At 35.9% G+C, this 125888-nt stretch overlaps 1 protein-coding gene across 1 annotated transcript; it reads right to left on the bottom strand.

The window, feature by feature from the left end:
- Window positions 1-25421: 25421 nt before the first annotated feature.
- On the bottom strand, window positions 25422-103776 carry LOC131044644 (transcriptional corepressor SEUSS). Its single transcript, XM_057978012.2, has 9 exons — window positions 101623-103776; window positions 101331-101450; window positions 99907-99955; window positions 99067-99281; window positions 98857-98925; window positions 98196-98293; window positions 50940-51033; window positions 50711-50780; window positions 25422-27101 (listed from the first exon to the last, which is right to left on the bottom strand). Exons 1-9 carry the CDS (start codon window positions 102655-102657, stop codon window positions 26095-26097), a joined length of 2757 nt encoding a protein of 918 aa, XP_057833995.1. The 5' UTR covers window positions 102658-103776; the 3' UTR covers window positions 25422-26094.
- Window positions 103777-125888: the final 22112 nt, after the last annotated feature.

Raw genomic sequence — 125888 nt, forward strand, 5'->3', positions numbered from 1 at the left:
TAAAGGCTTCAGGTCATGTGGTCATACATGCGGCACTTTTAGCTCTGTAAATACAGAAGGTTCCCAGCCTATAGAGGTTACGCTCCATAGGGTTTATGGGGAAACATAGTGTCGGTATGAACTTATCAGCACATGTTGTTTGAACTTTCGTCACAAGCACGATTTATTTATAGTGGATTGGAAGGACTCGGTATTAGCCCGTTTCCACTTTAGGTTGTTCCCCTCTCATTGGCCCCCTCAAGGCAGCTCGGGAAGGTAGGCTCTCTAAAGGATTAATTGCTTGAAAGTAAAGAAAGCATAAAAGAGTGGGTTTGGCTTTTTGGTCACCCAATTAAGGAAAGAGCATATACCTACCACTTTCGAGACACGGAATACAAGTGTTCTTTTTAAATTTCCATAACAATGTGATCTATCATCTACTTGGAGATATTGCTCCAACAAGCATGGTGTTTATTTTAGCCCTTCATAGCAAATGATTTTATAATCTAGGAATTGGAAAGCCTGGTCAACAAAATGAAAATCGTTGCAAGAATGGACAAGTTGATTGTTCTTTTTAACTTGCAAAATATAAGATTGATTGTGTTTTTTACCTTTGTAAGAAAATAAAATATTGTTGTCCTTTTTAGAGCCCAATGGAAATGCATACAGGAAATCCAAAATCCACCAATGAAACTACATGAAATACATACTAAAATAAAACATTATTTTACCTTCATGGCTTATGTCTCATTGTGTCCTAACTCCACTGTTCCTGGTTGCAGATGGTGTGCTCTCAGACAATGCATTGTTGGCTTCCAAGATGGCATATGAAGAATGGATTGATAACTTTTAGTTAATTGATAGTATGATATGCAAAGCTACATGATTATGCTAAAATGCTATATGATAATTGCTATTGCTATTTGCTTCAAAAACTCACGGATGCATATGATTAGCTTGCAAAATGCACTTGAAGTCTCTTGAAGTCTAACTCTCTCTCAACTGAAGCTCTTGATTTTATAGACTTTGAGAGGATAAGATGATGTGGCTCAGATCAACGGTCATGATCAGATCTACAGTTTTGGATGGTTGTGAGCAAAGGTGAAGGTTGAGAGAAAGGGGGAAGGAGAAGACAAGTGTCACTCATCTCACCTTGACTGGGTTGCTGACTGAGAGAATCTAGGGATGGTTAGAGAAGATTTAGGCATGATAGGACAAGTGGACTCAAGTCTTTCCTAAGATGTAGGGGCGTTGGAGAGAATATAGGAAATGGTTGTGAAATATGTGTTCGTACACAATTTTCATTGAATTTGGAAGTTGAAGATAAATCATAAATTAATATTTAAAAAATATTAATTTCCTTAGCCACATGATGGGTGAGAGTTGGCAAAGGGAAGATGAAGTGGAGATGGAGGGTGAGTTGGAAAAGGGATTAAATAATTTAATAATTATTTAATATTTGAGACTATAGGATAGGAGAATAACCATTAAATATTGGATATTTAATTGTTTGGAGGAGATAATTAAATATTAGATATTTAATTAACTTGGTTAGAAGGAATAATTAAATAATAGATATTTAATTAATTAGAGGAATAAGATAGATGAATTAATTAATAAAATATTAATTAATAGAAAGACATGAAATGAATTAAACAGATTAATCTTTTCAAATTAACTATTTAATAGAAGAATAATTATTAAATAAATATAAAATATTTATTTAATTGCTCGTAGCCAATTTTAGGTGTATACAATACTAGTGGTAGATATGTTGGGTTAGGTCCCCTACATACTAATGTAAACTTCGATAATCATGTTCCAACTCTTCCTGGTCTCAAGACGCTTACGCAAGGTAGTCTTCTAGAACTCAACTTGTTGGTCCAAAGTTGTGATGATAATAGCGTGAATTCCCTTGAACCAGTTAAATCTTTGTCCCTGGTACATCCTGAGCTAAATGATTGTACTCTTCAAGATCAACCTTTGAATATACCTACATTTCCCAATGACTATACATTAGCCTATTATCTTAATGCAGTTGAACAAATGGACTCTTCCACCAGTGAACAAAGTGAGAACATGACAACAGCAAATGTCAAGTATCTTAGTCGCAAAATTCAAAAAAAGAAAAATAAGAGTTCTGATGGCGAAAACCACATTGTGGCGGTGTCAGAATCAAAAATAGTAAAAATAAAGGGTATACCTAATAATTAAAACCTCTCTGAGGCGCCTGAAAGTGAGATACTTGAAATTTTGCCTGATCACTTTCAAGAGAAATCATCAGTGCTAACTGAACCTACATAGCCAATAAACATTGGTACAAGAAAAGCTTAGCACACCATACATGTAGCTCAATCCTTGTCAGTCGAAGAACTAAAAGAATTTGTTGATTTCTTCACGGAAAAGAAGATCAATTTTGTGTGGACATATGTTGATATGTCAGGTTTGGATCCTAACCTCATAATGCATCATCTTTCTATCACTCCCGGAGTTAAACTTGTTAAGCCAAAACTCCGAAAAATGCATCCTCATGTTGCATTACTTGTTAAGGTTGAGCTAGAAAATTACTTAAAGATGAATTCATCAGAGCAATTGATTATGCCGAATGGATATCTAATATTGCACCTGTTTTCAAACCTGACAAATCAATATGTGTTTGCACAGATTTTAGATATTTCAAAAAAGCTTGTCCAAAAGATGATTTTCCACTACCCAACATAGACATGATCATGGACATGACTGTTGGCTATAAAATGTACTCTTTGATGGATGGTTTTTCCAGATACAATTAGATCAAAATTGCACATGAGGATCAAAAGAAAACAACATTTACCTGTGCATGGGGAACTTTATTCTGAAATGTAATGCCCTTTGGTTTAAAGAATGCAGACGCTACTTATCAAATTGAACAACAATTTTTCATGATATGATGCACAAAAACATGGAGGATTATGTTGATGATACTCTAGTTAAATCTATGAAAAGATCAACACATCTATCAGAACTAGGTCCAATATTAGACAGGATGGAAAAATTCAAACTCAGATTAAATCCCAAGAAATGTGCATTTGGGGTTACATCTGGTAAGCTCCTAGGATATATTGTTTCGGCGAAAGGAATTGAAGTGGATCCAAAAAAAGTTAAGGTTGTCATGGAAATGCCACCTCCAAAGAATGTCAGTCAAATGAGAATTTTACAAGGGCGGCTCCAATCAATAAGATGCTTTATTTTGCAGCTAGCAGATAAGGCTCAACCATTCACAAAGGAAATAGGGAAAGGAGTTATATAACTGGGATAAATATTGTGAATAGTATCTAAAGAAAATCAAGGAATATATTTCTAATCCACCTATATTGATGCCACCAATTCAAGGCAAGCCCTTGATTCTCTACATATCAGCTATTGATACATCACTGGGGGCACTTTTGGCACCACAAGATGAGAATAAAAAGGAAAGAGCTATATATTATATCAGCAGGACATTGGTGTCCTATGAGATGAACTATACTATCATGGAGAAATCTTGTTTGGAATTAGTCTTTGCATCACATAAATTAAGACACTACATGCTAGCACATTCTATCAAACTGGTGTCTAAGATTGATCCGCTCAAATACATTCTCAGCAAAGCAACACTTACAGGGAGATTGGCTAAATGGGTCATGGTTCTTACAGAATTTGATATTGAATCTATAGAACACAAATCTATCAAAGGACATGTCATTGCAGATCAACTTGTTGATGCTCCGCTTGAAAACAATCAACCTTTGCACATAGAATTTCTAGATGAATCCATCATGCACCTTACTCAGCGATCATGGAAAATGTTCTTTGATGGGTCTTTCACTCAACAAAGTTCTCGTGTTGGAATACTTTTTATCACTCCTCAAAGATATTCAATCCCAAAGGCTTACAAAATTCTCTTTCCATGCACAAACAATATTGCAGAATATGAAGCCTTGGTCAATGGAATCAAGCTAGCTAATGAATGGAAGGTTGTTGAGTTACACATGTATGGAGACTCTCAGCTAATTATCAACCAAATCAATGATATATATCAAACTCAAGATGAGAAACTGATGCCCTATAAAAGAATGGTTGATGACCTCAAGAAATACTTTACCTTTGTATCATTTCAGCAGATTCCTAGATTAGCAAACAGAGCAGCAGATGCTATGGCTACCTTGGCGTCTATACCACAGCTACAAGAATCTAAGTTCCGTTATGAATTCCTGGTGGAAGAGTTACATTATCCTGCTTATGATTCCCCTAAGTCCCAGATGGTATGTTCTATTATTGGACATTATTCATCTCGCTATATCCATATTTACTCTTACTTGCATGACCAAATTATTCCTGCTAATCTTACCCGTAATGAGAAAAGAAACCTAATCTAAAATGCTTCACGGTATGTCATCATCACTAATGATCTATATAGGAAAGGTTTGGATAGTACCTTGCTTAGGTGTCTAGAAACTGAAGAGTCCCAACGTGCATTATCTAAAGTGCATGAAGATATTTGTGGATCTCATTCAAACGGTCTAACTTTAGCTCAAAAATTGCTAAGGGTTGGCTACTACTGGCTAGATATGGAAAAAGATGCTATAAAATTTGCTAAAACTTGTGAGAAGTGTCAGCTACATGGGAACCTCATACATGCTCCAGCGAGGGATCTAATACCTTTCATCACACATTGGCCTTTTCAACAATGGGTGTTTGACCTCATTGGTCAAATATATCCTACATCATCTAATGGACACAAGTTTATCATAACTGCCACTGAGTACTTCACTAATTGGGTTGAAGTGGTTCCGCTAATCAAAGCAACCAGTAAACAAGTATCTCTATTCATCCTTAACTATATCATCTGTGGGTATGGGATACCTTCTTCCATTGTGACTGACAATGGAGGGCAGTTCAAAAAAAGAGATCTAGATGAGCTCTACGAAAAGTTCAAAATCAAACAGCACTGGTCATCCATCTAATACCCTCAAGGTAATGGACAAGCTGAAGCATCTAACAAAAATTTGTTGACTATCTTACACATAACAATAAATAAATCTAGAAAGGATTGGCATTTTCAGCTCAATCATGCACTATGAGCTTATAGAACAAGTATCAGAATAGCTACTGGGGCTACACATTTTTCTGTGGTGTATGGATCCGAAGTAGTCTTGCCTGTTGAGGTGGAAATACCTTCTTTCAGAGTTTCTTTGCAAGGTCTTATTACTGATGGAGACTACAGAATATCTAGATTGCAAGAACTTGAGTTGTTGGATGAACATCGGCAAGTGGCATTTGATCATCTGAGAGCCTACCAAAAGAGAGTGTCTAGAGGTTATAACAAGAAAGTTCGACAAAGAGAATTTTAGGTTGGTGACCTTATTTTGAGAGAAAATCCTAAAAATCAACAGTTTTGAGACAACAAAGGGAAGTTTGAACCCAACTAGCTGGGTCCCTACATTGTTACTGCAGTCTTTGGCTCTGCTACCTATCAACTCTCAACATCGGAAGGAGAACAACTCCATCAACCGATCAGAACCATCCACTTGAAGAATTCTTCAATTAGTATTCTCTGTTGTAGCAACCTGTAAAAAATCAAAAAAAAAAAATCAAATGCCTTGGTGAAAACCTGGTAAACAAGGACCTTGGTTAAAAAAAAAGGGATCTTTGCCAAGCAGGTGAAAACTTGGTAAACAGGCGCCTCTTGTACTCAAGTGCTCCATCTATCAATGCAAATTTGGCATTTCCCATTTTCATCCCCGCTTTCCTGCATCTTTGCTTTCGCTTGTACTTATCTTTTAGTCACTTTTGTGACATCTGGTTCTTTTGGAACCCTCATGGCTTGAAACCAATCAATGTCCTAGTCTTAGGGTAATCGACTGATCAATTTACATGTCCTAACTAGTATCAACTAGGTCATCTTTCTATTGGTAGTACCAAGTCATCCACTATGAGTCAGTCACCTATCTCCAAACTACTAAAGAGTTTTATCATTGAGTAAACAAGAAAAACAAGACTACTGAAAACAATCAATAAACTGTTTGAGATATGATTAAAAAAATTGTTTGTGTGTTTTCTTTTAAATTGGTTTTTGATTATTATTCCCTCTGAGTAACTCGAGGAAGTCTATCTTGACTAAGAGGAGCAATGATTGGGGGCATAATACTTTTTTTTGTTTTCTTCTTGTAGGAATAATTCTGATGATCTGGAAACATCTAATCAGCTGGGTGTCTGTGATAAGTGCCTTCACATTAAGGTGAAATTTTTAAACATACCTCAACTCTGCTTATTTGTATGCTACAGGGAGGTTGCAGTCATTTCTTTGTATGTTTTGAGGGAGTTTCTTTAATGTGCAATCTGCATGCATGCGTAATATGTCCAAGGATATGAATGATAAAAGGGTCATTGCAGACAAGATAATTAATATAACATATGAAAAGAAAGGAACTCGATTTTTCCTATTTTATTTGTAAAAAGCTCAGTGATGAATATTAAGCATACCAAATCCAGTGACTAAGTTTAGGTTGCATTCATTCTAAATTTTATACATTTCAAGTGATTTCAGCATGATAACAATGATCTCTTTATCTTTTGAATGAGAGTCTGAAGCAATCGTCATTTCTCAACTAAATGGTATCTTTTTGATCATTATTTCTACGATCGAGTACTTGTGTATTGAGATGTTAGTTGGATACATAAACATCTTATATAGATCCATACATTTCATTATATATTTATTTGCATTCATATTATTGTATAAAAAAACTAAACATTTGCATTACTAGTTACTTATTTTCATCATTTATTTGCATATAGAAAAAAAAAAAAAAAAAAACCACTCATATTCATCTACATTACATACGTCCATACTGAAAAATATATGCATACATATATAATAAAGCATATAAAAATACATCTCATAATCAATCAACACAAGTACAATGAAATCAAATTATGAGCTCGTATATCTCATCATGATCTCAATGTCTAAGAGTAAAAATGATATAAATTGTCAAATACAATGTTTCATCAGAGAAAGAATCGTATAGGCTACAAAAATAGGGTATATAAAAAAAATCTAGGAGATATAACAAATCTAGCTCTCTGCTTCTCCCTCATTGTCGGGTGGAGGAGGTGGTGCCTACTAATCGACATCATGTTTGGATACCCTAGCTCCCTCAGATCGACCCATATACTGAGAATATGGAACAACCGGATGTGCTACTGGGACCGCTACACTATAAGATACAACATAATAAGTTGCACGACTCATCTGATGCAAAACCTCTCGCTCTGCTCTCACCTCTGCAAGTTGTCGATCACGGTATGCTCTGACCTCTGCAAGCTATCAGTCTCGCACTATCAGTTGCATCTATGCCATTGTCAACTGTGACTGCAAACCTGTCAACCTCGACCTCAAAGACCGTACTATGTCTGGTACTGCCTGCTCTCTCCCAACAAAGCCCTCTCTGCCTCCCTACTGATCTCTCCACTGCCTAACTTTCCTAGGAGTCGCTCTCTCCTCCTCACCTCCAACCTCTGTTGCCCTAGCACTACCAGCCTCAACCCCTATAGCTCCTAAGGATCCACCCTCCCCTCTCTATCGTTGTCTACCTCCCGTTGGTACCCTCCTGCTACTAGCACCAGGATCACCTCTTGTCCACCTAGGTACATCCACTCTTCGTCCCTGTACCTTCCCTTTTCTCTGTACCTGACCTGGTACATGTGCCTGTGTTGGTGCATCCTCCTCAACCTCCTCTATAAGAGGTGCATGCTCTCTCGGGTCTGTAAACTGAGGAAATGGATGTCTCTGAAACCAATCTCTATACTAGAGCAATACCCTCACGTCTGCTACATCCTCTAGATAATCCCATCTCTGCAACTGTAAACCCGCTAACTCCTGCATGCTCAGTGCATATGGCAGTCTCGGTGTCCATCCTTGTCTCTCCTCCTCCCCATATCAAGCATAGGCTATGAACTCCTAGGATATACTCTGTGATCTCCCATATTGTCTCATCACCCTAGATACTACAAATTGCTCAATAATAGACACAAATCTGCCAATGAGAGGTCGATTCATAAACATATCCTTCCTTGACACTCTCCAATCATCCCACAACTCTATACCCCTATTCGGTCTCTATACTACAGCAATCAAATCATCCAACTACCTCCTCCAATAGTCATTCTTGCCCAGGAAGGGCTGAGTAACATAACCTGAATAACAACATACAATAGGCTGGTGCGCCTCTCTAGAATCATCTAAGATAGGTTTGCATACTGGGATATGCTCCCATTCCCATATATGTAAAATTAACACTCCTGCTGCCATACTCTTCCCCTCCCGATACACAATCTCATGCATCTCATGATACATATGAGCTAGGAGTCATATGTTCTCAAGTTTGGGCCAGGAGTCGGCATTGCAATAATTTAAAGAGAACAAAATCTATTAACTAATACTAATAAAATATCATCTTTCAAAATATTAAACTCAAGCACTCATATCTCCTAATGGATGGAGATGGCTTCCCCATCACCACCAAATAGATCTCTTAACTATAATACCAACAAATAACCACATTGAAGCCACAATCATCTCATCCATTATAAATTGGGCATTAGGAAGAGGAGTTTAGGTAAGCCATATTATGCTAAACGATTTGATGTAATAACCCATACCAATTTTTTCCATAAACTTGTATACACTTCAGCTTAAATTCACATATTTCATTGAACAATTTGGAAATCATAGTCAATCAATAAATCTTATTTGAAGGGCTTAGAACTGCAACTATCAATATTAATCATAAGAATAATCACAAACAATTGTTTTGATTAGATAAGCACGTGCAGTGCCCAAACCCACCAAAGTATCCATCAAGGCAAAAAGAGAAAATCTCATTAGTACTGAGATTTGGGAAAAAAAATCGTTTGACTGGAGCTAGTAAATAGATGGGAAACAAGATTCCCAACCATGAATTCCCTTTCACTAATCCTAGAAGAGTAAGAGGGGAAGGAGAAGGGCGTTTCCTCCTATAAACATTCATCCAAGTTATATTGTTGTCCACAACCCCATTACAATGGGAGATAGGCAGTGAACCCCGCTAGGGGATCAACATAATCGAAGAGGAAACAATATTGCAAGATGGAAGGAAAGTGCTCAATCCCAAGAGGAGACTACAGTTGTGGGAGATCACTTGTAGTGAGTTGGGTCGAACATGTAATAAGAGGAAGAGGAACTGTAGAAGGAACTTCCAGACACGACAAAGTCACATCCAGATAAAGACACTCCTCATGATCCGAGGAGGATTAACTCTCAGAAAATGAAGGAACCTCAATGATCAAGTGATCTTTTTGCCTATTATTCCAACATGTAGTTGTTCCTTTTCAACACGAGAGATAGTTTTCCAAAGCCAAGCAACTAGAAGTAAAGCAATAATGACAATGGAAGAAAGCCCCTCATAATCCCAATGGCTAAATATAAGGCTTATCCCCAACCATCAAAACCACATCCCTGGGAAGGGGTTTGGAAATGTCAATGTCAACTAAAATATGGGAAAAGGTGAAAGGCCCATGTGAGAAGTGGATTCATCAACCTTTGAAAAATGCCCAACGGATTTGTTGATGGCCTCATAACAAGACACTTCCCAAAACTAGAAAGGAATATTTCACAATTTGACCCTGTAATACCCTGAAAATGGTCACCTAAACCATGGGCCCCTAATCTCGACAACATCACCAAGGTCCTAAGCAAAGGCAATTAAATCAACGTTGAGCACCTAATTAATTAATTCTTTAATCATTAATGTTAGATGGCAAGTTAGTCACTCTATATTAATTAAATATTTATTAAATTAATTAAATCATTCCAAGTAAATCATTTTGATCAATTATCATGTTTATTTAATTAAATATCCTAGCATATTTAATTAATAAATAAATTTACCATTTAATCATTAAAAAAAAAGAATTAATTTACAAAAAGACATTAATAACAAAAAAATGAATTAATTTACAAAGAGAGATTTATCACAAAAAGAGGAATTGATCTGCAAAAGAATTAGTTAAATTGAAAACAAAAGAAAAGAATTAAATTGAGAGAAGAAATCAAACTTAAGATATTTCTTTTTCTAAATTGAGATAACTTGAAAATTAGAAAAGCAATTAAATTGAATTAATCATTTTCTCTAAAAATAAAACTTAAAAGCTTTTCTTGAGGGAAGAGGTTCAGTTATTTTGAAAAGCCTTTTTCTAAATAAAAATTTTGAACAAATTAAAGGAAAATGCATGGAATCACCTATTTTTATCTCAAGTGCATGGAATCAACTAAATTTATCTCCAATGCAAACTCGAACTTATAATCTAAATGTATTCAATCAAACTATAATTAGAATCCATCTCAAGATTAATTGAATCTGATCTCTCAATTACTTCAATTATCCTAAATTGTGTTTTTTCTTGAGGAATTTCAACCGCTCATTGTTAATTGATCTTGACCGTTGGTCTCTCTTTTGAGTCCCTATAAATTCAGCCTTCATCTCTCATTCAAAATACCCTAGAGATTTATTGTTATTGTGCAGTTTTTGCTCTGGAGTCATTGAAGATATTGTGCTTTGAGATTATTGCATCTTAGTTTAGTTTTTTGCATACTTAGTTTAATCATGATTGCTTGAATTCATTTAGCTTAATCTTGTATATCTAGTTTAATCTTGCATACATTTAGCTTATTCTTGTGCTCATATAGATTAAATCCTTCATCTTGGTGTAGTCTAGTCATTGGTATTACTTAGACAAATCTGAGAGAATGTCTATACTCGCATCTTTTAGAAGGCAATAGGTCGATTTGTTACGGTTTTTATATTCCTGATTATATATGTCTAACCATGCATGCAATGACTTAATTGAAGTGTTGTGTCTTATAGCTTACAGACTTATCCACTTTTCACACACACATACCCAAATCAAATGGACATGAAGTGGTTCTATGAGGGGATTGAAGGAAGTGGACAATGGTTTCATTGAGAGACTGTGTTATCCCCAAGCCCAAATTTTACTCAACACTAAATCCCTATCCTCAAAATAAGAAAAGTATGTGATAAAGAAACCTTTAGGGCAAGAGAATAGCTCAATCTTACCACTCACTATAGGCTTCCAAGAAGCAATGACCCAGTTGTGAAGATTCATGAAGATATTGAATTTTTACTAATGCTTGTGATTCAATATTTAATTGTTGTTAAAATTTTATTATGCAAATACAAAGCTAAAAGGTTAATTTTTCTAATCTTCAATTCTTGAAGACTCACAATACATTAAAATTTTGACAAATCGGTCCATTTTGCATTGTACATGGTCATAGAAGTGAATTGTCTTGGTTTGAGTGGTTGATTGGTAATATTTCAAATTTGATATATGCATACAGAGATGTCCAAACCTTGATTATTCTATCTTAATAACATACGAAGAAGTACTTTATAGATTATTAGGGTGAATATTTTTTCTATTATTAACTAAATCTGCTACTACCTTTCCACTAATCCACGTCCTTCATTATACCTTTCCACTAATCCACATCCTTCATTATACCTCCATAAATTTCAAGGTCACCTTTACACAAATTGTAGCTAATGGTAATACACACCAAATTGTCAAAAATATTATTCAATGTAACACCTCATCACTTATGACATCCTCATTCAAATAGCAATAAATATTTGAAGCATAGGAATTTAATATAAAATAATTAACACAATTAAATTTCTACAAATTTGGTTTTGTTTACAAACTTTAATAAACCTACAATACTTGAAAATAAAATCTAAGATCCCAAAACAATGTAGAATTTGATGGCACAAACATTCAACACAATGGTGAACTCCATAAAATCTACTCAATTATTCAGGTGGTCATCCACAAAATTAGTTGTCTTAGGGGCTTTCATCCTTTAGTTAAAGAATGAACCAGGTTCAATCTATTTATTTTACGGTTTGTAAAATGAAATATCATAATTAATGCTCTTCTCAAAAACTACTTTTATAGTCACTTTTAAGGCAACTAAAATAATCTCTTTTATTTCAATTTTTTCTCTCAATAAATAAAGTGACTTTTGAAACCCTTCTAATTTGATATTTATTTTTAATCTCTAATTTCTAAGTCAATTTTTTAAAACAACCTTTTAAATCACCAATTTGTACCCCATGCTTAGTATTATCATTTTTTCCCCTCTTTTAATGACCTGTTAATTTAACTTTATTTTTGGGCCAACAATAAGTCACTTTTATTTCTCCAAAACAATTCTCTTTTTAAATAATTAAATTCTAATTTTTTACTTTAGAACAACTTAAATATAGTATCACTTTTTAATTATTTTTAATGCAACCACCAAAGTTGGGAAAAGTAAATAAAATTGAACAAATATGAATTCTAACCTCACCAAAATATTCTTAAGCTCAAGATATCAAAATTATAAAAATTAGTGCTTTCCAAAAATAGAAAAATATCTAAGAACTGTAGAGAGATTACAAATATAAAAAATGCATCTAAAAATCACAATTCAACTAATCTTGATTTCTTGATCTCACTACAATTGTCAGAAATCCTTTCTAATAAAGTTGACATTCTCAAAGGGTTTTGAAACTTTCCAAGTATGTTTGAATGAACCAAAAAGCGACATCTCTAAAGAAGCATCAAGTCATATAGATAGTCCTTTTTAAAGGGAGGTACTAAACTAAAGGTTTAGTTATTCCACTCAACTTGATTAACTAGTATAATAACTGCTCCCAAATCTCTCTAGAAATGGATCATATGGCTAGGTAAGAGGTATCAAGTCACCACAACTTATCTTAATAGAAATGTTTCAAGAAGAATATACTCCTAATCCATAGCTAACATGACTCAAAGATGTGTGTTCATCATTCAACTCAACAATCCTTTGTATTATTCAAAGTGAAAATCCTTCTCCAAACACCTACAAATGATCAAAAATGGCAACACAAACACCTTTATTCATTTGCAACAAGGAGACTTCATCCATGTTAACACTTCAAACTACCTTGAATAACAATATTGTCTCTCACCTACACACCATTTGAATAATGCCAACCTCTTATGCTTAGTAGGAATCATTTTAGCTATATAACTTTATTACCAACTACATAAGCTCCATAGACACAAATTTCAAGCTCACATAAAGTTCAACCAACTTGTCTAACCCATCAAAATAAAATTTGTTTGATTAAAATTTATAGTTTTATGAGTATAAACATAACCACAACCATAGGGGGAGGGGAAAGGTGCACTTGTGTATGGGATTCTTTTGAATGGTCACAAAAAAATCCCATTGGTCATACATGTATAATCCATGTGCATAGGTGCATTTTGTATGGACAACAACTGCTAATATGAAATACAACATCTCAATCCTTATGAAAAATTATTTCCTATTGATAGATCATCAAGGAAATTTCTATTTAGAGCATTGATTGCATCGATAAATCTCTTAAAAAGTATGTTACAAGAGATTTTTTAGATTGGCCTTATGATGAGAATATCCTCAACAACATCAATGCCTAAATATTATATTTTTAATAATTGGTTCATGAGTAAATCATAAAATAACCAAATGTTGGTTAAGATGGACCCATACTTGACACATAAGAACCTATAAATGTCATAACAAAACTAAATGCATTCATTAGCATGTGAAATAACTTCATTTTTTTGTTTAATATAAAATATCATAACTATCAATTGTAAGTGTGTCATTTATAAAATAAGGTGGTCATTTAAACAATTATTGTTATCATAGTGAAAAATACTATGCTTGTATGCACAACTATTGGGGTAGCAATGTATATGCATTAGAGTACTACATATTAAGAGTTTGTAAAATCACATTTATAAAGGGTGATCACATCCTTCTATTTTCCCATTAATGTAAATGATTGTTAAAAATTTGTAAGATCATATAAAGATAAATATAAGTTGTTTTTTAAATAATAACTATTGATCCATTTGTGTTAAATATAAAAGTTAGAGATAAGAAGATTTATGGCCACCAAAAGGTATTGAGATAATTTAGGTTACATATGTGTTATATTTTAAAAATATGATATTGTAATAACAACAAATAATATTTTCTTGTTTAACTACTAGGGCTACCATGATTAAGTTTTGGTTGAATCTTTAAAAAAAAAAAAAATAGGACACTTCTAACTATACATGTCGATGTGACAAATTGTGTGATGAGTAACACCTCTAAACCTTAATTATAGAAATAAGAGAGAAATTCATATTTTTAAAAATAGGTGGCCCACAATATTCCATGAAACCACTATATGATCATAAAATCCTACACAAATAAATGAATTAAATACCTTTTTTTGAAACACAAATTAACAAGTAGGAAACATTTCTTTAAACGTCCTTCCCTAATGTTGGCATGTGAAGTCTATGTACAATTCAATTATTGAAATGCATTGCTTGAGGTGATCTTCTTTTCACATCTAGAGATGAGGGGACTACAAGAAACTAGTTATTGTTATATATTGTGTGAGGTCATCTAATTTTCAAGTGGAGAGTTATGGGATCTACAAGCAACTAGTTGTAATATTTTTTATCCTAAAAATTATAATTTGAATAACTGACTTTAAGACAAGGAAACAACGTCATTCTCAACATTGGATCTCTCCAAAGTAAAACCTGATGAATTAATTGTCAATTTCTTAAGTTGTTTTCAACTTCCACGTCACAAATTTTAGCTTAATACACCACAAATCTAAAGTAGAGATATGTTATTCTAGCATGCTTCTTAAGAAAGAAAACTAATTTCATTGCATCAAAACTCAATTGTGTTAAAACTTGTTCATGATTTATTTTTAAAGTGAGATCGATCCTAAATAAGAACAAGTGATGCGATGCGTTTAAAGTAGATAGATAGATAGATAGAGATAAGGAGGTAGAAAAATAGAGATGAAGAGGTAGAGAGAAAGATAGAGGTAGAGAGAGATGGAGAGAAATACATAAAGAGATAGATAACTATATAGGTAGAGGGAGAGATAGAGAGGAGGAGATAGATAAATATAGAGGAAGAGGGAGAGGGAACAAATAACAAATATATATGGAGATGATAAAATTATGAATGTGTTAACTTCTTGAGACTTGACACTTGATACAACACAATACAAGACAATAGGTGTCAAAGTGACCTAGTGCAAGAACTAGGTTGTTGATGTAAGAGCCAATAAATATGACATACAAAATATTGATTTTGAACTCTTGATTTCTCTTTGTTATAAATTTGTCTAAAAATGATGGATGTGCGAGATACTTTTCTTTATTAAAATATCCAAGGGCGATGTCATTTTTTAAATGTCTTAAGCTTACAATTTGAAAGTTCTAATGCAAGAGTTACTGAATTATAGTTAGTCAGAAGAGAATCAAATTTGACCTATTACTAAATTGGAATTTTATAAAAGTGAATCAATCACTCACATGTGACTTAAAATTGGGTTAAGGCTCAACTCCCAACCTTGATTCTAGTAAAGGCTATGCTGCAATATGAAAATGTTTGAACAAAGGTTAAATTCTATTTTTGAATCTCAAAATAAAAATTTTAGGTTAAGAGACCCAAATCAATAGAAATTATATACTAAGTCAACATATCTAAACATAGCTAAGATAATCACCTAAAATAAATTTTAAAAAAACTCACAAAATCATTTTGTTTACATGTATAATAATAAAAAGTTACATTATAATAAATAATTGTTAATTTATGAGTGAAAATATTTTAATTATAAAAGACTCTTTTGAATGAAACTTTAACATCATGAATATTGTCCACAAAACTTAATATTATAAGAAATGATAAAACTAGAAAACTTTAATATATTTAACAAAATAAACACCCTTTAATTTCAATATTGAAGTAGAAAAAAAAATTATCCAACAAACTAAAAAAGCGTATTGATTATTTATCTCTTCCCTTTAAAAAAAATAATAAAAAGACAAATAAATCACTGATTAAAAATATCAATTAATACATTCAAAGGCTACCTTTGATATGTATATAGCCCGTCCACTTCAAGAATTCATTAAAGTAGCTACCAATTTTTTCACTGATGGTATGATGAAAGAATAAGGATCCAGTCAACTACTGAGAGGGGGGGTGAATCAGTAGATAGAAAACTGATATAAACTTTCACTAATCTCAGAATCAACCTCTCAAAGCAAACTATAAACTGACAAGTTAAACCACTGAACTATAAATGCAGTATCATTGTCAAGATTAAACTGTCGAGATAAACCAGTTGACTGTTACAACAGATTAACAGTAAACAACTTGAAACTCACAAACATCCAAATACTTTTACTGACATAAGTAAAACTTCATTTCATATTGATGTCGGTTATCATGACTTATCAAGGTAAGCAGTTAAGCAATTCAACCATAATAAACATAACCACAAAAAAATTCACCACTTGACACAATATTTTTGAGGTGGAAACCCAAATGGGAAAAACCACGGTGAGATGAGACTCACAAGAATTCTGAACTCTTCTAAAGTTCGCCTTGTTAGGAGCAAGCCTGTTAAATATTTACAAAAAGTCTTGTTAAGAACAGATCCTGTTAGGGACCACCCGGTTAAGGGATTGACTATAATGCCTTGTTAGAAGCAATACCCTGTGAGGAGTAGCCTCGGTAGAGGATTTGAAATCCAAGATAATGGACCACCTAGTTAGGGGATTTGAATAACACTAAGCTTGTTAGAGATTACCCGGTTAGGGGATTTCAACTGCTGTAATTGTTCGAAAACAACAGGAGTTTGTTGATCTGTTTGAATAGCACTACGCTTGCTTGTTCAGATCCTTTTCATGCTCCTATTTGCCTTTACACAAACTGCAGATACATCATCCGGTTCGGCAACCACACACTCAACTGAAACTTTGCCAACTCTGAAACAAAACAACTCATCAACCTTATAAACAAATCACTTAGGTCGGTAACACAACAAAAACCTATTTCTCTCATAGAGATTACAAACAAGTCGTTTCAAGTATGACCATTGGATTACATAACAATCTCTACACATCATTCAAGAAAGCCTCGACTGCTCCTTGATCGTCGCTCCATCGAACTCAGTAACTCATCACGCGCTTTGCATTACATGCAATATACTTGCTCATTCCCTAGACAAAACCCGTTATCTCAACGTGCCAAAAACACTTTGAAACTTTCTTCATACAGCATGCATACGTGTCATAATCATTACCATTCATCATCAGATCATAAACCAATACAACCAATTCACCAAACTTAATCGGTTAGGGTTTATCAAATCAACGGGTAGGGTTTACCGATTCAACTCTCCAATACTTAGCAATACCAGTTCACTCCACAAACTTACCTATCGGTTATAGTTTCCTTCACTAGCTCTTCCTACCGATTACAAAACAACATTATAACAATATCATTATCGGTTAATTGACATCAATGACAACATAACAAATCATTAATGCAATCTTCATGCAAATGCCAACAATCACTTTCTGGTTAAAATTGCCTTAAAATTGCCTTAAGTATCATATGTCTTGGTTCTGACATTTAGGTGTAAAGGGTCTTAAAATGTTGAAAAGGGACAAAATCATAGATTTTATAGTTGTCAAAGTTCAAAAGATATATAATGTCTTTGGTCTTGTTTGAAAAATCCAAAAAAAGGTAGTCACAAAGGTATTTTTCCATGTTGAAATAAGTCAAATTAGGTTCTTTTATTTTTTGAGAGGGAAAATAAAGTTGAAGCATGAAGCCTTACAGTGCAATTAGGTTTTCCTTCTATCTTCTACAAGTTCACTTACATTTTTTTGTACTACCACCGTGGAAATGGAACCTTGTTGTCAAAAAGCTTCATGCAAGCCCTTCCAAGCCCATTACACCACTTAATCTACAGTTTGCTTGAATAAAAGAGCACATCATCATGCGTTCTTTTATTTCAATAAGTTGAAGAGATATTTTAGAAGTTTTGAGACATGAAACATGTATATAGGATGGAAGGAAGAATGCATGAAGAGGGTAGAGCAAGCCACGAGAGTCGCCAAAAGTGTCTAATGTGAAGATGTGCATAAACAAAGTAGGTTTGCTTAACTTCACTTATATCAAAGCCAATGAATTACAAATTGTCATTAACAGTCATATGAGGATGCATGGTATAGCAAGTTGAAGTAAAGATAGTCACAAAGCATGAAGATTTAATAGTGAAAAAAGATGAATGAGAAAAGAAGAATAGCAATCACTATCAAAACAATTAGAGCAGCCTAGATCAAAGTAGCAAACATACATTGATCATGTCATTTCATTATTATGGTAATGAATCATATCAAATACCATGAGCATACAAAGAACACTATGAGACAGATGTAAATTGAAATCAAAGGAGGATAACAGCAATTATCAAAGCACATATTGTTTACCAAGAGTCTTCTTGAAGCTATGATGAACAGTGCCTTAATAATGGAATGAGGCCATTGTAACTCTTGACGGAGAATGGTTTATCAATAAAGAATAAAAAAAGACAACCATGTTGTGTCTCTAATAGTTGTGTTACAGTCTTTATAGATTTGTAGAGGTCACAGTATAAAGGAGTTGTTTGTAGTCTAGAACAGAGCAGTCATAGAGAGCATGAAGAATGCAAATCATCAAAGGTAAATATAGTGTGAGTATCGTAATTTGCGGTCAAAAGGACTATTAGTACTACACACACATCAAACCCAAGATAAATAAGTTATTTCAATCACAAGTAAATTATAGAGCAGTGACAAAGCGGCAAATAGCCTTCTTGTCACAGTATGAAGGGAACTGAAAAGGGATGGTCTACATCACATCTTAGTTACATCAAAGAACAGTGATGACAAAGAAGCCACAAAACAATAGAGGATAATGGATAGAGTGGTATAGGGCACATTGATAAGTTGTAATGTCATCAAAGTTTGGTCATAAGGAGAAAATAGTGAATGTGAATAAATCCTTGTAGATCAAAAGAGCCTTAATGAATTGACTTATCTCCCATTGTAATTGGAACCACAATTGCACAAACCATCTAAAAGACCTCCACATCACTCTTATCTATCCATGAAAGTAATTTGGATTCCAAGCATAAAATTTGTAAGTCTAAAAATCTAAATACATTCAAGGATCAACATGTCCAATCTAAACGACAGGAAAAAATAAAGAAAAATAAAAACCAAAAGGCCACAAAGGCCCATAAAGAAAAAAGAAAAATTCAAAAGGCCATAAAAGTCCATCAAGCAAAAACAAAAATCAAAAACCATGTGGATTCTCAAATTGCTCATACGAGCATTGCATCCCAAAGAAAAATCAAAGTTAGCATAAAAAATTGCTATTCCAAAAGCTTCCTTCATTCTTAAGTCTAAAAATTCTCCTTCATCTCCTTCATCCTTCTTGAGTCCTTGTGTTCCAAAATTCACTTTTTCTCCATCACTCCACCACCCCTCAAGGTGTGTGCCAATGTTGATCTTGCCGACATTTCCAACCACTCATACACAATTCTTCTTCCAACATCCCATCCATTATCCAACACCTATTTTCCAACCTTCAACTCCTCTCATCCAATCCTTTCCATAAATTCATCCCCTCTTTGCATCTCCCCATCCATTTCATTTCCCTACCAACGTCTTTGAACATACCTTCAATATCCATGGTACATTTTAGCACATTCTAATCATGTTATTCAAGGAACTTGATGCTTGAGTCCTTCCTCCATCTCCTATCTCCTATCATGCATCATTTATCTTCCAAATCCACTTATCCTTATCATTACCCCTCTTCATCCAAAGTATTCACAAATAATCAAAAAAAAGAAAAAATAAATAATCAAAAAGCAAAAAAAAAGTAAAAAAGCAAAAAAGCAAAAAAGCAAAAAAAGTAAAAAAGCAAAAAAAAAGGGTAAAGAAAAATAATTTGTCCTCTAGTGAAAACCACTTCAATGTCGCCTTGGACAAGTACTGTGATGAAAACTTGGCATATAGGCATCATGAGTAATCTATAATCTTCTTGCATTCTACACTTCGGGGCAAGCTCCATCCATACTATCCTACCTACTACATCCTCCATTATCCCTCATCCCCTTTCCATCGCCATACCTATCGCATCTACCCTTGTCCCTCATTGCATATCCATCATCCTACCTACATCCATCTTCCCTTTTCCACCTTTAATCTTGACAAGTCCAATTCTCCAAAAGCATCATGAATCCTATCTCCTTCACCTTATCCACACCCTTTACTCCATATCCCTTATCATGTCCATTTCTTCCTCTCATCATCTATTACCACCTTGATATTGCTTATCCTATTCACATCCTTTCTCCATCCTATCCAAATCCTTCTCTTGATCTTGATCAAAGCATAGGGGCATATACTTTGAAACACATTATCTCATTGTTGGCTAGTCCTTGAAAATCAAATCAAGTCTAACTCCATAATAAGCTACCTTCAACCTTTCTGCTATCCATTTCCATCCCACTGGTTCCTTCATCCATTGATAATGTTCCATGCATTTCTAGACATTGAGGGCAAACAAACACATCTTTCTTGAGAATAAATACCGATGCCTTAAAAATCGTAAAAATCAAAAAATGTCCTAAAAATTCAAAAAAATCTTACAAATTCAAAAACAAATCTCAATCTATATCATTTCACCATGCAATCAAACATCATTGTAATATATACCCCCCTATGATAATTAATCTACACTTGCACTATCTCCATTATCATTATCACACACCGCAATAGATTCTCTTTACTATGACAATGGCATTTCAAGCTAAACCAAACATCGCATTGCCACATCTTTATAAAAGACAAATTGCTAGATTACCCTATGGCCTAAACCGACCAATTGCCTCATCAATTTTATCATACATCATGATCACATTGTTAGCCTTTACGGACATATCGGTCTTAGAACAGGCATCCTATCAATCAAACAACTAGCACCTTATCCAAACATTAACCTATCTAGCCCTATCCTATCTATAGCACATATCTTTTGCCAAGACGATCTAAATGGTTGTTGACTTGTTTGGTTAGTGAGTCTTTTCTTTGATCTTTTTCATGTCAAGTTCTTATGCTACTCAAGGATATCCATGTGATTAGAGGAGGGAGGATGGCACTCAACATGAGTTTTTCATATGCTATGTTTGTGGGATGTTTTCCATGGAGTCTTGGGACTTGTTCTCGATGTCTGTGCTAGCACATGTCATTTAACATGGTCCTATATCCTTTGCAGATCAAACGTCATCTAACGTTTTTCTGCATCTGGATCATCATATTTTATGATTGTCGCATATACCTCAACCATAAACATTAACACCTTAAGATGGATGGACTCATTCCTTGCATGTCATGTCTATGCAAAGCAATACCATCCTCACCTAAGTCATTCCATCCCTTGGTGTATATTTATCTATTTTTGCAAATTCAAGAAAGCCCAATGATGAAAATAGGCACTTTTAAAGAAACCTTACCATCCTCATCTTCCCTATCTACCCATCTCTTTTGCATCTATTTGTTCATTCTCTCTTTTCTTATAATGTATTATTTCTTATTCCCTTGATCTATTCATTTTACCTAACCAGCCTATCTATCTTCTATTTGTACTAACTTTTCTTCTACTCGCTCATATTTCCTATCAACCATATCCATGTGATCATCTATCTTTTATCTTATATAGGATGTGTCCTTGAAACCAGACTTGTTTATCAATGAATCGAATCAATCTAATCAGACACATGCATGTCATCAAGTTAACCATTCTTCTATTTTTCGTATACCATTCTCTTCTTTCAAGAGATTAACCTCAAATTTTATTTTTCAGCACTCTCTCGAGGGGGCATCATCACACCTCCTTATCTTGGTCCTTCAAGGTATACTGAGACATATTCCTCTAAATCTTTTCTTCTTCTTTGAGACAATGCTTAAGAATGCATTGCCTCTAAGAGGGGCAAAATGTAGATACCAAAAATTAACATTCTTCTGATCATCAATCTTCCACCCATAATTAAATTTATTTTAATTATTTATTCAACCTACTAATCATCTCTTCTCTCCATATTAATTGAGGAATTTTATATTTTTAAATTAATTATCATTTATTCCATAATTAATTGATTTTTAATTAATTAATTATTCTCGTCAATTTCTTCTAAAATCCTTCTGTAATTAAATCATTTTTATTATTTTATTAACTAACTATTCTTCTATGATCGAATAAATAAATCTATTTGTCCTTTCATTCCTCCTCATAAAAAGATAAATGTTTATTTACTTTTACCTGCTTGCTCATGAAACTAAATAATTTCATTATTTAATTCTTCATTTTTCCTCCACCTCCCAACTATCCTACAATCATTACCACTTGTCATCTAATTCCTTTGACTAGATTCTCCACCTCTCCACTATTTTACAATCTCTCCCACTTGTCCTTCTTCCAACCTTGCCACTTGCCTTTGAATTCCTTCTGAGCATCTTCCCACTCTCTCCCTATCTTTGACAAAATTTCTCCTACATAATCTAAGTCATCCATCCCTTCTGGTATGGATTCAAACTTGATCATTGATCATATTCCCTCCTCTCTATAAATTCAAATCTTTGCTTCCCTTTTTGGGTTAACCGCTATACTTGAGCTCTTCTTTTACCATATGTTTATACTTGCAAATTTATGAGGGCAACAATATTATCAACATTTCAAAGAAGACTGGAGGACTATGAAGATCTTTAGGGGAGTTAATGATTTATGTTTTGATAGGCTTTATATTCTTGATTTCATTTCGCTTTGTTAATCATGCTTTCATTCTTGTCACTATCATCTTTCTTAATGTTTTACAATGATATGCTTGACGATTTGATTGTTTAAACTTAGTCATTCTCCTATCGCATTCTTCATAGGGTAGATTAAATATTGATTGTGATTCGAAGATTTGGTGGTTATCCTAGAACGATCATATAATCTCATTTTTCTAGTCTACATTAATAATTCAATTGTCTCTACTGCTAACTTAATCCATTTGTACTTGCTATGAAATCATAGTTTAAAAAGTAAACCATGTTTAAAAAAGGTAATGGTCACCCAAAGGAGTCCTCAAAGTTAAAAGGACAAAAGGCACTGCCTTCACATTTTTTTGCCACTTCCTATGTTATATAATATTATAAAACGAAAAGTTGAATGGTACATGTGCTTTAATTGTAATGAATCAGCTTGTACCTTACATGACTAGATTGGCAGTGTTTATTCCGCAATGCCAATCTAGTTATGAGTTATGTGGTTTACTTAATGACTTCCACATCATTGAAAAATTGAAGCCGTGTGCAGCACTTTATAATTACTAGCACATGTGAAATTTTACGCACCGTATTAAAACAGGCGTCATCATTGATTAATATTAATATGATTTGACAATATTACAAAAATGAAAAATAAAATTTTGAATTTTACATTGCTTGAACCAATAAAAAGAAAGGAAGATAGTATGTGTAATTATATAAAATAAAAAATAAATATAGACTATAATATTTTTGTCTAAAAAGTTTAATTCTTTGCAATGGTTGGCAGGAACTAATAGAAAAAAATTAAATGAATGCAATAGCATCCTCCTGTGGCAGGAACAAATAATCTATTAATTTTTTAATCTTGTAGTTGGCCTCGTATTTTTGGTTTCATCAATCAAGCAATGAAGTCAAGAAACCCTTTTATTGCATACACAAACATAAAGCATAGTATACCCAAAAATTAAAATGAAATTGTATATAAATTTGATTTTATGGCATTTTTTTAAGGAAAGAATTCCGACTCCCTAAAATTTAAAAAATATGGCATAACTTGTCTTATAGTTTGAGAAGTAGACTGCATGCAGAAGCGCAACAAATAATCTGTTTCTTGAGTATAGCAAGGATACTAATGAGATTATTGCAATTTGTGTTAACCAACACTTTGCCAAACTCGATAATAACGAAGAACCCCCATGTAGAAAGATCGTTAACTAATATCTGCTAATCATATTTATGTATAAAATTTAAAGGAGGTACGTAGAAAGTATTAAATGGATTGATTGTAAATAATTGAGGCAAAAAAATATAAATATAGAAAAGATAGATTGGTGTTAATGCTGTTGTGGCTTGTTCGATCGTTGACTACTTTTAGTCGTGGTGCTTCTACAATTCTAGGTTTTGTGAACCTAACATCCTATCCAGAGAAGTGTTAATCGTGCATGGCAAAGCAAAGAAATTCAGCCAGAATGAGGCAGCATCAAAGTCTGGACAATTCAATAAAATCAAACTGCAATAAGCATCGCAATTCTTTAGTGATAAAAAAAGAGTGAAATATTAGTTAAATGAATATGATACACACCCTGAAAGATTTTCATGCCTGGCTATTTAACAGAGTTCAAAAACTTGCAATAAAATAGGTTTCTAATTATTATATTAGTCCCTGTACAGTTGACCTGTATATAACAAGGACTATAAATATCAAATAGGATCTTCACCGCAATATAAGAGAGTAACATTCCTCTCATTTTAATTGTACCGAATTCTCTGCATGTGAGCACATTCCTCCAAGTTTAGTTGCAGTAGAATCCGTTTGACAGAAACAGAACTTTATCCCCATCTTAACCATGTCTATTCGGTTTATATATAAACAATGGTTTCGCATCAAAATCGTCTACGCATTTCTAAAGAAAGGAGATTTCCCTTCACGTCTCATGTTTGGATGGTTCCAGAAACATATCCAACCACATTTAACAAGGACTATCAAAATATCAACTCCTTTCTCTGTGCTTTCCTCCACAGCATACACTGAAACCTAGCAGCTTGCTTTCAAAAGTCCAAGCATCGTTTTAAGCCAACAAACCCCATGCCCCATGGTGCTTTAAATGATATTGTTTGACATTTTTCGGCCATGTCTAAGACAGACAAGTGCATCGAAACTTTGTGATATTAAGACACTTCACCATATGTAACATGATCTTTAACATCGCTCTGGAATGCAGGCTTGCTTCAATTTCAATTTCACATTGTGCGATTTTAAAGGGTATCATCTAGTTATTTGATACAAATGTCCATATTTTATATATTTTTTTAAAATGAAGTCTCATCCAGCAAATTTAAAATATGAAGAGGAAGGCGATAGTGTGAATGGACTTATTGACAATTATTTGCATCTCAAAATATAAACTTCTTAATTTAGTGAACAAATTTAAACAACCCCCTCCTTATCGTTTGGTTTTTAGTTTTACTATTTATTCTACACAAAAAGTACGAAGAAACATGTCAGACCAGAGATGCCACACCCACCAAGTACAAAGGCAAGCAGGCAATTGGCAGACAAACACTTGCATGTTCGACATGCAGCCCACAGAGAGATCTGCTGGATGAAGTTTTTCCTCATACAGGCTCAACTGCCCAAATTCAAAAGAACATTACACCTGCAACTGAATGAACTTCATGAAATATAAGCCTTTTCTTAAAAAGCTTATGAAAAAACGAGCAGGAAAGTTCTGTTAAAGGTGAAGTCAGCAATGAATTTTGAATAAATTACAAAACTAGTAGTGCTTTCATATAGAGTCCGTTCTAGATGACAACATTTGTCAAGAATAGGAAGTATAAACTATCTTGCTTTGAAGTAAAATTATCACTGCAAAAACTGGTGCTTCCAACTGCACCATAACCCCCAACCTGTTGGGCAATTGATATAGTTACAAAAATATCAGTGGGGGTTGGAGCTCCTTTCAAGAACTCTCATTTTGAAGCTGGGAAGCTTCTCTCAGTAAGGGTGTTAGTGGATTAATGCATATTCTATCTTGGGCCAAAGAGTTGACCTAAATAAATTAACCTGAACCTTGAACAGTGCAACATGATGGCACCAAGAATAAATATCCCTCACCATCATGAAATTGCTGAATCCAACTAGGCTTATTGGAGCTGAATTTACTGATGCTGATTAGGACAGAAAGCATTAGCACTGTGTATTTCTACAAATGCTATATAACCCACAAACCTTTGTTAACAAGCAGAGATTCCAGTGGAAATTTCAGTCCCCTCTTAAGGAGATTTCCAATCATAGTGCATGTTATTGAAGCCACCTGAGCTATTAAAGCTATTCAACAATCTATTCCCTCCCAAATCCTGTTGGAGATTGAAATTAGAATCTTGTATTATGAGATTTTGAGGTATGGAACTTAAGTTGACCCTTCCATTCAATGTCATTGTGTTATTAGTCATAGTCATGTTGTTGCCCATGGACATCATATTATTTGTTGAGCCAGGCATTGAGCCGATTCCTCCCATGCTGTTTGTGTCAGCATTTGTGTTGCTAGAAAAACGGTTTCCAACTGCGCCATTTGCACCTTTAAGAGTTGCAGAACCATTACCTATTGGGATCATTCCATTCAAACTCTTCATCTCACACATTGAGTTGCTTATTCCCATATTTACACTTGGATTGCCTCCAATGCTAGACCCCCTAACACCTGGTTGCAAAGGGGCTCCTCCACTTAATTGAGATGACATCATCATCTCCTGTATGATGTGCTGAACACAACTTTCTGAGTCACTCTGATGAAGCTCTGTAGTTTGCGAAGAATGCTGTTGCAGAACATTAGCATTAGCATTAAGAGGGCCAAATTGAACGGATGTGGTTGGTTGAACAGCAGAAGAAGAAGCTTGTAGAGGATTTGAACCAAGTGGCAACGATTTAGGAAAAGATGAAACAGGGCTCACATGTGATTGCTGCAAAGAATTTGATGGAACCTCAACAGTGCTTGCAAAAGAACTTGTGACCGTGGTCAAGAGACTACCCAGCCTGGAGCTTGTTGAGTTTTGGTGGGGAGGCCCTGCTATGCTGCTCGTTGAGTTTGTGTGAAATGACATGTTGACTGAATTATTTACATTGTTAATAACATTACTTGTGGCAGGCTGCATGGTAGAAGCCTGAACTGCACTCTGTTCACTGCTAAGAGTCCCCAACACACTATCTTCTTGTTGCTGTGCTGTCTGGTTTTGAATCTCAACAGAACTCTGTGCCCGACGAGGAAAGCTGTTCAAGCTTTCTGCACCCAAAAAAGAATTCAGTGAAGTAAATCAAGGAAAAAAACATTATCTTGATTTAAAAACAGCACTTAATGACAAAATGCTATCCAAGCAATGTGCAAAAGAAAAAAACAATATCAATTTAGTTCAGAAAAATAAACTCTCACTATTTGAGGAATAAGCATATTTAATCATCAAAATGCGAGGAAGTCAACAACATATAAAAACTAATTAAACAAAAACGTAAGTCTCAACAATTACCTACAACAGAATTAAACCTAAGTTCAGGTTCAGGTATGAGAGCCTGGTTCGAGGGTACGAGCTAGAAAAAATTGGCCCTTGGGTTTGTGGGTTCGGGTTTGTCTGTACATATGTGTGTGTATATGTATGTATATGTATATGTATATGTAGAAAAATTTTATTATAAAATTTGCAAACCCATGGGCATATGATTAATAACAATAGTTCAAAATCAGAAACCTTGGAAATCAACAATAGAAAATCTGTATAGCAGCTGCGATACTGGAAAATCTTTTGAAAAAATCAGTGATGTTAACAATATAGAGGTTAGAAACAATGATACAAGGATTGAAAATTCTTCAATAACAACAACTAATTGAAAATTACTCAATATTATGACTGAAAACTATCATATGGCAGCAAAGGATGGAATGTAAATGATCATGATAGCAGCCATAGAGCTTTAAATTATGACGTCTGTGGTCCTCGATATGTTTCCTTTGCAAAATATGGCAATATGGTATCACTACTCTTCTCCATTATGCCTTGTTGGTAATCTTTTGCAAGCATATCTGAATTTGAAATTGTTCCACCAAGCTTGTGTTGTGCTACTGTAACATTATTATGAACACCTTTGTGAAATCTTTTTGTTGTGTCAATTACTTCTTCAATTGGTGTCAATTACTGCCGTTTTGGGGGTTGGATTCACCCGGGTTTGTGTCCGGGTTTGCCCTGATGCGCCCTAGGGGCCCTGGTTTTGCTGGGGTCCATCCTGTACCCACAGAAAACCCAGGGCCCCTGGGGCGCACCCAGGTGAACCCAGACGCAAACCCAGACCAGGGCGAAGTCATTCCGGGTGCACCCTGCTCCATATGCGAACCCAGTAACACATAATTAAACTAACCTAGTTCTGCTAGAAGCTGCATGGAGTACTAATGAAACCAATAGGGAAAACTAATATGTTATCAGCAAACATGGAAGCCATAGCATATGACGCTCAACAACACTAGGCAATCTGGATCCCAAGTGGTAGGGAACGATCTTGATCTATTAGCTAGTAACGATCTCGATCTATTAGCTAGTAAGAGGAAACATGCTGCAGTTGTGTCTGCGAAGTGACAATCGTAAGCACTCATTCTCTCATAAATGTGCTGTCACATGCATGGGCAGAACATGCCAAGCTTTATAACCAGTCCAAGTGAGCATCACAGCATATCAACTTTCAATTCCATGTATTAAATGCAATTGCAAGAGCTTATAATGGTGACAAGTCTCAAGAATTGCCAAAACATTTCCTTGAAGACAACCAATCTACATGTCACCTATTTCTGTTAATTTTAAACAATCAGATGTTAATTTTAAGCAATCAGATTATAACAGACTGAATGAACAGTAACAGCAATGAAAACACAAGACAAGAGACACCAATACCCTCAAGAGACACCAATACCCTGGGAAAACCTCCCTCTTGGAGATGAAAAACCCAGCCTCAAAATACAATATGTATTATCTCAAATGTAGGCAATTACAAGGCAATAAACTTATCTCAGATTGCTGTCCAATATATCAATGAAGATTGCAGCCCTTATCAACAGCAGATGACTAGGAGGATCAGCAGAAGATGCCTAAGATCAGATTCGCACAAGAGAATTCCTTATCAAGTAAGCATGGAGATCTGAAAAACTTCACCACACAATCAACCTCGCACAATAGGCTTGGACAAGTTCGCATAGGTAGAGGAGAGATCGCTGTTTGGCGAGCAGATAATATTTGCATTATATAATGATTTGTAATGACTTCATTTGCTGTTAGATTTATATCCAACCTTTAGCATCAAACCCTCAAGTCGACTTGCATTTAGTTAATTGATTTATTTACATTTATTTGCCTCCACGTTACATGTTTGGGTCCAGCCCAAAATAATTCGAATTACATGAGAGATAATACATTTGTATTGAGAATGCAATAATCGGGTTCCGAGCTAGCTATTATTTTCAACACTCCCTCTCAGCTAGGGAGGATATCTGCCACTTGTCATGATCCCAGAGTTCCGTGACTTGCCATGACTCGCCAAAACTTGGCGAGTCATGGGCCAAGTGACCCTCGGCGAGTCCTAGGTGGCTCGGACTCAGCAAGGCTGACCCGAGACTCGCTCTAGGCAAAAACCACTAGAAATTGGTTTTTTTGCCAAGTTTTGCCGAGTTTTTGCCGAGTCCTGTCGATTTTTTGTCGAGTCTCGGGTCGGGTCAGCCTTGCCGAGTCCTCGCCCAGTCCGAGTCTCGTTTCTTTGCATGATCCATTCATGACTTTCATCTTGCATTGCCCACAAGGATGAATGTATAAGCTCTATAGAGTATACCTACAATAAAACACATAAATATCATGAACTCATTTAATGATGTCCATCTTGCATTGCCCACAAAGGATGGAACCACCTTGCATTGCCCGCATAGGGTGGAAGAGGTCTTACACCTCAGCCTTCTCCCAGAGAAGGATACAATGTCACCTTGCATTGCCCGCAAAAGGTGACTCCACCTTGCATTGCCCGTAGAGGGTGGAGGATGCAAACTAAATTGCATCACTAAGATTGAGACTCCCTCTCAATCAATGTTGTGTTCTCCACAATTCCAAGCTTCTCTTTGAAATACTCAAACTTCACTCAAGCAATAGGCTTGGTGAGAACATCTGAAACTTATTCATCAGTGCTGATATATTTCAGCTGGATGGCACCTCTTTATGCCATATCACGAATATAGTGATAATGAGTTTCCACATCTTTTGAGCTGTCATGAAACACGGGATTATTAGACATTTTAATACAACTCTGATTATCACAATAAATAACAATGGATTCCCAAAGTTGTCCAAACAACCCAGCAAGAAGCTTGTGAAGCCAAACTGCTTCTCTAGTTGCCACACTTGAAGCAATGTATTCAGCTTCTGCAATACTTAATGCAACTGAAGGTTGTTTCCTACTGGCCCAAGAGATCATAGTGGAACCCAAGATGAAACAGATTCCTGAAGTGTTTTTCCTGTCAGTAACACTTCCAGCCCAATCAAAATCAGAGTAGCCTTCCAAATTGATTACTGTGTCGATTGGATACTTCAGCGCATAGCCAACCGTTCCACGCAAGTATCTCAGGATGTGCTTGGCTGCCACCAAGTGAACATGCTTTGGCTGGTTCATGAATTGGCTAAGTGCACTCATTGCATAGCAAATGTCTGGTCTATTGTTGACTAGATATATCAAGGATCCAAACAGTTGTCTGTACTCTGAAGGATCTACAAAATCAAAATTAGTTGCAGAAATACTCAACTTCTTCAAGTTAGTTTTCATAGGAGTAGACATAGGTTTACAATCCATCATACCAAATCTTTTCAATATATCAATAGTATATTTTCCTTGACTTAGAATAATTTCATTAGGTTTTGCCACACTTCTAACCCGAGAAAGTAATGCATTAGACCTAGATACTTCATTTCAAAATCGGTAGCTAATTCTTTCTTACACCTAATGATGAGACTATCTTCACCAGTTAGAAATAAATCATCCACATATAAAACCAAAATTAGCATTTCACCATTAAATACTTTAAAGTAAATGTTAGGATCAACATCATTCTTATAAAACACTAAACTAACCAAGTACTTATCAATTCTTTCATACCAAGCTCGAGAAGCTTGCTTGAGGCTGTAGAGAGCTTTCTTCAGTCTGCACACATGAGTTTCTCTATTATGAATCTCATAACCTTCAGGTTGTTCAATATAGACTTCTTCCTCAATAACACTATTAAGGAAAACAGTCTTTACATCCATCTGATGTAACTTCCAACCTTTGGCTGCAGCAATAGCTATAATAGTTCTAATGGAAGTATATCTAGCAACAGGAGCAAATGTTTCTTCATAATCTATGCCTTCCTTTTGAGAAAAACCACGAGCTACAAATCTAGCTTTATATTTCTCTATACTACCATCAACAGCATGTTTAATTTTAAACAACAATTTGGGGGAAACAACAGACTTACCTTTAGGTCTAAGCACAATATCTCAGACATCATTCTTGATGATGGATTGATACTCTTCGTCCATAGCTAATTTCCATGCTTGCTGGTTCATAGCTTCTTCTATGCTAGATGGTTCAGCCTCAATGATGTTGCACATCATTGCAACATAGTTGGAGAGCTTTTGAGGTCTCTTGCTTTCTCTAAAAGTGCCACTAGGAGCTGCAAACTTTTCTGCATCTTGAATTGTGCTTCTAACCCAAAGTGGTCTTTTCTTGCTAACTACAATATCTCTAGGTCCATCAGTTGGAACCAGACGCTCAGGAGAATCAACATGCTCAATAGGTTTGGGAGGCTCAATAGACTCCCTCTGAATCTCAGGGTTAGTATCAATATCCATATTTTGATTATCATTATCAATAAGAGAAATTTCTTCAAAGGTGACATCCCTACTTACCTCAATATACCTTTGACCGAGAATGTAGACGCGAAATGCCTTGGAAGATTCACTATATCTAACAAGGATACCATTCTTCCCGGAAGGCTCTAACTTATTCCTCTTTTCCTTTGGCACATGAACATAGACAGGACTTCCAAAGATCCTTAGGTGGCTGATATCTGGTTTGACTCCAGTGAAAGCTTCCTCAGGAGTTATGTTCTTCAAGACACAGTGAGGGAATCTATTTTGAATGTACACAGCAGTCTTGGATGCTTTAGCCCATAAGAAGGTCTGGAGCTCCTAATCGTGAATCATAGCTTTGGCTGCTTCAACAATGGCTCTATTCTTTCGTTCAGCTACACCATTTTGCTAAGGATTGTAGGGGAGGCAGAACTCCCTCTTACTTCATGTTTCTACACAAAAGTCATTGAAGCCACTTGAGGTGTATTCACCTCCATTGTCAAATCTTAACACGTTAATCCTTTTACCAGACATATTTTCAGCTAGGGCTTTAAATTCTTTAAACCTACTTAACACTTAATCAGATTCTTTAGTTTTAAGAAAGTAAATCCAAGTCTTTCTAGAAAAATCATCTATGAATGTAACATAGTATAGAAATCCGCTAGGTGAAGGAACAAACATGGGTCCACATAGATCAGAATGAATAAGTGCTAATTTTTCCTTAGCTCTACTTTCACTTTTATGAAATGGACTTTTAGTGTTCTTACCTAATGCACAACCTTTGCAAGTATCATTATGAAATTGATTAAGTTTAGGCATACCTTTAACCATCCTTTCCAGTGAAGGGAGTACCTGATAGTGAAGATGGCCAAGCCTTCTATGCCATAGCTCGCTAGATTCAGAAGCTTCATGAATGAGTGCTCGAATGGGGTTAGTTGACAACTTATACAAACTATCATATCTATTTCCAATAACACAAGAAGATTTAATACTAGATTTTTTAGGCCATGCAAGTACTTTACCCTCAGAAAATGCTATTTGATAACCTTTATCTTCTAGAGCAGAAATAGAAATTAAATTCCTCCTAATTCCAGGAACAAATAAAATATCACTAAGATGCAAGGACATGCCAGATTCTAAATTTAAAGAAGTGCTACCAAAACCTCTTACCGAATACTGAGCATCATCACCAATTACCACATGAAGGTTGGACTCTTTCTCCATCAAGTCTGAGAGATGCTCTCGATATCTTGTGATGTGTCTAGATGCACCATTGTCTATCAACCAAGTGTTACTATCGGTTGGCACATTGCTGGACAAGGCAAAAATGAAGAGGTAGTCTTCATTATCCTCTAAGTTTGCAACTTCATTCAGGTTGGCCTCTCTTTGCATGGGCAAGTTCTGACATTCTTTAGCATAATGTCCAAACTTGTCGCATCTAAAGCAACGGACGCATGAAAGATCCCTTGGTTTCTTCCTTGAATCGTAAGGAGGAGGTCTGAAGTCTCTATCTCTTTTGAAGTTGTTCCAATGGTTTCCCTTCCTTTTAACATGTTGAGATGCAAGCACATGTTAATCTCCTCCATGAGTGCCTTTATGCATTCCTCTGGCAGCAAGGCGTGACTCTTCTTGAATGCAATCTGACCGGAGGCGATCGAAGGAAGGGAATTCAGCTCTTCCACTTATTCTTTGAATGAATGGATCCCAAGAGTCAGGAAGACCATTCAAAGCAATCATGACAATATCTTTGTCCACAACTTCGCTTCCAATGGCGCTGAGTTGGTCCTTCAATTCTGAAATTTTCATGAAGAAGGACGTGACTGAATCTCCTTTGCTCATTTTGACTTGAAGAAGTTGCTGCCTCGATGTAAGTGTCCGGCTGATGTTGTTGATCTCATATATCCCTTCTAGGTGTTTAAACATCTCTCGGGCTGTCTTCAATTTGGAGATACCTGGAACAAGATGATCCTTCACAGAATCAATACGGAACTTTTTGCCTTGAGAGCCTTCTTCTTGAATTGATTTAGCTCTTTCAGATCCGAAGGTTCAATCAGATCCTTGTCTTCCACAAACTGTACAGCTCTAATTCTTCAAGAGCAAGGAGGACACGAACCTTCCATGATGTAAAATTGAGGGCACCTTCAAGTCTGTCCTCTACTTTCAGACCTGTAACCATCTTGCAAAACTAAAACAGCAAATTGAAAGTGAAGGACAACTAATAATCTGATTATTTAGAATGAACCTGAAGCTCTAATACCATGTTGAGACATGGACCAGCTAGGACTCGAACCTAGGACCTTCCATACGTTGTTGGAGTGCTCTACCACTGAGCTACTGGCCCCTCTTGGACCAGTCCATCGTCGGTCCGGATGTCGCTTATTTCCAACACCAACAATTTCAACATGCACAGAGAATGATTTCGTAAGTAATGCATTCAATGTTACTGATATCAGCTGCCAACTGGAACTTATGGGCATTCCTACACTAACAAATAGTTGGTTACACAATCCTCATTGACATGACATCTTCTTGTAACAAGGTTATTTTATCATGTGCATGCCATAGAATGTGCAAATGGAAAACAGAAATGCAAACAAACACACAGTCAATGCACAGAAGCCTTCTTGCAGATATGCCACTTCTATCCATAAAGAATAGCGAAAACATTTAGAAAGGGTTAAGATGTGAATCTGCAGATTTCTCTCCAATTATAAACGACGTACAATTGAGCTGTCAACTACGCACCATGTAGATGTTGGCATGTGTCCCATATGGCCACATGGTTTATGTGGATGGGACGTTGCAAGTGTCACATCCATATGGATGTTGTTAAGTAGCTTGTGCGTATGGTGCCAAATGTCAAACCTGTAGATGCCCCTACATATTGCAAATTTATGATCCAACTAGACACAAGCATGTGCGGCCATGTGCAGTGCCAAATTATATGCCCAAGTAATGATGTGCAGTTGCCCATAAGCACTATGTGCAGAGTTGCACAACCAGTGCAGTGTAATGATGAGTGTACTGACAAAAGTCACAAAACCAATGCACAAGGTTGCACCTGGATTATTTGCCCTTGCTCAAGGAGAAATGGCCATCATTGCATTGGCAATGAAATAACAAATTGCACATGCAGTTGCTGAAGATTATACCATTTAGCCTGATCTGCATGTTGCCCGGCATTGACTACCAAAGACAATTGATGGGCGCCGTGGCGGGTACAAGTGAATGTGTTGCCAATGATTTTGTCCACTGCAGCTGGATGTGAATGTGCAAGATCCAATTTCAAAGTATGTTGGGCTACTTCTGGTTCAAGAGGAAGGGGAAAGTATCACCTAAGGAATTCTCCATTGTATGCTAGGTGCAGGCCCAAGTATTGTTAGAAATCAAGAACAAAGGCATTCTCACTAGTTGCACAGAACGGTGTAGGGACCATAGCATAAAGACTTATTGGCATAGACCCTTGATTCCATCTAAAGATACAACGAAACTTTGTCATCAACATGAAATGAGTGAGGAGTGCAGTGCACATCAAGGCATTCTTTGTATTTTTGTTGCTAGCACATGAATATCTATTGTACCTGTTTGTGTACACTCTAAATGTGCTGCAAAAAAATGTGTGCATTGTCGACTTCTCATTTGTGTGCCTTATCAAATTCTCATTCCTGTGGTCATCAGTTTGCGGATGAAAAGTTGTACATTGATCCAAGAGCATGTAACATTGCCCGTACAATTTGTTGAAAATGAAATCGTGGATCAGGGATAGAAACAATAGATGTCGGCAATGCTAAAATAGATCCAAACATGGGCAATCAAGGAGGATTTTCTTGCTTGCAATCTTGGAGAACCTATCTGCCACAACAAACATAGAATCATGTTCATGCTTTATTGTAGGTAGTTTGCTCAAGAAATCCAAGCTGAAGCATTTCTAAGGCCATGTTGGTACTAAATGGGGAGTTAAAGGCCTAGATTTTGTTGATGAGTTTTTTATGACACCATGCAATGCAAAATAAAATACTAAGTATTCTATCCTCTCTCAAACAAAGACCTCTCAGATGCTAAACTATGTGATCAAAGGAGACGACTCTAGGGTTTTGATAGTTAGATCTTGACTTATACATGGATAGACTCAATGTGTTGATGTGATTTTATTGGAATCGCAAGGGGACTTGCATTTATGAACTATAACTGGAATATGAACATCAAATGTATCAATCATGTGATGCTTCTCCTAAACTAATTTGAATTAAAAAAAAAAAAGATAAAAGAGGAGGGGTTTAGGAAGACTAATCTAATTCCTAAAGTCAATGACAACAATGGATGATGTTTGGATGAATACATTCCTTAAACCAAGTTTTGCCTTGCCATGCTAGGAGCAACTCCACAAAACTAGTGCAATCTTCTAAGGATGATAAAGGTTTTCATATCATGAACATTCATTCAAATACCCAAATATGGTGCAACTTGAACATATCTCCACAATCGAACTTAGCACAATTTAAGGTTTAGGCCAACTACGCATTGCAATTAGAAATCATCTAACCACAAATAGTATGAACCAAGGAATTATCAACATCCACACATTACTCCATCATAATCAATGAACTTCTAATTTGAGGATATAACAAGAACCCATGCAATATGTAGAAGAAACACCACTATTCACCTTGAATTCAATGAAAAAAATGTTTATTTACATGCCTTGGCAACAATTTCTGCCTTCTCCTCCTACCCTACTTTTACTACTAATTGCTTCTACTGCTAACTATCAACCTTTACAATGACAAGACCTGAGCCTTATAAAAGAGGAGGGGTTTAGGAAGACAAATCTAATTCCTAAAGTCAATGACAACAATGGATAATGTTTGGATGAATACATTCCTTAAACCAAGTTTTGCCGTGCCATGCTAGGAGCAACTCCACAAAACTAGTGCAATCTTCTAAGGATGATAAAGGTTTTCATATCATGAACATTCATTCAAATACCCAAATATGGTGCAACTTGAACATATCTCCACAATCGAACTTAGCACAATTTGAGGTTTAGGCCAACTACACATTGCAATTAGAAATCATTTAACCACAAATAGTATGAACCAAGGAATTATCAACATCCACACATTACTCCATCATAATCAATGAACTTCTAATTTGAGGATATAACAAGAACCCATGCAATATGTAGAAGAAACAAGACTATTCACCTTGAATTCAATAAAAAAAATGTTTAACATGCCTTGGCAACAATTTCTGCCTTCTCCTCCTACCCTACTTTTACTACTAATTGCTTCTACTACTAACTATCAACCTTTACAATGACAAGACTTGAGCCTTATATAGAGAGCTCATTACATTTCAATGGCTCAGATTCATTCTCAAATCAGTGGACAAGATTATAAAATGAAACCCTAATTAGGGTTTGTTACAACAAATTCTCTCTTGACGAATGAGATAATTACACTAAATTGGACACATCCTTCATTGAATATAGAACCCCTTGCATTTTCCATCCACAACCGACTTGCCGTTTCTAATAACATTTTTTATTTGCAATTAAAATTTGAATTTTCTTTTCTTATCAAATCGGCCTCTTTCTTCTCCATGTGATTTTGCACTTAAATGATCATTCAAGCTGAAGTGCTCAATAAGCATTCCATGTTTTTCTTGCCTTCGATTTAATTTTGGTTTCAATTTCTTTATATTACAAGGAAGTTCGCTCAAGGCTTAATCGCACAAGACAAGGAAGTTTTTAATTTCCTTGTTTTAGAAGGAAGTTTTAAATTCCAATCAACATTATTTTCCTTGTTATACAAGGACGGTTCCACTTTTATTTGCCTTAAAATTTCACTTTCTTTTATATCATCTAAATTAGACCAAGAGTGGAAAATCAACATGCACAAAGGAGGAGTGGAAATTCGCCACTTCGAAGAAAGGCTTTCATTTCCACATTTTTGAAGGAAGATTTTTTATTTCCACGTTTTTTGAAGGAAGATTTTTATTTCCACGTTTTTGAAGGAAAAATTTTATTTCCACGTTTTTATCCTTCTTTATTTCATTTTAGTTGCAAGTTTTCAACAATTTGCTTGATCAGTGCAAAATTGATCCCTACTAGGAAGGTTTTGATTTCCTTGTTTTAGAAGGAAGTTTTTGGATTTTTAATTTCCTTGTTTTTCAACCTTCTTTGTTCCAATTTACTTGCAAATTTTCACCTAGAGTGGAAATTCGACCCTTAGAAGGAAATTTCCAATTTTCACTCACCTAGACTTCTTTCATGACAACCTTGGCAATTCTTGCAACATATCGACACTATTGGCTTCTTACAACCTCTAGTAATTTTGCAACGTGACCCCAACCTGACATCTCTTACTTACTAGCAAAGGTTAACGACCAAGAGACTACCACTAAGCCAAGACGACAAAAACACCCAAGCAAAGCAAAAAAAAGTGGGGGTCCCCATTGTTCAAATAATATTAATATCTATTCTATAATGGTCATCTTCTATTCTTAGTGGTCATCTTAGTTGTCAACTTATTTAGCTATTTAGCTTTTTAGTCGACTTCTTTAGCTTTTTTAGTACGTTAAGTGAAACTATTGGAAACTATTGCTTCTTATTAAAGCCACATAGTTAGCTTTTTAGCTTATTAGTTTTCACTTAAACGACTTGTTCTTAATTTAGAACATCGTCTTGTAATCTCTATATATACACTTGTATATCGTTGAATAGATTATCCAATTAATTTGATCAATCAATTTTTCATGGTATCAGAGCAGGATTTAAATTTTGTAGAAAATTTGTAATTCTAAAATAATTTCTTATTGAAAGTTTTTTTAGTGAAATTTTTCTCAAGTTGTCTTTTTTCTGGGCGAATTGGATCCAAGAAATTTTTGCAGCTAGGGTTTGTTGGAAGTTTTTTTAGGGCGGATTTTCGTGCTAGGGGTTCATGTTATTTGTGGGTTTTTATTTGGGTCACCTATTTTGTGATTTGCACCACTTCTCTTGCGATTTTTTCACGGTTTTCACTGCACGATTTCAGGCTTGAAACTGGGAGTTTTGTTTTGCAGGTATTTAGCGATTTTTTAGTCGCAATTTTCAAACTTTTTGGCAATTAGGTTTTAGGTTTTTATGTGGATATCGTGTGATTTTTTGGCGATCCACGTCGGCCATTTTCGTGTGCAATTTTCCTATTTCATTTCTAAGCGCCGCGATTCTGATCCCGCGTTTTTCGCGACCTGCGGGATTTTCTAGGCACGCAAAGGGTTTCTACAGTGGTATCAGATCGGGAGCCGATCTGGGTCCGACTCCCTCACGGGAGGGCTCGAGATTTTGGGAGGGTTCAATAATCCGCCATTGCGTGTGAACTTTCGTCTTTTTCATTAAAAGTCATTTGCGTCTGGAAAAATCACAACCTTCTGAGGGTTTGCCTTAGATTTTTCAGAACCCGTGTTTTTTTTCGGCTCAAATATTTTTGCACCGGACTGTTCTTTTCGGCAGCTAGGGTTTTTGCCGCGGCGACCTAGGGTTTCAATACCCTAATATTTTTTTTTCAAATAAAAAAATTAGAGGTTCCAAGAAACCTAGGGTTTTGCAGTTTTCTTCTATGAGCGGTTCTGGGTTTTCCGAATACTTTTCTAAGTTTTTCCATAATTTCAATACCTTGGGTTCTGTGCCAGCAGACATATTCCTTGGGATTTTTGCCAAAATATTTTTTTTGGCTGATTATTTTCAAATTTCTGCAGAATATTTTTCTAATTATTTTCAAAAATATTCCAAGTTTTATTTATGGGTTTTTCAGAAAACCTCGAAATTCGTGCATTGGTATTTGTGCCTTGAATTCCACTCCAGGGTTTCAGATTCAGTTTGCAACAACTTATATTCTGATTTTTTTAAATCAGATTCAACCTCGATTTTCGTGATGGCATCTTTGACCAACATCATGTTGGAACACAGTCAGAAGTTTTTAGACCTCAATTGCAACCCCTGGAAACAGCGCATGCTATCAATATTTGAATATCATTGCCTTAATCAGATTGTTTTGGGCAAGGAATCTCGTCCTCCAACGGCAGGTGATGATCAAGACATACATGATGTGAAGAATCGAGAGACTGTCATGCTTATCAAACTCTCAGTCACAGATGATCAACTCCCTCAGGTGCCTTCAGGTAAAACAGCTACAAAGATCTGGGATCTTTTGAAGGATCTTCATGAAACGTCCAACAAGAGTCGAGCTTTCTTTCTGAAGAATATGTTGTTTTCTATCATGATGGATGAGAAGTCATCTATCCAGGCACATCTCACGAAGATCAAGGAGATCTGTGACTAGTTGGAAGCTATAGGCCGAACCATGGTGGAAGAGGGATATGGTAGTGATCACGCTGAAAAGCATTCTCAGATCCTACAAGCATTTCATTGATACGCTCAATATCTCGTCTACTAGTGTTGATCTTAAGTTTCCTGATCTCTGCAACAAGCTTTTGCAACAAGATCGATGGAAGCAGCAGTTTGGAAGCAAAACTAGTTCGTCCATTTAACAGGTCTTCACAGCTGAAGTTTTGGATAAGAACAAGGGTAAAGGTCAGTCCTTCCAGCACAAGGGTTGCGCAAGGTCAATATCTGCAGTTTTCGAAGAAGAAAAGTGTACAGTGTAACTATTGTCACTAGTTTGGCCATATGAAGAAAGATTGCAAGAAATTGTTGGCATACGTGCAATCTAGGCTGGGAGGGTCTCAGGAACAGGATCAAGAGCAGGTTCATATTGCAGAGTGTTCTGAAGAGGAGTCAGCCTTCTATGCTTTGTGATAAGCAAATTTCTTGTTTGGTAGGTTTTAATGATTTTTAACCAGAAAAATTGTTTGTTGGTTTTCACATTTTTTTCCTCAAAAATTGTTCGCAGGGTTTAGAATTTTTTTCCTTAAAAATTATCATCTGTAATCCACAAAGCTTGCGTGGTATTTCTAGGTTTTCACGATTTTTTCTTCAAAAATTGTTTGCTGGTTTTTACGATTTTTCCTCAAAAATCATTCGTAATACGCGAAGTTTGTGTGGGATTTGTGATTCATGAAGTTCTCTGGTTTTGATCGATTTTTCTCCTCAAAAATCGTGCTTTGTTGCAGTTAGTTATGGGTTGCACTGTCAGGGCAAACATCTGCAACCGTGGTATCTTGCAGTCTTTTTAGGAGTTGCTAGAGCAAACAATGCTCAATACTCTTCTGCAAAAGGGTTTGCTGATTTTTTTCCTCAAAATCATGGTTTCAGGCTTCAGTAATTCGCGTGTGCCAGATCTCTAATTCGCGTGTGAGGACTACATTAGCTTGGATGGCTTTTGGTACTCTTGGTCATCTACATTTTGCAGATCCTGGGAGGGTCTCCGTAGCAGCAGAGTGTTCTTTGCATTTGTGATCACAACACCTGTAGTGTCTTCTATAGGGTATTGAGTATGAAGATCATTAGGGATGGTGTTAAAATAATATTAATATCTATTCTATAATGGTCATCTTCTATTCTTAGTGGTCATCTTAGTTGTCGACTTATTTAGCTATTTAGCTTTTTAGTCGACTTCTTTAGCTTTTTTAGTACGTTAAGTGAAACTATTGGAAACTATTGCTTCTTATTAAAGACGCATAGTTAGCTTTTTAGCTTATTAGTTTTCACTTAAACGACTTGTTCTTAATTTACAACATCGTTTTGTAATCTCTATATATACACTTGTATATCGTTGAATAGATTATCCAATTAATTTGAGCAATCAATTTTTCACCCATTTGCAATGGGGTGATGTGTGAAAACATCACACATGATGCCTTTTCATAGGCTTGGTGATATAGAAAGGAATGCAAGACTAGATGTGGCACTCAATGTTTGTATGCATATGGGAAGAGTAAAAATTTTGCTTAAAGCTGCCCATGTCTTGGTAAAACCAAAGTGTCCAACTATCTTGGTGTGATATGCCTCCAAGATGAGTCTCTAGTGTGGTGCATCATCTAGAACATAGAGATGTCCCAAGCTTGTAAATATATTGTCAAACAAATAGAATTTGCCAACCTCTTTGCCTTGTGCAAGCACGGTGTAGGTCTGTTGGGTAAAAGATTTCCCAGTTAAAAAGAAGTTGCATCCATGTAAGTCCAACACTCTCGTGAGCACACGAACCAACAATTGGTTGAAGGTGTCAACTACCTTGTCTTTCCCCTTCTTGTGCTTGAACACCAAATGGACCTGTTGCAAATATATATTTTTCATTTCATGTAGTGTGAATTCTCCAACTTGCTCTATCTATGCAAAAAATAAAGCATCTTATTATCAAGTGAATGATAAGTCTTCTCATCCAAGATGTAGTGGCACCATTGTTGCATTGTTTGTACAATGGCATATATTAAATAACCCCTTTTGTACGTGGAATAGTGCCTTAATGTGTCATTGAATGTCTTTGAATGATATGAGACTAGGCACATCTTGTTCAAGTATTGCATCTCTAAATATTGCATTGGGATGTATGATATGATTTAGTGCCCACATGATGTCAAAGAAGCCAAGAACAAACCCATTATAGGAGCTAGCAAGTTTGAGTAAGTTGCACAAGTTGATGAGAGCATGCAATGTTAGCCAATCTCAAATCACTTTGATCTTTTCAAGGTCTCATGTATGCCAAGGTGGTCAATGATGTACCCCAAGCACTACATTTGTTTGTTGACAAAAGTACATTTCCCAAGATTGTCTTGTAGCTTGTATTGGTGAAAGATATCAAGTACGTGCAAAACATGCTCCTCCCAAGTCCTACTAAAGATGAGGATGTCATCCACAAAGTCAAATGATGGAGTTGGTGAAGGGTCACAGGATGTCATTCGTCAGACAAACATATGTTGTTGGGACACTGGTTAAGCCAAAAGGCATATTCATCCATTCATATAATATTCATGAGTTTTGAAAAGTTGCCTTCAAAATAATTTTGGTCTGAACTATTTCTTGATACAACACTGCTCTCTGTCTGCTCTACAAGTGGAGTGACTCCGATGAACCTACTATATATAGGTCAGCTACATTTAAGCTCCCCTAAATGCCATATACAGTGTCATTATCACCATGATAGTACACAAAATGACCTAGAGAGTATGCCTTTGGATGCATTTTAGTAGAAAGACCTAGGCATCCTACCACAAGTTTTCCATTGACACAATACTTTGTGTGGAAGACGCTTGCCTTTGAAGTATTAGCAGTCTCAACACCAGTGCAAGGGACATGGTGCCTCTTAATCAATCTCGTCTACTTCATCGAATCTGATGTCACTTGCACAACTAGTAATTGTTGGGCATGGCATTTCGCATCATTTTGAGAGTTATTGTGGCTACAATGACACCATGTATCACCTTATTATGGCATCTAGCATAGACAATGAGGATACTCTGGGGTGTTACACAACCAATCAAGAGTATTGCGGTTACTTCTGCATAGGGGGGTATCAATTCTATGCAAAAACCTTGTAGCTAGTTTTCTACATAGCCTTGCTCTTATGCAAGGAAGACTTGCTTAAGTAAGCCTTGACTTCAATATTGGATGAATTGCAGAATGCTTGACCCAAGGTGTTTAAAGCTAGAACTACATTTTAGCAAAGATAAAAGGTAATAGTCCACTTATGTATTTGAGCACTTTGCATTGCTAAGGAAGGTTCCCCTGTAGATGCAAAAAATTGTCATGCTACTCAGTGTTATCTTCCATTGACTACACCTTGCACTAGCACAACTAATAGAACTTCATATATTCATCTCATAATGTTTGAGGGGGAAGGATTCCTACCATATAGAACCCTAACAAAGGCATCCCAAGCTAGAATCTGTTGGTGATCCTCATTGCATTGTACATTGAGTACTTGCCACTAGTGAGACACTGAAATAAACATTTTCGGCATTGTGAAGGGAATCTTCTCAATGTTGGTGACGGAGAAGTATGCTTCATGCTTTCGAATCCAAAGATCCAATGTTGAGGCATCAATTTCTCCTTTAAACATAGGAACATCTAGATTTACTTGGACTCCAAAAGAATTATGACGACGTGCAGAGACAGGCTGTGTGGGATGTTGTAGTGTTGGTCTAAGTTGGTGTATGAAATTGTATAATTGTCTAAAGAGTTCTTGGGATTGTGTTTCCAAAGCAGCATAAATCATTCTTTCAATGTCTGCTGAAGCCTTAAGTACACATTCATATCAGCCATTTTGATTGGAATTTTCAATTTAGGCTGCTTTTCACTTTGTGGTAATTTTTCAATGTACAAAATCTGTTTACTGTGGTCTGAAAATTATGCCTGGTATGTGAACACATTATTTAAAATCTTCTACATATGTGTATGGAGTGTGCTAAACTTGCATCACAGATTGAAGTGATCTAAACATGTGAGAGATTGTCAAGTGGGATGCCATAAGTGCTCTAATGATGGAATGTTGATAGAAACCTGTGATAGGCTGCTGATCTGAGTTATTCCTGGCTGATCTGTTTAGTTTTAGTGTATCCCAAAAGCTAAAGGTATGACTAGTCTCAGTCTCAGAGAGTGTACCTGTCTTAGACAGCATCTCCATCTTTAATCCTTTTGCTGAAGAACAATTTGATCCTCACATTGCAAAGAAGTAAATAATGATGTATGATACCTTGATCACTTTGTATCAAAGTGTGAACATTTCTCACAAGATGTTGCTAAAGAATAAGCTCAACATCACAAACATAGTAGCCACTTATCTTATGAAGATTACTAAGCTTGGAGATCAGCTCGTTGCTAGTGGAGTGAAGATAGAGGATGATGAGTTGGTGCCCACAGCTATAAATGAGTTATCTCCATCCTACAACCTTTTTGTTCGGGGTGTTTGTGATCATGAAAACTTACTCACTTTTGAGAAGTTAGGGATGATTTCATCCAAGAGGAAACCAAACTAGAAACTACTGTGGCCAAAATGGAAGAGTGTCAGAATCTAGCTCTCAACAATAAGTCAAGGAAGCGCAGTAAGAGAGGAGGACCCAAGAAGGGTTAGAAAGGGGAGGAATCTAGTTCATCTAATCAAGGGAACAAAAATTTGTGCCATATCAAGAGTTTCAAATGCCACAAAAATGGTCACTATTCTTATTGATGTCATGAGAAGAAGGGGAAGGACAAGCAGCAGCAACAACAGGGCAGCTTGCAAGGAGTGCTGAAGCTTCAGAAATAGATGAGCTTTCATCTAGGCTTGAGACAACCTTATCCATGGTGTTGTGTTTTCCATTAACATTGTTTCTCGTGTAGTATAGTATGTGGACAATGGAGCATTGAAATTTGAAAAACACAACCTTCAATAAGAAGGCTCTCAACAAAATTTACAAAGAGGAGACATGTACATAAGTGGAACTTGGTGATAATGCCACATATATAGTTGAAGGTATAGGATTTGTTACCTTATGTGTGCCTTTATGCAATGTTTTTTTAACTTTGTGATGGTCCTATATGTTCCAATTTTAACCAGGAACTTGTTCAGTATCAACTATGACAAATCTTACATGTCTGACTGAGTTTAATGATCAACAAGTATTATCAGCAATCACAGCCAAAATCCTAATTCAAATTAATGTGGATCTCCGTCAGCAGCTTCACTTGCACGAAACATTTACTATGTTTCATTTATTGATGATTCATGTAGGAAAACCTGCATTTACTTCATGAAGAGAAAATTTGAGACCTTTAGGAAGTTCCAAGAGTTGAAAGATCTTGTAAATGTTGAAAATATTAGCTAAGTTCGGATTATGTAAAATCAAATATGCATGTATTATTTTCAATGTGACTATTATTGGGCTAGACCCAAATGTGGCGTGTGAAAGGCAATTCATATGTAATAGGGTTGGGCCCTAAAGTATAATGTGCTAAAGGGGTTGGACTGGACCAATGTCCAACGTGGTAAATATTAATTAACAATAATTAATATTAGTGCAAGCCGACCTAAGGTGATCCACCGCCAAAGAAGGGTATATATACATAACAACTTCAAGATGAATAAACACAATAAATCACATTTTGCATATAGCGATCTGCTCTGCTCTTCCATTTTATGCGATCTATTTCTGCTATCCTTAGCGAATCTGCTGGTCTGCATTTTGGCGAACTTCAAGGGTTTATCAAGTCGACAAGATTCTGATTCAGGCTGTTAAAGACACCTTTTGTTGGTCCTGCATTTTGGCGAACTCCAAGAGCTTATCAAGTTGTCAAGATTCTGATTCCGGCTGCATCATCTATAATTATGACAACTTGCTGTTAGAAAAGAATTCAGAGATAAGTCAGTTATATTGTAATTGCCTACCATTGATATAATACATCTTAAAGTTTGAGGCTGGTTTTTTCACCTCCAGGAGGGAGGTTTTCCCAGGGTATTGGTGTCTTGTGTTTATTGTTGTTACTGTTCTTGTTTATTGTGTTTTATTACTGTCATTATTTATACATAGTCTGATTAAATTCAAATTGATCAAATTAACACCTAATTGCCTTAAAATTAACAGTAAAGAATCATGCAGGATTTGACTATTAAGGTTTTGAGGTGTAACAACAGAAGCAAGCATATCTTCAAATACAATGATGCTTTTTGCGAACATGGAAGGATTAAAAGGGGGACATACAAGTTCCATAGTTGGACTACTCGCCGAGTTTTCGGCAAGTAGTTAAAAACTCACGAGTTTCTTCAAGGCGTGTTTTTACGACTTTTACTCACCATAAAAACTCGCCGAGTTTTTGGCGATTTTTCGCCGGGTTTTCGGCAAGTAGTTAAACTCACGAGTTTCTTCAAGGCGAGTTTTTACGACTTTTACTCACCATAAAAACTTGCCGAGTTTTTGGCGATTTTTTCACAAAAACTCGGCGAGTTTCTATTAAAAACTCGGCAACACTAAAAAAAGAGGCCCAAACATGTCAAAAAATTATCTAATTTTTGTTATTTCAGGTCCGTTTCATTCTTTTCATGAGAATATATACATGAAATATCACTTGTCTTTTTCCTTTCTTATACTTTAAGTTATATTTCATGTATATATTGGCAAGATGTTTGAGAGTGGTTTCAGATCTCTACGAGTTATAATGCAAATTCTAGGTTTGAAAAGATCTTTTTATTTTTCAAACTTAGTCAAATTTCAGTAATCAGTATGCTCCTATCAACATTCTCTCGCTCTCTCTATCTCACTCACTTTATCTGCCCCAAATTTTAGACCTATCTATCTCCCTATCACTCTTCCTCTATCCCCCTCTCTACCACTCTCTATCTCACTCTCTCCTCTCTTCCCCAAGATCTAGACCTATCTCTCTACCCCTCTCTTTCTCATCCTTAGACCTCGGCGAGGGGTGCTACCCTCAACCTAATTTTAATTTACAGATGCTTGGTGGAAAAGTTTGGGTGGACATACCCCAAATTGAAAAACAATTGCCCTCAAAATCTTATGTCAACCTTTTAGTTCATCCAGTTGTGAGCGCAATTGGAGCTTGTTTGAGGCCATCGACACGAAGAAGAGAAGCAAGTTAGCTCAAAAACGCCTCAATGACCTTGTCTTTGTGCAATATAATCTTCAGTTGCGCATAAGGAATGTAGAGGAAGCATCAACTGGTCCAATTGATTTGGATGATATAGATCCTTATAGTGACTAGATATCACAAAAGCAGCCTCTATTGTTTATAGAGGATGACATCAATGATTTGGAGAGGTAGGCTACAGAGGAGGAGGGGGGTGGATTTGGTTTCACACTGGATGACATTAAGGAGGATGGGGATTCATTGCCAGTGCCAAAAGCAGGTAGAGTCATAGCTTCATCCAGGATGGGGATGAGCCAGACATATCAAGCAAGGAGGCACAGTAACGCCCACTACAGACTTCTATGACTAGACCCGCTAGTTCTACCTCTCCCCGAGTTTTTACTAGAGTGGGGAAGAGGAAGTTGTAATTGTAATTTGTAATGATGTATTTACTTTTGGTTTTACAAAAACTATTTACTATATTGCTTTCAGGCTTTCAGCCATCAACATTCCTCATGAGGATGCAATTTTGTAGACACTCCGCATTTAAATATATCTAGAATCAGCTTGTTTCTTTTGTGTTATCATTTATTGACTCATTGGATGCATCTTCTCATTAAATTTTGCAAAAAAAATGGATTTATATTAAATTTAAGCGTGTTTTTTAGTTGCCAAGTTTTTCGCCGAGTTTTTCCGAGTTTTTGCCGAGTTTTTGTCCCAGGGGCTTGGCGAGTCGAGCCAAGTCGCGAGTAATCCAGCTATGCATACAACCATCACAAAATGGGTGGCAAAGAGAAAAAGCAAGTCCATTATAGGGACATCAAAGGCACACCAAAATTTGCCCATTTTTCTTTGGGCAGACCAAAACATGCAGTTTAATGAGGATTATTGGTCCTCAAATCTCAGTAACATCCCATGGAGATTGAAAAGGGTGAGTAGATTGCCATCCCAAGTGCCAATCCAAAATGTACAGTAGTACCAACTATAGTTTAGCCAAGTTCCACTGCAAGAGTAGATACTTCATTACCCTATACTACAGCCAAGAAGCCTAGATTGCTTACTCAAACATTGCAAAAGATACAATAACAAGTAGGAGAAACAAGGACTTCTTTCTAGGTGAGTAAGACCCCTTTGACGTTTTTTTTATTTTTGTTGCATCGATGTCTTCCATCATTGATGCAAAGCCAAATTCAATGTAGCTGCAAGGAGATGCACAGCAGAGGAATATCACTCCATTATGCAAAACGATCCTTGTGAGATTGTGCCAAGAGGAAAAGGGAAGTCAATGATTTATTCCACGTAATTGTACAAGGTCAAGCATGTGGCAGGTAGGAGCATATCAAAGAACAAGGCCAGATTAATTACACAATAGACCTCTTAGAGAGGGAACTGACTACAACAACCCTTTGCTTCAAATGCAAGATACACTTCTATAAGAGTAATTAATCTCTTCCATCTTATTTTGATTGTTCTTTATTTTGAGTGGATGTAAAGACAACTTTTTTGACTGGCAAGATAGATGAAGTGTATATCAATCAAAGGAATTTAAGCACATGGATGAGAGACCCATGTGCACAAGTTGTATTAGGCCCTATATGGATTGAAGCAAGCACAATGTTCATGGTTCTCACAAATTGATAAGAACTTTTTTTGACGGTTTCAAAAAAACAACTACAGATCCTAACCTTCACTATTTATTTATAAATCTTATTTGTTAGTTTTGGTCTTGCGTTTGGATCACTTAGTTCTTACAAGTAGTAATTAAACTCAAAGCATGATGCAAGGGAGAGTTGACCTTTGAGTTTGATATGAAAATCAATCTTACCCACTAGTTTTATGGTAAATTGTGCACATTCTATATTAAATTGTATAAAAGTAAAATTAATTAATTCACATAAAACATGGGTGTGATTTAATTAATTCACATAAAACATGGGTGTGATTTAATTACTTCACATAAAACATGGGTGGAATAGAATCACACCTCCAAAAGTGGATGCAAAAGTTCACAAACAAAAGAAAAGCAATCATACAACTATAGAGCTAAAGCAATCCAAGGGAAGGAGAAGGGTAGCAATCAGCAGGTTTGCCCCATCCAACCGCATAGTCATAGCCATCAAGAATATAATCCCAACCCACGACTCCCATGGTCATATATTTGAAGTTTGTAAAGACAGTTTTTAGGTTTCACCATGTATTTGGTGAATACCCAACCTAATATTTGCTTTATAAATACATTGAATCAGTTCAAAGTTCCTCCAAGGAAAACTCACTAGATTGTTGCAAATCGTGTGCTATAAACTTGAAGGGCACAGTTCATTATTGGTTTTGGCATGTTGGCAATGGACAGTTAATGTCACACAGCCTTGTGGATTCAGACCAGGTAATTCATTCTAGCGCTAGGAGGAGCACTTCAAGGTTTTATTTCAGCTTAAGGTAATATCATGGTTCAACATGAAGCAAGGAATGGTAGCATTGAGTGCAACAATGACAAAGTACATGGCTACACAAGTTGTGAGGCTATAAAGATCCACAAGTCGATAACAGAAGTTATTGATCAATTGTTGGAGATGACAATTGAGTACTGTGACAGTCAGAATTCCATCAAGCTCTTTGAGAATACTATAACTACCATTCCTTGCTTCACGATTGTTCCAAGCATATAAAGAGTGTTTAGAAAGAAGTGGAGGTTATTAAGTGTGTTCCCTCAGATTCATAGGTTGTAGATACCCCTAGCTATACGAAAGATTAGATACTAAGGGAGAGATTAGGTTTGATGGAGAACACCTTCCATGCAAAGAATAAGTGTTAGTTTTCTATAGCTGTTGATTGGCCGTTGTTCTCCTTCAGCAGAGCACAGTCAACTTTTTTCTCGCTTTTCCTATCTTTAGCCTGGGCAAAGACTTTTTATTGGTGCATGTTGCTTGCTTTTATTAGTGTTTTTAGATTGGGTTATATCAGTTGTTCTTATTTTAGAGTAAGGCATTTTTCTTTTACTTTTCATTTTTTTTCTTCATTTCTTTCTGTTAAGGTTTCTCTTTCCTAGCCTAGGCACTCCACTCATATGGGAACTTTTCATTGTAAACCCTAGAGTTTATTCTCTTGTTCTCTATAGAGATGTAGAGCACACCATTGAAGCATATAGAGAAAGCATCTAAGTGTTGAACTAGTCCAGTGTGATTTTATGCTTTTATAGGAGACACGTGCAGTGTTGAGGGTTCAAAATTGTGAGTATTTTTTGTTCAGATTTTCACCAGTTTGCATATGTACATTAGCGTACTCAGATCTGCTGTTTTGATTGGAGTTCTTCATTTTATGCTAATTTGCAGTTAGGATTAATGTTCTGATTGCAGAATCTGCTTACCATTGTCTGAAAATTAACAACAAAAGCTGGGATTATTAAAAGGCCAGGCATTGCATACCAATATAAAGTCAATAAAATATGCCACAGTAAAAGAAAAAGGATTTTCTATAGACAAGAAATGTAAATATTACCAATAGGCCCGGTTCTATTTTCACGGCTAAAGTCAATTAGATCCTTCATGCTGTTAACTACCTCTGATATCTGTAACAGAATTAAGATGTCAAAAAGTTAAAAAGCAGTTAGTCGCTTTTCCACAAAAATCCTTATTGTCAGTCCTCTTTAATTGTGTTTAACCCAAATAAAACCTGACACATCAAAGCAGCAGCATTTTTACAGTACTAAAATTTTGAAATAGAACACCTGAAGACATCGAACATATCTTTTCGTATACCCCAAATCATTCACTAAGGGGACCTCCAATGCTTTAGCAAGTTGACGAGCAGTTGCCACAAACCTGTTATAAATTTGGAAGTCTTTTTAATAAATGATGCCAGATTCAATTGTTAATACATAATCCAACATCTCCCTCTCACCCTTTCACTCTAACACCCCAAATTAAAAGCCAACAGAGATGAATCATTATGTTACCAACTTAATGTACTTTCTATGCTCCAGTTCAAACAAGTGTACTATTCTCATAAAATTTTAAGTCAAGTGTGTTAGAGTTAGCAACATTAGAAAAGAGCATTTTTCAGAATCTCTCTCTCCATATAAATAGTAAGAGAAAATCTTATAGACAAAGTAAATAAAGACATGTTGATCCATCAAAGGAAGAAAAAAACCATATAAAACGCCAACCCTCATTTTTTTCTTATGAAAACAGATCCATACTTAACTATAGATGAAACCCCCTCAAAAAGTAACTGTATTGCAGAACCCTTGAATATTTCTGAACTTTTCTTGAAGAAACTGCCAACTAGCTATCCCAAAGTTAATGTATCCTCTGGCCATTTCCCACATATAAGCTAAGATATTAAGCTTGTGATCTTTTGTGCTTCCTATATTCTAATCATATTTAGAATAGGATTTTACCTTAAGCAAAGATTTCCCAGGAGAGAGGTGTTCCAGATGTTTATCTTGTCTCCACTTTCGGGTTTTAATGGAACCCTTCCTTAATAAGGAGGAACCCTTTCTGGTATTACCCCAAATAGCAGTACCTTCTATGTAGCCACAAGGAGAATGCTAATACAACCAAGCCTATGGTGTTTTATCATCATACAGTTTTACATTGCAATATTTCTGTTGGATTACACTTGTCCTCTAATCATAAAAAAAGCATTATTTGTGTGAGATTAAAGACACAAGCCCATTATCAAATAAATAATAGTACTCCACAAAAAACAGGAGAACACCAATATTAGGTAGTATCTATTAGAATATTTAATTATATTTTAGTCACCTATATTTAATTCCTTGTTTAATGGTCATTTAGCTTTTTAGTTAATTAGCTTTTAAGCTTTATTTAGCATTTAGCTTTTTCTTTTTAATTAATTAGCTTTTAAGCTTTATTTAGCATTTAGCTTTTTCTTTTTAATTAATTAGCTTTTAAGCTTTATTTAGCAGTTAGCTTTTTCTTTTTAGTTAATTAGCTTTTAAGCTTAATTTAGCTTTTAGCTCTTTAATCTTTTACTTTAACGTTATGTTCTAATTATAGAACATCGTCTTGTAACCTCTATATATACGTGTGTATATCGTTCAATGTAATCATCCGATTATTGAATCATTCATTCAATTTATTTTTCATGGTATCAGAGCAGGTCAATGGGATTCTTTAAAGTTTGGCGATTTTTTTAATAAAAATTCATGGCCTTCTTTCTGGAATATTTTTCAGATTTTTTTTAATTGTTTTTTTATAAAAAACAATTTTGCTTTTTTTAAAGGCTTTTTGAGGGTTTCAAGGGTTTCTGGTTCGTGGCCGAATTTCTTTGTGCTGGGCAGCAGTTCATGATTTTTTTAGAGTGCTGGAGATTTTCGGGCTTGCAACCTGGAGGTTTTTTTGCAAATTGAAAATTTTCCTAAGGTTTCTGCAATTTTCGACTAGGGTTTTGACCTTTCAGTTCAATTTGAAATTTTATTCTGGTTGCAGATTCTTGGTGGGTTTTTCGAGACCTCAGCTGGGTCATCGTTAGATTTTTTTGGGTGCATTGTTTTTCGTGCCTCAATTTTTGAGCCGTCGGATCTGCTTTCTGTTTTTAGATTCTTGGTGGGTTTTTCGAGAGCTTTTCTAGGTTGGTCTCATATTTTTCTGGGTGCCTCGTTTTCTGCACCTCGAATTTGTGCTAGCAAATTTGCCTTGGAATTTAAAAACAGTTCACAATTTCTGCTATTTCTGTGGACGTTGGGATTTTTGCTGTTTTTGGGCACCGTTTATGCTGTTTTAAGTGTGCAGAAAATTTTAATTTCTGGGCTTCTTCCAAACCTTGAAATTTGCACCTTGGAATTTGTGCCAGAATTCTCCTCCAGGGTTTCAGATTTTTTGTGCAGCTGCTTCTATTCAGATTTTTTGAATCAGATTCTTCTGTCTCATGCTTTCACTAGGTTGACCTCGTTCAACCTCCATTTTCGTGATCGCATCTTTGACCAGCATCATGTTGGAACACAGACAAAAGTTCAACAGTTGTCACAACACTTGGAAACAGTGCATGTTCACGATATGTGAATATCATTGCCTTGATTAGATTGATTTAGGCCAGACCTCGTCTTATAGGTCCCAAGGTTTTCATGATTTTTTCTTGAAAAATTGTCTGTCGGTTTTCTGATTTTTTCCACAAAAAATCATGGGAGGGTTTTCACGATTTTTTCCACAAAAAATCATGGGAGGGTTTTCACGATTTTTTCCTCAAAAATTGTTCGCAAGGTTTATAATTTTCCCTTAAAAATTATCTCATCTGTAATCCGCGATATTCGCGTAAGATTTTAGTTATCTCGGTTTTACCGTTTTTTTCCACAAAAAAGATGATTTGTAACCCTCAGATTTCTTGGTTTTTCGATTTTCTCCTCAAAATCGTAGATTCTCTTTTCGAGGGTTCCTATTTCAAGGTTTGACGGTTTTTTCCTCAAAATCGTGCTTTGTTGCAGTTAGTTTGGGTCGCACCTGCCAAGGCGAACATCTGCAACCGTGGTATCTTGCAGTCAATTTTGGAGTTGATACTCTTCTGCAAAAGCGTTTGCCGATTTTCCTCAAAATCATGGTTTCAAGTTTCAGTTTGGTTACCCAACGTCAGGTTGGATGGATTCTAGTATTCTTGGTCATTAACACTTTTCATATCCAGAAGGGTCTCCACCGCAGCAGAGCGTTCTTTTCATTTGTGATCAAAAGACCTACAGTGTCTTCTGTAGGGTAGTTAGTAGATAGAATGACCATTAAGGGAGGGTATTAGAATATTTAATTATATTTTAGTCACCTATATTTAGTTCCTTGTTTAATGGTCATTTAGCTTTTTAGTTAATTAGCTTTTAAGCTTTATTTAGCATTTAGCTTTTTCTTTTTAATTAATTAGCTTTTAAGCTTTATTTAGCATTTAGCTTTTTCTTTTTAGTTAATTAGCTTTTAAGCTTAATTCAGCTTTTAGCTCTTTAATCTTTTACTTTAACGTTATGTTCTAATTATAGAATGTCGTCTTGTAACCTCTATATATACGTGTGTATATCATTCAATGTAATCATCCGATTATTGAATCATTCATTCAATTTATTTTTCAGTATCCACAAAAATTAAAAGAGGAATATAGAATGATACCAAATATACTCAGTGATGTGATTTTAAAAAATGGAGTCAAATGCCAAAACGATCACACGTACAAGTCATACATGCAAAGGACTAGTCTACATATGCAGGTTTCACTCAGAACCTACACATAACCCAATAGCATACCATAAATATTGGTAACTCAAATGGAACTCAACAAGGATTTTTCATCTAATACCCCTCCCCCCCACTAAAACACAACTTGGAGGGGAAAAAGAAGATAGCATTAACAAGCTGAACCTCCTAAAAGAATTACCTTAACACCGCCCTAATAACAGATTTTGGAAGCCAAAGCAGCTCCTCAACCTGGAGAACCAATCCTCATTCTACAAAAATCTGAAATCTAGTACAACCTATGCTTTCTCCATTCCTCTTTGTCCTCAACTTCCAAGTATATCCAACATTGTGATCATGGAAGTATAATTAGCATGTCGTTTTCCACTATGAGTCTTCAATGGCATATTCGCTTCCTCCTTATTTTCCTTGATTTCTGAAGGGTGACAATAGTCAAGTTGCTATGCCTAACATTCCCTCTAGAAGTAAGAATATTGTGTGTAAGATTTCCCCCATCTGACGAGCCACTGTCATTCTACACGATGGGTTTAACACTCAAATCTCTCCAAGCCACAACCTCGATTTATGCAACAAGCCCCAAAACAGCCTCACCACCCCCTGAAAAATCATGAACTAGCACCAATAAAATATCCTCCAAATTAGAACTAGGTGTCTCATCCCCATCCCCATCCCCATCCCTATCGCCATCAACAATTTGGATAACATGAGTATCATTGCACTTAGTTGTATCCTCAAGTCATCTCATCAAAGATGAGATCTCTCAGAAAACCTAAGCTATGCATACAACCAAATGAATATTCGCTCCAACAAGGAATGAGCAATTTATATATAAGTAAATGCACTAGCACACTAGAACTGCATGGCATATCACAATCAATGTTGCTACACTACCTTAGAGGGAAGCATTGCTGCTCAATATATAATCAAGTACTAGGACAGAATTAACCAAAAGCCTATCTCTACCCCACATGAAGAAAATGGCATGAGCATCATATTTCTCCATCAAGCAATAAGAGCCAACTCCCATACATGTAGGAGAACCAATGGTCTGTTATTTTTCACAAAAGAGCTGTCACGATGTAGTTTCATCCCCCGAACTTGTTGGAACCCTAAAATTTGCAATTTTTAGAATTCCAAATTCCAAGACAAGGAGCAAGAAAAATTATAAATATATATATACATATATATATATTGAATAGGTACAAGTAATATATTTTATATTTGTTGCACAATATGAAACCATAACATAAACACAATAATGGGCATAAAAAATGGAGTGTGAAACACCAAAGGGGGTATTTACATCATTTAAAGACCATTTATCCATTATATACCCATAAAATAGCCTTAAAATACCTCTAATATGCCTAAACAACTTGTAAAGTGACAATTAACTACATAAACTAAGGCAATTTCGGGATTTGGAATTATTTTTATTTAAAAGGGGGGTGTCTTTTCACCCAAAGGGGTATGAAAACCATTCAAACACATATATATGTGTGATGTAAAATGTAAAGAAAAAGAAAACAGAGAATAGAGATAGAAGAGGTGGAGGCAATTTCGTACTTTTAAACTTTTTATCAAAAATAACCAGTTGCATTTTCTTTCTCATATGTGTTGAGAGGCAGTTGCTTATGATATTATCTAAAAGTGGATAAGGTTATTCGTGTTCTTCCAGTAAAATTGTGTGTTTTATATTGTAGATTTGGATCAAAAAGATTTACTCGCGAATTGTAATTGTTCCTTGTATTTCTTCCTTGGATGGTCTCTTAAAAGTTAGGGTTAAATTCATTCAAGCAGTTTACAATATAGACATTGAAGTAGAGCTCATAAGAAACAGTAACTCACAGACTCATCGAGAGGTGGTGGGATTAAAAACTGTCTCATAAGTTTACACAATAAGTCCTGAAGAAATATAAAACTCTGTAGCCCAAATAGGAGGAAAGGCACTGATCATTTGTAAACAAACCCTTTAACCATACCAGTTACCCTTTACCTTTAAGCATTAGGATTAGTAGAGTAGGTATAGTAGGTAATTTAGCCAAAGTGTAACCTATATACTTTTGTAAGATACATAGATCAATACACACATCTGAAATCAGTCTGTTTAAGAAACTTATGCCATTCTGAGACTAGGAGATATCAGATTAAGACACTAAATCTGCTATAAAAAGCATTAGTTGAAGGAACAACTAGTGAGTAGGTATACCCACCTAGGTCCTGCAGAGCCTAAAGTGAGAGAGTTAGTAACCAAATAGGTTCACTCTATAAGTTGGCCAAGTCAATTGGAGGGTTTGATCATAGGAGTTGGCATTTCCTTAGAACCTATCCAATCTGTTGATTTGAGACCCAACAGAACTAACACTCTTCTTCACCCCACACCCCCAATCCTCCAAAGAGCTAAGAATGTTGAATGTCAAATTAATCCAGAGGGTGGATGCAACTTTATCTGAGGGGTCACCATATTCATCCAAAGGAATCTCAATTCCCATGCAAAACTTGTTTAGTAAATTCATCATCTTATGAAGAATCTTCAACTAGCAAGTCCCTACTTCAAAAATGTAAAATAATGCACTGTCCAAATCACAATGAGAGCCAAATGTTGAAGATTTCAGTGAATCCAAAGAGTAAATCAATCACTGCAAGCTACCAACTCCCTGCACAACCTACAATTTCTGCAACAAGAAACAAATCGTTGAAAAAATAATCATCCTAAATGGCAAAAAGCTTGAATACACTGAATCATATACAAGCTAATCAGTGATTTCTCTCTGCAATGCCATATAAGTCAAAATATTCCCCAACTCTGAATGAAACACCAAATTGATCAATGCAATCTCCTTGCAATAACAAAGAAATCAAGATGCTAGAGCTAACTGTGAATCACACCAAGTTGATCATTGACTGCTTCTCATAATGACAAAGAAGTGATAGCCATAATCAAAATGTTCAAACCAACTGTTAAGCAAACAAACAATTGATCATGTGTACTCACATGATGTGCATAGGTTTCAAAGTCAACACAATCTGAATTCAAACATTAGTAACTAGTTTCGTTCCCAGGGTCTGGATTTGAGTCCAGATTCCCCAAAGATCTGCATGGCCCAAATGGTACACATACCTGTGTCACCCAAGCAGTGTCTGAGGAGAACCCAAAGGAGCCCACTCACTGAAAAAAAATATTTAAGACATATTTCAATAAAGAAAAATAGTGTCCTCAAGTACTGCATGTCTCTGCCATCAAGCCCCATCTTTATCTAGTTTTCAAGCTTCCATTCAAAACTGACCGACCAATGTTTGAAAATCTGGAGACCTCTGCTATCCTAATTGCTTGCTAATATGAAAGCAAATAATACAAGTTCCAATATTGGTTTGCCAGTTATGGTCAATATTTATAATTCCTTGTGTGCACACTCATAATATTGCTCTTTCATTTGCCAATCCAATTCTTTATAAAAATAGTAATTTCTAATTTATTAAAAATCTAAATTTGTCTTTCTAAATTTATCATATATCTAAATAAATTTAGTAATTAAGTATATTTTCCTATACTGTTTTTTATCAGTAAATTATGGTCTTTGGGACCATTCCTGTTAAATTATAATAAAACCGAAATACGCATCTGTTCAGCTTGTCATGGCTTGATAATTCAGAAAACCCATTTCTCTTCTAGCATATAAGATTAACTAACAATGCCCTGAAATATACTTATCCTTCATCTAAAAACTATCAGTTTGCTACCTACTATTTTATTAACATATTTACCGATTATGCTTCACCAGAAAAATTTGAGATTTAGAAAGCTACCTCATCATCAGAGCTTTCTGATATGAGGCAATTTAGAAAGCTACCTCATCCACACTTTTCTGCACTTTCATCCTTCTACTGGGTTCTTTCTTTGTCATCCTGATATTATGAACAATCTCCTCTGCATATACACCAGTCCTGGTCATCATTGTCCCGCCCAAAGACAACATCCAAATTGATTTCGTTTAAGCCACCTAAAAAGTTGCTCCAAATTAAACATGGAACCATAGTTTTGATGAGATCTTTATCTTCCCCCAGCACCCATTGCACAGCATGAGTAGGCCACTTCATGTTTTGAACACACATTTCAATCTTTTCTTTGTAATTCCTCCCAAAAAGGCCATTTGCCTCTAGCCACAAATTAGGCGCAACAGTGTATCCATCTGAGATCTCAATGAAAACAGGGGTTTGCTTTCTTCACAACATGGGCTTCCAAATAACAAGGCATTCTATGATTATCATCATTTAACTTACGTTCAACTGCCTTGGCCATAACAAGATTCAGAAGCAAGGCACAATTCAGAGCTTTTTTATATTAAAATAGTTCAAAACATATACATCATAACCACTGGTGCCCTACATTTTACATGTATTCTGCTATCTACAGTATCATTTTCACATGTATATCAAAAAGGCCGTAGCCCTGTGTCAGATCATTTGGTATTACAATATGAACAAAACATAAAGAGGATTAATACAACAAAATGCCTCCTGTGTCAGTATACATATATCCAAAAAGAACCACACTATTCACTGAGCTCTTGCACCTTTCTCACCAGTCCTAGGAGAAAGCTCATCTAGGTCTTCAATCTTGAGTTTCTGCATGTACTATGCCAAAGCCTCAATCTCCTTCGGATGCAAGATATCCATATGTTTCTTGAAGTATTGGACACACTGGATATCTTTGTCGTAAATCTGAAGAGCACCTTCACGAACTAGAGTCATGAACCTGTCTTTAGAAATCTCCAAGACAGCAAAAACTTGTGACATATTATAAAAATGAGTGCGTTTACTGCTAAACTCAGTAAGCCGCCTCCTCTTGTTTTGAAAAACCTCTCCATTTCTCTCTTTCCATATAAACCACAAGACTTCACAAGAAAAGACAGACCAAAACCGGTTCAACCTAAGGTCAAAAGATTCTACAAAACCAGCAAGGATTTCACTCCAAGAAGGGCCAGGCCGGTGGTTCTAGACAATAGAAGGGCCACGGAAGATGGACCACACACCACGGGCAAAATCACAATCAAAAAACAGGTGTTCAAAGGACTCTTGGACATTACACACACCACACCTAATAGACTTAAGACCCTCGGCAGAAAAAAAGGAACCAACAGCTAATTTTTTCAAAAGAAGAAGCCATCTAAAACAAGACTTCTTAGGATAATGGGAGAATGCCAAAAGAAATCAAAAACAAATTGCCACCTGGACTTAGGCCAATCAAGACCCCAACACTGATTAACTCTAGTAAAGATTGAGTAGTCATCCTTCAACATCATATAGTTCTGTTTAGTAGAGATGTCCAAAAAGGAAGAACCATCCAGCCATTTTAGTTGCTTCAAAAAGGAGTCGATATCCAGAATCTTACCAGGGAAGAAACAACATGTAGCCTCGCCAATAAGAGAATATGTTTTCTTTTGTGAGGGAGGAATCCCATATTTAGAGTTAATCTCAGCCCAAGAGCCAAGTCGGTTGTCAACCAGTACATTGCTAATAAGAGAAATACCCTTATCATTCCAGATCTTAGCAGAGCAGCTTTGAGTCAAAGCAAGAGGTTTGTTATTCAAGTTCAACCCCCACCAGATAGATCTATCCACAACAACATATGATGGAGAGTTGCCTATAGCATCCTTAAAAGGGAGTAACCTCCTTACCTATGACCATGCCTTCCATAATGAAGCAAATACATTAGAACCAAACACCTTCGTGTTATACTCCCCCAATACAATTGTAGACACCTAAAAATGGTCAAACGCTTGCGAGGTCATACTTTAACATTTGCGCATTGCCTCATTTTAGGTTCTTGCGTCGCATTAACATTTCTCCTATGATTCGCACTTGATCTTTATCATTTGCGAACATCGAGTCATTCTTCTACATTCTTCCTTTATCTCGCTCTCGAATTTGGTCTTGTCGACAACACTATCTAGTCATGATTTTAATCGATCTTATCCTATTGCATCAATGTGCGTGCTTATTTGTCATCATTTTGGACATCGTCAATCCTAATTAGGGTTTTGTCCTCCTGTCAATCTTGCGATCGATTTGTCATCAATCGTGGCTCTCTTATCAATCTTATCATCAATCTTATCATTTTGGACATCGTCAATCCTAATTAGGGTTTTGTCCTCTTTTCAATCTTGTCATCTAGCGATCAGTTTATCAATCTTGTCATCTTACGATCGATTTGTCATCGATCGTTGTCATGTTCGATCTTGTCATTTGCAATCAATTTATCATTGATCGTGGTCATTTTCAATCCTGTCGTTTTGCAATATATTCTGTCATCGATCGTTGTCCTCTTATCAATTTTGTCATTTTGCGACCGATTTGTCATCGATCGTTGTCTGTCTCAATTATGTCAATTTGGATCAATTTGTCATTGTTCCTCGTCAATTGGCGCATTTTCTTAATCAAATCATTTTGTCGCACTGGTCATTTATCAATTCAAAATCATGACATTAATTATCTTCAATTAAGACCTAATTGTCATTTTCGCATTTCTAATTCGTCTTCTAAGGTTTTATGATTTATTCATTTAACCTAATTTGTCATTTCTTCTTCTAGGGTTACTAAATTATTTATTAATCCTAAGTTACAATTAAATCTTTATTTAATTGGCTAATTATTCTTCCTCTTGTAAATTAATTAATAAATGACAAATTATTAATTAATTTACCTAATTTCTTCTAGTTCCTAATTTCCTATTTTTCCATCAATTTCTAATTCCTAATTGTCATCAATTTCAATTTTCTAATTTTCTTAATTTCTAATTTCTTTTCCCTCCTATTTCATCTCCTAATTCTATGGGAATGACATTTCAATTTGTCATAAATTGTCATAATTGATAATCAATCAATTTTGACATAGAATGTGTCATAATTTGTCATGAATTATCAATCAATCAAATTGTGCATGGAAAGTGCATAATTTGTCATAATTTGTCATATTGATTTGCAATTTCCATTTGAATTGCATCATGCTAATCTTGTCATTTATCCAATTCTTCTATAAATTGGATGATTTTCAATCAAAGCTAATCCGAATCCTTAATCAAACTATCGAACTTATGCTTCTAGTACTCTTGAGCTTTTCATCAATCTTGCTTTCAATTGTATGTGCACTTGTAGGTGAGATCCACAAATCCATTGAAGAGGAAAGAAGAACAATGGAGCCGCATGGAAGGAGCATTCAATTCTGCATTTGGTTTGCATGATATTTGCTTTTGAATGCTTTGTTTTCATATCTCTATTGAGTGTGCTTAGGATTAGGTTCATTTGCAATGAGTGCTCTCATGATTGAGTTATCATGTCTTGTGTTTTGATTGATCTACTTATCTTGTGATGATTCCTAATTCTGATGCTACAACAATATCACATAAAGGGATATTCCTCCACTTTTTGCCTTTTTTAATAACGGACCTTTCAATATTGTTCCTGATTAGCACCTTCCAAGGTTCATTACCATACAAAGCTTTGACAATCCATTTGGAAGCTAAGGCAGTGCCATGGGCCCTGATATCCTTGATACCCAATCCACCCATACTCCTTGGTCTACAACACCAATTATAGTTCACACAGTGTCTCTTATTATGACCCATCCCATCAGACCATAAAAAGTCCCTCGTAATCTTCACTCTTTGATGATGCTAATATATTGCCTCCTTCGGGATTTCTATAGTTGACAAGATAATAATATTTTTTAAAGTAAAAACACATGGATTTCAGCCAATTTCATGAATCCATTTTATGTTTCGGTTTTGACCAAGGATTGAAATTTAAGTAATTTATACATTCCTCTTTCACGTTGATCACCCAGTTGGCAAGAATATCTGCTTCTTCATTTATTTCCCTATAGATATGTTTTATAGCATAATTTTCGATTTTAGCCAACAAAGGACATACTTGTTGAAGATTGTTCATTTCCAGAATTGATTTTTTCCATTTTGACTACATTGACAATTATCTATTAATTACCTTTGATTTCAACTCCGTGACATCCATAAATATTGCAAACTTGAAGCCCAAGGGTGAGGGTTTGGACTTCATCTTCATTTGTTGTTCCCTCTTTTAATTTCTTCAACATCGCTCCAATCAACTTCCCATATCTATCTCTAATAAAGCATCCAACTCTAGATGCTACCATCAATATTCATTTTAACCATACAAAGGGGGGACTTCCATTGCACTTCTTTCCTAAGATTTGTAGAATTAGCTCTATGTTGGTGTTATTACATTAGTTTAGATTTAATTAATAAAACTACCGGCGGTTGTGTTTTCAGTTGTGCAGTCACACAACCATTTGCTGTTTTGTATTGCTTATTTAAAGGCACACATTTAGAATGAATATGAGTATCTGATAATATATTTTATCCTACAAAATCAAATCAATAATATTTTTCATTTGTACCATTCTCTGCAATCATGGTTTAGTTTTTTCTATTCTATGTGTTGGCTCTACCATTTCAACATGGTATCAGAGCGAAAACTTGTTTCTATGATCTGTGGCTAATGAAGGAATAAGATTGGGGTTGGCTTCTGCATTTGCTATGTTGCAGAGAAGATAAAGCGGCTACTAGGCGTGACTTAGAAGAACTATAGATGGCAGTGATATGATTTCAGTGTTTGTAATGGTGAGAGAGGAACAATAAAAGGAAGGTGGAAGTGAAAATAGAGATATGATTCCAAGTCCAAATGCCAAACTAGAATCTTGCAATCATGTTTCAAGAAAAGAGGTATGAAATGGACTATCTCTTTATAGGGTGACATCACAAATCTTTTGTTATCATTTTATTTGTCTTTTGAGTGATAAAGATTATGGATAAAGTAGTTACAATTCCTAAATTCGAAGGGCATGAATTCCACACATGGCAAATTAAAGTGCAACTGTCATTAATTGAGAAAGATTTGTGGGAGATTGTGGATGGGACTGTAACAAAGCCACAAGATGCAGATGCAGCAACGAAGTGGACGACAAAAGATCGTAGGGCCACGGCATTGATTGGTCTTGGTTTATCAGATGCATACTTGCATCATATTGATTTATCAAAGACGTCAAAAACAATATGGGACGGGCTCAATGTCTTGTTTGGTTCTCAGGTTTCCAGTGCCAAGATGTCTATTAAGCAGAAATTGTTCAGGTTAAAGATGAATGGAGGGGATAATATTATTCAGCATATAAGCATTTTTCGTTTTTTTCGTTCTCTCCTTAATCAACTTGCAGGTATAAATGCTAATGTCGTTGATGATGATGCCAAGGCAATATTACTTAACAGTTTGCCTTCTAGTTTTGACCATATTGTCTTTACTCTAAACAAAATAAATCCTAGCTTGGAAACAATAATCTCTTCTCTAATTGATAAGGAAATAGAACTAAAAAGAACTATCAACTTCCTGAAGAATGTGCTTTGGTTGCTAGGAATAAATCTAATGTTTCTAGTAGAAGAGAATTCAAATGCTTTTATTGTCAGAAAAATGGGCATGTGCAGATGAACTGTTTTCAACGGGCCAAAGATCTAATCGATGGAAAGTTAAAGAAAGATACATCTTTTGTTGCAACAGAAGGTGAGGCCAACTTTTGTGGATTTGCAGTACATAAAAATGACTCATCTGATGGTGACAGTCCATCAGATGATATAGGGGTTGATACAAGATTTCTACTTTAGAGAATAGTGAATATTTACAGGAGGTCGAAGGCAATGGAGGCAGGAGGATCTTTTATCATCTCCAGTTAGCTTCTCGCTCAAAGATGATCATTGCATGAGAAGCAACCTATCTGTGTCCCTGTAAAGTCAGGGCTTGGCAGATTTGTCCCTAAAAAGGGGGTGCGATTTATCTGTGTTCCTGAAGAGAAGAGGGAGCTTGGTAGTGTGACTGTCCCTTCTAGGATGGACAGGATTGTGCAGGCATAGCGGCAGTGATCAAGTTTCCATAGCACTTGAGGAGGCGTTAGACACACTTGGAGGAGATGTGGACTGGACTTTCAGAGGAAAGGCGTCTCATGTGCAGCACTAGAGGAGGCATTAATAAACACACTCAGAGGAGATGTGGAATTTCGGAGGAAATGTGTCTCATTGTGCAGGGGAGGTGGGAACTTTTGTTCTTATGTAGATAGTTCCAGGTTTTGCGATCAGGAGATCCACTGATGCAGTCAGTTCGGTGTTTCTTGGGCGAGTGAGGAGGATTGGTGAAGGCGCTTCATCAAAGTCACTCGAGGGTTGGATTAAAACCCTTGCAACTTCCACTCTTGTTCAGATTAATGTAATAAGGGGGGGAATGTTGGTGTTATTACATTAGTTTAGATTTAATTAATAAAACTACCGACGGTTGTGTTTTCAGTTGTGCAGTTACACAACCATTTGTTGTTTTGTATTGCCTATTTAAAGGCACACATTTAGAATGAATATGAGTATCTGATAATATATTTTATCCTACAAAATCAAATCAATAATATTTTTCATTTGTACCATTCTCTGCAATCATGGTTTAGTTTTTTTTGTTCTATGTTGGCTCTACCATTTCAACACTATACCATCCCCATTTACAGGAGATATTTTTATATATTATTAATTATATTTATTTGGCATAATTCTTTATAAATTTATTTATATTAATACATAATTTTTTCTATAATTCTTTACATTTTTTTTATATCTATTAAATTAATGTGTTTATATTTTTATTATTGATTATGATTATTTTTATATATTTTCGATTCAAATATACAATTACAGCCAAACCAGCCATACCAAGGAATGGGAAAAAGAGATCTGCTGAATCACCAAACCTAAACCATCAACATTGATCAAAAAGCCATCCAACAAAGTAATAATGGGAAAAATGTTGAATTCAACTATGTTGAGCACCAAATGCTACCACACATGCATAAGCTCCAAAAATGTGCAAACTCTGCAAATTCAAGGCAAAGAACTAAAGCTAAGTACCAAATGTCATCCACAAGATTTGTTTGGAGAACCTAGGTCAAGGACTTATAACCTTTAAAATCATCACCAACTCAACACAAAATGAGCAACAATAATTGTGAATAACTAAAGCAAAACCACTTTGGATAAGCAACAACATTTTTCTTCCCCTTGATAAACTCAATGTCAAAATCATATGCCTGTATCTTGCTGACCCACTTCTGTTGGCGCTCATTAAGTTCTTTTTGTTCCAAGAAGTATTTCAGACTATTGTGGTCGGTCCTCACCACAAACATCCCACCCACTAAGGACTATCAAAACTTCGCCAAAGCATACATAATGGCGAGCATCTCTTTATCATAGGTTGAGTACAGCCTCTCATTATCCCTCAATTTCCTGCTCTCATAGGCGATGGGATGGTGGTTCTACATAAGGACCGCACCTATGCATCACACTCAAGAACAAAGGGCTAACAGAAGTCTGGAAGAGCTAACACTGGGCATGTGCTCATAACCTACTTTGTGCCTCATTTATCCATCTAAAAACACCCTTCCATGTGAGATCTGTCAATGGAGCTACAAGTTGTGAATAACCCTTCACAAACCTCCTGTAATATGAACATAATCATAGGAAACCCGGCAACTCCAAAACATTCCTAATCAAGTATTGCCTGTATCTTCTCTTGATGGACCTTCACTCTATTAGCACAAATCACATGCCCCAGATATAATATCTTTGTATTTCCACATTTGTACATCTTGGCAAACAGAGAGTGAGCCTCCATAATACCAAGAACCTCATCAAAATGCCCCATGTGCTCCTCCCAAGTCCTATTATATATCAAAATGTCATCAAAGAATACAAGCACATACTTACGCAACTACTTATTAAACACATGATTCATGCATGACTGAAATGTAGCAAGTGCATTAGTGAGACCAAATGGCATCACTAAAAACTCATAGTGTCTATAGTGTCATCTGAATGTTGTCTTACGAATGTCCTCACAAACACAGGTCATACACTACACCATGAAGCTCATCTAGTAACTCATCTATGCATGGACTCGGATACCTATTCTTAATTGTTTTCTTATTCAGTGCACGATAATCAATGCACATGTGCATAGTGCCATCCTTCTTCACCACCACTACAGAAGAAGCAAAGGGGCTAGAACTACACATGATGAATCCCATGTCCAATAGCTCTTGGATGGTCTTCTCTATCTCATCCTTAAATGCCTTAGGATGACGATAAGGAACAGTAATCACAAGCATGAGGCGTCCTCTAGCTCTATCACATGCTCAAAACCACGGTCAGGTGGTCTCCCAGAAGGAAGATCACCAAACACAACACCATGTTTGTCCAAAATAGTTTGGAATCTATATGATATGGCTGCTCATCAAGTGTAGAAGGTGTCTTGGATGAAATGTAACATTGTGCTGCCCAAGCAACGTCTCCATGTCTGAACAAAGACTCCATCCTGCATGTCGAGACTACCATAGCCCCACCATCTGAGAGAGATTTCAACACAACCTTCTTACCATCTGCCATAAACTCCAACTCCATCCTCCTTAACTCCTAAACATATATGCCAAGTGACTGAAGCCACTGAATGCCAAGCACTGCATCAATCTCACTAAGACCAACAACAAAGAAGTTGTTGGTCAAGGTATAGTCACCCATCTTTATACTCAGCTTTGGAACTCTCTTGGTACACCTCATAGCAAAACCATCTGTCGTTGTCACACTAAAACCAGCAAAGTCCTCAACCTATAGACCACACCTAGCAACCAATCCTTCATCAATAAAATTGTGCATAGCACCACTGTCCGCCAGACATGTAACACGTTGTCCCTTAATCACTCCCTTCAGATGAAAGGGATGAATCATAGGGACTCTTGAGAGAGTAGCAATAGTGACTTTGGATGTACCCAAAGTCTCATCCTACGCAATCTCTACCCGTGGAACCTCATGCTCATCCTCATCATGGCTGCCCTTAGAAACTGTATCTTGTACCTGCTCATCATCCACATCAAAGTAGACCTCAATGAGATGTGCTTTGCCTTTTCCAAGGCATCTATGACTAGGCTCCCAAGGCTCCTTACATGTGAAACATAGCTTCTTCCTCCTCAACTCATTACGAGTCTCCTGATCCATCCTAGGAGGAGGTGGTGCACTCTTGTGTTGTGTAGATAATCTCTGAAAAGGCTTAGAGCCTCTAGAAAACTTCTTATCAAACTTCTTCTCAAGGTCCAGGGTAGTTTGTATAGTCTCATGAAGGGTCCTAGGCTTAAGAGCCTTGACCAATTCCCGTAACCTATCATGTAGACCCTCTATGAAAAGCATCACCACTCATCTGTCCGACATCTCGGGAACCATCACAGCAATACATTGAAACTCATTGATGTAAGTTTCAACATGCCTGGTATGTCTCAATAATGCAAGGTCTCTGTAAAACAATTCTCTGTCCTTCCAGTCAAATCTAACAATCAATCTCTCGGTAACTCAGTGTAGGAGCGTATAAGACCATGATTCTAAGTGACCAAACCATGGTGCCACCAATCATATGCCACGCCCTTCAAGTGTAGTACCGCATACTGTATGGCCTCATCCTCTAGCATTGACTTAAGTGATAAATAAATATCCAATTTGTGCACCCAAACACGTGCACTAATCTTCCCACAGCCATCGAAGAGAGATAAGGCAATCTTGCTAGTACCTCGCTTAATATCATTACTTTGTTGCATTCTGGGTCACCTATCATTACGGTTCCTCATATTATCCCTACGCTGCATACAGTACTGGTGCAAAGGGAAAGCATCTCTGACATGTTCTGGTAAACGTGCCCACTCCACACTAGCTGCCATGATAATATCCTGAAACTGAGCACCCTCTTGTGGGTCTGCTAGTAGTGGCTCATCTCTCGGAATGAAAGGGGGCTGCATATGCTTGTGAGCTATCCAGGTATGAGCCCTGTCACGCCTAGGAGAAATAGACGCACTACCTAATAATGAAGGTGCCCCGCTACTGCCACAACTCCTAGCCACAGAAACAAACCTACCATGACTACCACGCCTATCTCTATGACGAGACAAGTCCAACCTGCCCAGTTTATCATGTAGTCTGTCTAGTGCCTGTACAATCCTAGGCTGAGCATTATCCAAGGTTCTCATCACTTCATTTGGATCAAGAGGGTTTTGTCTCTCCTCCTGTCAAGGACTCCTATTATCCTCAAGTCTGTCACCCATGTCAAAGTCCAAATGACCTTGTGCTCTTCTGCGTGTATAGTATCTGTAAGGTCCGATTCTTCCCGAATGCATAGAGGGCCCTCAAGCTGGCAGGATCATGCTCTGATACCACTGAAAGATCCCCCACTAGTCTGAACTGTTATTTTCCTTGAAACTATACTGCTGTAATGATGTTTTAAGACTGTTTTGCTGAGGGTTTTTGCTTGAATCTGTTTTCAGTAGTTTGCATAATGTTTATTCAAGACCAATTGCCAATAAACCAATATTTGGAAAGCACAATAAAAGAATATAATTGACTGGTTTTTAATTTCAGAATTCTGATTTTTATGACAGCAATATAATAACTTCCAAAATCAAGAAATCTATTCCATCAAAGCATAATGAGCATACCAAGAGTCCAACGCCTAGCCAAAAGAGGGGTTTTACTGGATAATCTTGAACAAGTCACAATGGATGAGCGTCCAAAGATGACCAATGACTACAATGGAGTTTATTTGCATCAACAATAATCACTAAAAACAAATATATTGAAACAATTGAGAAATGTGCCTGGCCTGCAGGTAGGATTATTGAATTTCCTAAGTTTTCCTCAAAGAATCACTAATCTAGACCTCATTTGTTATTTGTAGACTATAGAATGCATCAAAGCTCTGTAGGAAAGTGATGACAATGAAGATTACAACATTTTCCAACCTTCTACTGAGTTGTACGGCCCAAATGGTGAAGCCAGAGGCCTGCAGGTGGTTCAGCCAGCAAGAAGAAGGTACAGCTGCCTTTGGGCACCTCCAAACCCTCCTGAATCTGCAATGTAAAGTCTGAATCTGCTGATAAGGGTCTGAATTTGCTGATAAAACTCTCAACTAAAGCACAAACAGGAATCTTGTATGAATTCCCCACAATTATCAACTGGGTTGGTGTCCAATTCATTGTTCCCCAAGGAGTTTATGTTCCATGGAAGCTTGTCTGCTGCTGAAATCCATTTGCAGAGCTCAATTCCAAGATTGCTGAAGTAAAAATGAATGAATGAATTCCCAAAGAATGCCCAACAAATCACTTTATTAACCTCCAACCCTAGCCGTACCAAATAGGGTTTTGATAATTCATCTTTTAAAGAATTTATTAAAATAAACTCTCCTATAGAGAGTTCAACCCCTTGAGGGTCTTATTCCTCATTAAAAATTAAACCACCTTTTAAAAGAACATTGAGTTGTCTAGGTGGGTGCCAAGCGGGGGGTACTTTATGATTTAATCAAACTTTATAATATTCCTTCTAAAGTCACTTTATAATATTTCTAATTTTAGCTAAAATTGACTTTATTATAAAATAACATAAAGTACTTATAAAATAATATCCAGGCTAAAAAAATGGCTAATTGTAAAACCCCTTGCTAGCATTGGCATCTCCTATCCACTGAATTCACCTGCGGAGATGGGTAACAGGCAAATCTCTGCTCCTGAGAGATCAACTAGGAAAGAGGGGGCATTGCATCTTACCTCTTGTCAGACATCTTTGAATATTCTCTGATCAGGAACAGTTACCTTCCAGCCAGACGTTTATTTTCCTTAAATTATTTTCATAGCCAGTGGCAGCTAGACAGTCATTACCCATAACTCTGGAATCGTGGGGCTGTTATTTTCACAGCTTATCCTCATCTAGGCAGACGAGCTTCAATTAAACAAAATTTTAATGCTTTTTCTATTCCTTGTCAGGTAAGGATATTTTTAGCATTTTTTTCTATTCCTGGGCAAGTTAGCAACAACTGATTGCTCCCTATTTAATTGTTATTCATCATATGATTCAGTGGCTGAACTCTGGCAAACTCTTTTCAGTGAGTCCAATTTGTCTTGATGAAAGGATTTCTGGATTGCACCCTGGTAAAGGACAAACAACAGGGCAATTGGGGAATGGAAATTTGATAGGTGGAGCCCATTTTCTGAAGTGGGTGGTATGACCAAGAATGGCTGGCTTGATTAGAGTCTTGTGACTATCCCTTCAAAGAAAAACGGGAGTAACCAATGTGTCCTACAAACCCAATCAGATGTTAATTGATCAATCACATCTTGTAGATTACATACATCTCTAAGAGCAAGCTGTAATTCCATTTGAGAAATAGGAATATGTTTCAGTCTAGGTCGGACAGCTGCCTAAGTTGGCTTACCCATTGTGGGTACCTGATTTGGGACTCTACTAATTTATGTAACCTTATTGTAGCCTTGGATATGCATGTAACAGGAAAGTTTGTTGACTTGAAATTCAGCCTGCAAATGTAATGTGAAATGGTACATGTGAAAGGACTTGCATAAATCTTAAAAATTGTGACATTTGAAAGGGAGTAAATAAGCTTGATGCTGCACTTATGTCAGTTTGTAATCTTACTAGTCAAATTAGAAAAATCATAATTTAAGTGTTTTTTAGTTTCTAGAAAAAACCTGCAGCCCTACAATAATTCAAACTGTAAAATGCCATGAATCTGGAGATAAGACTGAAGATTACCCTAGGAACCCATGGTCAGACTGCAACTGTTAATAGAAACCGCAAGACAGAGGCTAAAAGTTATGGTTTGGCAGTGCTTCAGGCTGCAGTTGCTTGAAAAATCACAGTCCCACTCTACTTAATGCAAAATTCACTTGGAAAGAAATTTCTTATTTATCTGACTAATCGAGTCTCATCTTGCATATGAATAAGTGAACAAGATGCAAACCACAAAATTCTAGAAATCTTGCAGTCTGGAAAAAATGAAAATCGTGGGTTTCCTGTAATGTCCCTTGTTGATCCTTTTCGGGTTTTGGCTATTGTTGAAAAGATTATTGGAACTACTTGTATGCACAAAAGGGTCAATGGTGTTTATAGTTTTAAGGTCTTGCTTGGAATAGTATGATTGATAGATGGATGTATAGGACTTCTACGATCCTCAGGTATATCTCTAGCTAGATTGACAAATACTTGTGGTGAGCAGCCTTAATAATGATAGTATCATAATACCCTTAATGCACAGAAGAACAATAACTGATATGATAATCATCAAAAGGGTAAGGTCTTATATACAACCTTCCTTATCTTGTACCAATCCCAATATGCTTTTCTAAGTCGATTCTGAAATCTAATATAGATTTCAAGCATGCAATGGGTCTAATAATTATAAATGCAGAAGGCACTACGATAAATATGCTTCATTTGTTTTATTATCATTCCAAGAATGTAACTTCTGATCTTTACTTGGTAAGATCACTGTGGAATAAAGTATAAATGATTGAATTCTGACTTAATATGAATATATCTGATCTGCAGGGGTGCTTATAATGAAATGGTTGTACATATTGATAAATATATATAGAGGACCCAATCCTAGTAATAATCTGATCGCAATCTCTGATTCACTTCTTTATGATCATGCAAATGAGTAGTGTATGGTCCTGAAACTGATCACTCTTCCTGTATTGTTGCTTACTAATCATGTGATTCACTTAACGCTGTTTCTGGGGGATTGAATCTTTAATCATGCGTTCAAAGCCAGGTAATTGGTGGTAATGAACCTCCCAAGTACTAAGCAGGCCGTGGCTCCTTGAGCGCTTAGATCTACGGACGTCAAAGAACCATCTAGTTCTCACTAACTATTATCATCATCATCTAAGGAGCACATATGAGCATTCCTACCATATCAACATCTACATATTTAGCGACAAAAAGGCATTGCATGGTTGTTTGTTGTCATCCATCTTTATTCAAAAGCCAATGAATCAACCTACCTAGGATTTGATTGAGAAGAACATGACCCTCAGCAAGCTCTTCAAAGGTGTTTAAAAAGATCACTAGTTCATCATTATAAATTCAATATCAAAATGCAAGTTGATTTCCAAATCACAAAACTTGTCAAGTCAATTTCACACACAAAAAGTTGATTCTATACATGCAGATTGATTGAGTGCCCCATAATCAACTCAAATTGACTCCATGCTGCAATTTCACCCCAAAACAAGGAAGAATTCAATTTGTTGTCTGTCAAAGCATTATAGAGCACAACATACAAAACCATCAAATTGGATCACAAAGTGACAATTTACAACACGGCACCATCAACTTCCACATAGAGCTTACTAAACCCTAATCCATCTTTGCCATTTCAAAAAGTATGCTTGTCTATTTTCAAGTTACCGTCTCAACTCATTGAATCCTAGGGTATATTTATTTATTGTCATTTAGTTTAATCTATACTTAGAATCTTCGTTTTCCCTTTCTGGATTTATAAGTGAACTATCCTACAAAAGCCATTGTTAGTTGATTTTTTTTTCCATGGAAAAGAAAGACAGAACTTATCTTAAGGTCAAGTAGCCAAAATAGATCAATGAGGCTTGGAATTACAACTAGAGACAACTGCAAGAGGAAGCCAAAAAGAGATGCCAAAGAAACTACAAACTAAGGAAAAACAAATGTTGAAGTACATTCTCAAGAACAGAATAGCCTGGCCAACTCAAAATAGGAAACCCAAGTCTTGTCAAAAAGGAGAGAACCTATGATGCCACCAAGATAACTAAAAACAATATATGAGTAGCTCAAATCATAGTTACAAGACTCGGCCTTGACTTAACTTAGCAAGCTAATTTTTGACTTGGACTCAACCTCATTAGCTCAAACAATGGCAAGACAACAAAATTGAAAAACACATGAAACATAAAGATTTTTAAAATTTTAGAACTTTTATCATCCACCCTTCAATAAATGAACTGTAAAGACACAATAAACTAATCAAATAGAAGCTACTATGATCACAAACACAAGCATACATCAGCCAAATGAGTATAAACACAAATTTTAGCTGAAGAAAACAATGTTTTAATTATATATTATAAATACTGTCAAGTGTATACAAAACTAATAAGCTATGAAATCCATGGCATCAGATTATATATCAAAATTTCGATGAAGGAAACAATTTTTTTTATTATATATTATAAATACTGTCAAGTGTATACAAAACTAATCAGCTATGAAATCCATGGCATCGGATTATATATCAAAAACAGAAATATAAGTCTATGACTTAAAGAGCCCTGCATCACTCATTTCAACATCCATAGTTGTATATCAATTTCTACACAGGAATATCAGATAAGTCCTCAAAGATTATGCAGCCATGATATCTTCCTATGTATCAATGACACAAGCATCCAAGTGGTATGCTCATGCTCTATCCTCCTCTCTCATGGTTACTACCTCTGCCTCTAAATCCACCTAAGCAAATCATGCAAAGTCCTCATTGAAAACAAGATCCTCAATGTTAATGCTCCAATCTAATTTTGGATCAACCTCCTCTAGAGCATTAGGACATAAGTGTGTGCCAAGATTTACCTATGATAGTTATAATAAACATAAACAAGACCATTCAACCTTTGCATCAACCTATCGTGTTTCTTAGAGTGTATGTGCTCAAACATACTCCAATTGCACTTGCATCTTCAAACATTGCATAGTTTTCTCAAGACACGAATTGCATAGTTTGCTCAAGACATGAATTGCAATCCTCTAAAGGTTTGCCACCTTAAGACCATACCTTTCCCACCATCCATCTGAAATGAGGCAAAAAAAAAATCAATCTCATTGTTCAACTTTGAATTTCACCATTAATCTAAACTAGCAATTGCAGCTTGGTGTGCAATGGGTACGTCGAGGAGGTGTGGAAGGTCAATTATGAAAAACTTTGGCCTATTTTTTGCATACACTTTTGCAATGCATGAGGTTAATTAGTAGAGAGATATGGATAGATAATATTGAGATAGAGACAAAGAGAGAGATGGAAGAAGAAGTATGGAGAGATGAAGATAAAAAGGCAAAGAGATATAGATATAAATGTCTAGGAAAAGGGAAACAGAGACAAAGAGATAGATAGAGATGTCTGGATATAAAGGGTGAGAGAGGAAGATATAGGTAGAGATGAATATAGAATGAGAGAGAAAGACAAACAAATAGATAGAGCGGTAAAGATAGGTAGAGGGAGAGATAAAGATTGAGAGAGATATGGAGATAGAGAGGGAGAGGTATAGGAAGAGGTAGAGAAATATAGAGGGAGAGGGAGAGGGAGAAACAAAGAGATACATATGGTAAGATAAAAGCGGTAGAGAGATTTAAGGAGATATAGATTGGGAGAGAGAGAGATATGGGAAGAGAAAGGGAGAGAGTGATAAAGATATAGAGATAGATAGGGGATAGGGAGGTAAGATGAAGGGAGAGAAGGGGAGAGATATAGAGGGGGGGGATACAGAGAGGGAGGGAAAGGAGAGAGATAGGTATAAGGAGAGATAAGAATAGAGGTGGAGGTAAATATAGCTCAATATAGATATATATATATATATATATATAGAGAGAGAGAGAGAGAGGGAGTGATAGCTCAATATATGAAGAGTGAGAGGGAGATATATAATATAAAGTGATATAGAGAGACATAAAGGAATAGGGAAAGAGATAGAGAGATACAGGTAGAGAAAGGTATGGATAGAAAGAGATAGAGAGAGGAGTGAGATGGAGATGGAGAGAGAAATAGAGATAGAGATATAGAGTAAGAGGGATGGAGGGAGAGATGGACAAAAGGAGGGGTAGGAAGATATCTAGAGAGACGTAGGGAGATAGAGGTAGAGAGATATGCATAGAAAGAGATAGCAGGAGAAGCAGGAGGAGATAGAGAGAGAAAAATAGAGATATCGATATAGACATAATGAGATATAGATAGAGATGGGGAGAGAGGCAAGGAGATAGAGATAGAGTGGGAGAGAAGGAAGATAACATAGAAAAGTAATAGAGAGTAGAAATAAGTATAGAGATATAGAAAGAGATAGTGATAGGGAGAGATAGAGAGATATAACTTGGGGGGGGGGGGGGCATATAAAAGAGGTGATAGAGACAAGTAATTGAGATAGAGAGAGAGAAAGATTTGAGGAGAGGTGAGGAGATACAGATAAAGAAGAGATATTTATGATAGGAAGATAAAGATGTAGAGGGACAGATGGAAAGATTACACCATTAGTTCTAATATTTAAGAATATGATAAATATTATCTTATTTTTTAAAAATAATTATAAAATAAGTATTTTTCAGATAATATCATAATTAAATATATATCAAATTAAATTAAATAAATAGAGGGAGAGATGGAGGGATAGAAAGATTGCACCATTAATTCTAATATTTAGAAATATGATAAATATTGTCTTATTTTCTTTAAATAATTGTAAAATAAGTAGTTTTCAAATATTATATATAGAGAGAGAGAGAGAGAGACAAATATTATATATATATATATATATATATATATAGATAGAGAGAGAGAGAGAGAGAGAGAGAGAGAGAGAGAGCAATAAATAAATATATATATTTAATATTTTTTATTTTAAAATATAATATATAATAATAAGAAATAATATTATATAATATAATTTATAATATATAAAATTTATTAATTATATACTAATTATATATTTATTATATTATACGAAATATACACTATATATTATTTATATATATATTATGTTTAAATATATCAATTTCTAATATAAATACAATATAATAATAAACATACTCATAATATTATTTTAAAAATAGGGGATGACCCCAAAACACAGCAGTTAGCTGTGAGCCTCCTACATGGAAGGTCTTGGGTTCAACTCTACTCCAGGCCCATGTGTCCCACACACAGGTAATGGAGAGATAAGGTGATGCCTGGGCGTGGACGACAGGTTGACACAAGGAGATATAAGGGTGTTATTGCCGAACAAACATGAGGATAAGGCCCCTCAAAAATGTGGTCTCACTGGTTCATAGCTCCGGTCAAAAGCAAATACTGCTTCAGTCATGATTGGTCAAAAAAAATATTATTTTAAAAATAAATATTACTTAATTGTATTATATAAAATAAAAACCAAATGAAAACAAAAATGAAAGTTAATGAAATATTTTGCATGATACAAGAGAATAAAATCAAGCCCATAATAAAATGCAATAATAAAAAATCATGAATGCCTCTATTTTGATGATTAATTAATTAGTTTTACAGTCTGAAATAGTTCATACTTAGACATGCATGGCTTAATCTTTGAGACAGGCATATGACTACTGGCAGGATCGACCAGGTAGCTTTCGGCCACGAGCGGGCCGCTGCGGGCCTCTGCCAAAGACCACAAGGCAGACCCGCCCTCATGGGAAACCAAAATTAGAAAGCATGCGGCCCATCCTTGCGATTGAACAAAAACCCGCCCGCATCCCGAAGTCGACTAAGGACAGAGATACAAGAACCGAGCAGTGTGCTCCTCAAGACTCGGAGCGAGGAAAACATGAATGCAGGCCGGAGAGGGACGGCAAGGAGCTTCAGTTCACAAGCACCTGGGAAGAACATCTCGTACAAAGCCCTTTACCCTCGATCTCAAAGCCGAACCAACTCGCGAATAGTAGATCTGTGTCGAATGCGTCGTGCACGCAGCCACCTCAATTGTAAGGCCACTCAAAGACATCCATTTCCTAGGCATATGCCCCCTACGCACTTGGAGTGGCGCACCCCGCACAGAAAAGCCAACCTCGACCGCACAAAACAATTTCCTGTCGCCAAGCGCCAACGAAGAACATCGCACTGGAAGGAGAAGATGTGTGCAAGTCGGAACGTGGCATCAAGGAGCTCCAATTCACAAGCACCTGGTATTAGCAAATATGAAATATAGGACAATAATGTTTGTCCAAGGTAAATTATGTTTAAAGCTATGCAAACGATTTTAACCACAGGCATCAGATTAAAACCTGTCGGTATTTTGTTCTCATAAATAAAAAGAGTCAGAAACGGGAAGAAAAAGGGCAAACAAAGATTAATGGATGAGATCCGTTGAATCATCTTGCCATGATACGAACGTAAGGGCAGTGGTTGATGCCTTCTGACAACTCGCTCATTTCAAATAAAGAAATGCTTTGGCATAAAAAGGGAAAAATTTTAATTTTTTATTTTAATATTTAAATTATACCTTTAATAAACTTAAGAAGTTACAATGTCATTCAAAATGCCTTGCATATGTTTGTGCAAATAGTTCTCTCTTGTGCAAGTTTGTAGATATTAATCTCAAAGATTATCTTTGCTCCAAATTAAGAATCAATTACTATCCACTATAACAAAATTACATTGCCAGATTTAAGAAAAAGGCTATCGCATGCAAAGCCTTGTGCTCCAAATTAAGAATCAATTCCTATCCACTCTATAACAAAATTACAATGCCAGATTTAAGAAAAAGGTTATCGCATGTAAAGCCTTGTGAAGCTAAAAGTGTCATCATTGACTAATGATGTCCAATGTGAATGATACTTATCCTCAAACCCACCATAAATGGAACTAATGGCCGCCTTGGCCCTATCCATGTCCTCATATATTTAGCTCATTGTGGCCTTCTCCCCATCAACAACTTGAAGGATAACAACTAAAGGCTCTATGAACTGCAAATATTATCAAACCTTAATATAAATAAGTGTGAACAAAAACAAACAAATAAAATAGAAATAAAAACAAAAGGATAATGACACTATGAACTAACCTCTATGATCTCCTTTGTGATACTCATAAAAAACCATATCAACCCCAGCATTGGTCTTAGCATATGATAATGTAAATCACTCCTTGCTGACAAACATATGCCTCAAAACAGCCTTTAATTGAAGCAAAGATTGTTACGTGAAAATTAATTATTCTACAATGAGCCAACTCTTTCTTATTCGTATATTTCATCATTAAGTTGAATACCTAAGCATGGTTGTATATGTTTTGATCCATGGAATTCTACCAAGATCCTCTAATATGAAGGCAACAAAATGAGCAAAACAAGGAATCTAGAATAAGGATGGGTGCCTATCCATGAGAACTCTGAAAAAAACATAATTTGTTCCATTCATTATAACTATTTGCACAACATTTTCTTCATCCACCTTAACCAAGACTCACTTCAAAACCTAACAAAGAAATTAAGCATTTCAAGAAAATTGTTCCACTTAAGAAATAAATTTGAAATGCTAATATTAATCTATAAAGTAGAAATTAAAATCTTAATCCCTTAATCAATGGGTTTCAAGGAAAAATCACCTAAGGAAAAAATAAAGAAATTTAGAATTGTTCTATTTCTTTTATTTGTCCAACCTGTTGAACACTATATTTGAAAATAAAAATATATAAAAAAAAATGTATGTTTCCATAAGCATGAAGACTAAAGGATGTTTCGGCCAGCAAATTGTATCGAGCACTGCAAAAGACGTTTCATCGAAAGAGTATTTTCATCGAAAAGAGGTACGTAAAGCACCATGCAAAAGTATTTCGACAAAAGGTTACCTTCGATGAATACAAAGAACCGTTCATCGATACCCCAAGTTTCATCGAAAAGGTAAAAGCAAAAGGCGAAAAGGCAAAAGGTGATTTCGAAGGAATATCATTACCGAAGAAACTCAAAAGGCATTCATCGAAATGCAAGTTTTCATCGATGAACATGACGTCGAACAAAGGCAAAGTTGTTTCATCGATAAAGAGGGATATCGATGAAAAAAGGATATCGATGAACATACATAGGCCTTCACCGAAGAAAGAAACTCACCGAAAAGAATGATTTCGATGGAAATTGCAAGTGACTTATCGAAAAAGGGGTTTATCGATGAAAGACTGATTTCGATGAGTCTTAAAAGCGGCTTCTCGACATGAGCTATTCGCCGAAACAATAGCATCGAAGAAAATGAGCTTTCGATGGAAGATTTAAACACTCGGCCGAAGACAAGGGTTTCATCGATAACTTGAAATATGAGCACTTTGAGCGAACTGTACTTCCCGCGAAAGAGTTAAAGGCCCAATTGAAGAGTGTCACATCTGCAATTAAGTTTAAACACTTGAGTAGCCGTTATAGATGCAGAACATTAACTGTGCACAAGTTGCCCATACGATTACAATTGAACTGAGTGAATTTTCGTAAGAACCAGATCGATGCTAAAAGAGTGAGAATTGCGAAGAACTTGCAGAGACTTGCGAACGATAGCCAGAAGAGTTGAGCATTCTTCCAAGTAAGTGTTGTCTCTCGTATTTACTGTAATTATGGAACCTTCGTCTTCTTCTTCTAAAAGGAGTAGGAAAGGAAAAGAGCTGAACCCTGAAGAGAAGCCCAAGAGACAAAAGAAAGAAGGGAGAGCTCTGACTCAGGATTTGTTAGACCAATGTCCATCGTCTAGCGTAAGGTCCAAAAAGATTAAAAGTGAAGAAGAAGGATTAGAGGATAGATTTGAAAATCTAGGAGACATTTGGACTGAAATCAGAGGGCATGAGTTATTCTTATTTGGCTACAAAAGAAGGGATGCACCAGAACCCATAAGTAATCTATGGAAGAAGAACTTAGGCAAATTGGTAGTCCCAAATGTGTTTGTAGACGTAGAATTGATGAAAGCTCTGGTAGATTGCTACAACCCAAGAACCAAAACCATATGTGATTACAGAGGGAATACATTAGTAGTAATTAACAAACAGACTATTGATATGGTCTTTGATTTGGACTGGGAAGTAGAGGAGAATATCGATATGAAGAAACTTTCACAGGAATTCTTTAGTTTGGAAAATATCTACAGGACTTGGAGACTACCTGTTCACAGGCCAAAAGTGGGTGGGTCATTTGTTCCGTTTGGTAAAGATGACAAGGTGTCGTTTGATGTCAACCACTTCCATCCATATTTCAAGTATACATATTATGCTGCAGCCCAAGTACTAGGCCTAGAGGCTCATCCACTCATGGATATTGGGGTTATGGTTCTGTGTGCTGATTTACAGTCAAAAGACCCTAGGTCATTTGATTTTGCCACTTATATTGCAGATGCTTTAAATCATGGATTGGAAAAGTTGAAAGGGGACCTTGTGAATGTTCATTTTTCATTGTATTCCTTGTTAATGCATATCATTCTTTATTGTGGACAAGAGATTAATTTCTGGTCAGATGATTTCTGCATTCGATCCTATGATAAAAATGGTTTGAAGAAGCCAGTTCAGTTATGGGTATCTGCATGGGACCAGAGGTTCATGAACAACCAGTACTGGCACTTTCAAGAATACTTTGTGAAACCTCTTAGTGCAGCTTTTGGGCAACACAGGGATTACACTTTGTCTCCCGAAATCAAAAGATTCCTCAGACCAAAGGACTCCTCTCCAGAGTCACAGATTGATCATAATTGGGGTGATTGGTATTGCCATGATAATCACACAGAAATAAGGGTATTTGGATATGAAGGAGAACCCCATATGCTTCCAATTACGGTACCAAACAGGGTGGCCAGCTTGGAGATTATCAGACAATTGTCTATTGTTAGTGCTAAGCATCTTACAGACTTCGGTAAACAATCTATTGTTCCAGGTTTATTAGTTTTCTCTGATTTCATTGTCAAAAGCTCAAAGAGTTATCATTTACTACAGAATAAATTAGACTATTATGGCATGACTCTGGGTGAACCTAGGGAAAACTTCGATCCTGAAGGATATATAAGAGCTGCCAGAGCCTCACAGAAACTCAAAGCTGGAATACATGTGGCCAAAATGCCAGATGACTTGATTAAGAACCTTGAACGAGAGGAGGCCAAAGCTTTAAAAGGAAAGAGTGAGTTAGTTTGGGAGGCCTACAAATGGAAAAGGGCAAGGGGAATGATTGATGGAGACCTAATTGGAAATCTCCAAGATCCTCTGGAAGTAGCTAAAAGGCTGCTTCAACATGAAGCAGAAATTATGCACAGAGTGCCTTCGCAATTCCTTCATTTCATTAATACTGAGAAGGACAGTCAGCCCCTAGCTCACATGTCACCAAAGTCGACTGCCAGTAGTATCCCACCTGATTCTCCTAGGGAAGATCATCCTCCTGGTTTTGAAGCAGAAATGAATATGGACACTGGCGAGATTAGCATCAAGGATGTTGTTGATATCAGAATGACTGAGCATGAAGACTTCGTTGCTGATGATGGATTTGCCTCTTCTAGGGAGTTCCTCTCATTTTTGTACCAATACAAAGGAGCTCATGTAAAACGAAGCATGGCTGGAAGACCAGAGGAGGAACAGATGAAGAGATTACAGGATGAAATTGATGTCCTCATGAAAGACATGACTCCTGAGAAAGGGAGGAAATTATTAAAAGAGGCCGGTGTAATCATCTTCTCCGGTTGGGATATAAATTCAGCACTTTTATTTGATGGCTTCCTGAAGAAACAAGATTTGAATCAACAGGTGTTGCCTCAGGAGATAGATAAATTGTTCCTAGGCTCTGGATATGATCCAGACAAGAAAGCTCTCCTACAGTGGGCACTATATCCAAAGGGGAAGAGGCCTATCATTGTAGACATTGAAGAAACCTTTGGACACCTCATGGTTCATCAAGTTGGGAAAACTGATCCTAGGGTCACTGCAAAGCTCAACCTGGATGTTGCAAGATTGAACCTAGACCAGACAGAGTTTTTGGTCAGAGAGAACGTCACATATAAGGGGTTATATGAAAAATCTAAAGAGGAAAATCAAAAGTTGCAGGCAAAAGTATTGCAACTAGAGACAGGGACTCCTATCAGCGAGTACACCTCATACCCCGCGGGACGTAGCTTGGACGATGTCTCTGATGCTCTGTACTGGAAGTATCAAGCAGAAAAGGCAAATAAACGCGCAGACAGTATCCAACAAAAGATGGACAAATTGGTCAATGATATCATCGGACATCGGTTTAACACCATGCTCTTACAGGTTGAACCATATTGGAAAGTATACAATGGAACGATAAAAGCGTTAACAGAGCATGAGAGGTTAAAAGCACGACTACATGAAGTACTAAACAATGTCGATGCCATGACACCAGAGGAAAAAGCCGAGGGGACTGCGTATATGGAAAATCATATCAAACTTGAAGATACGCTGAGAAGAGACCTAAAGGAATTGGATGATGAGAAACCCGTTGGAATGCCTTCCGTCTACAAAGGAGGAGAAGTGATATCCCTGGAGGATTTGCAAAAGGAGCTCATCAGCGTCAGGGATTGGGCCTTGTCAGAGATAGATCGAAGTAAGGATATGGCCCCTACTGTTAACCAGATAATATTCAAGTATCCGTCGCTGGGAGATGAATTGAAGAAACAAACTCCTCGAATCAAAACCTTCAAAGACGATGATTACATTCATCATTTGGGCTCCTGAATCTCTTTTTGCTTAAGTTTGGAAATATTCAAATTAACGATTAGTATTGTGAAAAGTCGTGTCTCTTCGTGAAAAGCCTTCATCCTCATATATATATGAGAATGATTTTTGTAATGTAAGGGGATAGTGATTAGGTAAGAAGAAGATGGCGATGTATGACAGCCTGTAAGTTTTACAAATTTCGATGGAATACATGCTATGAACTATTGCTTTTCTTTGCGTATGTGTTGTGGATTATTTCACTTTGTCTTGGCAATCGTCTGTGATATTATCTAAAGTGGTAAGGTTATTCATATTCTTGAAATCAAATCTGTGCTTCATGTTATAACGTTGAAACAAAAGTTTTGCTTGCGAATTGTAATTGTTCCTTGCAGTACTTCATTGATTGGTCTCTTAAAGGTAGGGTTAAAATTCATTCAATCAACACATGATATAAGCATTCGAATTGATCTCAAAAGAAATAATAGCCGACAGGTCTACAAAAGGGTGGATTAAAAAACTGTCTCACAGGCTCGCATAATAAGTCCTGAAGAAAGTACAATGACTCTGTAGCCCAAACAGCAAAGAAGGCACTGGTCAAAACAGATTACACTCATCATTATATTTCACCATTTGTTATTTTAAAAGCAAACAAAAGTAGTTAGGAAACATAAATCGAATAGCTTCTACAACAACAATCTTGAACTCATTTGCTATATCTCCATTCAAGGAACTCATGCCATTTCAAAAATCAGGCGATATCAGATTAGGATAATACATCTGCTATAAAAAGCACTGGTTATTGGAGACATTCAGTGAATAGGTATACCCGCCTAGGTCCTGCAGAGCCTAAAGTGAGAGAGTTAGCAACCAAACAGGTTCACTCTACATGTTGGCCAAGTCAATTGGAGGGTTTGATCATAGGAGTTGGCATTTCCTTAGAACCTATCCAATCTGTTGATTTGAGACCCAACACAACCATCATTCATGGTTGTGCAACCCTTCCATTTTCATATCTAACATTGTTCATTAATTGTGACATTCATATTAACCACCTTTTCAATCAAAATGGAACACTTTATCTCCTCATCATTAAGGACTTTAAAACCCACCCCACAAACAATATTAGCATATGCCAATAATGAGACCTAAAGAAAATAAAACAAGCAAAATAAACATTAAAAATTTATAGTTGAAATTCTAAAAACCCTTAAATTCAAAAATTGAAAGGACAACAAAATTAAACAATGTAATTTAGAACAAAAACAATAATTAATTACCCGATTGTAATAAGAAAAGGTACAATAACAACAGAAGTCTTTAATTGCACTTCTCGTTGCATCATGGTTGAGAACTTGGAGTAGTGAATGGTATAGTATATGAATCTAACTTAGATCCACAAACTCTAGGCCCAACACTGGCACTACCACTACTCAATGAACTAGTAAACAAAGGAGTCAAAGAAGCGGAGTCTCTATGAATGGTTGTCATCTCTTCTCTTTGCCTCTTTTTCAGTTCGTTCTGTTACTCAATGGTATCTAATTGATCTTGTACCTCGCATGCAACTTTAGGAGACATTTTTTGGCACACTTTAGCATCTCAACACAGCATTTGTGTTTACCCCAAGCATTTTTATCTTGCAGTATAGAAAAGTAATCTCCCCTTTCTTTGACTCAGTGATGGCATTTTTCCAACAAGGATTCTTTCTAACTACGTCTACATTAAAACAATTTATAAATATAAAAATGCTACAATGAGAAATAAATGGAAAATAAATTAACATTTACAATTTCTTGATGAATTAAGCCAAAAAAAAGGAAAAAATAAATAAAAGTTAGTGTTTGCAATTGCAAAATAGAAAAAAAAATTAAAAGAGATAAAAGATAGCTAGGGTTTGTTCTTTATTCCATGAACGAATGAAGAAAAAAAAGGTAGGAGACAAATGATATTTTAAAATGAAAAAACCAAAATATATTCAAAATACAAAATTACTTCAAATCGCAGATGTGATGCTCCAAATTAACAACGGACTCTATCAAATGCTTTGTAGCTCCTTTAGATTCATTAAGGGCTGCTACCAAATGGCATTCCAAAAAATGCCTGTTGCTTAACTTTTGTGCTGCCTTTTCTTCTATGGCATGTGATTTTGGTTTCAATGCTCTCTCTTTTCTCCTCTTTGTGCTTGCAAATGAAATGAATGTGTTGTTAAAGTATTGAAGTTTATCTTAAATGCTTAGGTTTTATGTTTTGATTTATTTTCTTTTACTTTTGCTTCTTATTTTTACTCCTACCAACCAAGTCTGCTTGTCAAAACTTGTTTAGTACCCAAGTCATGAGTCCCCAAACCTTGCTTTGACCTCCTTGCCACAAGACTTGTTGTGTCTTGGCAAATCTCTACAAGTCTTCTAACACTAGCTCAAATATCCAAGATAAAAGGCCCATCACCAAAATAAATATTGATAACATTTAGGTTGCCAGTTCGGGTATGGGTGCAGATACAAGATACGGGTTCAAGTACGGCAAAAAAAAAAAAAATCCTTGGGTACGGGTGTACGTATACATGTATGAATACATGTATATGTATATGTATATGTATATGTATATGTATATGTATATGTATATGTATGTGTGTGTGTGTGTGTGTTCCAAAATCAAAATTATAAAATATAACTATTACTATATAACTATAAGAAGAGTCATACTCACAAATCTATAATTGCCAATAAATAACAATTAAAAAACCTCAAAATATCATATTCATAATTTGCAAAAATGATAATACTCAAGTCTCAAAATGTCATTACACAATGAAAATTCAAATTACAATCTATTTTCATGTTCATCAGAAGTATCAAGGTCAACATTTGGTTCAACTTCATTTGAATCACAATCCATTCTATTGCCACTCCCACTAGCTACGTCTATGTCAAGTGCAAGAGCTGCCTCGTCCATAGAGACTTGGGCAAGCTATGCAAATGTAGCATCTAAATCAGCAACTTTCAAAACCAGCTAGGAGAAACAAAATCGTGAGAATGTAAGTTTTGTGTTTAAAAAATGAGGTGAAATAACGAAAAGGAGGAAAGGTAGGGTGAAATCAGGGTTGGGGGCATTTTTAATTTTTAAATGGTTTTTATTGACTTGTGGGGCCCTATATTGGATGCTCACAGCACCAAAAACACCCAGGTTCGCCCAAGGTTCGGCCCGAGCAGTTCAAACCCAAGCAAACCCAGGGCAGATTTAAAAGTTACCAGGATCCTCCTGTACCCAATCCCACAAATTTGCTAACATAGGATAACATCAAAACTCCAAAATGAATGAATTGGATTTAATTTGTATCACTAAATGAGGAGTCACACTTGTCGGTAACTATGAAGGCACTATTTTAAAATAGATGATATCATCCATACAAAGCCTCAAGCTAAGAGATCCAAGATAGATGACCGTAATGGCACATAAAGTGTCCCCCCCAAACTCTATGTGAAGCTCTCCTAACATTCAAGGTCAATGATCCTAAACCACCTAAGATATTGTTGGAGGTGGAAAACAAACTAGCCATGTGCACCTAAATAAGAGACCCCAATTGTAAGTGATATATGGAAGCATGATGCCTTGGGTGAGAGAGATGGGGTGCCCTAGTCCAAGTGCATGTAGATGTACATCATCTCCTTTAAATATATAGAATGATAGATAGACAAATATAGATATTGATATGTATATGAATCATATCGTGCATGTAATCTACAACACAACCCATAGATTTTATAAAGCTACAACAATTGTTTAGTTTGTTAAATTCATGCCCTAGATCAGTAATCAGATTTGTAACATTTAATCATGCCCTAGTTTATTAATCAGATTTGTAACATTTGATTATGCCCTAGTTTATTAATCAGATTTGTAATTTAGTAAACTATAATCAAGTAAATTCAAGAATGAAACAAGGAACCTATTGTTTATAATTAGGGCCTGGCGGATTCCAATTGCCTTGGGCAACATTGGAATCTGCCTAAGGGGGCCAGCTCCTTCTCCAATATATAGGGCCAGGCCCTATACCTTTTGGCTCTCCAAAAGGTCCCCACGCTACACCTTGATAGGGCCGACCCTATCCTCTACACACAAAAGAAATTAAATAAATTAAAGAAATTAAAAGGATCAGGACGACTTGATTAGGAGTGTTTGCTCTCCTATAAATAAGACATATACCTCTCACAATATGATCAATGCAGTTCTCAAGTAAATGCAAAATATATCCTTCTTGTGTAGCGAAATCCTTTGCAAGCAGCAGATCACAGCGAACTTCATTCATAGGTAGCAGATTATCAGTTAGGTCACAGCGAACTCCATGTATGTGCAGATCTAATTGGTGATCACAGCGAACTCCATGTATGTGCAGCAGATCTAATTGGTGATCACAAGTTATCATCAAAGACAGGGATCTCCATTGAAGGCTCAAGCAAAGGACTGCGAACTAGTTGAAAGGTGCATGCACAACAAGACAAGTTAGAAGGACTGTAAATCATGATCACTGTCAACAAACTAGCTGTGTAGTCTTCTATATCATCTTCCTTGTGACTGCAACTTCTATACTCCAGATAAGTGTGTAATTGTCAATTGAATCTAAAACCATAATCAGATCTGAGGATCTTTTCTGGCTGGGTTTTTCCTCCTAGGAGGTTTTCCCAAGGTAACTTTTGTCTTGTCTCTTTTGCATTCATTTCTTACTATGCTTAAATCTGAAAACCAATAAATCTAATTAACCTAGTTAGAAACAAATTCTGATTTTCTGAGTTTCATCTAATCTGAAAGTACTAAAATTAACAGAACCAAGAGACAAACACAAATACCCTGGGAAAACCTCCAAGGAGGAAAAACCCAGCATTAAAGACCCACAGGTCAGATTATGTATTCACTCTTATTGCACAAACACAATACTTAGCTTGCTTTTCTGAATCTGATCTTTATACATCAGATCTGCCCCTTTTGCATGCTTCAAGACTGCACCAAAATGCCCTATATCCTCTTGAATAAGTTCACCCAATCCTTGGACAAGTTAACACAATCCTTGGATAAATTCGCACAACCTTCTTTAGTGATTTCGCACCTCTTGTTTGCAAAGCTAATTCGCTGATTTCATGGATGACTAAATTGTATTTGCAAGATGACTTTATTTATATGAGTCCTTAGCCTTTATTAAATCCAAGTCGGCCTCCCTCTTTTGGTGCCAATTTATTTATTGTGGCATGGAGTATTTAGGGTGGCGTGGAGGTATAGGGTTGGGCTCAACTTGGGGGCACGTTACCCCTTTAGGATAGGACCCAATCCTATATGGGTTCGGATGTTGCCTTAAGGCAATCCGAACCCATCTTTACCTAGTTACAAACAACACTCCCTCTTAACTAGGGAAGAAGAGAATACATAATCTGAACCTTTAGAGTTCCATCTAGCACACAAGCATAGAATGGATCTAGCACACAAACATAGAATTACATCTTCCACCTAGCACACAAGCATAGGATGGTTCTAGCACACAAGCATAGAAGGTGTAATACACAAGTGGGTCTTTACATAATTACAATTTTCCATCTAGCACACAAGCATAGATTGGACACAATTCATTCTTGCACAGAAGCAAAGAATGATCAAAGTGTTGCAAATAGAGTCACTGAGATTGGAGCTCCCTCTCTATCAAGGTTTCATTTTCCACAATACCAAGTCTGTCTTTGAAGTATTCGAACTTCACCCTGGATAAGGATTTGGTAAGAATGTCCCCAACCTGATCATCTGTGCTAATGTACTTTAGTTGAATGGCACCTCTTTGTACCATATCCCGAATGAAGTGATAGTGCGTTTCCACATGTTTGGACCGGACATGGAACACAGGATTTACTGACATCTTTATACAACTTTGATTATCACAATGAATGGTGGTAGGACCACTAGCGTGACCAAATAATCCAACAAGGAGTTTGCGAAGCCACACTGCTTCTCTGGATGCAACAGATGCTGCAATGTACTCAGCTTTTGCAGTGCTCAATGCTACGGAAGATTGCTTTCTACATGCCCAAGAGATCACTGCAGAGCCCAAGTTGAAGCAAATACCCGAAGTACTTTTCCTGATACATTCATTGTGCAATCTATAATCTGAACTTGGCCAGCACTCCTTAGAGAGGATCACAACAAGTAGCCAGTAACCATAAGTAATAAGTAACCAAATCACATAATGGTAACTCATCATGGATCCCTTTTATAATATTCATCTTACCTTGCCTGTAGAGGATGAATCTAGAACTTTATCATGTACACCTGCAAGACATGAATACAAACACAAGTATATATATGCACACCATGGACTCTTTCCATGATATCTATCACGCAGATACACCATTCATTGCCTGCTAAGAATGATGAAGAGCTTCCATTTCAATCTTCTCTCAGAGAAGATTGCAGCACCAACTTTATTTGCACACGAGTATTCTCCTTAATCTTCTCCCAGAGAAGAATGTATTGCCTTTACCTCAATCTTCTCCCAGAGAAGAATGTAACATCAGAAAATCATAATCTTTCATCTTGCTCGCAAGCATAGAATGAAGTTACATAAACCATAGTCCTCCATTTTGCACACAAGCAAAGAATGAATAAACATAATCTTCTATCTAGTACACTTTCCATCCAGCACACAAGCATAGGATGAAATTCCATCTTTTCTACCATCTTACATTGCCCGCAGAGGATGGTAACAATTACTCTTCTCCCTGAGAAGATTATACTACCACCTTACATTACCCGCAGAGGGTGGTTGATGAAACACAATGCATCACTAAGGTTGAGACTCCTTCTCAATCAAGATGGTGTTCTCCACAACTCCAAGTCTATTTTCTGAAATACTCAAGCTTCAAAAGGCTTGGTGAGAACATTTGCAACACAAGATTATCCTGCCATAAGACACTGAATTTTCAGGTATCTCTATACGACTCTGATAATAAATAATTATAAGAAACCATTCAACAAGAATTTGAAAACCACACGATTTCCTTAATACAGTTCATGCTCCAATGAATTCAGCTTCAGCAGTACTCAGTGTGACTGAGGACTGTTTGTTGTAGTCCTAAGAGATCATAGGGTATCCAAGTTACAACAAGAGATTGAAGTGACTTCCCTTTATCTGAGACACTTCAGAATTTGAGTTAGCCTTATGAGATGATTACAGTCTTCTGCTCACAATCATTTGAGATTTTCAAAATGCAACAAGATATGCTTGGCAGCAACAACATGCTTCAACCTTGATCATGAATTAGCTGAGGCATCCACCAATCAGCTGCTTGTCTTCAGATGGATCTGCAAAATCAGACTTTGCTACAGACATCCTCAATCTTTATGTTAGTTTTCATAAAGGTTTACAATCCATTATTCTAAATATCAAAAGTATACTTGACTTGGAATAATTTGGTTAGATCCTTGACATATTTATAATCCTAGAAGACAATAAATTTAGATCCTTTCGCTAATTATTCCTTATATTCCAATGATGAGAATAGAGTTAAATCATCACATTAAAAACAAAAATACGTTAAGAAGGGAAGTTAGAACTTTACAAAACCCTAGACTTAACAAATGATTGTCAATTCTTTAATACTAAGTCTTCATTGAAGATGGGACTCCCTCTTAATCCTTAATCAAATAAGAATCAATAAAGGAACCAGAAATCATATAAAATTGAAGATGCTACTTGCTTTTCTCTTACTTTCACCTTCTGCAAGGTGAATTTTCAGAAAACCTTCATCTTTAACCCCGAGAGGCTGAGATACAACCTAGTTCCCATCTGAATAACCATGCCTGAAAGGATCCTTATATACTTATAAACAAAAACAAGCGTGAGATTCAAGCAAGCAGAATACATAAGCCAAATCATCTTTCAAACTGAACAACTGAAATTGAGATTTTTTAGAAACCCAATCACAAGATATAGTATGACTACATATATATGATTGATAAATATCAAGTAGAACAGAATCTTCATACTTTGCTGAACAAGATCCTAATTATATTCAGCTTTGGTAGAAGTAGAAGAAATTAACGAGTAAAATGCTTACCTCAGCCTGAAGAGATCTCAATGTTAATCACAGAAGGAGACCACTGACTTGTTCATCTTTCCCTCTTCCTAAATATGCTATTTACAACAATACATTCTAACTTCTACTATGTAGGAAAGAGCATCATCATAACCAATTAACTGAAAGCAACCTGTCATGCAGTTATCTGTCAGTTATTTTAACAGATAACTGACACATAATAAAACTACATTTGTCACAACATTTAATGACATGAGCTCGAATGCAACAGGGATGATATAAGGATGGTAACTCGGGATAACACAGGCACAAACTTGCTTGTAGACCTACAAGGATAAACACCTGTCACAGGGAACCTCAAAACATGATTGGCCCAACACGGGTTAATTCAAAGAGAATATCATTTTCCTTTCACACAACCCAACAGGGGTTTTTACAAAACTAAGTAAGCACAAACCCATAAGAAGCAAATATTGATAATGAAACCCTTATTATTACAACTTGACAAAGAAACCAAAAATAAACAAATTGACAAAGTTATTTAACAGGAATACTTAACCTTCAATTATCATAAAGTCTCTTATCACAAGGTTAATAAAGAATTAAGAAAAATACACCTGTTGATGTTTAGATAACACTGACACTGGAACCGAAAGCTTTCCCAAGAGAAACTATCTTTGCAGTCTATCTTCAAAAGCCATGATTCGCGATCTCCTCTTGATGTGCCTTAGCACAATCAGCTAGGGTTTGAAGATTGGTGGGAATACAACTGATTTTGTTAGCAATACAAAATAGTAGTTGCATGTCTGGTAGCAAAATAAATCTACCATACCATCAAAGATTCAATCATTATTAAAATTGGATCGGATCACATCAAGGGTTAAGAATCATGAAATATATACCCAATCTAGGGTTTAGACCAATTCTGAAAATCAACAACTCTGAAGGTCTGAATAAGGTAATAACTCCACAGTATACACTTTGTATTCCAGAGATCTGAAAATCTGAAAGGAGAAATATCAGTTACTTCCTTCTTTGGTTCTTCACTCGAATCTCCACAATCTTTAATGAATTAAAGAATGACTCCTTAATGAGGACCCGATGATGCCCTCTAACTTCACCCCTGTCATTATCTTAATAAAAGACGAACAGCAACTTGAAGGTAAGAGCTTACTGAAATCTGAGGGTTAGTATAACCTTAGCTCTGATACCATGTTAAATTCGTGCCCTAGATCAGTAATCAGATTTGTAACATTTAATCATGCCCTAGTTTATTAATCAGATTTGTAACATTTGATTATGCCCTAGTTTATTAATCAGATTTGTAATTTAGTAAACTATAATCAAGTAAATTCAAGAATGAAACAAGGAACCAAGAGACAAACACAAATACCCTGGGAAAACCTCCAAGGAGGAAAAACCCAGCATTAAAGACCCACAGGTCAGATTATGTATTCACTCTTATTGCACAAATACAATACTTAGCTTGCTTTTCTGAATCTGATCTTTATACATCAGATCTGCCCCTTTTGCATGCTTCAAGACTGCACCAAAATGCCCTATATCCTCTTGAATAAATTTGCCCAATCCTTGGACAAGTTCGCACAATCCTTGGATAAATTCGCACAAACTTCGTTAGTGATTTCGCACCTCTTGTTTGCAGAGCTAATTCGCTGATTTCATGGATGACTAAATTGTATTTGCAAGATGACTTTATTTATATGAGTCCTTAGCCTTTATTAAATCCAAGTCGGCCTCCCTCTTTTGGCGCCAATTTATTTATTGTGGCGTGGAGTATTTAGGGTGGCGTGGAGGTATAGGGTTGGGCTCAACTTGGGGGCACGTTACCCCTTTAGGATAGGACCCAGTCCTATATGGGTTCGGATGTTGCCTTAAGGCAATCCGAACCCATCTTTACCTAGTTACAAACAACATAGTTGGATAAAAAATGATATTTTTAGGTGGACTTCAGTCCACTATATGTCACACTATATCGAATCACATTTCCTATATTACATAGGATGGTTGTCTATAAAGTTTGCAACTGAAAATAATTCTTTTAAGTACCAAAGGTTTCAAATGGCATATAGAGGATGTAAGGTCAAAAGGATTCCTCAAAAGCCGAAATATTTTGATGGAACTACAAGTTCAATATTCCACCAAAGATTTGACATGGGGTTAGACCATAGTTACCTACTTGTACCCTAGCTCTCAATGCTTGTCCCTCATCTCAAAACACAACCTCGTCTCCAAGCTAAGTAGGGGCATGTCTCAAGATATCAAGAGACTTCAGACAATGTTTCCATACATCTCTCAAAAATGCCCTAAGAAAATCAAGGAACTTCCAGTAAAAATTTATTTATTTGAAAAAAAAACCTACAGAAGGCATGTGCTTTGTTGATTATTGCATAAAAATTTGCATGTCTAAAATCAAAGAGCTTTCTTTACAAAGCTCCAAATAGCTATAGTAACAAAACCGCTACGGCTTTTACCCACTAACTATAATCAAATATGTGTAGCCAGCTTGTGACTAGCATTACCCTTAATTAAGTTATATAATCATTTATATAGTCTTATATAGGAAGTTAAGTTGGAATGGGTCACATCAAAGGAACATAAATGGTATATATAGCAGCTAGTGGTTAGTTGATGACCATCATATAGCAAATTGTGTTCTTATTATAGACTTTTGGAGGTTTGCCCCTTTGAAGTGGCTTATTATTCTCAATTATCATCAAGTATTTGTAGCATATTTCCTATTGCATTTTTCTCTTGTGCAAGTTTTTTCATGTGGTATCAAAGCAAGATCTTGGTACTTGAAAGAAAAGAAACAAGACAATTTTTTCAATTTAGGAGGTCGATCTATGAAGTGCATATATCTCTCAAATTGGCAAATTATTTCTTTGGAGGGTTGGTCAAGGACATATTGAAGCAGCTATAGTCCAATTTGGAGGTCATTTGGAGCAGATTTGAAAGACTTAATTGCCAAATTAACTTGTGGCTGTAAATGAATAAATTGTTTTTCCTAAATTCTAGACGGTGATAAAAGACATAGTGAAGCTGCTACAATTTAGATTTCAGGTCATTTGAAATACAATTGGAATTATTGCAAAATTAGAGTATCCACCAAATTCACTCCCAACAAAATAAAGAAATTTCTAGGAGATTTTGTTTTGAAAGGTGAGATCCAGGCCCAAGTAAGCTACAATAGAAATTTCATATCATTCTGAGTAAGTTATTGTGAAAACTATTTTAGTGCAAGCATTGCAAGGGCTACAACAAAAGGCAAAGGAAGGAATACAATCACTACAGGAAAGAATTCTGACAAAGATGATCCATTGGTACAAGAGATGGATAACATAGCCATTGAAGTTATAAGGAAACAAACCAACTAGATGAAGAAAGAATTTTTTGTCAAGGGTGGAAGAAGATGCAAGGACTAGCTAAGAAAAGAGATCTCAAGGCAATGGTTAAACAAATAGTTCCTCACAAAGGTACATGGAGTCACACCACAAGAGTTGGCAAGAAGATGTGTCTTCTAAGGGACATGAAGATTTTAAGTTTGACTTGGTCCTAAAGATGGATTGTCACCCAAATAATTATATGGCTAGGCACTTCACACCAAAGAGATATACAAAAGTTTGATAGCAAGGATCTACCAAATGAAGCAGTTCTTTGATCTTCATAATGTTCCATGTCAACAAAAGTTGGCAATGGCATCGTTATACTTGAAACCAAGCCGATTGATTTGGTATCGTCGGCTATGCGAAATAAGAAAAAGAAGGGATGTGATGTCACATGATTTGTTTTCCACAAGGAACTCACTACACATTATGGTAACAATCTTATAGCTATTTCAAACAGCTCACCAAATTAAAACAAAAAAGATATGGTCAAGGACTATACTTACCAATTCTAAACTCTGTCTTTTAAGGGTAGAGCATGTTCAAAAGTAAATTTTGAAGGAAATATTTCTAGGAGGGTTAAAGCACTACATCAAATATAAGATACGCATGTCTCATCCAACTTTTGTGTCCAAAGCAACAGTTATGGCAAGGAAGGTGGAGGAAAAGTTGTTCACCAAGAGACAAAGGGTTTGTAAACGTAAGAGATAGAAGCGCACCTACACAATCACATCCTCAGCCTACCAAACTAACTCAAAAAAAAATTGACGAGAAGAGAGTAAAAAGGCTATGTATTAATTATTATCGAAAATAAAATCAAGGACATAAATGTATTCAAAAGAAAGTTCTACATTGAAGGGTCGAGTGAGGAAGAAGACAAAGAAGAAATATTATAGGATGATAATACGAGAGATACCCAAACAACCACTTTTTGTCAAGCACTTTTTTGAATTAGCACCCCACAAACTCTCAAGGTAGTGGGTTTCTTGAAGAGAGAGAAAGTAATAATGTTGATCAACTCAAGAAGCACTCATAACTTCATCAAAAAGAAGTTAGTTGCTCGTCTAAAATGTTTTATATATCCAACTCCAAGATTTTAGGTCTTGATTGCAAATGGAAATACTTTCAATTGTTTGGGAAAATGCCATTGCATTAAATTGACCATAGGAGAATACCAACTTGATGGCACAATGTTCACTATATCCATGGATGCAACAAATATTATGTTGGGAGTGCAATGGTTTACTACATTAGTGACACTTGAGATGAACTTCCAAGAGCTATTCATGTGTTTTCACTCATAAATCAAGATGGTCAAACTGAGCAAGTTGTGTATAAAGTCTCCATCTATGGTAAAATCTCATCAAATGAAAAAGATGCTTAAAAAAAGGGTTGATGGCATTGTAGTCCAATTGTTTTCATTAGCAACCTAGCAGCCAAACATTCCTACACAACTAAATTTGTAAGCAATTATAGATAGAGTTTTTTAAGATACTCCTACAAGATATCATAAACATGACATTCGACTAGTGCTAGAGAGCCAACCGCCCAACATCAAGCCCTACAAGTACCTTTAAATACAAAAAAGTGACATCAAGAGATGGTTCAGAAGATGCTAGAGGTAGGTATTATCAAGCATAGTCAAAGTGCTTTTTCCTTTCTAACAATAAAGAAATATCACTTCACAAATGTGTCTTGATTACAAAGAGCTCAACAAGTACACCATAAAAGATAAGTTTTCCATTCCAATAATTGATGATTTGTAAGATGAGCTTAATTGTGTTGTTTATTTTATCAAACTTGGTCTTCATTCTAGTTATCATTAAATCAAAATAAGAGATGAGGATACGCATAAGACAAATCTTTGAACCCATGAGAGCCACAATAAATTTTTGGTGATGTCTTATGGCCTCAAAAAAGCACCATCTACATTTCAAATTTTGATGAACAATATCTTCAATCCATTTCTATGGAAATTTGTTTTGGTATTTTGTTATGGCATCTTAATATATAGCAAAACTTAAGAGAAAAAATTGTAGTATCTAATTAGGTTTTGGACATTCTTGAACATCAGCTTTATGCTACGCCATCCAACTATGTTCAAACTCAAAAAAGTGCATATAGGTCATATTGTTTCACATAAGGGAATCAAGGTAGATCTTCACAAAATCAAAGCCATAGTCGAATAGAAAATACCTTCAGACATCAAGAACCTTCAGGCTTTCTTATGGCTTATTCGTTACTACCATTGATTTGTAAAGAATGATAGCAACATAACACCACTTGTCATAGCTTTGTTGAATAAGATTTCCTTTCAATGGAAAGAGGTAGCTATCAAGGCCTTTAAGATGCTAGAGGAAACCATGTGCATGACTCTAATCCTAGCTACCCCAAATTTCTATTATACATTCATTGTGAAATGAGATGCTTCAAAAAATGGCATGAGAAGGAAAATCCATAGCATTTGAGAGTTGCCAACTCAAAGGTAAGAATTTGTTGAAGCCAATTTATGAGAAGGAAATGTCAGCTATCTTATGTGCAGTCAAAAATGGAGATCTTTTGTAAACATACGACGCTTTAAGGTAAGGACAGATCATGATTGTCTCTAATACTTCTTGGGATAGAGATTGTCATCTAAAGAACAACAAAAATGAGTAACAAAGTTGTTGGAGTATGACTTTCAAATAATATATAAGAAAAGAAAGGAGAATGTTGTGGTTGATGCTCTATCTAGGAGGAACAAACCCACAAATCACAACTAAATGCCATTTCCATATTATTGTATGCAAATTGGGTAAATGAGACACAAGAAAAGTGGGAGAAGCACTGGGATACCCAAAACTTCCACTAAGAAACTCCAACAAGAAACATGTGAGTCAGACAAATTTGCATGGAAAGGAAATTTTATATGGTACAAGGACAAGTTGTACCTATGTAAGAACTCAAAACTTAAGTTTAAGATTTGAAAAAACTATATGCATCTCTAGTTGGTGGGCAATTAGGATTCTTTAAAACTTATCATAGAATCAAGCAAGATTTATTTTGAGATGGGCTCAAAGTGAATATTCAAAAAATTTCAAAAGAATGTATGGTATGCCAACAAATAAAGGGAAGACAATTAGGACTCCAGTATTCTACTACCCTTATCTATTATTGAATAAGGTTTCCTTTCAATATAATGATTATAATTGTTATAATATTTTATAAGAACTGTTCTGCAGTAAAATATATATGATGATACTATCTGAAAATTAAAAAAATATATATAAATATATAAATATATATATAGACATAGTAATATATTTCAATATCACTGACTGGATTCATGTTAAGATAGTTTTGTCTCCTAATCAATTTAGTTTATGTCATAAGTATGTTGAGATGGATTAATTATGGCTAAAATAGGCCTAAACTTAGTAGGGGACATTACAGTCAACTTAGGAAAATAAATGAAGAAATCAAGATTACTCAAGTAGCCATCAGATTCTGCATTCAAAAAAATTCAACCATCGCTGAGGGAATAGTTTAAGAGAGACTGTCGCATACTTTGATGTGTAGGAACAATTAAGATTTTTTGGCATTTCCCATTATATCATATTTAACATTTTGGAATAGAGTTTCAGTTATTTCTCCAAAAAGCTTATGCAGACAAAGGGTTTCTGATTTGATCTTGATTGAGAGCACTTGAATCTGCCTGTCTTCTGATATCTCCTGTCCTTTCATGTAGGCACTTCAATATCAGTATGTGTTTGTACGTGCACTGTCATGTGCTTATTAATTTTTTTTTCATATAATACTTTTTTCTTGGTATTTATAAATTCCAATAAATTTTGCTTTAAATCACATCAGAAAAAAGATTGCAGTCCACAATGAAAAAAGTAACTTTACAATCAAAGATCAAGAGTATTGTACCTCAAACATGTTATATTTATCATTACGGAAAGAAGCCTTACATGCTACAATTTGATTGTAAATCCTGCGATGAAAGATTAGTTGTTCCATTCTGGGCTGAAGCTTGGTATTTCTGTGCAATCGCACCAAATTGAGATAACTGCATAAAAAGTGGACTAACCCTCTTTAGCACAATGATATGATGTAAAGAAAAATAAGAAGTTAAACATACACAGTTGAATCCTGATAGCAATATCAAAATACATATTCTTTCCAACATAACACGAGCAACTCACGCATAAACAACTCTCAATTCCACTCAGGATGCATCCTCAATTTATCTGAACTACTGTCATAGCAAACAAATCTAAAGACATATAGACTGCATTTTCATTCCACAAATGAAAAATCTTAAAGGAGATGTTTGCCAATACCAAAAAACTTCAATTTAGGGAGTTTTTAAATGAAAATGAGTGGAATGCACAGAGCTTGTTGGAGGAATGGTTAGAACACAAATCAAAATATCTAGCATTAACAAACTCTATTGACAAAGCAATTTTATATTCGCATGTTGATTAAATTAGCATTTAAGAAAACCGTTGACTTCAAGATACTTTGCAAAAGCATGCAGTCTTTCATATTTGCTAAACGTAATAAGAAAGCAATTAAAAAAAGAATCCCTTTCGTATAGAAATTCAAGGTTGGAATAAGAGAAAATACCACCTGCGGAATCAACAACCTTCGAGGAATAAGCTCCTCATGGCTCCTTGCACAGAACTCCCAGGAACATATCTAAAAAATAGCACATGCAAACAAAGGCAGCAAAATCAGACACAAGAAATATCACTAGAACTTTTCTTTCTCCCATTTGTTATTATGGTTTAAACAATTGATATACTTTGTGCTCAAAAATGTAACAGGAGTTGCACCAACCTTCATGTCAGACGAAAAAACAATCCGAAGCTGACCATCACGTACAACACGGAGTTGCTCAAATACACTTTCCTGTATTGCTTTGCCATATTCTAAGACAATGTGACCCGAGGCAATTTGATATTCACGGGGCATGTCTACATACAAAAGTTCTTCCAATGTTCCACTATCATATTTGATTTTACAAAGCCTGGGTAAAACCTCTACCGTAGTTTCTGACAAGAAACATCAATACACAAATGCCACATTAGCATCTCAAGATGGTGATAAGTGATGATGATTCCCCTTTATTTACAAAAATCTGCTACATTACAAAAGAGAAAAGGAAGATAGTAAAGTAAGAATGATCTATTCCTACAAACAGTAATTGAAGCATTACAGGCAGTTAAAGAAAATTTTCTTTGAATATAAAAGCTCAAATTGGAAAAACGTGTGCCAAAACTAAATTATAAACATGACACTGTCCATCAAATTTACTATACAGAAAAAGCAATATTTATGCTAAACGTCCAACTTGCAGAATCATTCACTATTGATAATGCATGCATTAGTTTTAAAATCAAGATCACTCTATAAGACAGGAAAGAACATACCAAAGCCTCGGCCAGGTTTAAGCATTACAGGCAGTTAAAGAAAATTTGCTTTGAATATAAAAGCTAAAATTGGAAAAACGTGTCTGCCAAAACTAAATTATAAACATGACACTGTCCATCAAATTTACTATACAGAAGAAATAGCAATATTTATGCTAAACGTCCAACTTGAAGAGTCATTCACTATTGATAATGCATGCATTAATTTTAAAATCAAGATCACTCTATAAGACAGGAAAGAACATACCAAAGCCTCGGCCAGGTTTAGTACCACAAATTTCACAATGCCACACATCCTGCCAAAAAAGACAAATTAATCAATAAAACCTCATTGTTTATATTTTTTGAGAAGATTTACACAAAAAATATATACAAAAAACAAGATATCAATATGCCTAATATAGCATAGGCATCCTTTCCCAGCAAGCACTGTTAAAAGAAAATTTTAGAGCAGCATGTGATTTACGGAACTTTTGGGACACAAAAGTGGGGAAAACACATTTCAGGAATGTTTGGAGATACCCAAAGTTTCAGGGAACAATGCAAAGTGCAGGGACCCTATTAAAAAGAAAAAAAATAATTCACAACAAATATATATAACTTTTTAAAACATGTACCTTGTATTCTCCTATTTTGATTAATACAAGGGTGCTGCCCCTCTGCAGCTATTTACTTATTAAAAAAAAAAAACTTTTTAAAACATGTAATAAATCACATACAATAATAAACAATTTTAATTAAAAACCTAAGGCATAACAATGTAAATTATCACTCATGAAGTGTGATTCAAAACAACCATAAATCTAAAATTTTGTTGGCCCTATATCTCAATAGGTGGCGAGTTTCCCTAGTTTCTTTTCCCCCATCTTCTAGATCCCTAAAGCTACAATTGGAAATTTAAAATACTAATTTAAGGAGTTATCTTAGAAACTAAATTAATTTGTCGTCATATTAACAGCACTGAATCTAGTTCAAAACTTCCCATTATCCCCTGGCAGAATGCATTTCCATGATTCTCTTACTAAATATCCAATGGGCAGGATTCTGGCTGGCATTCTCATTAAGTATTCATTTTATTTGCAAATTTTAAATTGAATTGGCTTCATTATATAGAGTTGAAACCACAAAAAGCCGTGGTTTTTAAGACAGATTCATTCTCAAAATTTAATCAGCAATTACTTAGCTTTGAGGTACTCTTGCGAGGGTCAAAAATCAAAAACTTTGGAAGCATAAACACTATTTTAATTATTTGTTAAAAGGGAGGCGGAGGCTATGACAGTAAGGAAGTAACAATGCATTAGTAGGTACCATCTTATAAGTACAGTCAGGAACACAGGAGATGTAACTCCTACATAACACTGCTAAATTCTTATAATTTGGGGGTCTTGTTTATTAAAATTCTGATCAACTCTACAGAGAGAGAAATAGCAACACCTTGATAGGGTATATGAGAGTCAGACTTGCTCATTCAGTAAAGGGTAATCATATTCAACATATTATCACAATTCTCCCCAATATTTGTCTGATTCAACCAACAATTTTTTATCAAGGTTTAAACAGTGACCTTCATATATCCTCTAAAACATGCTGAAAATTAACATGAACATAAATAGTCAATCATTCAGTTACTGCACAAGAGCAAGATCAAGCACGATGGTCAGAAACTACAACCTGAGGGAAAACACCAGTAGTTTGGCGACCGTATCCATACAGTGAAACACACCATCTCTTCTTGGCATGTGGACCAAAATACTCAGAAACATATTTTCGCCAGAAATCGATGTTGTTGTCCTGATAAGAAATAAAAAGACACGACCGTGTCAACACTAATACATTCAATTTTGTTTAAAGAGAAAGGAGTGAACGAACGAGGCACGACCAATCATAAATGCCAAATGACTAAATATGTCTGAATTACAATTCCATGGTAAGCCTTGGCTCTAGTAATGTCTTTAGTAAATACCGCGGGCCGATGTTGCTGATGAAGCATATACTGCGTCAATCGACGGGCACACATTCCAGATTCGTATGCTGGTAGCTTCGCAGGGACTCCAGCTTGCAAATTTTGTGGCTGAAATTGGTGTAAAGGTTTTTGCTGTAATTGAGATCTTTGCTGTGGAAGTGTATGTAAAATCTGCTGCTGCTGTAATAGACGCTGTTGTTGTTGTAATAGATTCATTTGAGACGCTTGAAGTTGCTGCAACTGTTGAGATGGTTGACGGGAAAGCTGCAAAAGCTGGTGTTGCTGTTGCTGTTGCTGCTGCTGATGTTGCACAAGTAATGACTGATCACCATGATGTTGCTGCTCTATTTTTACTGATGCCAAACTACGGAGAGATTGCAAGTGTTGTTGATCTAGCTTTACTGACGCCAAACTTCGTAGAGCGTTCAGTTGTTGTTGCCCTGCAAGGTCACTTGTCAGTCCTCTCAGCTGCTGCTGGTTTCCTCCCGATCCGGTGGCATGTTGACCTTGAAACTGTTGTAATCCTCTTGCTCCTAATATGTTTTGGCCTTGGCCTTGAAGCTGAACACTAGATATCACATCCTGACCTTGTTGTTGATGTCCCTGTCCCTGTCCCTGCTGATGGTGATGATGATCTTGAGTAAGTTGGTGCAACTGCGATTGGCCGTGCGTTAGGGCAGTGGCAGTGGATCGTACAATAGAACAGGCAGCTGGAGATGAAGAAAAACCCAAAGACGGGGAATCATTACCTCTTTCTCTTTGAAGGTGCAAGTGAGAATTAGAAGGAGAAGCAGTTGCTTGTGGAACTGCACTGCCTCCCCCGTTGAAGCCTGTGTTCCCAGGAGGAATAGAGGGCAAGTTCCCCGTCATATACTGAGAACGTGATGACACGAGGCAAGGAAATGCAGGTTGGGAAGGAGGAACACCTCCCAAAACTCCACCAACTGGGCTAGAACTGTGACTAGGACTAGGACTGGGACTAGGGCCGGGACTAGGGCTATTACTATTACTATTCTGGCCTCCTGATGGCACCATCCTTGATTTACTCAATCGCAATGCTCTCTAATATAATACTAAACTCATAACGACGTGAGATGAAGTTGAAGCCCCAAATCCTATTGCTACATCAAATAATTCACCCGCTAAATATGCCTCTACTCAATCAGGCCAAAGTGGTATGACAATACAACGGAAGTCCACTGTACGAGTGACAGGTACCTCTACCGCCATCCGCCATCCATAAAAAATGAAGACTCGCGGAAAAATAAGAGTAGAAAATACAACACTTGAAACAGACGACGAAACGGCATGCTTTTAAGAGACAGGTCCAATGAATACTGTCACAAGCTGTTAAAGTCTTTAAACTCAACTCAAACTCCAGACTTAGGCTCTTGCCCTTCAATTGCGCGCATGATTTTTATCATCAAAAGACCCCAACGGCCACCTAAATGCACTGCCTGATCTCTTTGTTTCCACTAAAACAAAAAACAGGGTTTGTGCCGATGCTTGTACATAAACGTTCAGATACAATGCAGTGATCCCTCGATCAAAGCGAAAGGTCCTGTCTTGGAAGATCTACGTCATCACTCATGCCCGCCTTCTTACAACACTCAATCCTTCAGTTCCATGTCCCAAAAAAACAAGTAACTTTTTTCTGCCGAAAGAAACATAAAAAACCCTAAAAAGCATTAAAGCGATCGGCCATGGTTCCAGTCTTAAAAATGATGGAATCAAAAACGCTACAAAAACAAGGCTGTCTGTGTCTTGTGTTATGATGTTTAGTGTGTAAGTTAAACCTGCTACTTTCTGTTGTTCCTCCTCCTTGAACTGCCAACAGTGGCTGGCTTGTCAACACTATCAATCCATCTCCATCTCTATCTCCATCTCCCTCACTTTTGGTTGTGGTTTCGGTTTCTGTTCTGTTTGGTTTTCTGTACCACCGCTCTTTTCCAAAAAGTGTTAGGCGGACACCAAATTTTATAGGGTGCGTTTGATTATGGTGTGTATAATATTGTTTAGGTTCCAAGTCCCAACTTTGCTCCTCGCGGGCCGCCTAGTATTGCTACAGCTCCTCTTGTTTGTTTGTATGGAGGGAGGCAAAACAAGAGGAGATAAGAGAGAAATTGATTGATTGAATGATTATGGGTAATGGGAATGGGAATATTTACGAGCGCTTTTATTGGATTCCACCGCCCAACGCCTATTGCCTATTGCCTATTGCCTATTGCCCTGCCCTTGCCTCTCCGTCTCTCTCTCTACTTGCCATGTGCTCTCGAGGAGGAGGAGACCGTCCATATATATATATATATCCATTCAACATTTCGCTTTTACTCGCTGCACAATGCCTCCCTCCACTCCGGGTTTAACTTCACTGCCTTTCCATTTCTCACAATCTTAATCAATGCACTAACGTATTTTTCAGATTACTAGTGTTTGATTTTTAGACAATCATTCCTTCAATTCCATAATGGGATGGAAGATTAATGTGAGTCAACCTCACAAGCAAACAAATGACTTTTTTCAATTCAAATTTCAATCTTATGATTATCTCATTAGATTTAAAGATATTAGAATCATTATAGCACGTTTTAATTTTAATAACAAAATTGAATATTTATCATAATCATTTACATGTTTATAAAATGTTGTTCTTAATCTTATATCATCATCATTAATTTAGTTCATTAAGAAATTTGACGTAGAAAAACTCATTCTTTTGTCAAGTTAGTAAACTCTACAAAGATGTTTATAGATATTGTCTTGATAAAACCAGATTTTTAGCAAAGAAACCTATTTGACGTAGAAAAACTCATTCTTTTGTCAAGTTAGTAAACTCTACAAAGATGTTTATAGATATTGTCTTGATAAAACCAGATTTTTAGCAAAGAAACCTATTTGACGTAGAAAAACTCATTCTTTTGTCAAGTTAGTAAACTCTACACATTATATCAAATTATATCAAAAATGTGACAATTTGGATAGGCATGTTGGACACGAGATAGATTTGCATCAATTTTTGAGACAACATGGATTCTAAATAGCATCAGAAATAGAGGTAATTAATTTCTTAATAGTGGCAAACCATTTGAGAACAATGTTTATTTGATTTATTGAACCGATAGGCTCCAGTGCAGGCTTTTGCCCAAAAAATTGTCAGCCCGTTGAGAAATTGTCATCACGGCGGTCGGAAAGTGGAGTTGTCGGTGCCAGAAAAGGGTCAAGGAATGTTTTTTTTTTTTAAATGCATTGCTTTTTTTGGCAAGTTGCGTGGGGAGTGTGGAGGTGGACATGTATGCAGCTCGGAGTTTGAAAAAACTTAGTATATTGTTTTGGCAGAGGGAATGTTGCGAGGGAGGTGCGTGGTGTTGGCAGTGGTATGCCTGTCATGGAAGTTAATGCGCTTGCCTTGACAATTGATGGTTATTGTAAGATCTTTTTTGACGGTGTGTGTTTAACAATCTGTATACCTGTGTCTAATGAATGAAGGATATTATGTGTTTTTTGTATTTTGGTTTTTGTAGTCGAGCTTCTAGCTTTCTGAGGTAAGGCCTTCAACCTTACATTATTTAATTTTGTCTGTAGTTTAGTGTGTGTAAATTTTATTGTGTTTTTCTGTAATGACGAATGTGTATGTCTGTGTCTAATGGTAAGGTTAGGTAAAGGATATTGCGTGTTTACAAAGGGGTATTTGCAGATGAAGATGGTATTTAGAAATCTGGGTGTTTTTTGTATTTTGGTTTTTGAAGTCGGCTTTCTACCTTTTGGAGGTAAGGTCTTCAATTGATGCTCTATGTTTGGGATTTGTTTAGTGCGTGTAAATTTTATTGTGTTTGTGGGTAATGACCAATGTGTATACTTGTGTCTAATGGTAAGGTTAGATAAAGGATATTGTGTGTTTATAGAGGGGTATTTGCGGACGAAGACGGTATTCGGGAATTTGGGTTTTTTTTGTATTCTGGTTTTTGCGGTCAACTTTCTAGCTTTTCGAGGGTAAGGTCTTCAACCTTATGTTATTTAATTTTGCCTCTAATTTTTGCTCTTTCCAATTTAGTTGCTTGAGTTTTGACAGTGAATTTCATTACCTCTTATGCCCTAAATTTGGAACTTGGTTCACAATTTGTATATATAAGACGGTATTCAGAAATTTGGGTGTTTTTTTATATTCTGGTTTTTGAAGTCAGTTTTCTAGCTTTTCGAGGTAAGGTCTTCAACCTTACATTATTTAATTTTGTCTGTAATTTTTGCTTTTCCAATTTATTTGCCTGTATTTGGGATTTGTTTAGTGTGTGTAAATTTTATTGTGTTTTTTGGTAATGACCAATGTGTATACTTGTGTCTAATGGTAAGGTTAGATAAAGGATATTGCGTGTTTATAGAGAGGTATTTGTAGACGAAGACAATATTCAGAAATTTGGGTGTTTTTTTGTATTTGGGTTTTTGCAGTCAACTTTCTAGCTTTTCGAGGTAAGGTCTTCAACCTTACATTATTTAATTTTGGGTGTAATTTTTTTTCTTTCCAATTTAGTTGCTCGATTTTTTACGGTGAATTTCATTACCTCTCATGCCCTAATTTGGAACTTGGTTTGCAATTTGTAAATATATTTATATCAGTCCAATGGCTAGGATTATTTAAATTTGTCAGTGACTTTTCATGTGTATATGATTTAAAATAGGTCACTAACAATTTCAGCTTCATGGGCAATACGATTTAAATTTGTTTGTAATGACCTGATAATAGTTGGCTTATAATTTCAGCTTCATCGGCAGTGTGATTTAATTTTCTTTGTAATGCCCTGGATATATATATCGAATTTACACAATGAATTTCATTGCCTCTTTAACCCTAATTTTCAACAGCACTTGGGCTAGTGTGTGTGTGTGTATATATATATATATATATATATATATATATATATTGAATTTACATAGTGAATTTCATTGCCTCTTTAACCCTAATCATTGCCTCTTTAATTTAACCCTAATTTTCAATAGCACTTGGGTTAGTATATATATATATATAGAATTTACACAGTGAATTTCGTTGCCTCTTTAACCCTAATTTTCAACAGTACTTGGGTTAGTATATATATATATATAGAATTTACACAGTGAATTTCATTGCCTCTTTAACCCTAATTTTCAACAGTACTTGGGTTAGTATATTGTTTTGGCGGAGGGAATGTTGTGAGGAAGGTGGGTGGTGTTGTCAGTGGTACGCTTGTGAGAGAAGTCAATGTACTTGCTTTGAGCATTGATGGTTGTTGTAAGATCATTTTTTACGATGTATGTTTAACAATGTGTATGCTTGTGTCTAATGAATAAAGGATTGCGTGTTTTTTGTATTCTGGTTTTTGCAGTCCGAGGTATGGCCTTCAACCTTACATTCTTTAATTTTGTCTGTAGTTTTTAGATTGTGAATTTACACTAAATTGGATTACCTCTTTAATTCCAGTTTTGATGGTGAATTTCATTTTTCTGTATATAATTCAAAATAGTTGGCTTGCAATTTCACCTTCATCGACACTGTGATTTAATTTTGTTTGTAATGCCCTAATAATTTGCATTGCCTCTATAACCCCAATTTTCAACAGCACTTGGGTAAGAATTCCAGCTTCATGGACACTGTGGTTTAATTTTTTTTATGATGCCCTCATAGTTATAGATTTCATTATATATATATATATATATATATATATATATATATATATATATATATATATATATATATATATATATATATATATATATATATATATATATATATATATATATATTTGTGTGTGTGTGTAATATGTACATGTATATATGTATATATTACACACACGCGCACATATGTATATATGTATATATCACACACACACACACACACACACATATATATATATTGCACACACATGCACATATATATATATACATACATATGTATATATACATGTATATATACACATACATATACATATGTATATATATACATGTGTACATATATAAATATGCATATACATATACATATACATATATATACACATATATGTGTATATATACACATATATACATACATATAAGATTGTCATCCCGGTGGTTGGAAAGAAGAGTCATCAGCATTGGGAAAATGATAAGAAATGTTTGTTTTTTAATGCAGTGTGGCCTTTTGCCTGGAAAATTGTCAATTCGCTAGGTAATTGTCGTCCCAACGGTTGGAAAGAGGAGTTGCGGGCACTAGAAAAAGGGTCAAGAAATGTTTTTTTTTAAATGCATTATTTTTTGGGCGGGTTTCATGGGAAATGTGGAGTTGGACATACATATGCGGCTCGGAGTTTGAAAAAGCTTAGTATATTATTTTGGTAGTAGGAATGTTGGGAGTGAGGTGGCTAGTGTTGGCAGTGATGCGCCTATCGGGGAAGTTAATTCACTTGCCTTGAGCATTGATGGATGGTTAGGCAATCATTTTTTCAGTTTCATCAATTAGGTTTAGTAGAAGTGGATTTGGGACTAGCTTTTCAGATGCATGGATAGAGTAAGAATTGTTGTGTAGAGAAGTCATTTTATTGTGTTGGCTATCCCTGTGCAGGCGAAGAAGAGTGTAAGTTGATTAATGTTAATGGGTATTGGGATTTATTCATTATGTGTAGATTTAATTATTTTTTTGCTAATTTCCAATGTGTATACATGTGTCTAATCCTAAGGTTAGATAAAGGATATTGCGTGTTTATAGAGGGGTATTTGGAGAACTAGGGTATTCAGAAATTTGGTTGTTTTTGTATTCTGATTTTTGTAGTCGAGCTTCTAGCTTTTCAAGGTAAGGCCTTCGACCTTACATTATTTAATTTTGTCTATTACGGTTTTGTTGTTTCCAATTTACACAATGAATTTCGTTACCACTTTTACCATAGTTTTGACAGTGGATTTCATTGCCTCTTATGCCTTAATTACGAAGTGGTTTCGGTGTTTAAAGTATTTATTCCATTGTTGCATGTTATATATATATAAGTTCAACGGTTATGATTATTTGAATTTGTTTGTGATTTTTGCTCTGTATTTGGGATTTGTTTATTGTGTGCCAATTTTATCGTGTTTTTCGCTAGTCATCAATCTATATACCTATGTCTAATGTTGAGCTTAGATATGTGCAAGAGAAGAAGAGTGCAAGGGAATTAATGTTAATGGGTGTTGGGATTTGTTTGTGTGTAAATTTGATTGTGTTGCCTATCCCTGTGCAGGAGAAGAAGAGTGTAAAGTTGTTAATACTAATGGGTAATGGCATTTGTTTATTATGTGTAAATTTTATTGTGTTTTTTACTAATCACCAATATGTATACATGTATCTAATGATAAGGTTAGATAAAGGATATTGCATGTTTATAGAGGGGTATTTCGAGAACCAAACAATATTCAGAAATTCCACTGTTTTTGTATTCTGGTTTTTGCAGTTGATTTTCTAGCTTTTTGAGGTAAGGTCTTCAAACTTACATATTTGGCTAACGATTTTAGCTTCATGGGCACTGCGATTTAATTTTGTTTGTGATGCCCTAATAATTATTAGAAACATATATATATATATATATATATATATATATATATATATATATATATATATATATATATATATATATATCTTTCTAAATGAATGAAATTCAGTTTGTAATGGAATTTATTGTCTAGTTTAGAGCAAAAGAGGTTAAGAAATTCACTGTGTAAATTGCAGGCATGCACACATGCCCAATTGTCGCCATTTGATTCTGGTTGTTTAAATTTGCTTATCAATTTTGTTGTTGCATATTCTACTGTTTATCAAAGGATATTGCATCTTAACAGTAGGCTTTTATACATGCACATAAATTACAAATACATTTCCCTGCAATTTACAAACTGAATTTCATTCTACAATTTAGAAAGTGGATTGTTTCCAATATATATATATATCACTTTTCTGGTTGTCATTATATGTTTTGAATCAGATGCCAGGAGTTGGTAAAGCACTGTCTGTTAGGGAAATTAATCTGCTTGGTTTAATCACATGCATTTGAGAGGTTTTGTAGGCTATTAGGTTTTCGTCCACTACTAGTTATTAAAAACAAAAAACAGGGTATTCAGAGAATTATTTTAGATGTGACAATATATATTTGTCACTTTTATAGGTGCGGGTATTTAAGTTTTCATGTGCTTAACTATTAACTAGACCTGTTTTTTGTTCATTGTCTGCTAATAAGAAATTTGTTTCCTGGTCAGTCCTCCTAGGGCTTCATGCATGGCATTGCATCTTTATTTTTTATTTTTTGTTTATGTGCATATGTGCTTTTGGCTTTCCACTGTTGGTTTCATCTTCTCAAGGCAAAGCATGTTGTGGTCCACATTTCCCACAAAATTCCTTTCGATCATCCTCAAATACCAAATCCATGAATGGAAGTGCATCATATCTGTAAAGTGCTCTCAAAGGATACATTCCTATGGACATATGATAGGTCGTATTGTAGTAATACTCACCTAAATAGAGTCATCTCACCCATGCATAGTGTTGCATCATTACATAATTGTGAAGGCAACCTTCTACCCACTTGTTGAACACTTTTGCTTGGGCATCCATTTGAGGATGGTAGTTCCCGTGATGCTAAAAATGTGGTAAATAGAAAGGCATACACATATAATGAGACAATAAAACATAATGGAAAGCTTAATTGAAAACTAAATTAAAGATGCAAACCATAAGCCTTCCTTGAAATGTCCCATTTTCCTCTATTCTTGAGGACCTTAAAGGTGTTGGATTGATTGGCTCTTAGCGGAGAAATGACCTCCAAAGTGGCAACTCAAGAGTTGAGTAGCTACTTGATCATGATTGATTATGCAAATGATATGAATTGCATGATCTAAGAAACTAGATTAACATGCTATGATTAATCTAAAAATCTAATTACTAGATAATTGAAATGCAAATTGCCTATAGTAATGATGCTAAAAATATGAATGCAAATGATCCTTATCGCTCCAAAATGAGGGATATTTATAGGAATTACAAGGCCAAAGATGAGGTTGTAGGAATCAACAATCCAGATCTGATCTGAAGATATCAAGGGCCAAGATTGAGGAAGTTGGAGAAGAGTTTGGAGGAAGGGACACTTGTCATCTCTGTGGTGACAAGTGTCAAGGAGCATTGCTCATGAGAGGGCAAGTGTCCAAGGGAGGAGACATGTGGCAAAAGTGCCATGTGTCTCAAGGGGATAATATCCACACCATAGAAGGTTAGGATAAGGAGGTTAGAATGTGCAAGATAGGATAGGGTTAGTTAAACCCAGGGTCAGGTGGAATGGGTTAGATTAGGGGATGGTTAGGTTAGGTGGTTAAAAATTAGGAGCCATGTGCTCATTTGAATTTAGAAATTCAAATAATTTGGAAAATGATAATTAATCTCAACAAACTTGAGTTTGTTAATCTTAATTAGGAATTAGAAGAATTGATTAAAATGAGGGGAATTAATTAATTTAGAATTAATTAATCAAAGGGGGATATGAAATGAACTATGTAAATAAATCATGTAGATTTATTTACTAGTAGATGAATAGAGAAATTAATCAAATTGTTTGTTAATTCAATTAATTGGGAAGGGGGATTAATCAAATAACTGCGTATTTAATTAACTATCTTCAAACCATTTTTAGGTGTATACAATTCCATGTTCTGTAGAAACCCTTTTGAATGCATGTTATTAAACCGAGACCCAAAAAAAGTTCAAAGAATTGCCAATTTTGATAAATGTATAGCTAACAGATATATATATATATATATATAGACAAATTATAGATATAATCAAATGCCCAGTGTAAATTAGTGTTGTTTGTGTTTCCACAACTTCCAAAATATTGAATGTATTTAAATTCCTAAATCATAGTGTGTTTGTTGATGGTTTGTGTTTTGGTGGACATAGAGTTGCAAATGAGATGCATGGGGTTGGTATTTGTACATTACTAATGGGCCTTCATTACAACTCCTATTCCTGACTACAAAACCAGTCCAAAAACAAATTAATAGCTTCCTCATAGCTAAACCATCGAAAGTAAGTGAATTAACTTCCTTCATACATGTATGCCTAACAATTTCTCAACCTTTACACAACGTTGACGACTCATTTTCCCGGCTACAAACCACTTCAAAAAGAAATTAACAGCTTCCATCTCATAGCTACACCATCCAAATTAAGTGAATTAACTTCCTTGACACATGTATAACTGCCAACTCTATGCATCTCATTGCTCTCTTTTGTCCATGAAAACTTTGATTATTATTGGCATTTATGTATATATATAAGTATACATACATATATATATATATATACATATATATATATATATATATATACATATATATATATATATATACATATATATACATATATATATATACATATAATATATATATATATATATGTATATGTATATATATATATATCTGTATATATAAGTATACATATATGTATATATATATAAGTATATATATGTATATATATATATATATATACTTATATATATATATATACATATATGTATACTTATATATATATATATATATATATATATATATATATATATATATATATATATATATATGTATATGTATACTTATATATATATATATATATGTATACTTATATATATATATACATATATATATATATATAGATGTATATATATATATATATACATATATATATATATATGTATATATATATATGTATACTTATATATATATATATACATATATATATATAGATGTATATATATATATATATATAGATGTATATATATATATATACATCTATATATATACATATATATATATATATATATATATATATATATATATATATATATATATATATATATATATATATATATATATATATATATATATATATATATATATATATATATATATATATATATATATATATATATATATATATATAAGAATACATGTGTGTGTGTACAAATATAATGTATTCTTCATTGAAATGCACATGTAGCCTATCTATGCATCTTGGCAACCAAATCTTGCATATAAAATTTTTCTCACCCCAATCGACGTTGGAGGGAGGAGAACCATTGGATGGGAATAGGGGTTCTATCGATTAGAGGAAAAAAGGAAAAAAAAAATGAATTGATAGCTTGACTTTCTAGGCACATGTGCTGCTACCAACTTTTCCCTCCTCATTGCTATCTTCTGTGCATCAAAACTTTGATTATTGACCTCACTTATCTATGTGTGTGTGTGTGTGTGTGTGTGTGTGTGTGTGTGTGTGTGTGTGTGTGTACATAGATATATATACATATCTATGTACATATGTATATGTATGTACATGTACATATACATATACATATACATATATATGTATGTATATGTGTTTATGTACATGTATATACATATATGTATATATACATATATATGTACATATACATATACATACACACAAACACACAAATGTGTGCGTGTGTGTACCTATTCATATCTGATGTATTCATCTTTTACCGCACATAAACAAAATCAAATCACCTTGAAGAATCTAATCATAATGTCCATAAAGTCATAACAACTTACACCAATATGCTCGAACTTCACATGGAAAGTCCCTGATATAGTTAGATTTCTCTGCAAGTTGTACCCTGAATTTCATATCGCATTTTTTCATGATACATATACATAATCAAATCATGTTGTCCATAGACCCAAAATAACTAGTCTTCATAAGTGGACACACACACACACACACACAGTTCAACTGATACACTTCAATGCACGCTTTTGTTCGGACAGTTCTCAGCCCGCCAGGAAATTGTCATTTTTGTGGTCAGGCCTTGAAGTTGCTTGTGTCATGAAAAGGTTAAGAAATTTTTGTTTTTTAAAATGGTAAAATGCAATGTTTCTTGTGGGGTTAATGGGATATGTGGAGGAGGGAACGTTCCCGGTGTGGAGTTTGAAAAAAGCTTGGTTTATTGTCTTCCTTTATATATGTGTGTGTGTGTATGTATTTATGTATGTACGTGTCAATGTATGTATATGTATTTATACACATATATGTATATATATTTTTGTGTATATAAATATATGTATATATACACAAATATGTATGTATGTTTGTACGGGGATTCAAAGTATTGATTGAATGTGCACAATGGTGATTGTCTCCAATTTATTTATATATATTCATGTATATATATTGGTATGTATAGATATGTTTGTATATATGTTTATATAGAGAGACAATTATGTTAATGAACAATGTTCATGATACTAAAACCCTAGACCTCCATTTCCTTTTTAACCCATATACAGGATGCAATAGACCATCATAACCCTCCAAACACCAATCTAGACAATTTTCTATGGTGTGTTGCACATCGCCCTTCTGCACATTAGAACAATAACAAATGTTATGTATTGCCATACCCATGTTTGTTAAACACACACTATCAAAAATATTCTTGCAATAAGTATCCATTTTCAAGAATCCCACACCATAAAACACATATACAGAATCTAATCATAGTGTCCATAGAGCCAAAAAAACTTGTGTCGATAAGCCCCATCCTCAAATGGAAAACCCCAAATACAGTTAAATTTCTCTACAAGCTACACTCTGTATTTCATATCCTACTTTTTTAGCACACATACACAGAATCAAATCACATTGTCCATAAAGCCAAAATACCTTTTCTTCATAATCTCAAACCTTGTTTATCAAAGGATATTGCATCTTTATAATTATATATATAGACAAATTACAGGCAGAATTCATGATGATAAAGAACACATACAAAATTTAAGCTCAAACCTCAAATACAGTTAAATTTCTCTGCAAGCTCCACTCTGAATTTCATATTGCAATCCCAAATACCGAATAAGCCAGATCTCTGAATACCGTCTTGTTCTCTGAACAACCGTCTATGAAGATGCAAAATCCTCTAACATGACCTACAACAAATCCACAACTCAATTCACAATTTCAATTTTTTTAGAAAATAAACAACATAGCGTCAATTAACAATGCCCATATGTCTAAAACATCTTACCTACATTACCTTTAAACTTGAATACAAAATGTAATAAAGTCTCACAATCCTACAAACACTAGCGCAGACAATTTCTACTTTGCTTCACACATCAATCTTTTGTGCATTCAAACAATAACAAATGTTCTTTGTGCCCACACCCATGTTTGTTAAATGCACACTATAAAAATGATCTTACGACAACCATCAATGCTCAAGGTAAGTGAATTAACTTCCCTGACAGGCGTACCACTGCCAACACCACCCACCCTAGTTACAATTTTCCCTCCACCAAAATAATATACTAAGTGTAGACAACTAAAATTAATTAAATCAATATTTAATTAATTTAAGCCTATCAACATAATTAATTAATTTAATTGTGTTATCCTTATTCCTCTCAGAATCAATTAAATCTAATTTAATTAATCCTATCACTATTGTCTAATAATTAATTTATCAAATAAATTAATTATTTCCCTATTCCTCTAAACCCACTCAGTTAATTAATTCTATTTAATTAACCTAGTCATGTGATTCCTACAAATCACTTTTCCTAATCCCACTCAACCTAATTAATCCTTCTAGAATCTCTCATAATCATGCTTATCATTATCCCTCAATTTTTAATTCCCACTTTACCGGCTTTGCCAGCACAGATAGGCCCGAACACAGTCTATATTCCTCCCCACCCCGTTATGTATGCATGCGTCTGGAGTGACACAGGGTGGGATAAATATGGAGTCTACCTCCAATCAGCAGTTTGCTATGATCCAATTTCTAGGTGAGCCCAACATGCTCCTACCAAGTATGAAATCGACATTGAGCCTCTCAAAGAAATTCAAATTTCTTTGAATCCCTCAATGCATCCTTATTTTGGATTTTTTAATTTCTCATTTTTGGATTCAAATTTCCTTTCCCCCCTCTTCTCAAGGAATTTTATATTCCTATTTATTTTCCCAAGGCACCCTTGATCCATGCCTTCTATCTCAAATCAATCTCAACCCTTCATGATCAAATCAATCTTGGCCCTCCATTGGCCTTCTCCAATCTATAAATTGGAGCCTATTCTCCTCACAAATCATCCACTTCTCATGCATTTTCATGCTACTCTTTTCTCCTCTCATCCTCTTCTAATCCTCTATCAAATCCATCCATCTTTAATCCATCACTCAAATCCAATCCTATCAAATCCACAATCCAATCCAAATATCAATCCACCTATCTTGTTGAGCACAAGGAGAGCAATCCACATTCACTCCATCTCTCTCCAACTCTCCATTAGTCAAACTTTGGAGCTAGTAAAGTTCGTGGAGGCGAGGAGGACAAGGAAGAGATACTTGCAATGGGAGCTTCATGAGTATATTCCATTTATGTTGTCTTATTTTCATGATGTTCTTGTTTAATCATGCATTAACCATTTTATTGTGAGACACTAAGATTTTTCAAACTACGACCCGCATATGTGTCCACCTCCACATTTCCGATGAAACTTGCCAAAAAAACAATGCACAAAAAACAAACATTTCTAGATCCTTTTCTGATGCCATCGACTCCTCTTTGTAGTTGTCGAGATGCCAATTCCCTCATGGGCTGACAATTTTCTGGGGAAAAAAGCACACAAAATAAAAGAAATGATAAACTAAGCTTTCTCAAACTCTGCATACCAAATGTGTCCTCCTTTTCCACATTGCAGAGCCTATGTGTGTGTGTGTGTGTGTGTGTGTGTGTGTGTGTGTCTCTCTCTCTCTCTCTCTCTCTCTCTCTCTCTCTCTCTCTCTCTCTCTCTCTCTCTCTCTCTCTCTCTCTCTCTCTCTCTCTCTCTCTCTCTCTCTCTCTCTCTCTGTGTGTGTGTGTGTGTGTGTGTGTGTGTACATATATGTTGTACTATTCATCGAGGTGCACATGTCATTGGTCTGTGCATCTTGGCAAGCAAAGCTTGCATATTGAATTTGCCTATCCCCAATCGATGGAGGAGGGAGGAGAACCATTGGATGGGAATAGGGGTTCTACCGATTGAAGAAAAAATGGAAAAAAAAGTTTAACTATCAGTCATACTTCGTTGGTACATGTACCACTACGAAGTCTGCCCACCTCATTTCTATCTTCTAGTCATGAAAACTTTACACACACACACACAAACCCACAACACCTTACCTTATTAAGTTGAAAGCTCTAATGGAACATGCCAAATACAAAATAAGCTAGACCTCTTAATAGCCTCTACCTCTCCAAAGAGCCATCTGTGAAGAGGCAAAATCCTCTTAGAGGACCTGTGACAAACGAACATCCCATTTCACAATTTCAAATTTTAAAAAATACACAAAGAACATATTGTCAGTTAACAATGTCCATTAGAATTGTATAAAAGTATACATACACATCCATATACATATATTTATATGTATATGTACATATACGCATATATAGATATTTGTATGTCTATGTGTGTATGCATATATGTGCATATATAATGTATTGTTTATTGAAATGTACATGTGCCCGCTCTATGCATCTTGCCAACCAATTCTTGTATATGATTCAAAATAGTTGGCTAACAATTTCAGCTTCATGGACACTGCGGTTCAAATTTGTATTTAATGTCCTAATAAATATATCAGTGAATTACATTAGTTGTTTTTCCCCTTGTTAGGTATAAATATATTGGTTTAATGGGCACAATCATTTCAACTTGTATGTGATTTTTGCAGCACATATGGCTCAAAAGAGTTGCCTAACAATTCCACCTTCATGGACATTGCGATTAAATTTTGACAATGAATTTATTGCCACATTTGGCCTACCCAGGCACTTGTTTCCCTCTCACACCTTCTATGGTTTAACAAAGGATATATATACTTTATACTAGACTTTGATCCATACACAAAAAATTACACATGCAGTTTTCCTACAATTTACAAACTAAATTCAATTATGCAATTTCCAAAGTCAATTTCATTAACTGGTTTGCAGTAGTTAAGTACATCATTTTGTTGTCGCACGTTATGCAGTTTAAGACAACATATTGCATGTTTATAATATGCTTTTATACATCCTCAAAAAATATGCACAAAATCCATGACCATAGAACACACATACAAATTCTAACCAATTGGAGTACTTACAATTGTTTTGCTTTTCTGACTTTCATGAATATCACAATCAATCTGTTTTTAATATTATATGAACACCTCCATCTGTTACAAATTTTCCCATAGTTCCTACATATTTATTTAATTGCATTTTAGTTATTTGGTTATGACCTTATGCCTAATTGCATTTCATATTATACATTTATTCATTGGTTCATTACCTAGTAACTAAGATGCAACTAATATAATATCTAGACATTTCTCATCTTTTTAAAAATAGGTTGCTAATTTCATCCATTCTTCGTCCAAATGTGCAATTCGTTGGTTTGTGCATTTCATCATACAAAGTTTCCCCATGGTCTTTGATTTCCCCAATCGGCGGAGGAGGGAGATGAACCATTGGATGGGAATAGGGGTTCTACCATTTGGAAAAGAAAACAAAGACCTTAATTTCACTATTCCTATGCGGTTGGTTTGTGGATGATAGCATGAAGCTGAATCTCCCTTCTGTACATAGCAATATTCCTTTCAATAGTCTTATTTGAAATCTTCTTCGCTTTTGTGTTCCATTCATTCTAACTAATGCTTGTAAATAGTCTTATTCCTCCTTTTATTGAAAAAAAATGTAATCTATGTCTGATTCTTGATATTCAATGTTGTTTGAATATTATTTTCGGATATGTTGCCTACATGTCAAATTCAATAGTCATTACTCATTAGCATTCCCACATTGCAGTAATTGTTATAAACACTTATGGCTTTTTTTTTAAATACAAAAAAAACTTTATTAACATTGTGTTTCTTGATACACGCAAGAAGAGTGACATCAAATAGCTACTTGCTTGTGCAATACGTGCTTACATAATTGTGCTACCAAACATGGGATCATACCATCATTTTTCAAACTTATGATATACGGGAATTTTAAAACATTGGTACAGTCTTATGTTTTTAGAATAATTTTTTTTGTTTTGCTTATCTTTAATTTTTATCCATTTAGTCATTTTTTGAAACTTTGGCATTTATACAAACAAAGAATCCCACCATTGTTTGTTCCTATCCTATCTAAATTATTCAATACGTATATCGCTTTGGAAGGACCAGTAAACACTAAATGGCAAGTCCTTCTTTTAGCTCAGCAAGATAGGGTCTTGTTTGAGAAAGGGTGCAAATCATTTATTATTGGTCATAATCTTGAATATAGTGATATACTTGTTTTTCATATATTAAACTCTCTACCTTCAAAGTTATCATCTTTAATAAAACTGGTTGCGAGAAGAAACTGCCTACTTCTCAACCTGCTGCCCATTCGATTAATGTTGATGACTATAATAAAAGGCAAATTTCAACATGTCACAAAGGAAAACATAAATTACAGTCTTCATCTTGCGACCCTCTTCAAGGTCAGTATTGCTACTTATTTCATCGTTCATTGCATCTTATTCTCATAAACATTGTTGTATGTATTGATCATCTAACTGAACATTTCAAAATAACTATTTTTATTAATAGTTTTTTTCTCTCTTTCCACTCACTTAGCACCCAAACACAAAAAACATTCCTACGCGGTTCCTTTTAGTGTTGCTCAATTTACATAAGAGAAGCCTTTTACAGTTATGGTTATAAAACATTGGAATACAAAACGTCCTTTATTTATGGTACGTAAATCAATTATATTTTTTATTCTCGATTTATTGTCTTTTCCATTTCCTTTTATTATTGTTTTCTTATTTTTGTTTACTGACTTTCTTGCAACTATTTAATTTGCTGCTTGTTCACTCATTGCAGAAATTTCCAAAAGAGGTGGCTTATGCTCTACCCTTGCCTCAATACCAAACCAAGATTCACCTTGTTGTAGTTGATGGTTGTAAATGGGAGATAAAATGCATAATTAACAATGCTAGACCAATTTTTTTGCGCAAGATGGAGAAAATTTGTCTATGACATGAATACTACAGAAAATGATACTTGTGTTTTTGAAAACCATGGCAAGAACAATATTCTTGTTCATAAATACCATTCCCAGATGTCAGGTATTCAAAACAATTCTCACTTTTGTTGGCATTATGTGAATCGGTATGAGGACATGATGACATTATATGTTGTCATTGATGTCAATATGCTGAAGAAGAGAGAACCGGTATGTTACCAAGAACCGGTATATGTGAGAACCGGTATAACATTGTGAACCGGTATATGTGCCAAAATGAAGCGGTGTGTTTGTTCAAGGTGAACCGGCATGTGGTTATGGGAACCGGTACATGGAATCTTTGTATGACTACTGGTTGGTAGTCTCAACTTCAGGGTTTCCGGTTGAAGTGCTTCAAGCCTGTGTGACTCAACCGGTGACTTTGTGTGATGAGTTAGCATTGTAACAAAGAATAGATCATGTTGCCACGTCAACCTTGTGCGCATGAAGGATCTTGCATGAAGGAGATTGTTCCTATCTACCTCAGGAATGTGCAAAGTTTGTAAACGGTGAAAACGCGTGATAGGTTATCAGCCGCCATGAAAGCGGTGGAAAACGAACAATGGAGAACGTCTTGAGATCGGTTCAAGACTATTGCATTTAATGCAATGTGCTCAACGATCAAGATTGAACCGTTTGAATTGCTTAACCTAACAGGTTTAAGGTTTAGGGTTTATGCTACCGACCTATCTGTTTCCTATAAGGTGGATGTTGTGTTTCTTTCTGAGGTTGTTGGCAAAAAGTTGTGTGTGTGTATCCAAGTGAAGAGATACGTGTTTCTTGCCAAACCAGAGGAGAGAAGTGATACCTATTGAGTGTAAGTGCAGAAGGTGAAGAGGAGCTATAGTGGATCCACATTGGCATTGAGTGCTGTTACCAGATCATTGTAATACCTGTTGATCTCTAACCACTTCAACAATTGGGAAATCCCTTAACAGGGTAGCTTTAACCGGCTTACTATAAATCCTTTGGCAGGGTGACTCAAAACCATTGATTTCTTGAAATACTCTAACAAGGTAACCTTTAATAGGGTTTAACCCTTAACCAGGTATTCTAGCCATCCCTTAATCGGGTGATCCCTAATAGGATCGGTTCCTAACATAACCTATTGTATCAGTCTTTAATCAGACAAGGCTCCTAACAGAGCGGACTTCTAAAGAGTTCAAAAAAAGCTTGTGGGTATTCATCCCCACCATGGTTTTTCCCAGTTGGGTTTCCACGTGAAAAATATGTGTGTCATGTGTGGTGTTATTCATGTGATGGTTTAAGTGATTTGTGTCTGAAGGTAAATCATGTTGATCTAGCTATTTATATATTTTTTATGATAGATTACCCGTTCATGCACTAGGGTGAAATGGAAATGAAGTATTAGATTGTATGAAAAGATAAGTGTCAACTGGTTTATGCTTGTCTCAGTTATTCTCGGTTTTGCCGGTTGTACTCTGTTTAAGACTGGTGTTACTGTTTGTCTGCCAAAGCACAGTGTCTGCTGACAAACCAATTTTAGGAATGTGTTTTTGTCTATGCTGATTCACCCCCCCTCTCAGTACCGGTTTGGTACTATCTGTTCATCATTGAGTTATCAATTGGTATCAGAGCATCCTCCAGGTCCTCTGTGTTATAAGCTTAACCGCTTGAGGAAAAGATCCCAGTCTAATGATGAAGAGGGAAGGTCCAAAGTTCAACAGAGATAATTTCAATATATGGAAAGACAGAATGAAGATATACATCATAAGCATGGGTGCTCAACACTGGAGCTATGTTGAGAATGCTTATGTTGCCCCTACCGGTACTCTCACCGATGACCAAAAGAGAGAGATGCAGGAGAATGGGCAAGTCGTGGAAGCCCTAATTAGTAGTTTATCTGACATTGATGTCCAAGATAAAGTAAATCCCAAAGAAGTATGGGATACTCTTGAAAATATCTATGGCGGTGATGAGCATGTAAAACAAGCTAAGGAAGAAAGCCTTAGAGGGAAGTTTGAAGACATGCGGATGGTTGAAGGTGAGACCATTCAATAGTATGGAATAAGAATCAAAACTGTTGTCAGAGATATCAAGAGTGCAGGTGGTAAAATGGAAGATTCCACTGTGGTAAGCAAAGTTATGAGATCCTTATTACCGGTCTATGCAATAAGGGTTGTTGCTATTCAGGAGTTGAGATCAATATACAAGACTAAGGTATCCCTAGACTCCATCATTGCAAAGTTGACAACCTATGAGCTAAATAGTTTTGATGGCAGTGTTCAAAAGACTGAATCAGCTTTTAAAGCTTCTGTTGTACCATCCAGAAAAGGAAAAGAAGCAAGCACCAGTGGTGAACCAAGACAGAGCAGAGAAATGGATGATGAGGAGATTCTGATGGAATTTGAAGCTCTTCTTGCTAGGAAACTTCCTAAAGGAATTGGTAAATACATAGGTAAGCTCCTTTTGAAATGCTTTTCTTGTAACCATATAGGACATATTGCTATAAACTGTCCTAATGGTGACAACAAGGACAAATCGGAAAGGTTCAAAAATTCAAAGGAGGAAACCGGAGAAACTGTTTTGTGGCAGTAGATGAAGGTGTCACAGATGAGGAATTAGAAGATGAAGAAAATGAAGATATTGTGTTTGTTGTTGTCAAGGAAGATGTGTGAGACAAGAAGCATCTTGTCTCCTGCTTTGATAGTTCCAATGAGTGGATTATTGACAATGGTTGTTCTCACCAAATGACTGGTGACCGGAGCAAGTTTCTATCCTTGGAAGAGTATGATGGTGGTGTGGTTCGCTTTGGTAATGATGCATCGTGTATGGTCAAAGGAAGAGGGTCCATCTCTCTGAATGGAAAGAGTAGTGTTGATAATGTGTATTGGGTTGATGGTCTCAGACACAACCTTCTAAGTGTTGCCCTGCTGAATGATAGTGGTCTCACTCTGGAATTCAAGAATGGAGTATGCTGAATCAAAGGAAAGAATGGTGAATTGGTGGCCACCGACATGCAGACCAAAGGTAACCTATTTCAGCTGAATGCAAATATCAGTACATATCTCATGGCCAAGTTCGATGACAGATGGATATGGCATAGGAGACTCTACCATGTAAACTTTGATAACATTGTGAAGGCCAGTAAGATCAAGGCAGTTAGAGGGTTGCCAGTGCTGAGCAAACCGGAAAATACCTTGTGTAGAGACTGTCAACTGGAGAAAATGTCTTCCTCAACCTTTAAAGGTAAACCTTTCACTGCTAACAAATTACTTGATCTTGTGCATACTGATTTGTGTGGTCCTATGAAAACTAGGAGTGTGCAGGGTGATAGGTACTTCACGATTCTCACTGATGACTGCTCAAGAATGATGTGGGTCGCATTCTTGAAAGATAAGTCTGAAGCTTTTGGAAAGTTCAAAGCTTTCAGAGCATTAGTGGAGAAGGAAAGCAATAAAAGGATCAAGTGCCTTAGAACTGATCAAGGAGGGGAATTCATTTTTGGTGAATTCAACAAGTACTGTGAAGAACATGGCATCAAGAGGCAACTGTCTGCCCCCCGGAGTCCACATCAGAATGGCCTAGCAAAGAGGAATAACCGGACTGTGGTTGAAGTAGCAAGAACAATGCTGATTCAAGGAAAGGTTGCTCACACCTTTTGGAGAGAAGCGGTGAGCACTGCAGTATACACAATGAACCGGGTACTCATCAAGAAAGGAAAGGATAAGACTCCTTATGAGTACTGGACCGGTAAGACACCCGTGGTTAGCTACTTTAGAGTGTTTGGTAGAAAATGTTACATCAAGAGGAGCGAACACCAAAGCAAATTTGATGCGAAATGTGATGAGGGAATATTCCTAGGGTATTCCACCAAGAGCAAAGCTCTCAAGTGTTTCAATAATAGGACTTAGAGAATTATGGAAAGCATTAATGTGAGAGTTGATGAAACCTCTGAGAAAACTGAGGAAACCGGTAGTAAGCAAGTAGTAAATGAACCAATTGTAACCTTCTGGGAACCGGTTGCCAGTCAACCAAGTACCAGTAACAATGTTCCTACACCGGTAGATGTAGATGCTGATACTGATGGAGATGAGGATGAAGAAGAAAAGCAAGAGGAATCTATTAAGACCATTCCTCGATATGTCAAGCTGAATCATGATCCTAAGTAGATCATAGGAGATAAGGACGCTGAAATCCTTACAAGAAGAAAGGTCAGAGAAAACTCATGTATGATCTATGAATTTGAGCCTAAATCATTCAAAGAGGCACATAAAGATGAAGACTGGATCAAGGCAATGGAAGAGGAACTTGACCAGATAGAGAAAAATGGTACATGGTCTTTGGTACCCAGACCGGAGCATAAAAATGTCATCGGTACCAAATGGGTTTTCAGAAATAAGCTGAATGAGGATGGCACAGTGATTAGAAACAAATCCAGATTGGTGTGTAAAGGATATGCCCAAGAAGAAGGAGAAGACTATGGAGAAACCTTTGTTCCTATAGCCAGATTGGAAGGAGTTCGTATGCTTCTTGCATATGCAGCTTTTAAAGGATTCAAAGTATATCAAATGGATGTAAAATCTGCATTCCTAAATGGTGTACTTGAGGAGGAGGTGTATATAGAGCAAGCATATGGGTTTGACCTATCTGAAGATAGTGACATGGTGTGTAGGCTACATAAAGCCTTATATGGTCTAAAGCAGGCACCTAGAGCATGGTATGAACGCCTGCACTCCCATCTTGTGAATATTAGATTTGAGAGAACAAGCGAAGATAGCAATATCTACTTGAAATCTGAAGGAGATCAGATCCTGATCTGTGAGGTATTTGTTGATGACATTATCTTTGGTGGAGATGACAAGATGAGTCATGAGTTTGCAGATGAGATGAAGAAAGAGTTTGAGATGTCACTCATAGGGGAGATTAAGTTCTTCATTGGACTGCAGATTCAGCAGATGAAAGATGGAATCTTTATCACTTAGTCTAAGTATGTCAAAGAGGTGTTGAAGACCTTTGGCATGGAAGATAGCAAACCGGTTGGTACACCGATGGTGACCGGTTGTAAACTATCCAAAGAGGATGACTCAACATTGGTTAATGAGAAGGAATATCGATCAATGATTGGTAAGTTGCATTATGTAGTGCATAGCAGACTAGATATTGCACATGCAGTTGGCATTACTGCAAGGTTCCAGAAAAGTCCAAGAGAATCCCACTTGGTTGCAGTCAAGCGGATTCTTAGGTATTTAAAGGGAACCATTGATTATGGATTATGGTATCCATATAGCAAGGATTTCAACTTGAAAGTATTCACAGATGCTGATTGGGCAGGTAATGTGGACGACCAGAAGAGCACAACCGGTGGTGCATTCTTTCTTGGTGGTAGACTGGTCTCATGGATGAGTAAGAAGCAGAGTTATATCTCTCAGTCTACAGCGGAAGCAAAGTATGTTGCAGCTTCCATGAGCTGCACTCAGACAATTTGGATGAAGCATGTATTAAATGGCTTCAAAGTTCCTATATCTGAACCGATAAGTATATTTTGTGACAATACTAGTGCAAATAACATCTCCAAGATTCCTGTTTTACATTCTAGAACCAAGCACTTTGAGCTTAAGTATCATTTCTTGAGGGAAAAGGTTCAGAACAAAGAGATTGCACTGGAACATGTTTCCAGTAAGGAGCAGTTAGCAGACATATTCACCAAGCCTCTCCCAAAGGCTACATTTATGTACTTAAGAGGTGAATTAGGGGTGCTGCCCCTTCAGGAGGTGAACTAAAGGTATATGCTCCACATCAGTCAGGTATTGCATAGTCAATTTTTTTTTTCAGGATTGATGTGTTGAAGGATGCTACTCCTCAGGGGGAGCAACATAATGGAACAGGGAAGCTTGTGCCTCCACTTTGACATTGTTGTCAAAGGGGGAGAAGAAGTGAAGTGGAAAAGATATCTGCAGAATTTGGGGGAGAAGATGTGAAGCAGAGAGATATCTTTGTATATTGCCATCAATGCCAAAGGGGGAGATTGTTGGCATTATGTGAATCGGTATGAGGACATGATGACATTGTATGTTGTCATTGATGTCAATATGCTAAAGAAGAGAGAACCGGTATGTTACCAAGAACCGGTATATGTGAGAACCGGTATAACATTGTGAACCGGTATATGTGCCAAAGTGAAGTGGTGTGTTTGTTCAAGGTGAACCG

This window comes from Cryptomeria japonica, chromosome 3, assembly GCF_030272615.1.
Source record: "Cryptomeria japonica chromosome 3, Sugi_1.0, whole genome shotgun sequence".
Classification (NCBI taxonomy): domain Eukaryota; kingdom Viridiplantae; phylum Streptophyta; class Pinopsida; order Cupressales; family Cupressaceae; genus Cryptomeria; species Cryptomeria japonica.

What these genes read in the sequence shown, in the direction of transcription:
- LOC131044644 (XM_057978012.2), bottom strand. Translation starts at nt 102,657, where the DNA reads ATGGTGCCATCAGGAGGCCAGAATAGTAATAGTAATAGCCCTAGTCCC. An exon ending in GAAGGTTGTTGATTCCGCAG is followed by an intron (nt 98,294 to 98,856) that starts GTGGTATTTTCT and finishes CTTTTTATGCAG; the next exon opens with TTATCTCAATTTGGTGCGAT. An exon ending in TTACAATCAAATTGTAGCAT is followed by an intron (nt 51,034 to 98,195) that starts GTAAGGCTTCTT and finishes AATTTATAACAG; the next exon opens with GTTTGTGGCAACTGCTCGTC.